Genomic DNA, 144,179 nt, shown 5'->3' with positions numbered 1-144,179 from the left:
TCAGGAGAAGAAAGAAGAACTGTGTCGTCAGTTTCAAATGAAGAGACAGATGCAGAATCATCTGCCTGGCACAGCATTAAGTGAGTAGGATTTGATGCTGTGGTCTGGATCAAGTATTGTTTTTTTTGCTGGTGGTCTGGCTATTCCATGAATGGAGTTTCCAATTCATACTGCAGCCGGAGGGCGCTAAAGAAACAAAAACTCATCTAAAATTCATCTATAGAAGAAAAGAAAACAGGAACTAACTGCATGTCTTCTAGAGCTCCCTAACCATGACTTTTACATCCAGATAAACACTTTTCAAGACAATAAATACACGATTGAGACGATGAATGCATGTATTGACTGAATTTGTGTCTGAATAGCGCTATATATTGCCTCTGAATTTGCGTCTGAATAGCGCTGGCTCCGTGGGTGTGGCCGCATTAGCGGATAATGAGCTGAATCACGGACTTCTGACATGGCTCTCTTTTCATACAGATTACATAAACACAGAAGGTTTGTTTTCGATTTGATTTACATGATTTAAAACCTGACATCTTAACGTTTTTTTAGACATAAGTGTAATTTTTCTGTGATTAGTATTCACTAAGTTACAGTTCATTTTCTGAGAACTATCAGATTGGACTTCGTTCAGAGGGAGAGGAGAAATCACGCATCATGTTAGTTTTCTTTATTTTACAAAAAGCACAACATTTTGTTTTTACTCTGAGTGTATACAAATAAAAGAAGATATTCTATAGTTTCAATTGATATATTACTTATGTCTCTATGACAAAAAATGACGGAGTATTTTAAGTCTGTTTTGCTGCAATGTGAAAAAAAACCTGCAAAACGCGCCGGCGCGTTTTCAGACCTCAGAGAGTTAACTCAGACATGGCCCCCATGTTCAAAACCACAACAGGAAAACCTTTGTTCATTCAGTCAGACACAGGAGAATTTGCAGGCACGTTACTAGTTGTAAGCGTTGCAAGTCCTCCTGTGATACAAGTTAGATCAGCATGAAAATTATTCAAAGCAAAATAATTTTTAATCAACGAAATCAATTTCACATTAATTCTCTGTTGTTGTCTAAGCAACCTAATTATTTCCTTGGCTGTAGGGTTGATAGGATGTGTAGGATGTAGGATCTCTCAAATTCCTTGAAACAATGAATACACACCAAAAGGACATTTCAAAGCATTTGTCAGTTTACTTGCGGGAGTGTGATGCAAAACGACAGTCTCTGTTTCTGAGATTCTGTACCGGATCAGATTTGTTCATAGGCAAATTTATAAGGGTTGATTTCACAGACCTTAAAGGGTTTGAGAGAAGACCAGTTGCACATACCTGTGGATGCTTCCTGATGCTTTCAGTGCACTATGACAATTAACCAGATTTCAGATTAGAAATGAATAAAGTCCTAGAAAGCAATGTCTGGGTCATGGACATAATTTAGTGACGGAAATGATTTATGACCAGCACTCATGGTACCCGTTTTTCATGGCCTGAACATGGTAACATTTACATACACTTACATTTATCATACACATGCATGCTTAAAGTAAAAAGCACTTTAATTTGTTCACTTAATGCTGGGTATGTTTTTCTTGTTACAACTTAAATTACATTGCTTGTTATAATGTGTTAATAGGACCATCCTCATACATTTAATATAATGTACTATTTTCCCCTTTCCATTTTAACGGACATTTTTTATGCATAAAACATTCACTTTAATTTGTTCTGGTTATGTTGGACATCCACTTTATGTATTTCATTTTTTAATTTTTATGTATTTATTTATTTGGGGGAGTATGGTTAGACTTTTAATTGTGAAATATCCCCATTGTTTTGGTGCAACCTACATTAAACCATACAAATTGTTCATGTTGCCTGTAGTCAAATGGCTTTGAACTGTTCTTAAATTACCTTTGTGCATTTTGCATCATTGTGAACCTGTTGTGCATGCTATAGGTTAAACGGTTTTGAAATGTTTGTCTTGGGGAAGAGTTCTCTCTCTCTTCTAGGTAAGCACATGACTGGGGCAGGTCGGGGGCAGGTCGAGGCCACCTGGCGACCAGGAGCTACAGAGAATCAGTCAGGAGCAAGAGAGAGGGAAAGAACTGGGTGGGGGCTTTTAAGGTCTGGAAGAAGTTGCACCTCTTAGGGTTGACTTGACCAATGAGAAAGGTAGAATTTCCAGGTGGGAAATTCCTCTGTGGATTTTTTTAAGGCTCATTGTGTCTGTAGCAGGGTGTTTGTCTATGTATTTGGCTGGGTTAGTGAAGAACAAACTATTAAAGATTCTTGTCATTCTAATATGTTGCATAGATATCAACATCATATACACAAGCATTTAAATCTTCAAAATACAAACTCATAAACCCCAAACCTGATATAGGTTTTAAGGGCTATGGGTTTTTCTTAAAGCCTCTGCTTTTCCAGATGGCTGGGAGGGCAGTAAACCACCTTATCAGTTGGTATCCATGGTTACTGAGGCCCTTGCCCAAGTTGGTCCTTTTAAAGATTATTTGTTAAATACGACAAATAATTGTGTCTGATTTATCTGTCGTTACAGTTGACATCATTTTTAGTCTTTAGTTCACCACACACAAAGTACCACCTCAGTCAGCACTTAAAAATTAGTCTTAGACTTTACTGAAATTTGTTTTCATCTTCTTTATAAAAGTCTCTTACTCTTAGAAAAGTCCTACTTTTTACTAAGAATTCTCTGACACAGTCAAAGCTTAAGACTGTTCTTAAGAGGCACAGGTCTTTTTGATATGGGATGCTTTTCTCACACTGAAGACATGGGAACTCTCTGGTGTGAGTTATTACATGATTCTCATAGTTTTCCTGTCTGTGAAACTATTTCCTGGTAGTGTCAAGTATTTGAGTAAATGTAATTAGTTACTGTACTTAAGTATCTTCTTGGCTACTTTGTATCAAAGATATTAGCAACTTTTACTCTCTACTTGTCTACATTTTTGAACAAGTAATTGTACTTTTTACTCAAATACATTTTCTGCAGCAGTTCCTGCTATAAAGATGGCATTGAAGGTATATTATCTTGTATGTTTGCCTTTACCCACCCAAACTTGTCAACAAGGCTACTTTACATGAATGCGAGTACATTAGCAGGTAGTTGTGAATCAAAGGTGATTGATTTAAGAGATAAGGCAGATAAGGTATCTGAACTTTAATTCAAGAATTGTTTTCAGGTACTCTTTACAGCTTTGCTATTTCCACAGTGACGACTTCTAAAAGAGTTCTCTTTCGAGTGAATCCTCGTGTGGCTCTTAAGGTTAAATTTAAATCTGAAACTCTTACCACACTTATCACAAATGAATGGCTTCTCTTCAGTATGAATTTTCATGTGGTTATAAAGGGTTATTTTATGCCTGAAACTCTTTCTACACTGATCACATATAAAAGGCTTCTCTCCAGTGTGAATATTCATGTGTTCCCTAAGGCTTAGTTCCCGTGCGAAGCTTTTCTCCAGTGTGAGTTCTCATGTGGGCTCTAAGGTTTACTTTTACAGTGAAACTCTTTCCACATTGTCGGCAGGTATATGGCTTTTCTCCAGTGTGAATTCTCATGTGGGTTTCAAGTTTATATTTTCGATTGAAACTCTTTCCACACTGTTGGCAGGAGAATGGGCTCTCTCCAGTGTGAATTCTCATGTGGACTGTAAGACTTCCTTTTAGATTGAAACTCTTTCCACACTCTTGACAGGTGTAATGCTTTTTTTCAGTGTGAATTCTCATGTGGATTTCAAGTTTTCCTTTTTCTTTGTAACTCGTTCCACACTGTTGGCAGGTGTAAGGCTTTTCTCCAGCGTGCATTCTCATGTGGGCTGTAAGACTTCCTTTTCTACTGAAACTCTGTCCACACTGTTGACAGGTGTAAGGCTTTTCTCCAGTGTGAATTCTCATATGGATTCCAAGTTTTCCTTTTTCTTTGTAACTCTTTCCACACTGTTGGCAGGCGAATGGGCTCTCTCCAGTGTGAATTCTCATGTGGACTATAAGGCTTCCTTTTACAGAGAAACTCTTTCCACACTGTTGGCAGGTGTGAGGCTTTTCTCCAGTGTGAATTCTCATGTGGACTTTAAGGTTTCCTTTTTGACTGAAACTCTGTCCACACTGTTGGCAAGTGAAAGGTTTCTCTAAAGTGTGAACTCTCATGTGGTCTTTAAGGTGTCCTTTTTGACTGAAACTCTGTCCACATTGTTGGCAGGTGAAAGGTTTCTCTAAAGTGTGAATTCTCATGTGGACTATAAGGTATGCTTTTTGACTGAAACTCTTTCCACATTGTTGACAGGTGTAAGGCTTTTCTCCAGTATGTATCCTCATGTGGACTTTAAGGTAGTCTTCACGTGTGAAACTCTTTCCACACTGTTGGCAAGTGAAGGGGCTCTCTCTAGTGTGAACTCTCAAGTGGACTTGAAGGTTTCTATGTTGATCAAAACTCTTTCCACACTGTTGGCAGGTGAAATAACTTTTACTTTTTGTCTTTTGAGCTCTTTTACATAAAGAAGAAGCCTGTGTTGCCTGTGTTGATCTTTTCCCAGTCAAGAAATCATTATGTTTATCATAATGTTTTTTCTCTTCTTCCCTTTCATTATGTTCATGACTCGCCTCTTTCAGTGCCATTAGGTCTAGGGCAAAACAGACATAAAACAATTTAGACATTTAAATCTTCAAAACCAACAACATGTATGATCTATACCAGGGGTGTCTAACCCTGCTCCTGGAGAGCTACAATCCTACAAATTTGAGCTCCAACCCCAATCAAGCACTCCTGAACCAGATAATCAGGGTGTTCAGGGTTGCTTGATAATTACAGACAGGAGTGTAGGAGCAGGGTTGAAACTGAAGTCTGCAGGACGGAAGCTCTCCAGGAGCAGGGTTGGACACCCCTGATCTATACCCCCTATGGATCAGGGATGGGCAGCTTTGGTCCTGGAGGACCACCGTCTTGCAGAGACTTGGGGTTAAATTTTGAGGTTGGCTTAAATTTTGCATGTGTGTTTGATTGGGGATGGAGCTAAGCTCTTCAGAATAGAGTCCCTCCAGGACCTGAGTTGGCCATCCCGTCTAAAGATCTTATACTCAATACACCAGTGGTTTTCAAACCTGGTCCAAAGGGACCCATGACTGTACATTCTGTATCTCTACTGTATTTTTCACATCTGGTTAAGATCATGAGTTTGTTAAAAGATTGTTAAAACTGATGGAGAAATTTGCAGCTTTAATCACAAACTACTATTCCTGTTCATCAATAAGGCGACAACCGGACCCATTATAAACCTAAATATAGTTTAATTAATTGAAAATGTACTGTTCTATTAGTTATAGAAGATATTTGTTGTTGTAATTATGACAGACAAGCACACACATACAGGTGCTGGTCATATAATTAGAATATCATCAAAAAATTCAATTGTAAATTATTTTTAAAAATGACATTTTCATATATTCTACATTCCCTACATGTATAGTAAAACATTTAAAAAGTTTTTTTTTTTTTTTTTTTTAATTTTGATGATTAAAGCGTACAGCTCATGAAAGTCCAAAATCCAGTATCTCAAAATATTAGAATATTTCCTAAGATCAATCAAAAAATGGATTTGCAAAACAGAAAAGTTCAAGTTCTTTAAAGTATATTCATTTGTGCACTCAATACTTGGTCGGCAGCACATATTACCACAAATGACTTGCTTCTAGCACAAATTACAGCATCAGTGAAGTGTGGCATGGAAGTGATCAGCCTGTGGCACTCCTGAGGCACTACTGAGCCTTCAGATCATCTGTATATTGTTGGATCGACTGTTTCTCATCTCCCTCTTGAAAATATCCCATGGATTCAGGTCAGGCATGTTGGCTGGCCAATAAAACACAGTAATATCATGGTCAGCAAACCACTTGGAAGTGGTTTTTACACTGTGGGCAGGTGCTAAAGTCCTGCTGGAAAAGGAAATCAACATCTCCATAAAGCTTGTCAGCAGCTGGAAGAATAAAGTGCTCCAAAATCTCTTGGAAGATGGCTGCATTGACTTTACACTTGATAAAACACAATGGACCAACACCAGCAGACGTCACGGCCCCCCCAAATCATTACTGACTTCAGAAACTTCACGCTAGACTTCAAGCAGCTTGGATTCTGTGCTTCTCCAGTCTTCCTTCAGACTCTGGGACCATGATTTCAACATGAAACGCAAAATTTACTTTTATCTGAAAAGAGGACTTTCGACCACTGTTCACTGTCCATTTCTTTTTCTCCTTAGCCCAGGTAAGATGCTTCTGACATTGTTTCTGTTTCAGAAGTGGCTTGGTAGTCCTTTTCCTGAAGATGTCTGAGTGTGGTGACTCTTGATGCGCTGACTCCAGCTTCATTCTACTCATTGTGAAGCTCTCCCAAGTGTTTGAATCGGCTTTACTTGACAGCATTCTCAAGCTTGCGGTCATCCCTGTTGCTTGTGCACCTTTGCTTACCCAATTTCTTCCTTCCAGTCAACTTTGCATTTAATATGCTTTGATACATCACTCTGTAAACAGCCACCGCATTTAGTAATGACCTTCTGTGACTTACTCTCTTTGTGGAGGGTGTCAATGATTGTCTCCTGGACCATTGGCAAGTCAGCAGTCTTCCCCATAAGTGTGGTTTCAAAGAAAAAAAGATACCCGGAATTTATACTGTAGGGATGGTCATTTAATGAAACTCAAATGCAAATATTCTAATATTTTGACATACTGGATTTTGGACTTTCATTAGCTGTACGCTCTAATCAAAAAAAAAAAACAAAACAAAAAAAACTTTTGAAATGTTTTACTTTACATGTAGGGAATCTAGAATATATGAAAGTTTCATTTTTTAAAATAATTTACAAAAAAAAAAAAAAAAAAAATTAACTTGCATGATATTCTAATTATATGACCAGCACCTGTAAGTAGTAACCATTCTGTACTCAGGGTTAGCAATCTCACTACATCCGTACTGAGCCTAATCCTAATCCAGGGGTAGGCAAATTCGGTCCTAGAGAGCCGCTGTCCTGCAGAGTTTAGCTCCAACATTAAACACACCTGAACAAGCTAATCAAGCTCTTCAGGATTACTAAGGCTATAGGCTGCTGAAGGTTTTTTTTCAGGGTTGGAGCTAAACTCTGCAGGACAGCGGCTCTCTAGGACCGAACTTGCCTACCCCTGGATTCATTCCAACCATGCCTCTTCAAGCGGTCCAGGGAACAGTACTGAGCAATCACACAAATCAGACATAGGGGGTCAAAAGTGCACGGCCAGTTTTCGATCACCTAGTGCAAGTACACCCTTAATTTCTTATTTTAAGACACGTTTTGAGATTTTCTGTCATTTATGACATCACGCTTTAGTAGGCTGTAGTATTTTTCTTGACATATTTCATGTTTAGCTATTCATACAAAATCTTCATCACTGGTTGGCAACTTTAAAAAAATAATAATAATAATGCTTATGAGATGTGGCATCCTAGTTTTCCTGATCTGCTGTGTACTTTGTGATCAACAAAAACAGAAAAATGAATACTTTTGACGGCATTGATGAACCTGTGGTGGTTTCTGCGGTGGGGAAGAAACACAAGACATTGAAATGTAATCATTTACGTGAGGAGATTAAGAAGATGCGGCACTCGAGTCAGGAGGAACAACAATGCCGGCTGTCGCGGTCCACAAAACTGAATCATGAACAGTTTTTAAAAGCCATTTTTAATACCAATGTTCTCAGCAAATGTGTTTATTTTAACTGTGCGGTGACACCAGATACTCTTTAATCTGTAATGACAAATAAATAATCATTTGAATTCATTTTGGGAGCGACGACTGAATGTATTTTTAGTAAAATGCCGTCTCGGTTACGTATGTAACCCTCGTTCCCTGAAGGAGGGAAGGGAGACGTACGTCAGTAGTGACCGACGAATTGGGATATCGCCGAGAGAGTCCACCAAATACCCACTAAGTAAACTAGACTACACTGGGGAAGCGAACCCGTGAGGGACGCTGCGGAGGCCACTACCTACCCAACGGGGGAGGAATTCACGTGGAGAATACACATATGGACTAGTCCGAAGGGTAGTACGCATATGGAATCCCTGGGATGGCTCCACCTGGGTAGGGGGAGACACATCTGACAGGTGACAGCAGAGCAGGCTCTGCTAAGGGAAAGACACGGACTCGCCCGTAGGGAGTTTTAAACCGTGGATGATTACACATGGGACCGCTCACGTAGAGGAGTCACGACATATGGACCCCAGCCAACAGACAGCGTCAGCGACGGATGTAGGCCTGGCATCAGACACTCCGCAATGTCCGAGCCGAAGGGGGAGGCGGAGGAACTCGACAAGGTTCGCCAAGCGGGGAACACGACTGGAGCAAAAATATGCACGCATCCGGCCCAGGGGGCGGGAATGGCATTGCAAGCCGACACTTAGAGTGGGTTCAACGCGTCTACTGGCTAGTGGAAGCGAGTACACGGGAAGATACCGGCTCTACACGTAAGCTATAGAACCTAGCGAACGTGTTGGGTGTCGCCCAGTCCGCAGCTCTACAGATATCTGTCAGCGAGGCGCCGTGAGCCAACGCCCAGGAAGAGGCCACCCCTCTGGTGGAGTGGGCCCTTAACCCAAGCGGGCAAGGCACGCCTTGGGATTCATACGCCAAGGCGATGGCATCCACTATCCAGTGAGCCATCCTCTGCTTGGAGACAGCCTTTCCCTTCTGCTGGCCTCCGTAACAGACGAAGAGCTGGTCTGAGGTCCTAAAGCTTCGCGTTCTGTCTACGTACACACGCAGAGCGCAGACGGGACAGAGCAAAGCTAGGGCTGGGTCTGCCTCCTCCGAAGGCAGCGCTTGCAGGTTCACTATCTGATCCCTGAAGGGAGTGGTAGGAACCTTGGGCACATATCCGGGCCGGGGTCTCAGTATGACGTGAGTCACCGGGCCCAAACTCTAGGCACGATTCGTCGACCGAAAATGCGTGCAGATCCCCTACCCTCTTCAGAGAAGCCAATCCAACCAGGAGGATGGTCTTGAGAGACAGTGCTTTTAACTCGACTGATTGCAAAGGTTCGAAGGCCTGACCCCGGAGAGATGTAAGAACCAGGGTCAGGTCCCAAGAGGGTATGGAGGAAGGGCGAGGAGGATTTAGTCTCCTCGCCCCCCTCAGGAACCTGACGATCAGATCGTGTTTCCCCAGGGACTTACCCTCAACCGCGTGGTGATGTGCAGCGATAGCGGCAACATACACCTTCAGGGTGGAGGGAGACAGCCTTCGCTCCAACCCTTCTTGCAGGAAGGAAAGCACGGATCTGACTGAACATAATCGGGGGTCCTCTCGGCGAGAGGCGCACCATTCGACGAACAGGTTCCACTTCAGCGCATAGAGGCTCCTAGTGGAAGGAGCTCTAGCGGATGATGGCGTCTACGACCGCTTGCGGGAGATCACTCAGAACCTCCGCATCCCGTCCAGGGACCACACGTGGAGGTTCCACAGATCGGGACGCGGGTGCCATAGGGTGCCCCGTCTCTGAGTCAGGAGGTCCTTCCTCAGAGGAATCGGCCAGGGAGGGGCTGTCGCGAGATCCTCTGCCCGGGGGAGAGTTTGCTCTTGTCCCAGTTGACCCGAAGCCCCAACCGGCTGAGGTGAGCTAAAACCATATCCCTGTGTTCGCACAACTGAGCTCGCGAGCTGGCCAGGATCAACCAGTCGTCGAGGTAGTTGAGAATACGAACGCCTTGTTCCTTAAGGGGAACAATGGCCGCCTCCGCAACCTTCGTGAAGACGCGGGGCGACAGGGCCAGCCCGAAGGGTAGGACTTTGTACTGATATGCTCGACCCTCGAATGCAAACCGTAGGAAGGGTCTGTGGCGAGGCAGAATCGAAACATGAAGGTACGCGTCCTTCAGGTCGATCGCTGCAAACCAATCCTGGGGACGGATGCATTCGAAAGTGCGTTTCTGCGTGAGCATCTTGAACGGCAACTTGTGAAGGTACCGGTTCAAAACGCGCAGATCCAGGATTGGCCGTAGCCCACCGCCCTTCTTTGGTACAATGAAGTAGGGGCTGTAGAACCCCGACTTCATCTCGCCTGGAGGGACCGGCTCGATTGCATCCTTCGCCAGGAGGACAGCAATCTCCGCCCGGAGAACAGGTGCGTTGTCCAATGACACCTGAGTGTAGTGGACACCCCTGAAAACCAGGGGACGCCGAGCGAACTGAATCGCATAGCCGAGTCTGATGGTGCGAATGAGCCAGCTGGACGGGCTGGGGAGCGCCTTCCACGCTTCCAGACACCGAGTCAGCGGGACTAAAGGCACCACAGATGCACCGGGGGTGGGGCAGCGAGGCAGAGTACGGGGACCCGACTCGGACGGCATGGGAGCGGCCCGGAGTGTGGTCGGACTCTGCGAGGCAGCAGTGCGTATGGGAGACGGCGCACGGGGCGCGGTCTGCATCATCACACTGCCACCTGCTGGCGAAGTAAGAGGGCTGCGAGTGGCAAGGCCTTTGTGGGGCGTCGCACACTGACAGGCACGCCCTCTTGAGACCTGGAGGTTGGGGAAACTGCTCTTTTTGTGAAAAAGTGGGTAACGCTGGTCTCCGGAGAGCCAGCGGCGGTGGACAAACAACATTCACAATTTCCCCCCGGCCCTCCTCCGGGGGTGGAAGAGATGATGGAATTCTCTTCCGAAGAGCAGGATCCTTCCCCTCCAGGTTGCCCGTCTCAGGATCGTGACTTCCTCGACCGCTTACCACCTGGCTTGGCTGAGACGGGCTGGGCACCGCGACCGGCACTCTGCTGTTTGGCGGGTGTAGGCTGCTGCTTCTCCGACTTAGCAGAGGCGGAGGACGGCGCAGGCGGGCGCCCTCGCGACGAGCGGGCTGGGGCTGAGCCGCCGGCGGCAGGGTGGAGGCAGCAGAGGACCGCCGGGGCATGACATGTTTAATAGCCTCAGCCTGCTTCTGTGCGGCGGAGAACTGTTGGGCGAAGCTCTCCACCGCGTCGCCGATGGACGCAGCTGCATCGCAACGGACCGCTCGACTGGGGGAATCCGATCGTATCCCCTAGCCTCTCCACCATCCAGGGAGGTGAAGGCGGACGAGGGACCAGTTCTGGCACGAGCGCTATACGGCGTTTGCCAGAATCTAGTCACCTCATCGTGCACCTCCGGGAAGAATGGCATCGGGGCGGGGCGCTGGGGTTGACCAGCGCGACGGGCCCCGAGATACCAATCATCGAGCCGAGAGGGCCCGGTACAGGGTGGAGGATTTCACACAAGCCCGACACTCTCGGCCGCCCGGGAAAGCACAGCCATCAACTCAGGATCGGGCTCGGGCGGCGCTACCGTCCCGGAGGGGCGGCAACGGAGCCGAGTCTTCATCTCCCGAGGATTCGGGCTCACCTTCCGATGCGGAGATCGACATCTGATCCGCAGCAGGCGCACCAAAGGTAACGGCTGGACAGTCCCTAGAGGGCCCGGGGAAACCGATGGCAGCACGACGGGTTGCAGTGCTGCTGAGGCGGCAGAGGCCCGAGGAGCGGTGCTCGGCGGGGAAGCCCTGACGGTAATCCTCAGGTCACCCTGCCTACACACCGTCGAACCGTCATTCCGACCGGGGCATAGGGGAGGGGACCCCCGCTACCTGAGACTTCAGGAACGAGAGTCTAGACCTCAGCACTGTGATAGTCATGTTCCCGCAATGAGAACATGAGCCATCCACAAACGCTGCTTCAGCGTTCTGAACGCCCAAGCACGTGATGCAGCGATTGTGCCCATCAGCAGGGACCAGGGAACGACCGCACCCAGTAGCGCACAGACGAAATGACGCTTTAAATGGGACAGTGTTGCTGTGAAAACAGCAGTTTTAGAGCTCACGCTCAGGCTCCTGAAGAAAGCTCGCGACCTCGCTGCTGTGCTGTGACGCCCACAGAAAGTGCTGTACCACTTCAAAGGCTTGAAAACACTCTTTAGACAAATTCAGTCTTGAAAAGCTGAAGAGACCAACCGGTTGGCTCCGAAGCTAAAGACAGAGTGCGATTGCATCTGCTTCCTATTTATATACACCTGTCGGAGGCGGTGCGCATTATGCAAATATCGCATGCCAATTCCATTGGCTTGTTTTAGTTCACTCGAAGCTGATAGGGCTCTCTAGTGATATCCCAATTGGTCTGTCACTACGGATGTACATCGAACGTGACCGACTGAAAGGGAACTGTATATAAGATTAGCATTGATAAAGTTCAGACACTGTCATTTATGTGAATCAACTTATATTATGTGAATCAACTTATATTTCAATTATATTGATTGAAAAAAAAAAAAAACGTGTCATGGATTTATTGCATTTTGGGGGGAAAATAATCAGTTTTTATAAAAAACCTTTCAAAATGAGGATTTTAATTTTTTATGTTTTTATAACCAAAAGATGCTATGTGAAAGTTGGAAATAGAAAATGGTGGTTTTCACCTTGCCACTTTCTTGGTAAAGAAAACACCTTTTTACTCAAATTACTAGGGTTGTTCCGATTCCGATACTAGTATCGGAAATACCACCGATACCACAAAAATTTCTGGCATCGGTATCGGCGAGTATTTAAACTCACGTACCGATCCGATACCATTTTCTTAAACAATACTTAGTTGTGCCCGCTATCTTTGCTTAACGCAGCAAATCGGAAATCAATTCTTCTTCGCGGCTCAGAATGCAAACACAGGAAGTTGTGCTGTGTTGCCACAAGCAACCACTGTTTAGAGCAGCGGAGAAGTGAAAACGCGCTAGCAGTATGTCTGCTGTTTGGCAGTATTTCAGACCAGTAAAACGGCGACATGTCTCATATGCAATGCTGCAATTTCGAATGGCACAAGTATTGGCAACTTTAACACAAATAACTTAATAAAGCATTTGAAGACGCGTCACCCCGCGCAACACGATGGTTACATAAAGGCTAATGCTGCGTTCACACCAGACGCGAATGAAGCGATAAGCGCGAGTGATTTACATGTTAAGTCAATGCAAAGACGCGAATTGACTCCCTGCGGCGCGATTCGCGCGAATGACGCGGTGCGAATTGAGCGATTCGGGCGTTTGACGCGCTTAAGATGGAGAAGGATGAGGCGTGCCAGCTTCATTCAAACAAAGAGAAAAGTTTTCAAAAGACAAATAAAGATAACCGACAAAATTGTCGGGTTTATTGTTCTGGATGACCAGCTGCGGTCAGTCGTCGAAAACGTGAGATTTTTATTTAACAAAATTGTTTCTGGACTTCAAGTTTTAAAGAGATTATTTTCTTATATAGCCTAATTATATTCCTAGATTTATTTGTTGCACTGTTTTTATAGTTATATTGTAAAACTAATATACCTTTTTCAGTTTACAGTGTTAGATTTGTGGCTGCATTTGAAGTTCTTTTTCACTTAAAATAAATAAATAATATAACTGACAAATGTATGTCAGATAATAAAAATACTCTAGTTCACTGTATGTTTTTGTTCTTGTTTTATTAAGGGAAAAGTCTGAAGCACACCATAAATAATTCTATCAATTCATACAGGGCTAGTAGTATATATACAGGTCCTTCTCAAAAAATTAGCATATTGTGATAAAGTTCATTATTTTCCATAATGTAATGATAAAAATTAAACTTTCATATATTTTAGATTCATTGCACACCAACTGAAATATTTCAGGTCTTTTATCTCAAAAAATTAGCATATCATGAAAAGGTTCTCTAAACGAGCTATTAACCTAATCATCTGAATCAACTTATTAACTCTAAACACCTGCAAAAGATTCCTGAGGCTTTTAAAAACTCCCAGCCTGGTTCATTACTCGAAACCGCAATCATGGGTAAAACTGCCGACCAGAAGGCCATCATTGACACCCTCAAGCGAGAGGGTAAGACACAGAAAGAAATTTCTGAACGAATAGGCTGTTCCCAGAGTGCTGTATCAAGGCACCTCAGTGGGAACTCTGTGGGAAGGAAAAAGTGTGGCAAAAAACGCTGCACAACGAGAAGAGGTGACCGGACCCTGAGGAAGATTGTGGAGAAGGACCGATTCCAGACCTTGGGGGACCTGCGGAAGCAGTGGACTGAGTCAGACAGGTGGACAGGTGCCGCATTCCCCAGGTCAAGCCACTTTTGAACCAGAAACAGCGGCAGAAGCGCCTGACCTGGGCTACAGAGAAGCAGCACTGGACTGTTGCTCAGTGGTCCAAAGTACTTTTTTCGGATGAAAGCAAATTTTGCATGTCATTCGGAAATCAAGGTGCCAGAGTCTGGAGGAAGACTGGGGAGAAGGAAATGCCAAAATGCCTGAAGTCCAGTGTCAAGTACCCACAGTCAGTGATGGTCTGGGGTGCCATGTCAGCTGCTGGTGTTGGTCCACTGTGTTTTATCAAGGGCAGGGTCAATGCAGCTAGCTATCAGGAGATTTTGGAGCACTTCATGCTTCCATCTGCTGAAAAGCTTTATGGAGATGAAGATTTCGTTTTTTCAGCACGACCTGGCACCTGCTCACAGTGCCAAAACCACTGGTAAATGGTTTACTGACCATGGTATTACTGTGCTCAATTGGCCTGCCAACTCTCCTGACCTGAACCCCATAGAGAATCTGTGGGATATTGTGAAGAGAAAGTTGAGAGACGCAAGACCCAACACTCTGGATGAGCTTAAGGCCGCTATCGAAGCATCCTGGGCCTCCATAACACCTCAGCAGTGCCACAGGCTGATTGCCTCCATGCCACGCCGCATTGAAGCAGTCATTTCTGCAAAAGGATTCCCGACCAAGTATTGAGTGCATAACTGAACATAATTATTTGAAGGTTGACTTTTTTGTATTAAAAAGACTTTTCTTTTATTGGTTGGATGAAATATGCTAATTTTTTGAGATGGAATTTTGGGTTTTCATGAGCTGTATGCCAAAATCATCAGTATTAAAACAATAAAAGACCTGAAATATTTCAGTTGGTGTGCAATGAATCTAAAATATATGAAAGATTAATTTTTATCATTACATTATGGAAAATAATGAACTTTATCACAATATGCCAATTTTTTGAGAAGGATCTGTATATATACAGATACCCAGGTATCGGATCGGTACTCGGTATCGGAATCGGTATCGCGAATGGAAAAGGGGTATCGGAACATCTCTACAAATTATCAAAATGGAGTAATTGCATTTTGGAACCAAACTCTTCATTTAGTAGTAAGGAAATTTCATGAATGGACTTCTTGCACAGGTGGCAACCAATCATGGTACCACGCTTGAATTCACTGAGCTCCTGAGAGTGACCCATTCTTTCACAAATGTTTGTAGAAGCAGTCTGCATGCCTAGGTGCTTGATTTTATACACCTGTGGCCATGGAAGTGATTGAAACACCTGAATTCAATGTTTTGAAGGGTGTTCCAATACTTTTGGCAATATAGTGTGTCAAGCTTGGTAAAAATATCTCATTGAGTAAGTTTACATGGACAACAATATTCCGATATTAACACGATTAAGATAATGCTCTACCATGTAAAAAAAAACTACCATGTAAACAGCTATTTTTGATTACCTTAATCTGACTAAAGTCATACTCAAAGTAAACACAAATCGAATTAAGACAGGTGGAATATTCCTACTTTAGTCGCATTATGAACATGTACACACCTTAAATGACACTATCAACGTCATGTGGGAGTTTTTTCGCCGCACTTTGCTACAGGACACATAATACACACACGGCAGTGGTCAACCGTTTGACGGCAAACAAGAGAGCAAGATTCAAGCAAGAAGCCACAAATCAAATTCCTCTCACCTCATCTCTCATCTAGTACCTCTGAGTTTGTCGAGGTGGCATGAATGAAAGTTGCCAAATTAAAGTGCATAGGAGGCCTGTTGCTGGAGAATTTGTATCTGCCGTTGTCTATTTACAGAGCCCCACACATGAGAGGGAAAATAAATAGTAGGCTAAATCGTGCGGACGATTTACTAATTCATTCCCTCCATTTACTAAATTGTGCACATGGTTCACTAATTTGTTCCCTCGATTTATAAATCATGCACATGATCAAGTGAACGAATTAGTAAATCATGCGCACAATTTATTTATTTTTTCTTGCATTCATATGCGGGGCTCCGTATCCATTTTCGTAAAATTAAAAATGAAACACCCAAAACTGTATGGTACCATAACGAAGACGAACGGTGCAGTGATATGTGAAATTATGTAGACAACATCGGACGACATGCCATGTACCATTAATCGATCTATGTTCTATAACATGTAGAACGGGATATGAAAGGAATATTCTAAAAGCAACTCATGTAAACACCTTAATCATAATATTGTCTTAATCAGAATAATGTCAATAATTGCATTCGTCTGGAAGAAGAATGTCATATACACCTAAGAAGGCTTGAGGATGAGTTAATCATAGGATCATTTTCATTTTTGGGTGGACTATTAATGTTCAATTACTGCTATGTATGTTAAAATGATAGTACAGCACTTTTGAGCATGAACAGAAAACCTTATTTACTTTTCCATTGTTCTCTATTCAGAAGTAGATATTGGGTTTAATGTCGCACAAAATATTCTCTATTTCTGTAGAGCTGAACATTTTAATAATGATCAAATGACTAAGTTCAGCTGTGAGAATAAAACCAACCTGTTTGTTCCTCAATATCTTCATGTTTCACACTGAATGTTTCTTCAATCTTCATGTCTTCGGTCTCATCTTTAATAAACTCCATCTTTATGTCTTCAGTCTGCTCCTCTTTAATAAACTCCATCTTTAAGAAGAGAATTAATAGAGTTAATAGACAAAAACACTGAAAACTAACACTATAATAAACACTTTATATGTAGGCATTTATGATCTACACTTGGTATGTAGTGAGTTATAGATTATATTTAAATGATTACACTGATGAAAACATGATTAGTTAGTTTGTTAGTGATTTTTCATGTTCACTGTTTGAGCAGCACGAGTCGTGATTCACTGAATCATTTCTCAAAGTGTTTGATTCAATTGACTCGGAGTTGAAAAGTTCAGTTTCTCCATCATTACTCTCCAGAGACTGAACTCGTGTTCATGATAAACTGATTTATGACTTATATAGAGAGAAATGAGATGCAGGTTTACTGTTTCTCATCAGTGGATGAGTTTTACTCACAAATATCCTTCATTACAGTTAGATAAATAAATACATTAAATAGTAAATTAACTCATTTCACATCGCTTGTTAAAAAACAAATATATAATTCACTGAACTGTTTCTATCGATTAAAACAGCTTAAATTCTTAAAACAAACCTTTATTCAGCAGAATCACAGCAGATGCAGGAGTTCGGCGCAGTCTTATGACGTCATGTCGTCACTCCAAAATAAAAGTCCTGTTCACACACAGCATTGTCTACAATCACAGAAGTGCATAGAAATCTGTTTTACCAGATAATCTTAGTATTAAAATAAAAAGGGACAAATAAGATACAAACATGTTAAAAAGGTTGTACGAGTTCATTCATGTGTCCATCTAAATTGAAACTCAATTTTCTTTTTAAATTGCACATTAACTATATATATAGAAAAATGCAATAAAATAGGGGGCATACGGACATCACAAAAGATTATAATAATTAAATCAACACAGTATTACATTTCGTCAATGTAAATTAAATTGTAAATTTAAAGGTACTTCAACAGATTCAAGGATGTTAAACATTTCCGACAACTTTGATTTGAAATGTTTTAACATTTTCTTAAATTAAGTAAAAACTAAAATTGGGTTTACAGTGGATAATTCTGGCTTTGTGAAGATGAAATTTACCCAGAAGACAAAATCTAATATTAAAAAGTCAAGGGTCAAGAGCTCAACTAAAACAAACCCTGACCTCGATGATGGTAACTTAAAAATTGTGATTTTCTCCTTTGGTGATTCTGCTTGTTATCATCAGGTGTCTTCAATAATTCTCAATCATCACTCAATTAATCACTTATTTATCTCATTAATGCTTCAGTGGGTGGAATAAAAATATGGCAGGACTTTTACTCTCTGACCCCTGGATTACCCACCTCTGTTCAAAATATAGTGACTCAAAATGTGCTCAACCATTTGGTTGAGCGGGCAGTTAAAGGGTTAACAAAGATTTTGATCAAATTTAAATACAAGAAATCAAAAAACGGTCATTAAATAATGTGTTATTAATACAAAGGGTGAGAATGTGAGGAAACTTTTTAACAAATTACAAAGTAGCTCTAGACTTACAAACAAGTCTGCAGACTTTTTCTCTCCTGTAAAGGAGAGAACATCTGTGTTACAAAAATGGCTATTGAACGTTTTCTTAATGTGACAGTTCAATAAGGGTTATATAACAAACAGTTCATTTCCAAAGGTGATGAGTCCTGTGCCTTTTTTTATTTATTTTAATTACAAGGATAACAATGGAAAAACAAAAAGCAATATTAACAGAGAGGGAGGAAAGAAAATATACATATATGAACAGCAAATGTATGTTTCACAGCTGTATACTTATACATACGTATCAGTGCTTATTCCTAGATATCAATGATCATATACATGCACACCCATATACAGTGGGTACGGAAAGTATTCAGACCCCCTTAAATTTTTCACTCTTTTTTATATTGCAGCCATTTGCTAAAATCATTAAAGTTCATTTTTTTCCTCATTAATGTACACACAGCACCCCATATTGACAGAAAAACACAGAATTGTTGACATTTTTGCAGATTTATTAAAAAAGAAAAACTGAAATATCGCATGGTCCTAAGTATTCAGACCCTTTGCTGTGACACTCATATATTTGACTCAGGTGCTGTCCATTTCTTCTGATCATCCTTGAGATGGTTCTACACCTTCATTTGAGTCCAGCTGTGTTTGATTATACTGACTTGATTAGGAAAACCACACACCTGGTATATAAGACCTTACAGCTCACAGTGCATGTCAGAGCAAATGAGAATCATGAGGTCAAAGGAACTGCCTGAAGATCTCAGAGACAGAATTGTGGCAAGGCACAGATCTGGCCAAGGTTACAAAAAAAATTTCTGCTGCACTGAAGGATCCTAAGAGCACAGTGGCCTCCATAATCCTTAAATGGAAGACGTTTGGGACGACCAGAACCCTTCCTAGAGCTGGCCGTCCGACCAAACTGAGCTATCGGGGGAGAAGAGCTTTGGTGAGAGAGGTAAAGAAGAACCGTACTCGGTTACTAACGTAACCTCGGTTCCCTGAGGTCAATAACGCAGTGTAACTGCACCGTCATTGGTTCACTCATAGCTGCGCGGCCAATGGCGAGAAAGCGCGCAAACTTTCCCGCCAAAATGGGCGGGGTTAAGTGCTATATAAGCAGCCGTTTCGCCATAGGATTTCAGTGCCAATCGACTGAAGCGACGACTCTGAAGCCGCAGCCTCGTGGCACGGCAAGTAACGCAGTACTCGTTCTGTATCTCAGGGAACCGAGGTTACGTTAGTAACCGAGTACGTTCCCTTTCGATACTTCACTCGTACTGCGTATGGGGAACGAATTCAACCGCGCCGTGCCATGGCAGGGAACGACACAACTTGTTTTGGACACCGGGAGGGGACCAAGGGAACAAGCAAGAAGGCAAAGCCGCCGTGTCCCTTGTTACACTACAAGGAAATGAATCCTGTAACTGCGTGAGGCGGAACTCACCAGGGGCCGCCAATCACACTGAAAGAACCCGAGCTTGTAAGCTCGGGACATCAAGATGGTAGAACCTGACAAAAGTGGACGGCGAAGACCAGCCGGCCGCCTCACAGATGTCTTTTATGGAAACTCCGTTGGACCAAGACCATGAGGAAGCCATTCCCCTAGTGGAATGAGCTCTGACTCCTATGGGGCATTCAGCACCCAAGGATGAGTAACCCAAGTAGCAGAGCGGTCTTTAGCGTCAGGGACCTGAGGTCAGCTGAATGCAGCGGCTCAAAGAGTTTGCCCTTTAGGGCCCTGAGGACCAGAGAAAGGTCCCAAGCGGGCACAGTAAGAGGACGAGGTGGATTTAATCGCCTAGAACCCCTTAAGAAACGGACTAAAAGGCTGTTTCGCCCCACTGACTGACCGGCAATAGGAGCATGGAACGCTGCGATGGCTGCTACGTAAACTTTAAGCGTTGACGGGGCGCTCCCCATATCCAAACGCTCTTGGAGGAAAGACCGTATGAAGGATACGTCACTCTCCACAGGGTCTATGTTGCGTGAGGAGCACCACTCAACAAAGACCGACCATTTATGAGCGTAGAGGCGTCTCGTGGACGGGGCTCTCGCCTGAGAAATGGTATTTAGAACGTCCCAGGGGAGGCTAGTCGGCTCCCATCGAGGGACCAGAGGTGTAGAGCCCAGAGCTCTGGCTGTGGGTGCCAGATCGTTCTGTTTGCCTGAGAGAGGAGATCCCGTCTCAGGGGAATCGGCCAGGGGGCTCTCGTGGAGAGCCTGAACAGCTCCGAGGACCAGACTTGGCTCCTCCAGAGCGGGGCCACCAACAGGACTCTGTGTTGGTCCTCTCTGATGCGCCTGATGACCTGAGGGATCAGTGCGATCGGAGGAAAAGCATTAAGGAGCGTGCTGGGCCATGCGTGGGCCAGAGCATCGACCTTCTTTGAGAAAAATGTTGGGCAGTGAGAGTTGTCTTCTGAGGCGAAGAGATCTATGTCCGCTTTCCCGAAGAACTCCCAAACTGTGAGAACCGTCTGGGGGTGGAGCATCCACTCGTCTGAGGGGATGTTGCTCCGTGACAACATGTCCGCGCCCAGATTGGTCTTGCCAGGAATATGAGTCGCTCTGAGTGACTGAAGTCTTGGCAGAGCCCATATCAGAAGACGTTTCGCCAGAGCGCATAAGCGGCTGGACAAGAGACCTCCCTGATGGTTTATGTATGACACCACTGTCATGCTGTCCGATTGGACTAAGACATGGCGTCCTGTCAAGTGAGCCTGAAAGGATTGAAGGGCTTTCATCACTGCTAGCATCTCTAGACAGTTGATATGTAGACGGCTTTCCTCGTGACTCCACGAGCCGAAGGCCGGTCTGCCCTCGCACACAGCGCCCCAACCCGAGTTGGAGGCGTCCGTTGAGAGCACCGTCCTTCGTGAGACCGCCTGCAGGGGTACTCCAGGACTGAACCAGGCAGGGTTCAACCAAGGTTTCAGGGCTAGAAGACAGGCTCGATTGACCTTGAGACATAGGCGGCCGTGCCGCCAAGCGTTTGGAGGTACCCGGAACTTCAACCAGTACTGCAGAGGCCGCATCCGAAGAAGGCCGAGCTGTAGCACCGGGGAGGCGGAAGCCATCAGCCCTAGCAACCTCTGGAAAAGCTTCAGAGGGAGATAGGCTTTGTTCTTGACTGAGGCTACCGCCGTCATATGGACTGAGTCTAAGACTGCCCCCAGAAACGAAATTTGTTGGCTGGGGCACAGCGAGCACTTGGCTAAGTTGACCCTGAGACCCAGGCATTGTAGATGGCTGAGGAGCACGGATCTGTGGTGTTCTAGCTCGGCTCGCGACCGGGCTAGGATAAGCCAGTCGTCGAGATAATTCAGAACCCGGATTCCCATTTGTCTCAGAGGGGAAAGCGCCGCGTTCATGCACTTGGTGAAAGTGCGAGGAGCCAGAGACAGCCCAAAGGGCAGGACCGTATATTGGTACGCCACCCCCTCGAATGCGAATCTCAAGAATCGCCTGTGAAGGGGGGCTATCTGGATGTGAAAATACGCATCCTTCAGGTCCAGCGAGCAGAACCAGTCCTCGGGGCAAATGTGTGCGAGGATCTGCTTCAGCGTCAGCATTTTGAACTTCCGTCTCATGAGGGAACGATTCAAAAGTCTGAGATCTAGGATGGGTCTGAGACCGCCATCCTTCTTGGGGACCAGGAAGTAGCGGCTGTAAAAGCCTGACTCTCGCTCTGCAGAGGGAACTATTTCCACAGCTCCCTTTCTTAGCATTGTCATAACCTCGGCACGGAGGACGTGAGCGTCGTCCGGGTTCACCAAGGTTTGAAGCACCCCGCCGAAGCGAGGGGGCCGTCGTGCAAATTGGAGCGAGTAGCCCTGAGTTACGATCCCCAGGATCCATTCTGACACATCGGGGATGGCTTGCCAAGCGAGAGAGGAGGAAGAGGAAATTTGCTCTCTTTTCGATGAAGTAAAATAGTGTTCGCCGTGAAAACGGCGTTTTGAGTGGGCGCAACAGGTGTGGGCCCAGCTACAACTTGAAGCACGTTTCCCACGCCCGGAATTAAACAAGGGGGAGGGGAAACTGCACGTAGGAGCTTTTGGGGTGGTCCGGTCGCAACAAGACAATCCCCCATCCTCTTCCTTTCTGAAAGATCAGGACGTCTTCGGAGTCACCGGGTCCAGCACAATCTTGGGCCGGGGTCCCTGGCGTCTCGGGAAGGGAGGGCGCTTCGCAGGGCGTGAGCGCTGGCGGTGCTCCTTAGGTGGCGCTGCTCCTTAGGTGGCGCTGGCTTGCTCTGCTGAGCCGACGCAGTCCTGGGACGGCTGGAAGCAGAAGCGGAGCTGGAGCGCTTGGGCAGAAAGTGTCTCATAGCCTGAGACGATTTCTGCGCCGCGGTGAAGCACTCAGTAAAGCCATCCACTGCTGGCCCAAAGAGACTGGAGGGTGAGACCGGAGCGTCCAGGAAGGCCGTCTTGTCCAGGTCCTTGATCTCCGTCAAGTTGAGCCACAGGTGGCGCTCCAATACTACCAGGCTGGCCATTGAGCGGCCAATGGCCTGGTCCGTAGCCTTCGTGGCTCGCAGGGCTAGATCGGTGGCGCTGCGGAGGTCCTTGAAGGCCGGTGCATCAATTCCAGACTCATCCAGCGAGCGGAGGAGTTTGGCCTGGAAGACCTGGAATATGGCCATAGTATGGAGCGCAGAGGCAGCCTGGCCCGCCGAGGTGTAAGCCCGTCCAGCCAGAGTGGAAGTGGTCCGGCAGGGCTTGGAAGGAAGGGCCCTCTTAGTCTTCCATCCCACAGCCGCGGGAGGGCAGAGGTGAGCAGCCACCGCTTCATCCAGGGGTGGCAGATGCTCGTATCCCTTCTCCTCGGCGCCGTCGACGGCGGTGAGGGCAGAGCGATGCATCGTGTGGAGGCGGGCGGAGTACGGAGCGCGCCACGACTTTGTGAGCTCCTCGTGGACCTCGGGGAAGAAGGGAGCTGAGCGCTGGCGAGGCGCTTGGCGGCGGCCTGGGAGGAACCATTCGTCCAGGCGGCTGCGAGATGGCTCCTCAGGAGGGGCCCATTCGAGGTCCAGCTCTTCCACAGCCCTGGACAGGATACGGAATAATTCGGCATCCATGCCTTGGCCGTGTTCAATGGGCTCCAAAGGAGGTGGGGGAGCGGGATCCTCCGGCTCACCAGCCCAACCTTCTGCTTCGGAGGCAGCGAGGGACATGGAGTCATCCTGTTCGTCGTCCGATCCTCCAAACGAGACGAGGTCACTTGCATCGGCAGAGGGACGCTGCTCGGGTCGGGAGAACAAGACCGGAGAATGTTCCCTTGGAGGAGAAGGCGAGGCACGCGGGGGCTGGGCCGGCGTGAGCTCGCTAAACTCCGGGTGCTGGATCGCTCTACCCCGCTGTCTCTTCCTTGCCGGCTCGCGGGAGGAAGGAGACGGGAGGGCGCGAGCGGCGAGATCGCCTTCAGTGAAGAAGGCGACCCGCGAGCGCAGGGAACCGAGACTCATGCTCTCGCAGTGCGGGCATGAGGCTCCAGCGAGCGCGCCGTCAGCGTGGGACTTGCCCAGGCAAGCGACGCACTCGCTGTGACCATCGTCGTCGTGCAGAGGGGCTCTGCACGTGCCACATGAGTGGCGCGGCATTTGGATCAACGCCGCCGCCGTGATAATGGCGATTGGGGGGCTCTTTGTAGAGCGGCGAGGGCCGCAGAAGCTCAAAGGAGCCCTCAGAAAGGCGCGCCGGATGGCGGCAGGAGACACGCTAGGAAGCAGCGGGAAGCGGGAGGCGGCGACTCGAGGACGGCGCTGCGGGCTGCAGTCAGCGAGGGCGCCGGCGCTGTCTCCGACCGGCGAGTCCAGCTGAGTCCGCTGCGGGAGCCTCTTCAGACGGCGGCGAGCTTCTTCGGCTTCAAGCGGAGATCAGCGAGGAGAAGTAGAAGTCGTCGCTGAAGGAGAAAACACTGAAATCCTATGGCGAAACACCTGCTTATATAGCACTTAACCCCGCCCATTTCGGCGGGAAAGTTCGCGCGCTTTCTCGCCATAGGCCGCGCAGCTATGCCGCGCCGCCATTGGTTCAACAACTTGTCTATGAGTGAACCAATGACGGTGCAGTTACACTGCGTTATTGAAAAAGGCTTCAGTGACGGGGAAAAAGGGAGACTTTTCCCCATACGCAGTATGAGTGAAGTATCGAAAGGGAACCAAAGATCACTGTGGCTGAGCTCCAGAGATGCAGTCGGGAGATGGGAGAAAATTTTAGAAAGTCATCTCAAGGATGATCAGAAGAAATGGACAGCACCTGAGTTAAATATATGAGTGTCACAACAAAGGGTCTGAATACTTAGGACCATGTGATATTTCAGTTTTTCTTTTTTAATAAATCTGCAAAAATGTCAACAATTCTGTGTTTTTCTGTCAATATGGGGTGCTGTGTGTACATTAATGAGGAAAAAAAATGAACTTAAATGATTTTAGCAAATGGCTGCAATATAACAAAGAGTGAAAAATTTAAGGGGGTCTGAATACTTTCCGTACCCACTGTACATAAAAATACATACATATATACACGTTTCCTCAATAATTCCAAACCATTGTTATTTACAATTCAAAGTAGCATCTTTAAGCCAATTCCTAGTTATAGTTTTTTACAAGATGCAAGAAGAATCTTACACAAGTATCTTTCACTTTTAGCTACTATGCCTTTTAGCTAATATTTCCAATAAGTAAAAATAATGAGGTTCTCCTAATGCTGCGTTCACAATTAAACGCATCTGGGGCGTCTGATTTACATGTTAAATCAATGTAAACGCGTGTCTAGACGTCCTGCGGCGCGAATCAAGCGTCTAGCGCAGCGCGAATCGACCGTTGACGCGAGAATGGCGTGAATTGAGCGTTCACGTGTCTGACGCCCTAGACTAGTGTTTCTCAACGGGGGCGTTGAGAGAACAACGGGGGGGCGTTGGAAGCAAGATTTTTAAAAGGGGGGCGTTCAGGTGTTCTTGGGGGGCGTTCACGAGTTTACACCAAAGATCCAGGCAAGACAAGATTAAACATGTAATTACTTGCAAAATAATTGCCTACAACATTCTAAAATCTAACAGTTTAACGCAACATGTAAGCTAGGCTATGTATCGTATCTTTTGCAACGATTATTTTTTCCAGTCACAGACCAGCGCTCAAGCGCTGACAAGAATTCACTTGCACAAAAATGTGTTTCGCGCTGACAACAATCCGGTGGTGGCTTGAATCCAGCGCTGAACCAGCGGAGGAATGGAAAGTTGACAAGCCATTAAAAAGGTATTGACTTAAGAACCACTTATATTTTCAAATATTTTCAATAAATCCTGTTCCCATTCACTCCAGTGACGAATTTTAAAATGAATGAAACTAAATTTTATTTATAATGGTAAAACTTTTACATTTTCTTTGTTCACAAAGTAATTTACTGGGCATTATTGTTAACTCGCAAGACTGTAAGGAGAAAATGACAATTTGATGGATAATTAATTTAAATATATCCTGTAGGCTAATTTCGCCGTCACATCTGAGCGCAAAACGCTGCTTGGATAATTTAGTTAAAAATAATTAATAATACAATAATAATTTAATCTAATTGTTCATATGTGTTTATTCTTGTTAGAAGATTTTTTTATTTTTTATTTTACTGATTATGGACACAAATTAATCATGACAAACCAAATAAATTTGAATTGAATTAATTATACCATTGATGATAACAAGCTGATACCAAGGTATTTAAGCCTATAATTATAACATAATTTTTCATGAAAAATCATGATTGTATTGACTCAAAAGTAAGATTAATGTAAGCAGCTTCTTGCAATACTCCATAAAAGTGCACACCATAGACTGTAAAAAAGTGCACGCATTAGTGCCGAAATGACCGTACAGTCCATACTCTGAGTGGCATGGAAGAGAGTCGGAAGTTGATTTGTTGCCCCTACGAGTTTATAATAGCATATTTTAACTATATTTTCAAATGGATAAAAAAAAACTGTCAAATTGTTTTTAAACACTGGCTTTATTAAACTATGTTTTAAAGATGTCAATAAACAGTCTCATATGTCTAGGCCTATTTATTTTTAATATAGGCCTACTATATTTATTAATTTATTGTTCTATTTTATTTAGCATTTTTACATTTAACATGAATAATCAAACATTTAACATAAAACAAGTATTGCACAACCATTTTAAATGTCTACTCATTTGTCCTTTTTTAAATCTTTTATTAATTTACATTTTTATGTTTTAATTAAGCTGATTTATGCTGTTCCTTATTCTTTCGGTTTATAAGGTGTCACAATCTTGCATTCCTATTCTTCCATTCATAATATGCGCGTTAGGGTGATGGAAACCATTTATTGGCATACTGATGGTGTGTAGTGACCATTTGTGCATAAAACACCATGGTATTATGCATTAGGCCCAACAAAGTCTGACAAACAGCCCTCGACATAGAAATCAGATGTTTAAACTCGTATTTTGTGCGCGAGCGAGTTCATGTGGAGACTGCCAGTGTATGGGCATATACTCGTTTAACCAGTATTTCATCAGTTCTTCTGCGTCTCCTCACAGCATTTTAATAAAACGATATCCAACAACACAAATAGCTCTCTCTTTAGTCACAAATTCCCTTCATAATGCAAAACATGCGACGTGCACGCTTAAGTTTCAGAAAACATCGTCATTGAAGTTTATATGTCTATAATTTATGTAATTATATAATTTATATCACAGGTTTTCAAACCCTGTGTCACGAGACTTAAAAAATAAATAAACAAAATATATTTTACTTAATTGATTAACAAAGCGAAAGAAAAAACTGTGCCCAATAGTAGCCTATATACTGCTGAGTTTGATTCATTTTTGCGAGGCGCGGCGCTCCACAAACAAGTTCAAGGAAAGGAAACCGAGATCGCAAAAAGCGCATCCTGTTTTCTTTATTTTGCAAAAGCACAATGTTCTGTTTTTAGCGTGAGTGTATAAAAGTAAACTTCGCAGTATCGAATAATGTCTTACTCATATCTGTAAATTACGGAGTAAGCCTATTTAAGTTGTTTCTGCTGGTATAAGGAAACAGTTGAAGTGATCGCGCCGGCACCTCGCGTGCGCACTCAACTTATTCATTGCAAACTTGACATCGCAGACTGTTCATTATCAAAATAAAATACCGTCAGCCAAAAACATATAAAAATTACACTGATCATTTTACATAGCCTATTCCATAGTATCCTATCTGTGCCGTTCAGCGTGACCACCGCTGAAACTGGTCCTGCCAAACACATTTTTGCTCATGTGAAGAGGATGATTTTTTTCGTTGATATTGAAACGGGAGTGAAGTACAAATCCTATTTGACATAATAAATAAAAGTACAGCATCCACATACATTGCTAATATGGAAACATTTGAATTCGTGCCGAACGAGAGGCTGCTTGAGAACACCGGTTTTTACTTTCAGTTTCGCCTCAAATTAATTCGTTTGGGCATGTTTATAGCTACTTATAAGTTTCTATTCTTGTTCTGTATAAGTATATTATATAGGCTATTTTATGTATATTATATATTTTAGTATTCTTATGCTTGGTTTGACTTGGTTTGGTCGCGTCAATTAAAAAATGTTGTTCTTTAAAAAAAAATTGACAGCCACTGCTTTATATGTTGCTTATGTGTTGGAAAACACAAAACCCGGCATGGACCACTTTTGGTCTTATGAGAGGGGGATCCCCCAAATGAGGTGCCGGATCAGATTTCGGAGGTTTCGGCTTGTCCCGGCACAACTTAAGGTCTACCTGCCACTGTTCAGTCAAATCAAATCTGTTCCCAGCCAGCAATGACACGTGGGGCCCAGATGGGTTAACTACGGGTTCCATGGGTACTGTGTGGGCATGGGCTTTGGCTGGGTGAAATCAGCGGGTCCCATGTAGGTTTTGTACTAAGAGTCCCACATAGGAAGCCCATATGAGCTGATTACATGGGCCCCATAAGGGACAGGCATGGGCCAAGTGGGCATGGGTTTGATCTGGGAACACATATATGGGTCTTGCATGGCATATTCATGGGCCAAGTGGGCATGGGTTTGAACTGGGAATGCACATATGGGTCCTGCATAGAATTTTTATGGGCCAAGTGGGCATGGGTTTGAACTGGGAACACATATATGGGTCTTGCATGACATATTTATGGGCCAAGTGGGCATGGGTTTGATCTGGGAACACATATATGGGTCTTGAATGGCATATTTATGGGCCAAGTGGGCATGGGTTTGAACTGGGAATGCACATATGGGTCCTGCATAGAATTTTTATGGGTCAAGTGGGCATGGGTTTGAACTGGGAACACATATATGGGTCTTGCATGACATATTTATGGGCCAAGTGGGCATGGGTTTGATCTGGGAACACATATATGGGTCTTGAATGGCATATTTATGGGCCAAGTGGACATGGGTTTGAACTGGGAATGCACATATGGGTCCTGCATAAAAATTTTATGGGCCAAGTGGGCATGGGTTTGAACTGGGAATACATATATGGGTCCTGCATAGAATTTTTATGGGTCAAGTGGGCATGGGTTTGAACTGGGAAAACATATATGGGTCTTGCATGATATATTTATGGGCCAAGTTGGCATGGGTTTGAACTGGGAACACATATATGGGTCATATATATATTTATACAACAGTTCTATCTGGTTCTCGAATCTGATTGGCTGATAGCCATGCGATATTTCAGCGATAACAGCACTCCTCCTACCTTTTCACCGTTTGTATCACTCCGCTTGAAGTGACCGTCATGGCGGCCGACCAAATCAACCGCAATTTTTACAAATACTACTTGTTGTACCACAAACTGTAGTTTTAATAGTTTTTAGGCGAGAATGTAGTTGTTTAGATCTGAAATATGTGACTCATATTTAATAACAGCGCCTATTTTACAACTTGTTTTGACGTTTTCGGACATGTGAGCTCCAGGGCGTCAGCGGGCGTTCAGTGCTTCTGTAACTGCCGAGAACAGCTTAATCTCGGCCAGTGCTTCGTAGATTTGCCGCTGGTTCTTATAGTGGTTAAACATGAGACATTATTCAATTTGAGTACATAGAACAGGCAATCTTTGGTCTTTATTAATCTATTATTTGTTCCAGAGCAAGTCGAATTGTGCTATGTTAAATTTGATAATAATAAACGACGTTATGTTACATCATTATATATAGCATATTGGCTTCAACTAGACGGGACATATCAGATGAAGACTCTTCTCCGCTCTTCAAATACGTAAAACATTAAACTTTATAAACATAGGGTTTTTTGAGTAAAGAAAACGCTTTACAATTTTTTTTTTCAAACATCAGATCTTTATTTACCTTGGCATTGCATAGAGGAGATGTCCAAACTGCGTGCGCACTTCATTCACGAGGGGAGGCGGATTAATGTAATGAGGTTTGATTGACAGTTTGAGGATCCAATGGAGTTAAGAGGTTTTGTCACAAGCTCTTAAAAATCCTTTTCATTCGTTAAATATTTGTAAAACCCACATACAAGTGTAAATGTTTTTTGTTTTGTTTTTGTTTTTTGTAAATAACTAGTGCTTTGTTTGACTGAACTGTACAATTGTGCTTATTTGTTGTTCAATAAATATTATTTTATATAAATATGTCCATTAGTAAGTAATATGGATTGAGTGAACGTTACATTAATACGCCATTAGATGGCGGCAACACTTTACAGGAGGAATGAGTCAGTGAAGCACAAGAGACTTTTAAATTGAAAGGAACTTTTGCAAAGGAAGTTGTTTTTAGCGCTGTGGTGTTATACAAAGATCGCTTTCCTCAGAGGACATTCAAACGGACTTTTATAATGGATATAATATTATGGACATCGACTTGAAGAATGAATGTAATGCAATATATCAGACAGGTAATAGCCTACTCTCTCTCTCTCTAATACTGTATAAAATTCAATGTGTTTCAATGAAGCGACTCGACGTTCCTTCGTTACTAGTTCTAAAGTGACGTTTTAGAGTTAGTAACGGAGGCTTGGTCCAACTGACAACTTGAGATATGAATCCGTGGCGGAAGGAAGTAGTGCTGCACAAAAGAGGGTTTTAAAGACACTCCGTTGTTGTTCTTATTTATTTACACACTCTTGGGTAAAGTTGGTTTTATATCCGTATTCAATAGCCTTGTTAATCACACTACATTGGACATTCAGTGGACATTCACAAGTAAATATGCCATTAAAACAATACTTGCCTATTTTGATCGGCTGTGAAAAATGTTGTAAGTTGACAATCGTTGGTTGTCAATATCATGTCGCTGCTTAAAATTCGCAAACATTAATTTATTGCACATTTATTGGAAAGTTTGAATTTATCATAAGTCCGAATGTGCGAATATAAAACCAACTTTACCGAAGTCGTGCCGTCGAACTGTTGTATAAACGCAATATCACACTCGTAGCCGTGCGATATGGCTGTATATCAGCACGCAGTGATTACCTACGGACGAATCACAGCGTGCTGATATACAGCCATATCGCACGGCTACGAGTGTGATATTGCTCATATATCTATGGGTAAAAAAGAACATCGATAACACAAACGCCATGACTGTTTTGGATGTATTTTTTGGAGAGATGTTTTGTTTTCTTTTTTTCAGATATTTTTAAAAAATATATATTTCTTATTTATTTACTGGTATGTTGTAAAATTTAAATTGTTAAAGATTATGTTTGTTGTTCAATGTATTATATAATGAGTGTATTTTGTATTGTATTTTTGGAGGTTTTTTTTCAGAGATTTATTTTAAAATATATTTTTTAGTTTACCGTATGTTCTGACATTGTTTTTTAAAGATAATTTTTGTTGTTCAATTTAATATATTTCTTGCAGTTCAAAGCATCAAGTGTCTTGTATTTATCTTGTACTTACATTCATTCTTCGTTTTTAATTTTTCTTAGTTTGTTTCCTTAAATGAATGGTTGGGCTTACCTTGCATGAATTGCCCAGTTAGGACCAACATAAGATCCTTACATAGCCCACTTTAAGCCCATATGGGCATTCACGGTTGAATCCTGGTGCAAGCCCACTTTAAACCCCTTTAAGCAGGTGGGGCCCAATTGGGTCTGGCACAAATTGCCCGGTTAAGACCCACATAAGACCCTTACAGATCCCACTTAAAACCCACCTGGGCATCCACGGCTGGCCCCCATGTGGATCCCGGGTGCAAGCCCACTTTAAACTCCTTCAGACTGGTGGGCCCCAAATGGGTTTGGCATGAATTGCCCAGTTAGGACCCACATAAGACCCTTACAGATCCCACTTAAAACCCACCTGGGCATCCACGGCTGGTCCCCATGTGGATCCCGGGTGCAAGCCCACTTTAAACCCCTTCAGACTGGTGGGCCCCAAATGGGTTTGGCATGAATTGCCCAGTTAGGACCCACATAAGACCCTTACAGATCCCACTTAAAACCCATCTGGGCATCCACGGCTGGCCCCCATGTGGATCCCGGGTGCAAGCCCACTTTAAACCCCTTTAAGCAGGTGGGGCCCAATTGGGTCTGGCACAAATTGCCCGGTTAAGACCCACATAAGACCCTTACAGATCCCACTTAAAACCCACCTGGGCATCCACGGCTGGCCCCCATGTGGATCCCGGGTGCAAGCCCACTTTAAACTCCTTCAGACTGGTGGGCCCCAAATGGGTTTGGCATGAATTGCCCAGTTAGGACCCACATAAGACCCTTACAGATCCCACTTAAAACCCACCTGGGCATCCACGGCTGGTCCCCATGTGGATCCCGGGTGCAAGCCCACTTTAAACCCCTTCAGACTGGTGGGCCCCAAATGGGTTTGGCATGAATTGCCCAGTTAGGACCCACATAAGACCCTTACAGATCCCACTTAAAACCCATCTGGGCATCCACGGCTGGCCCCCATGTGGATCCCGGGTGCAAGCCCACTTTAAACCCCTTTGGGCAGGTGGGGCCCAAATGGGTTTGGCATGAATTGCCCAGTTAGGACCCACATAAGACTCTTACAGATCCCATTTAAAGCCCATCTGTGTAGCCATGTTGCAAAGCCCACTTTGGAACCCTTTGGGCAGGTGGGGCCCAAATGGGTTTGGCATGAATTGCCCAGTTAGGACCCACATAAGACTCTTACAGATCCCATTTAAAGCCCATCTGTGTAGCCATGTTGCAAAGCCCAATTTGGACCCCTTTGGGCAGGTGGGGCCCAAATGGGTCTGACATGAATTGCCCAATTAAGACCCATGCAGTACCCTTACAGGTCCCACTTTTAGTACGTCTGGGCTTCCACGGCTTGCCCCAATGTGGATCCCGGGTGCAAGCCCATAATGGGGCCCACATTTGCCGCCCATGAAGCCCTCATCTGGGCCCCACATGTCATTGCTGGCTGGGTTATTTGGCTTTCAGTGACATGCTTTTTAATTATGAAAGCTGCAGTCTGTAACTTTTGGAGCTCTAGCGGTAAATAAACTAAACTGCAGGCGTCTTGGTACTGCAGGTACTGTACTCCACAGCCGTGCCGACTCGAACCAGTCTAATAGTCCCAATATAAACTCTTATTAGGTGTGTAGTAGTGATTCAGGATAAGACAAAAACACAGTTTGGAAAATGGATTCATGATGTTGGCTACTCACCGATTATATAAATTTGGTAGCCTACATTTTAAATAGGCTACAAAAAAGTTACTGATTTAATATTACTAATAATAATAATAAGAAGAAGAAAACACAGATGTGAATTATACACATTATTATTATTAATACAGAATAATTATCAGCATACTTTCAATAAAGACATTTATCCTTTTTGTGTTTGTGTGTGTGTTTGGGGGGCGGTAAAGGACCTGGATAATGGATAGGGGGCGCTGGCCCAAAAAAGGTTGAGAACCACTGCCCTAGACGAAAAATCTGAACTTTGGCGAATATTCGCGGCACGTTAACCCATCAGGGACTCTTCTTTGATAGTTACGTGTTTATGATGTGATCAGCGGTGGAGACCAGAACAAAGATGGAGGACACCCTGAAATGTATGATGTATCATCATATTTTTATCAAGACAGGAATAAAAAGGACCTTGCCTGGAAGAGGATAAGCGAGGAAATCAGACAATCTGGTAAGTTGTAAAAAGCTTTGCATGATTTTAGCCGTTGATACTAGCCCACCTGCTAGCTAGCAAAAGCCGGCCGGCATAACCGAGCTAAATTGCCATTATTAGTTTCCAACTGACGAGATAATGTGTTTATTCAGAGGCTCTGTGCAGAAAAAGATGGAAGAGTCTGAGGGACACATATTTGAGAGAGAGGGTGCGACCTAACATGAGGGTGAGTCAATTATCAGGAACATTTTATTTGAAAGTGGACTAATCCTTTAAGTTAGTAAAAATAAACAGTTCAACCATAAGCATATTACTTGCACAACTCAAATCTAGACCATAGATTTAAGTGAGGATGATTTGACCTGAATGACTTATTTTAAACTATTATTCTGCAGATACAAACTGTGAGGATGGCAGAGGTTCAGGGAACCAAGGTCCCCATCCTGGACCTCTCCCTCCAATGTGGCCAGGATAATATCCTGGATGTTTCTCTCTGGCGGGACGAAGCCACGAGTGAGCTCTACCTCGGAGACGATGTGGAGTCACTCACCTAAAAGCCTACATCTGTGATGGTGGGAGAGGAAAACTGAATTCCTCCACATACACCACTGTGAAGGTACACAAATATAATGAAACATTAGCCTCTTCTCCAGAACTACTTCACAGATATCTACAAGCTCATACATTCACTGTGCTTTTTAGGAGATTTAAACCTAAGGGCAAATTGTCTTTTTGTTAAAATCCATATTGCCGAAAGGGAGGAAGTCATGCACCTCATTGAAGTAATCAGGGTATCCAGTCAGCATGGAAGTCTGACACTTCTGTGCAGTGACTTCGATGAGTTTGTCATTCCCATGACAATGTACCATGGAAGTGTGGACGATCTCACTTTCGGTCCACCTAAGAATCAAACACATCCATAAACGTGTTATGGAGATCAGTTTTGTTGATGATGATTAAAATCTGAATAGTTACTTCATTTTTCATTGTTTCATTGTTCAATTAGTTTTTTTTTTTTTTTTTAGAAATAGTTAGGGTTAGATTGTTTATATTTTGTTTACTTTTTTTAATAGTAATAGTTTAGCAGTTCAGATCATTTTAGTAATAGTAATTTAGTAGTTCAAATTGTTTACATTTTAATAGTAATTTAGTAGTTTAGATTGTTTAGTTTAGTATTAATAGAAGTGTTTTGTATTTAGTTGTTTATTTTATTTTCATTTGAGATCATTTATATTCATTTATTATCTTTGTTCTAAAATATAAAAAGATTTTGTACTGAAAAAGTTGTCAGTCTGATATTTTACAGACCTATTTAAAAGTTACCTCAATAATTAGCCATGTCCAACTGTGCACATGCTAGCATTAACAACATTCTCCTCAGCCTTCCCCCAAAAATAATTGTTTACATTATGTATATTTTTCATATTCAAGATTCATAAGTATTCTGTGCACTCCTCTCACCCTCTAGAAGACAACAGAACATGACCACATTGTTCACAAACTCTGCTGTACTTCTTTCTGACTTATTTTCCAGATCTGTAAGGATGACACTGATCCGAAATGGAAAGGTTGTAACGATCGGCCCTATCGATTTTACATTGATTAAAATGGGGTCAGATTAAACTGTGTTAGAGGTTTGGAGTGTTTAAAAAGATGAGACAGACTACAAAAATGGATAAATTAGGTGTATTTGGGTCAATGATGTGACTCTCATTTTTTTGCGTCCTTATTGTTTAATTACATTTAAAAGGGTAAAAACTGCTAAATAAATTAGCAAATTACTTGCATACATTCTCTTTTTTGAGGACCAAGTCTGAAATTTCTGGTTTTAATCAATTTAGAAGAATATTTGGGGATTGATTGCAAAAATGTCAATGTGGTGTAACCGTAAAAACTTAGTACCAAATAATTGATATTGTTTAAAAAATGTGAAATTCTTAATGAAACACCATATCTGCTAGTTTGGCATAATCTTACATTAGAACAATTTAATAGTGAATAAAAATTAATTTAACACCATTGTTCTGAATATTATAAATAATTTGGGGAATTATAGGAGTCAAATCAAATTCCTGAAGTGTCAAGGTGGTGCAACCACCATTCAAGGAGCCATTTTGTTAATATTGTGCAAGAAAACCATGTGACAGGAAATTATATCACAAAGAAGGGGCCCTGGTGACACTAAATGCTGCATGCAAAGGTTAGTAATGGTCTTTAAAATATGAGATAATTTGACATTTTTAGGGTATGGTTAGGTATTCTTAGGTATACATGTCAAATGGTATGACCCTATAAATACATTGATAATTCATCATTATTCTAAAAATGTGTATTAACTTTAAAAAATTACATTTGAAATATTTCCACCAAGGCCAAGTGCTTACATAGGTGTCCATGATAATACCTGTCAAATTTGATTTTAAATTGAAATGTCAAATGGTGTAACCGGTTACACCATTTGACTTCTATTACAAGCCTTTCTGTTAGTGGCAAATTTAGTCAAAATCACTAGTTTATGGTGCTGATTAAAGATGTAATATAAACTAAACTACTATTTGGAACTATTTTCAAATGTTCAATGTTTAATTTTTTTGAGAAAGTGGTGCTTTATCCACAACTTTATTATTAAAGCTCTGTAAGTCAGTAAAATAAAATATATTTGTTGCACAACATTAATGTTTAGAACATTTAGAACATTTCTATTCTATTCACTTAAAAATGTATGCTATATAAAATCATGGAGTGATTGCTAATGAGAGACAAGCGTGACAAACGTATTGAGAGCAGCTTTTATTATGCCGCAGTTGCTGCTTCTGCTTCTTCAAGTCAAGCGTATGTGAGGTAAAGCAGCTCTGTTTTTGTGTGTTGAAATTTGTTATAATGCTACTCTGTGCGTTCGCTCGGCAGCTGCTATGAGACACTTGTTGCACACTGCAGTCAACTAGATCCATACTAGGCATGGTAAAACATACTCGCAGTAAATCAAGAAAACAAGTTCTAAACAATAAGACTAAACGTGTTTAGCTATTCACCTTATTTTCCGCGACAACAAGGGCGGCGCCATTGCGTTCATTTTGTCATCTTACTTCCGGTTGAGGGACCTAAGCTAGTAGTCGCTAGCGGTTTAGCTGTAACGGTAGATGAGTATTATATGCTCAGTTAGGGGCTGTCATAACAATTAGATTAAGAAGAGAGATCAGTTGCATCAACGATGTTACGAATACAATGTGAAGCGGTCAGAGTGTTGTGGTGCACTTTATTTACACCCACCACCTTAAGACGAGGAGCACCTGAGGCAATGGCTGAAGGCGCTAAACTTGAAGTGCTCACCCAAGCGCCCTTATGTGTGTTCGTACCATTTCATGGACGGGAAGCAGACTGATGAACGCCCTTACCCGAGAAATGTCTCGGCTACGATGTTGTGGTAAAGAAGTCACGGCAGGTGCTGAACAGGTTATCATATTCAGGTAAGCTAACTTAGCTAGCCATGTGCATGTTAGCCTAATGCTAGATTTGTGAAGTCCCTTCTATGAATACATTTAAGATCAGTAACGAGCAGTTCACAAAATACAACGAATCTTGCATTATTACAATTGCCACCTATATATTTCATATGTAAGATAGTACAATGGTACATACTTACTGTAGTATTATGGTACATTATGGTCTAACAATAGCTTACTTACATTATTCCTGTAAATTACAGAGATTGCAGATGATAGCAGGCGAGCTAGCTACATCTCTCATATTGATACTGACCTAAGTATTAACACTAGAGTTAGAGATTGTGTGTATACTGTTTTAGTATATATACTGTTATATACTGTATTGTGTCTCGTTTTTAATGCACCTCTCTCTCACACTGTTCTGTTAAACTATGGGTGCAATCATATATTAATTCTCATGAGGAATAATTACTAATGTAAAAATATGTTTATGGTTATATTATTTCCACAGATGCATTGATGTGCATCAGTGATGCAGTGGACAACAGTGAGGATGATCACATCCACATGCTCCTGAACTGTGATGCAGAAACACAATAGGAGGATCCATCTGTCTCAGACCACAACTACACTTCAACATCACATCTCAATCTGAAGCACCTACATCTGATATGAGAACATAATGTGTTGAGCTGGCGCCATTGTACACAACTCTGCTGAGAAACAACCACCGTTCATTCAGTCTTACCAATACATACTCCAACAACTTCCAGCTACACAGTTGGGATCAGCTCCTGATGACTCTGATGGAGCTGCGTCGTAATTTATTGCAGGGTGATCTTGCTGAAAGTTTTAGTGCTTCTAAACCTGGTGTTGTGATAAATTCATAACTGCAAATTCAGGGTTCCTGGAATACCTTCGTCCAGGCGATGAAGTAATTGCAGACAGAGGCTTCACCAAGAGACGCATGCAACTCTCCAAAGAAGACACCACCAACACCAGGTGCATCGCCAATGTACGTGGGTCATATGACTGAAAATCTACAAAATCCTTTCTAACAACAGCTCCAATTAACCTCACCCCTAAAATTGATAATTTATAGAATTTGCCCAGTTTAACCTTCTACGCAACATAATTTCTGATGTAGAGAATGAATAAGTGTAGATTTGTAGGTATGTTTCTCTGTGCTGTGGTTTTGCTTTAACTAATCAGTGTAAATACTAGTGTATGTAGATATTTTTATAAACCTTCACAATATGACCAGATGTTATCTATCGTTAAATTGTTATTTCTATAAACCTTTACAATATGATCAGTTGTGAAGTTTTTTTTTTTAAATCTTTACAATGTGGCCAGATGTTAGCTGTCAGTATTTTTTTAATAAAACCATATAATGTGAGCTCTTACAGTTTAAAGGAATTAAGTTTTCTGACTTAAATGGAATTAGTCATGTCAAGTTTGCAAATTAATTCTATCTTGGTTTATTGCATATTAAAATTAAATGGTGAAACATTATCTCTACATGAAGGCCAGTAAAAGGTGTCTAGCTTTCTGTTAACAATAAACACTCTTACAACTGATTTTATCACAACTTATTAAATTATACATTTTCTAAAATACAAATCACAAAGTTATGTTGTTTAACAAAACTGATTTAAAATAATTACAGTCTTCTTCACCTACGCCCTATACATGCTCCATCAACTCCTGACAGTCCCATGGTTACCTCTGGCCACTTCATATCATCTACCAGTTACGGCCGTTAACAATGACAATATGACCATCTGATCATCGTATGAAGTTTTCTCTGTGCTCCCAATTTAAAACATTTACTGCATTAACGTTATTTGTCATTTCTCTAAAGTTATAGCTCGCTATAAACAATCTTTTAACTACTGATCTAGCTACCGAATGTGCCGCGTCAGTTTAGCGGAAGTCGGATGACAAAATGCGGAAGAGCGGAGAATTAAAAATGGACGTGGTGGAATAAGGTGAATATAGGAGGTGGAAAAAGAAGAGGAGAGGGCAGATGTAATTTGCCCTTGCAGCTGGGGGATCGATCACAAAAGCCACTGGCATTTATATTCAATCATCCATCTCAATCTCGAATCATCCCTTTTCCGTCAGTCTGGGCCCAGATTCATATCTGAATGGCTAGGGTTTTTCCATGCCCTACCAATCTCAAACATGGAGATCAGGAAGCAATGGAAGGCTCACTGGAGCTGCAGAGCTACAGACAGAAAGGAACCGCTCATCGAGCCGTCCACGTTGGGCCCCTTTCTTAACACGCCCACAAGGCAGCTGCAGCCTGACAGACACGCGTCCCACAAGTTCCAGCAGCTCCGCATATACAACTAGCCCCTCTCCTGAAGACTGTTTGCTTCCATTTTCCCTGCATAATTAAAATAAATTTTATATAAATGAGTGGCTCATTCACATTTCTGGGGCAGAGGACTGAAGGGAACCCTCCATGATCTTTGGTTTTGTTTCTCTTTCTAATTTAATTTAATCTTGTTTACTGTCTCCCAACCATAGACTAGGAGAGCTTTTAACACTACAAATATAAAACACAACCCTGACTCTTTTTGTTAAATGTCAGTTTTAATGGTCAATAATGGCCAAATAGCCATTATGAAAGTATAAGCTACAATAAAAAATAAAGCAAACAATACAGTCACACATACAAAGTCAGCGCTCTAGTAGGCTACAACAGTAAAATATAATGCCTAACTATATAAAGTTATGAGATTAAACTTTTAGTTCAACAAATTATAGATTCATGAGTCCAAAGATCTCCTGTTAGAATTACAAAAGATTAATTATATCTCATGTTTAACCACTAAAGAAACATCAGAACCAGTGGCAAATTTCAGAAGGATTAGCCGAGGTTAGGCTGTTCTCTGCGGGGTACATGAGTACCCAAACTCCAAATAGGCACTACTTTTATCAATAAATCACAAATTTGAGCTTTAAACCAGTATATTCTTACCTGAAAAACTCTTTAAACTACATATGACATAACTCTGGTATGTTTGAATTACACAAGTTTCCCCCTCTGCTATTGACGCTTGCTGGTTAGTGCAGGATGCATTCTGGGATACCTGGCTGTCTCAAGTCCGCACAAGTCACCTCTCAATAAAAGGGGCAGATCAAGAACACATTCGGGGATTTGAACTGAACTTGGCTAGATGTGACCTTTGAAATGGAACAGTACTTGGGCAGCAACTGATGACGTTTCACAAGATCACAAGGACCCATTAGGCGGGCCTTACACTACTTATTGTGGTTTCAGACTGTGGTGATGTGGTTTCTCCACTGCATGGATCTTCATGTGTATCTTCAGCTGATTTTTAAAAGAGAAACTCTTTCCTCACTGGGCGATCAAGAACAACTGATGATGTTTCACAAGAACACAAGTATAGACAAGAACGCATATTGATGTTGCACTTTACTATGTACTACTGCACACCGTAAGTGCTTCACAATCACAGGGGCCGCTCCTCATAAACAACCTGGATAATTCAACAGAGCAACAGCACCAACCATAGGTGGAGAGGAGAGATTTGTCTACCTTACACAGAAGAGAGACTGTTGCTCAGCACATAAAGATGGACTACTGTAAGGCCTGAATTTCCTGCTAGACAAAAACAGATAAAGCGTCCTGCAATAAAGTAATAAAACTTTAATCTGGAAAGAAGTTCTCAAAGAAGTAGCAATGGACAACGCCTTGCCCTAACCCCAAAAGGACAACGCCTCCCCAACCACACACACATACAAACACACGTTCCCTCCCCCCTGACTGAAAGTTATTCAAAACGTATAATGTAACTTGTGTATCTATTGTTTTTCCCTTTTCATATTTGGTATCATTTAAATTGTCTCAGTGCGATTGGTAAAATGGTCTCAATTTCACAGCAGTCACTGGTATTATGAAAAAGATTGAAAACTAAGGAAAATTCTGTCCTCTTTTTGGGTGGTGCCTTTTGTGAAAACCCATTCCTCTCTCCCCCAAAACAGGTGTTGGTGTAGTAAATATTTACAACCCTTTTGTTCTGGTCTGTATATAAGGTAAATTGCAAAGCAGTAAGGAGGGATTGTCTGTAGTCAGAGACCCCCACGCAGTGATGGACAAGTGTCTTCAAACACTAGTCCACCACTGTGTGTATATGCATTTCAACTGATGTTATGCATTCATTATTTCTGAATTGGCTTCTAATTATCTAACTGTAATGTAATTGGCATGATATATTTTTACTTGACAAATAAAATGTTATATTTGGTTGATTCTGTATTATTCTTAATTCATTATTTCTAGTAGATTAAAGCGAAGGTATAACCTCAAATCTGTGTTCAGGATTGTTCATACGGAAGGTTTAATAGATGGAGCATAGGGCACGTCAATTAAGTCCATTTCGATTTCTGACTATCACTGCCTTAAATAAGTTGCAGTTTTCGTAAATATATAAAAACTATGCTTTTTGTTACGAGTAAGCAGAGCGCAACCAACTTAAAGGTATATATTTACCCTGCATCCAATGTTTAAGGTCAGAACTGACGAGTTTGTGTTCGGGGAAAGTACTCAAGTCGGCCGAAGTAACACTTCTAAAGCGATACCAGGACTGCAGTGAACGAAATAATTGAAACTATAAGGTAATCAGAATAATCGAATATCTAAATATATAACAAATTATTAATTTCTAATTGGAAACACAACCTTAGAACAAGAATCATTTGAAATTGGAGTCAGATTAAACGAGTGAAATTAAGTGAACTTCATAGAGACGCTGAAAAGACATACACGCGTTAACCTTCCCCGTCCTGTGGGAAACCGTCATTGGACCCATTAGGCGGGCCTTACACTACTTATTGTGGTTTCAGACTGTGGTGATGTGGTTTCTCCACTGCATGGATCTTCATGTGTATCTTCAGCTGATTTTTAAAAGAGAAACTCTTTCCTCACTGATCACACGTGTGTAGCTTCTCATGTGTTTTCAGATTTGATGAATCACTGAATCTCTTGTCACAGTGTGAACACTTGTAAGGTTTCTCTCCAGTGTGGATCCGCTCATGTGTTTTCAGATGTTCTGACCGACTGAATCTATTATCACAGTGTGAACACTTGTAAGGTTTTTCTCCAGTGTGAATTCTCTGGTGCCGTTTTAAATGGTTTGCTTTAGTAAAAGTCTTCTCACACTCAAAGCACATGTACTCTCTCACACCTGTATGTGTTTTCTCATGTTCATATAAATGATACAGCCGTGAAAAACTCTTTCCACACACAGAACATGAATGTGGCTTCTCCTTTGTATGAACTTGAAGGTGTTTCTTGAAGGTTGATTCCCCACGAAATGTTTTGTCACACTGATCACATGTGAACGGTCTCACTCCGGTGTGGATCCTCATGTGTGCTTTAAGGTGTGATGATCGCATGAAACTCTTCCCACATTGATTGCATGTGTGTGGCTTCTCTCCTGTATGAACTTTCATGTGACTCTTAAGATGTCCTTTTTGTTTGAAACTCGCCCCACACTGATCACATGTGAACGGCTTCTCTCCTGTGTGAACTCTCATGTGATTCTCAAGATGTTGTTTCTTTGAGAAACTCTTTCCACACTGAGTGCAGGTTGTAGATTTCTTGTCTCTTTTCTTTAAAAATGTATTTTTAGTCTTTGAGTGACACAAAGGTTTTTCTTCAGGTTTGTCATGATGTTCCTCCTCCACTTCACTCAGTTCTTCACTCTCCTCCTTCACTTCCATCAGCTCTGAAATGAAAGAAAGTCATTTAAATTTTCAGTACATCAATATAATTTAAAGAGAGAAATATGAAGTGAAAGGTCATAAAATTGAGATTTGCTGTGATAGACAACTGCTATAAAATATTCAGATCATTTTGATGCACAGTCCAGAATGAATCAAGTATAACATTTTATTTGACAGGTAAAAATGTATCATGGCAATTAGACATTTAGAAGACAATTTAAAAATAAGAAATACATAACATCAATTGCTCAAAGCTTAAATATAGCATAAGAAATGTATACCTGACTGAGGTATATTTTTTATGTAAAATAAACTTATTTTTATGTTATTTTACTTTACTTAAGTAAAAAAAAAAATCATTCTAGCAAGTTCAGGTAGCCGAAACCTAAAATTGTGGTAATTTGGCTGACATATGATGGTATAAAAACAGCAAAGATATCAATAGCCAATATAGGGCTGTAGCACTCGACGGCTGAAATATAAGCTGAAACTTAATTTAACATAATTTTTACCACAATTTTAGGTTTCGGCTGCCTGAACTTGCTGGAATTATTTTTTTTACTTAAGTAAAGTAATATAATATAAAAATAAGTTTATTTTACATTAAAAAAATATACCTCAGTCAGGTATACATTTCTTATGCTTAGATTTATGCTTTGAGCAAACCATTGTTGTAATGAACTTAACCTCTTTTTTGCATTTTAAATTGCTTTTAAAATCTGTCTTCACATCATATCAGGATCGTTTCGGTGTCTGTAGAAAGCTAACATGCTCAAAGTCTAGACTGACTGCATCTTTAAATGTGTTATTATCAGTGTCCTACATTCACTCAATGATTCACTCAACCCTGTTACTTCTGACATGATTTTCCTTCTTTCAAAAACACCCAGGAAGTGACATCATCTGGACTCATCATGGGAGGACAAGAAAATGATCTCAATCCATTGTCTCAGTTTTTACACAAATGAATGACTGCATTCATCAACCCTGTTACCAAAGTTACAGTAAGAAGAGATTTTGCTCAAGTTACACTCACAACCCTGTCAGCCATTCTGGAAAGTTGAACAATGTTGTAAACTATATTGAAAATGGCTAAATTCTGGTAACACAATTGCAAATTGAGAACCAAATGAAATAAATGTAAAATATGTAAATAATTTAGTTTGATCTGATGTTGACAATCAATATGAAAGTTTCTCAAACTTCCCTTTACTGAGCTTTTGTTAGAAAAGAACTTTAACTGTTTCTCTAAATGTGCAGAAGTGTTTGAATCTTTCTAACATGAATGTTGTTCAGCATCATGAATGAATGAAGAATAAACACCAACCTCTTTGTTCTTCAGTATCTTCAGTGTGTTTCATTCTGCAGGTTCTGGATCACTCATGTTCTCACTGTCCTCTTTAATAAACTCAGTCTTTAGTGGTTTCAGCTCTTCTTCTTCCTGATGCTCTTCTGATGGGAATATATTTTTATTGATGAACTGCAGTGGGAGGAGCTTCATTGATGACATGACTGCTGTGGGAGGAGCTTCACTGATGATGTGACTGCTGTGGGAGGAGCTTCATTAAGTGAATTGCAGTGGGCGGGGCTTTGTTGACTGAACTGCAGGTTGGTTGGAGGAGATGATCTGCCCAAATCAAAAATAAATCAGTTACTGTGTTTGTTTTTTAGGGTTAAAGTCCAGATATCAAACTGTAGTGTCTGCATCAAATGAAATGTACAAAAGTGATTTTACATAGAAAACCCATCAGGTGAAATGTGTCTGTTTTAATGTTTCAAATTACTTTTTTGAAAACAAAATGTTTTAATGTCCCATCATCATTTAGTGTAACAGATATATTTAATCATTTAATCATTCAATTAATTCAATGTTGAATCAGTTATTTTGACCTGTTTTTAATAGAGTATATAAAAGAATAAGAGATCATCCCATTATAAATTATAAATGATTTCATTATATAAGAACTTCTTGCTGACAAATTGGTGAAAACTGGTGGTTTGAAGGATTGTGGTATAAAGTCTAAAGATTTAAAATGACAATTAAAGTAAATGACAATTAGTATTTTGGGCTTCACTGTGATCCTTCAATACAGTGTTTGAATGTCATCAACTGATTCTCCTAAATATGCCTGAAAAGTTTTATTTATTTTTCTTTCTTCCTTTTTTAATTAATTATTTTTTTGTGCTATATTAACCCTTTTTGTATTTCACCCATAAACTAAATGCATTAAGAATTTATATCAGTCTATCGTAAAGTAACTGATGCTAATTCAGAACTTTATTCTGTTTCTCCATTAAAATAATGACAGATATCTAGAAAAGTAGTAAAGAACTGTAAGAACAACAGTTAAAAGCATAAAGACAAAAATAATTGTTCATATTTGAGGTCCACAAATCCTCTCAGTCTGTTGACAGCAATGAAATGAGCTTTAAGTGTCAATTTACAGCAGATCTGAAGACATCAGCATAATAAATGAGGTGAAAACAGGAACTATTGACATGAAATAAAGAGTGTTTTCAGCAGTTTCTCTGTTAATATTGATGATCCTCAGACTATCAACACTCATTCAACAAGACATTCAAGACATTAGCAGATCAGCATTAGCAGATCATCTCACTTTATTCTGAGTGTTTGCTGTTAGAAATGATTTTTGGAGTCACAATGTATGAGAAAATACTATAAACTGCTTTAATTAAAGACAATACTGTTATTTCTCACAATGTGACACTAATAACGCAAAAACAAACACTAATGACACTCATCTTCATCAACCACTGCTGCTAAACATTTCACCAAGTAAAAACAAAACATTTAGTTTTAGATAAATTAATCTGATTAATTGCACAATGTGGTGATTAATTAATCGAATTTATCGCAATTTAATCGCATGTCAAATTTGACTCAGAAATTACCCCCAAAAGATCATCTAAGAGACATTACAAAAAGTAGCTTTACATATTTTATTTGATTCAACATGAGGATGAGTAAATGATAATTATTAATTATTATTATTATAGAAATGTGATTTATTTATTTAAGTTATACTTAAAAAATAATTTAAAACTGACAGTAGGTGGCAGTAAATGTCTAAATGAGTGAGTTACTGAGTCCTTTCCATTCATTCGATTCGTTCAAACGCCTGATTCATTCAGGAATGAAGTAAATGGCTCTCTTTATGAGTGCACCACTAAATCATTGATTCACCCGATTGATTTGCTCAAAACGTGCAAAACACTATTTAATAACAACATCATACTAAATTAAAAACAAAACATTTATAATAGTTTTAGATAAATGACCAGATTAATAAAAAACATGTTGTGACAAAGTAGTTCCTTATGCAATGATGTCCATACAGTGAATGAAAGCTTTAAAGAAATTGCAAATAGTAGAAGCAGAAATCTAAAATCTCAGAGTTTTTCTCTAAGTGAGATCTTTCCGGCAGGATTTGTGAGTCTGAGACGGGGAGAGTTTTCAGTTTCTGCACATAAAACTGTTACATGTTAAAGATCTAATTACTTTATTCCAATGAATGTTATCATAAAATCAATCCATGTTTCATAGTTAATTCATAGTTATTTAGCAGCAGTGGTTGATGAAGATGAGTGTCATTAGTGTTTGTTTTTGTATTATTTGTGTTGTATCCATGTCATGTTGTGAGAAATAACAGTATTGTCTTTCAATAGAGCACTTTATAGGATGTTCTCACATATCCTGACTCCAATAAGTTTCTAACAGCAAATACTCAGAATAAAGTGAGATGATGTGAATGTCTTGTTGAATGAGTGTTGATAGTCTGAGGATCATCAATATTAACAGAGAAACTGCTGAAAACACTCTTTATTTCATGTCAATAGTTCCTGTTTTCACCTCATTTATTATGCTGATGTCTTCAGATCTGCTGTAAATTGACACTTAAAGCTCATTTCATTGCTGTCAACAGACTGAGGGGATTTGTTGACTACAGATATGTACAATTATTTTTGTCTTTGTGCTTTTAACTTTGTGCTTTTGTTTTTCTTACCATTATCCATATTTGGAATCATTTTATTACATTATATTCTGTTATCATTTATATATAAAAACAAACCCCATAACTGATATATTTTTTTATTTTGGCAGATCAGCTCCTCCCACACTGGGATTCATCATCAGTGAAGCTCCTCCCACAGCAGTCACATCATCAGTGAAGCTCCTCCCACTGGAATGCATCAATAAATGCTGGGATATTCCCATCAAAGAAGCATCAGGAAGAGCTGAAACCAGTAAAGACTGAGTTTATTGAAGAGGACAGTGAGAACACGAGTGATCCAGAACCCTGCAGAATGAAACACACTGAAGATACTGAAGAACAAAGAGGTTGGTGTTTATTCTTCATTCATGATGCTGAACAACATTCATGTTAGAAAGATTCAACAACACATTTAGATATGCAGTTCATCTAATATTCAACAAATGGTCAGTAAAGTGAGATTTGAAAAATTTTCAAATTGATTGTCAACATCAGGTCAGAATACAGATTATTTTACATTTATTTTATATCTGGTTCAAAATTTCCAACAGTGTAATCAAGATTTTAGACATGTATTAAAATAAAAAACAGTAATATCAGTAAACACCAAACTGTATCAAGTAAATTCACTTTCCAGAATGGCTGACAGGGTTTTAAGCTTGACTTAAAGGTGGTAAAGAGGATGTTTTGTTTTATACATTTTTGCAATATTACTTGAAACTGTCTTTACTAACTAATAAAAGACTATTTATTAGGTGCACTGAAAGGAATAATATTAATATACATCATCTGTGCACGAGGTAGGGATCATCGCATAAACAATTGGCCCTCTGGCTTGTCAATCACTGCCGTGACGTTCCTTGTGAGAGACGAGCGCGGCTGCGCGCTCCAGTAACTTTCCACACTCCACAGTCGCCGCATGCAATGTTTTTGTCAGGAGACAGGAGTAACAACTGCAGATTATGAGTTACCTGCGGTGAGTCTGACACAATGAATCCACTAAGTGTGTGCGCTTATGTCCAGTCAGAGCCAGTTGCGTTCAGTCTGCGATTACAGTCGGTGTTCAAATTCCATGTGAAAGTATATAAATCTGCTTCAGGAGCAGGAAACAATTGCTGTATGTTGAGCATAGTCAGAATGTTTTAGCTAGTCGTTAATAACACAGCGAATGCCGGTGGTAAACACTCATGTTCCAATACTCGTGCACGCGTTTTGGGAGGCGTTCACTCGAAATGAGCTGTGAAGGAGGGGGGTTGTTCTTATGCATGCGCTCATTTCAAAAACTCAGTCGACGAAAAGATCCTCTTTACCACCTTTAAGCAAAAGCTGATGTAAAGTTGTATTTTTCATAAAATGTAGAAGTTATTCAAAGTTAAACTGAGACGATGGATTGAGATTATTTTCTTGTCCTCCCATCATGCTGTAGAAAGAGCCCAGATGATGTCACTTCCTGGGCATCACAGTTTTAAGATGAGGAAAATTCATAACAGGGTTGAGGGTCAAAATTCACTTGAGTTTGTTTTCAGTGTCCCACATTCACATGTGTGAAAGTCTGTGAAAGAAAAAGTGTGACCAACCCTTAATCATTAAATATCAATCTAAAAGTTGGTGTCAAGATATGGCAATAATTGTGTCATTCATAAACATATTTAATAGTTCTCACTACAGAAACATGGTGATTTGTCTATAATGTTTTAAATATAATAATTGTTTCAGGGACATATAATAAATATATAAAAGGGCATCAAAGTGATCAGAATATTTCATAGCAGTCGTCTACTTTAGTACATGAAGGTTCACTTTTATGTTCTTTCACTTCATAATCCTCATTTTGAATTACTTTAATATACTGAAAATTAACTTTTTTTGGTTGTGATTTCAGAGCTGATGGAAGTGAAGGAGGAGAGTGAAGAACTGAGTGAAGTGGAGGAGGAACATCATGACAAACCTGGAGAAAAACCTTTGAGTCGCTCAAAGACTAAAAAGACATTTCTAAAGAAAAGAGACAAGAAATCTACAACCTGCACTCAGTGTGGAAAGAGTTTCTCAACCAAACAATATCTTGAGATTCACATGAGAGTTCATACAGGAGAGAAGCCGTTCACATGTGATCAATGTGGGAAGAGTTTTACATCAAAACAAAGTCTTGAGATTCACAGTGCAGTTCATACCGGAGAGAAGCTGTTCGAATGTAATGAATGCGGCAAAACGTTTCGCTGGCCATCAAACCTGAAGACACATCTGAAAATTCATACAAAGGAGAAGCCATATTCATGTTCTATGTGTGGAAAAAGTTTTTCTCAGCTGCCATATTTATATCAACACGAGAAAATACACACTGGTGTGAGAGAGTACGTGTGCTTTGAGTGTGAGAAGACTTTTACTACAGCAAACCAATTAAAAGTGCACCAGAGAATTCACACTGGAGAAAAACCTTACAAGTGTTCACACTGTGACAAGAGATTCAGTCAGTCAGAACATCTGAAAAAACATGAGAGGATCCACAGTGGAGAAAAACCTTACAAGTGTTCACACTGTGACAAAAGATTCAGTGATTCATCACATCTGAAACCACATGAGAGGATCCACAGTGGAGAAAAACCTTACAAGTGTTCACAGTGTAACAAGAGATTCAGTCAGTCATCATCTCTGAAAACACATGAGAAGATCCACAACAGAGAAGCGGCACACGTGTGATCAGTGTGGAAAGAGTTTCTCTTTTAAAAACCACCTGAAGATACACATGAAGATCCATGCAGTGGAGAAACCACATCACCACCCAGCCAGCAATGACATGTGGGGCCCAGATGAGGGCTTCATGGGCGGCAAATGTGGGCCAAATTATGGGCTTGCACCCGGGATCCACATTGGGGCAAGCCGTGGAAGCCCAGACGTACTAAAAGTGGGACCTGTAAGGGTACTGCATGGGTCTTAATTGGGCAATTCATGTCAGACCCATTTGGGCCCCACCTGCCCAAAGGGGTCCAAAGTGGGCTTTGCAACATGGCTACACAGATGGGCTTTAAATGGGATCTGTAAGAGTCTTATGTGGGTCCTAACTGGGTGTTACGTCCAAGGACGTATGTTTTTTTTTTTTTTTTTTTTTTTTTTTTTTCCCTGTTCTCTCTCTCTCTCTCTCTCTTTCTACTTCCATAAGCAGGAAGTAATGGCTGCCACCTGACTCCAATGAAATGATTGGTGATCTGATGTGATTGGAGGAGGAGAGGAAGCTGTGGGGATTTAAGCAGCACCATTGCACAGAGCTGTGTGTGTGTGTGTGTGTGTGTGTGTGTGTGTGTGTGTGTGTGTGTGTGTGTGTGTGTGTGTGTGTGTGTGTGTGCGCGTGCGCGTGCGTGCGTGTGCGTGTGCGCGCGTGTGCGCGCGCTGCATGGAGGCTGCATCGTGAGGCTTCTTTTCCCAACCCAGAAAGCCTTATCGGTTGTTCTTTTGACTTATACCTTGTTGATTGATTCTTTTCTTTAGTGTCATTGTGTTGACACTTTTTGTTGTACTTTGGTGCTACCAGGAAACCCTTATGTTTTGTAAGTCCTTTCCTTTTGTATATACTTTTGTTATTGTTTTCCTTTACCTACGTTTATTTTGTTAATCATTTGGGAAAGGGTTAGTAGAGAGGTGGGTGCCATTTTCTTTATAACTTGTTTTCTCTTGTTTAAGCTAGTTAGGGAGTTAGCGTATTATTGTATTTTGGTTTCTTTTCTTTTGTAGATTAGCTAGTTTCTTCCTAAATAGTTAGAGGGTTTATGTTTGCCTTGCCCCCTCTTGAAGCTTTAATCCTCCCACATTTGTATAATAAATGAACTTGTTTTTGATATTGAGTTGCCTTTGGTCTTTGTTAAAGCCCTGGTGTTGGGAATTGCACCTTGCTGCCTCCACTCATCACACCATATTTATTCTGTTACTTGTCCCCTAACCCCTAGACTAGCTGGGGACGTAACACTGGGCAATTCATGCCAAACCCATTTGGGCCCCACCTGCCCAAAGGGGTTTAAAGTGGGTTTGCAACCGGGATCCACATGGGGGCCAGCCGTGGATGCCCAGGTGGGTTTTAAGTGGGATCTGTAAGGGTCTTATGTGGGTCTTAACCAGGCAATTCATGACAGACCCATTTGGGCCCCACCTGCCTAAAGGGGTTTAAAGTGGGCTTGCACCAGGATTCAACCGTGAATGCCCATATGGGCTTAAAGTGGGCTCTGTAAGGATCTTATGTTGGTCCTAACTGGGCAATTCATGCAAGGTAAGCCCAACCATTCATTTAAGGAAACAATCTAAGAAAAATTAAAAATGAAGAATGAATGTAAGTACAAGATAAATACAAGACACTTGATGCTTTGAACTGCAAGAAATATATTAAATTGAACAACAAAAATTATCTTTAAAAAAACAATGTCACAACATATGGTAAACTAAAAAATATATTTTAAAAAAATCTCTGAAAAAAAAAAACCTCCAAAAATACAATACAAAATACACTCATTATATAATACATTGAACAACAAACATAATCTTTAACAATTTAAATTAAAGCCTTATCCCAGGAACATCACGGTTGATGCTCATGATGCCAAACCACTCAGATGTTCCTGGGAGTCATAAGGCTGATATTAATTCAGCTCCATCAAATTGGCTGTGCTTGTTTTACTTTCATATACTTAAAATGTAGGTAATTATATTATTATTATACAATTATCATTTATTTAGCTCCTTTGTCAGAATATTTTACGAGTTTTAATAATTCTTATATTTTTATAATACAGGTCCTTCTCAAAAAATTAGCATATTGTGATAAAGTTCATTATTTTCCATAATGTAATGATAAAAATTAAACTTTCATATATTTTAGATTCATTGCACACCAACTGAAATATTTCAGGTCTTTTATTGTTTTAATACTGCTGATTTTGGCATACAGCTCATGAAAACCCAAAATTCCTATCTCAAAAAATTAGCATTTTTCATTCGACCAATAAAAGAAAAGTGTTTTTAATACAAAAAAAGTCAACCTTCAAATAATTATGTTCAGTTATGCACTCAATACTTGGTCGGGAATCCTTTTGCAGAAATGACTGCTTCAATGTGGCGTGGCATGGAGGCAATCAGCCTGTGGCACTGCTGAGGTGTTATGGAGGCCCAGGATGCTTCGATAGCGGCCTTAAGCTCATCCAGAGTGTTGGGTCTTGCGTCTCTCAACTTTCTCTTCACAATATCCCACAGATTCTCTATGGGAATCAGGTCAGGAGAGTTGGCAGGCCAATTGAGCACAGTAATACCATGGTCAGTAAACCATTTACCAGTGGTTTTGGCACTGTGAGCAGGTGCCAGGTCGTGCTGAAAAAACGAAATCTTCATCTCCATAAAGCTTTTCAGCAGATGGAAGCATGAAGTGCTCCAAAATCTCCTGATAGCTAGCTGCATTGACCCTGCCCTTGATAAAACACAGTGGACCAACACCAGCAGCTGACATGGCACCCCAGACCATCACTGACTGTGGGTACTTGACACTGGACTTCAGGCATTTTGGCATTTCCTTCTCCCCAGTCTTCCTCCAGACTCTGGCACCTTGATTTCCGAATGACATGCAAAATTTGCTTTCATCCGAAAAAGCACTTTGGACCACTGAGCAACAGTCCAGTGCTGCTTCTCTGTAGCCCAGGTCAGGCGCTTCTGCCGCTGTTTCTGGTTCAAAAGTGGCTTGACCTGGGGAATGCGGCACCTGTCCACCTGTCTGACTCAGTCCACTGCTTCCGCAGGTCCCCCAAGGTCTGGAATCGGTCCTTCTCCACAATCTTCCTCAGGGTCCGGTCACCTCTTCTCGTTGTGCAGCGTTTTTTGCCACACTTTTTCCTTCCCACAGACTTCCCACTGAGGTGCCTTGATACAGCACTCTGGGAACAGCCTATTCGTTCAGAAATTTCTTTCTGTGTCTTACCCTCTCGCTTGAGGGTGTCAATGATGGCCTTCTGGTCGGCAGTCTTACCCATGATTGCGGTTTCGAGTAATGAACCAGGCTGGGAGTTTTTAAAAGCCTCAGGAATGTTTTGCAGGTGTTTAGAATTAATAAGTTGATTCAGATGATTAGGTTAATAGCTCGTTTAGAGAACATTTTCATGATATGCTAATTTTTTGAGATAGGAATTTTGGGTTTTCATGAGCTGTATGCCAAAATCATCAGTATTAAAACAATAAAAGACCTGAAATATTTCAGTTGGTGTGCAATGAATCTAAAATATATAAAAGTTTAATTTTTATCATTACATTATGGAAAATAATGAACTTTATCACAATATGCTAATTTTTTGAGAAGGACCTGTATATCTCCAGCTATATTTGCTCTTTGGGTTATGCAAGCAAACAAAATTCAACCTTAGTCAATATTTATCCTTCATTTTGTATTAGCTGCTAGTGCAGTTGTAACTGCAACACTACAACTAACGATAGAAGCCAGCAAGATGCACAGGGAGACCGGGGAGACCAACATTATGATGTTTACAAGCCCAAAACATTTGAGACTGTTTGCTTACACATTTAGTTTGATTTGATTTGTTCCAATTTATTCTTAGAGCAAAAGGTGGGGACAGTGCAATATGTTGAAGTATATGTTTTTCCTTTTGGTTAGATTCTACATCAGATTAAACAGCACAAACAGACTACTGTACAATCTGCAGTGTTATTTTTATGGCAACATAATATTTCAACTTACCTTAATTTTATGGAAATTCGGCGTTGGTCGGAAGAAATATGCATTTCACCTCCAAGTCACAGCCAGCTTGCTTTCCGATTCTGAATGGACTGTTAACGTTTTGAGTGCGAAACACGGCCTTTGCATACAGGCCCCAGAGATGTCCGAACTGCCTGACCAAATAATTTAATACAGTAAAATTCGTAAATTAAAGGATATGTGAGAGAATTAACAAACGACTTAACTGCTTCGCTGGCTTCATTATGAATGAGCCTAATTAGGTGTTGTTGTGCATAACAGGCAGTGGTGGAGAGTACTGAAAATCTGTAGTCAAGTACAATTAAGTGCATTGCTAAAATATTACTCAATTACGAGTAAAAGTACCGGTGTTAGAGAAATACTCAAGTAAAAGTACAGTTTGTTAAAAAAAAAAAAAAAAAAAAAATTAAAAAGAAAATATTCAGAGTATTAGTTACTTTTAACCACTGATGTCACCGTCACTTCTCCAGACTAGGGCTAGAAATTGTGTGTTTTCCTTTACCAGAAGTTAACATGCCAACAATCTATTAATCATTAATAATTGATAAGATGCAAAACAAGTGTTTTTCCCTCATTTTTTTCTCATTTAAGTTTTTATTTCCTTATTAAGCAAATGTCTCCGGCAGACAAAAAACTAAATTACATGAGGAGCCACGACTATTGATTAAATATCCATGAATACATTTTTAACTGGTTAAATTCTTCATTCAGAATCAATGAAAGATCAATAATTAACGTCCTTTTTTTGTTTTGTTTTGTTTTCCGTCCTCATGACCCGGTTTTCATCGGCTTGTTTGCTATCAAATCATCTTACTGGCTACAAAAATGCAGATAAAAGGTTTGGATATGAATTAAAATTGTACTCAGTACTCAACTATGATTTTAAAAGTAACTTAGTAGATTACATGGATTAATGAATATTACAAGCAGGGCTTGACATTAACACCCGCCAAATGCGGGTAGATTTCAGCTGTGGTAAGACAGCCACTCCCACTAGCCACTTTGGCGGGTTGAATATAATTTCAGTTTACAGCCAAATGATCGTCGAAGATCGTCGTAGCACAAAATTACAATCCAATCACACAATTCGTTATTTAGGCTACGTGCAGTTAGTGAAGGAGGGATAGGCGGAATTGCGCTGAATGACACACAACAGAAGCGCTCTGGTTACGGCTTAAGTGGACGTAAACAGGTGGGTAATAACTGGATATGCGTCAGTTACGTCCATGCATTGAGCAGTCCAATCAAATACCTGTCTGTCATTAATGTTAATCAAACAACAAAAGATGTTAAATAATCTGAAAAAAGATTATTTTTAATTTACTATTGTTTTTGTAATTTGCTTCTTTGTTTTTTTTATATAGCCTAACACAAATAACTTATACAATTTCTCATATTAGCCCATGCTCATATTGTCCACCTCTTGCCCACCTGTACATACCAGCTGATATACAATGTAGTCTTGATTTGGGTGGTGAATCTGCATTTAAAAGTTTGGAAGGGTTTTAAATCTTCTAAATCAAGTAAAATTACTCAAAATAAAGTAATTTAAGCATAACAAAGTCATCTTTAATCATATAAGCTAAAATGTAATTTACCAACATCAAAATTGTGGCCAGTGAAAATGCTCAGTGGCTAGTAACTTTGGAAAACCACAGTGGCTGGTGAGCAAAAAAGTTAATGTCAAGCCCTGATTACAAGTAAAAGTACAGGCTTGAAAATCTACTCATAAAAGTACAAGTACCCCAAAAAACTACTTAATTACAGTAATCTGAGTATTTGTAATTAATGACTTCCACCTCTGATACCAGAAACCACTCCCCAAGCGGGTCTTGAATCTGGGTATCCGGCGTGGTAGATGGATGTGCAAACTGACCAAAAGCCAATTGGGTAGCAAAATGGGTCCTATGAGGCATCAGGGAGGGATTTACCCAACATTCTACAGGCAAATATATGTTATAAGCAACTTATGTTAAGTTAGCAAAATATTCATATAATATAAATATTGTAAATATTCAAATGCCAGCAGTAGCAATGCTGTCTCCTTTACACTTATCCCCATAAATCTGTCCCAATCTGGGTCACTGCACCAATGAAAGTGTTTATGTGAATGCTCCATGCACTGTCGGAAGGCTTTCTGCAGCTTTATTCTTTTACTTAAATTGAAAGGGCCTCTGTCCTTACAGGCCTACTTCTTTAACTACCTCAGCCCCTCCCTTTACCGTCTTAAACCATTAACCATGTATATGTCAATGCATCCTGAAGATCTTCAGATAGCCTGACCAAACAGATCTACTGTACCTTTTGCAGCCAACACATCAGTCATTGTTGGTGTATGAGCTACACCTTGATAGAAACACATGCTACTCCTTGGTCCAAGGACATCTAACAACACAGAAGTGGCAGACAGATTGATGATGAGGCCTCCTGCAAGTCCTTTTTTTTTCATTTTTCCTCTTGTCCTGTCCAGCATCGAAGCAAGCAGAATGATGCTCTGTCTGCCATGTTGTGACGAGCAGATTTTGCTTTGCCAAGAGGAGCTTGAATGATAAGGCTCCCCTTGATATCCTAAGTTAAGCTTATTTTATTTTATTTTATTTTTGATGCTTGTTTGTAGATGAGCATTACATAATATTGCTGGACCTGAACCAATCACCCAAACCCATGGCCACTTGGCCAATAAATATGCCATGCAGGACCCATATATGTGTTCCCAGATCAAAGCCATGCCCATTCGGCCCATAAATATGCCATGCAAGACCGGTTTATATGTACGCAGTTCAAACCCATGGCCACTTGGCCCATAAATATGCCATTCAAGACCCATATATGTGTTCCCAGATCAAACCAATGCCCACTTGGCCCATAAATATGTCATGCAAGACCCATATATGTGTTCCCAGTTCAAACCCATGCCCACTTGACCCATAAAACTTCTATGCAGGACCCATATGTGCATTCCCAGTTCAAACCCATGTCCACTTGGCCCATAAATATGCCATTCAAGACCCATATATGTGTTCCCAGTTCAAACCCATGCCCACTTGGCCCATAAATTTGTCATGCAAGACCCATATATGTGTTCCCAGTTCAAACCCATGCCCACTTGGCCCATAAAATTTCTATGCAGGACCCATATGTGCATTCCCAGTTCAAACCCATGTCCACTTGGCCCATAAATATGCCATTCAAGACCCATATATGTTTTCCTAGTTCAAACCCATGCCCACTTGGCCCATAAAAATTCTATGCAGGACCCATATGTGCATTCCCAGTTCAAACCCATGCCCACTTGGCCCATAAATATGCCATTCAAGACCCATATATGTGTTCCCAGTTCAAACCCATGTCCACTTGGCCCATAAATATGCCATTCAAGACCCATATATGTTTTCCTAGTTCAAACCCATGCCCACTTGACCCATAAAAATTCTATGCAGGACCCATATATGTGTTCCCAGATCAAACCCATGCCCACTTGGCCCATAAATATGCCATTCAAGACCCATATATGTGTTCCCAGTTCAAACCCATGCCCACTTGGCCCATAAATATGTCATGCAAGACCCATATATGTGTTCCCAGTTCAAACCCATGCCCACTTGGCCCATAAAAATTCTATGCAGGACCCATATGTGCATTCCCAGTTCAAACCCATGTCCACTTGGCCCATAAATATGCCATTCAAGACCCATATATGTGTTCCCAGTTCAAACCCATGCCCACTTGGCCCATAAATATGTCATGCAAGACCCATATATGTGTTCCCAGTTCAAACCCATGCCCACTTGGCCCATAAAAATTCTATGCAGGACCCATATGTGCATTCCCAGTTCAAACCCATGTCCACTTGGCCCATAAATATGCCATTCAAGACCCATATATGTGTTCCCAGTTCAAACCCATGCCCACTTGGCCCATAAATATGTCATTCAAGACCCATATATGTGTTCCCAGTTCAAACCCATGCCCACTTGGCCCATGCCTGTCCCTTATGGGGCCCATGTAATCAGCTCATATGGGCTTCCTATGTAGGACTCGTACTACAAAACCTACATGGGACCCGCTGATTTCACCCAGCCAAAGCCCATGCCCACACAGTACCCATGGAACCCGTAGTTAACCCATCTGGGCCCCACGTGTCATTGCTGGCTGGGAAGTTTTTTCTCCAGGTTTGTCATGATGTTCCTCCTCCACTCAGTTCTTCACTCTCCTCGCTCTCTTCTGTCAGCTCTGAAATCAAAGAAAAAGAGTTTAATTGCATATTCATCAAAATCTTTCAAAGAGAGAAATATGAAGTGAAAGGCAATTTTTGCATATTTTTAAGTCTCTTTTTTTTTTACACAAACTGTACAGTATTGATCATATTCATCAGCCCTGTTTCCAAAGTTATTATAAGAAGAATAATCTCTATAACTCTGAATAATTTCTACAATTTATGAGAAATACAACTTTACCTATAAATCAGATTTAGCTTAAACTATGCTTACAACCCTGTCAGCCATTCTAGAAAGTTAATTTACTCGATACACTTTGGTCTTAATATATATATATACTCTGGGAGGAGCTTAATTAATGATGTGACTGCTGTGGGAGGAGTTTCACTGACTGAACTGCAGATTGGTTGGATCTGCCAAAATAAAATAATAAAAATATATCAGTTACTGTGTTTGTTTTTATAGGGTTAAAGACCAGATCAAATTAAATGTACAAAAGTGATATTACATAGAAAACCAATTAAATGCATGTGTCTATTTTAATGTTTCAACTTTTGTGAAAACAAAATGTTTTAATGTTCCATCATCTTTTAGTGTAACAGATATATTTATTGCTAAAAGGAAACAGTTATTTCGACCTGTACTTAATAAAATATATAAAGGAATAAGAGATATCATACTATTATATTTTAAATGATTAAAAACTTCTTGCTGACAAATGAGTGAAATCTAGTGGTTTGAAGGAAAGTGGCAAAGTATAAAGATTTAAAATGACAATTTAAGAATATTTTGGGCTTCACTGTGATCCTTCAATAAAGTGTTTGAATGTCAGAAAATGATTCTTATTCTAAATACTGTTATTTAGAATAAGAAGTTTTTTTTTTTTGCTATATTCCTTTTTGTATTTCACCCATAAACTAATTGCATGAATCATTTATATCCATCTATCATAAAGCAACTGATGCTAATTCAGAACTTTTTATATCTAAATCAAACATTATTCTGTTTCTTCATTTAAAAAATGAAAGATGTCTAGAAAAAAAAAGTTGAAAACATGAATACAGGAATAAACACATAAACACCATCAAATCCCCCCAGTCTGTTGAGAGCAATGAAATGAGCTTTAAGTGTCAATTTACAGCAGATCTGAAGACATCAGCATAATAAATGAGGTGAAAACAGGAACTATTGACATGAAATAAAGAGTGTTTTCAGCAGTTTCTCTGTTAATATTGATGATCCTCAGACTATCAACACTCATTCAACAAGACATTCAGATCATCTCACTTTATTCTGAGTGTTTGCTGTTAGAAACTGATTACTGGAGTCAGGATATGTGAGGAAAGACTATAAAACTGATCTATTGAAAGACAATAATGTTATTTCTCACAAAATGACACACATAAAACATAATACAAAAAATAAAGAGCACCACAAAGCAATATTTAATCATTCCAGTATCAATCTGTTCATATTTATCTATATTAACATTGAAGTACAGATTTAAAATATCTCATGGCTAGTGCAGCAGCAGCATGTGAGGAAAATATGTTGAATTCATTCAGACCTGAGCTATTTTGTGTTCGTTTGTGTGATTGTTTTGATGTTTTATAGTGAAAACTGCTAATGAATGTCAAGTTGATGCAGAAACTTGGGAAAATGAGATCCAGGCAGTAGATAATGTTGATGAAAAATTATTTATTCATTACAATTAAATTTAGCCTCACACGCAAACTTTAATCGATAATGCAAATACTTAATAAAACCAAAAGGTAAAATAACCATCATAAAGGAGTAGTCAATAGTTAACAATAAATTTAGAGTACTGTAAAATCCAGAGTATTGTATCTAATAGATGAAAATCAAAAAGAATTAAAACATTAAGACATTTGCAGATAAGAGAGAAGCAGAAGCCCAGGAGAGAAAAAGCCCCATTATCAATAACTCAGTCCATATTATACCATAAGCATTACAGGGAGATTCCCAACCCACTCAAACTGATGTTTTTGTTCAAATGAAAAAGGTTAATTTCACCCATTACGTCGTCCACTGGACCAGTGTCAAAAATAGTTGTTTTAACCCTTAGGGAATTTTGCAAATCTTGCACTATTAAATGTCAGCAAACACTGATTCTGAAAAACATCACTTCTGCAGTACTTGGCAGGCGTCCAATGTCTAATCACAAACGTGTCAGAGTGACCTGTCACACTGGAATACTTGAAGAACAATTGAACATAACAAGCATACTCTCTTAAATATAAAGTAAATATATAAATATAAAGTATGAGTACATAAATATAGGAAATCAAAAGTGAAACTGATAAATCATGAGCCATAAACGATTAACATAAATATTAATAAAAATGCATGAATATGAATATTGACCATTTCGGATCCACCACAAGTCAAAAGTCAAAGTTTGAGAACTGATGGGAATCGATCTCTAGTTTTGCTGCTGCCATTTTCTTTCTACTCTTTTAACATATTTAGATTAACTTTGTCAGTTTACATCATTAAAACACTGGAACAGAAAGTGCTAAATTCATTGAGCCCATAACGAGCCACGTGAGATATTTTAAATCTAGATAGAAAAACCTGCAATTATCATAAAATATAAAAATATTATTCATTTATAATTACATTATTGTAATAAATGTAGTTCCTAGAAAATCAAACTATTCATATTCATTATGCTGCTGTAGTTATTTATCTCATGGTTGATGCCATTAGTGTTTGTTTTTGTGTTTTATTCATGTCATATTGTGAGAAATATTTCTGTTATTTAACAGTATTATCTTTCAATAGATCAGTTTTATAGTCATATATCCTGACTCTAATAATCAGTTTCTAACAGCAAACACTCAGAATAAAGTGAGATGATGTGAATGTCTTGTTGAATGAGTGTTAATAGTCTGAGGATCATCAATATTAACAGAGAAACTGCTGAAAACACTTTATTTCATGTCAATAGTTCCTGTTTTCACCTCATTTATTATGCTGATGTCTTCAGATCTGCTGTAAATTGACACTTAAAGCTCATTTCATTGCTCTCAACAGAATAATGTTCGATTTAGAAATAAAATGTTCTGAATTAGCATCAATTCTTTTGCGAAAGACTGATATAAATTCTTAATGCAATTAGTTTATGGGTGAAATACAAAAAGGGGCAAAAAAGCAAACAAAAAAAAACTTGTCAGAACTTAGTACAAAAATCATTTGATCACTGTATTTAATGACCACAATGCAGCCCAAAATACTCTGTCTGTCTTTTAAAATCTTTATACTTTTTATAGTGTATATTTATACACTATCCTTCAAGCCACTAAGTTTTTAATCATATAAAATTTAACAAAATGTAGTATGATCTCTTATTATTTTATATTTATTAAGTACAGGTAAAGAATAACTGTTGTTTCCTTTTTGCATTAAATATATCTGTTACACTAAATGATGATGGCACATTAAAAACATTTTGTTTTCACAAAAGTCATTTGATACATTAAAATAGACACTTGCATTTAATTGGTTTTCGATGTTAAATTGATTTTTTACATTTAATTTGATGCAGACACTAACATTTGATATCTGGACTTTAAGCCTATAAAAACAAACACAGTAACTGATATTTTTTATTTCTGCAGATCAGCTCCTCCCACTGCAGTTCATCATCAGTGAAGCTCCTCCCACGGCAATCACATCATCAGTTAAGCTCCTCCCATAGCAGTTCTCCAATAAATTCAGAATTGTTCCCATCAGACGAGCATCAGAAGAGCTGAAACATGAGTGATCCAGAACTCTGCAGAATGAAACACACTGAAGATACTGAAGAACAAAGAGGTTGGTGTTTATTCTTCATTCATTCATGATGCTGAACAACATTCATGTTAGAAAGATTCAAACACTTCTGCACATTTAGAGAAACAGTTGAAGTTATTTATATTATTAAACTTATTATTTCAATATCTGCTTCACAGTTTGCAAGAGTGTTTCCAGAATTTAGGCATTTTCAATATAATTTCAACACTGTTATTTTTTAGGAATAAACTGTAAACACCAAAATGTATGAAGTAAATGATCTTTCCAGAATGGCTGACAGGGTTGTGAGTGAAACTTGAGCAAAATCTCTTCTTACAGTAACTTTGGTAACAGGGTTGATGAAATTGAATTCATTTGCGTAAAAACTGAGACAATGGATTGGGATTATTTTCTTGTCCTCCCATCATGCTGTAGAAAAGAGCCCAGATGATGTCACTTCCTGGTGTCACAGTTTTAAGAAATCATCTGTCTTTAAAAGGAGGAAAATCATGTCAGAAGTAACAGGGTTGAGTGAATCACGTAGGACACTGATAATAACACATTTAAAGATGCAGTCAGTCTAGACTTTGAGCATGTGAACTTTCTACAGATGCTGAAACGATCATGATGTGACGTCACACTCTGTGAATCTCTTTTAAAAACATAAATAACAAATAATAATCACTCCAAAATGTAAAAATATACAATATACTCCACTTTACTGCAAACTTCACTTGATCTTGTGTTTCTGGAGTCTCACATTCACATGTTCATGAAAGGAAGTCAGTGGAAGGAGAAGTCTACTGTGAATGGCCCTTAATAATTACACAGTTTTAGGAAAATGAATTAAATATCAACCTTAAAGTTCATGTCAAAATATGAGAAAAATGAGAATATTAGATAATTTTGTGATTGATCAAAAAATATATATTTAATAGTTCTCACAACAGAAACATGCCTCTAATGTTTTAAATATAATAATTGAGTAAAGAGCACAGGACACAGCTTGCCCAAACTTTTCTCCTCATTTATCCCCCTCTCCCTCTCCCTCTCCCTCTCCCTCATCCCTTCCTCTCCCTCTGATTCAAGGCACTGAAAGTTTACTAATGCCTGTAGACCACAAATTATGTTTCTTGTGAATCTCTTTCCCCTTTCATGTTTGTCAAGTCAAGTCACCCTTATTTATTTAGTGCTTTTTACAATGCAGCTTTACAGTGATAACTGGTATATATTTTTTTGCTGCACAGCAGCTCTTAAAGCGATAGTTCATCTAAAAATGAAAATGTGATGTTTATCTGCTTACCCCCAGGACATCCAAGATGTAGGTGACTTTGTTTCTTCAGTAGAACGCAAATGATGATTTTTAACTCCAACCATTGCAGTCTGTCAGTGGTATAATACAAGTCATTGGGAACTTCATCTATAAGAGTCAAATAAACTTGCATAGACAAATCCAAATTAAACCCTGCGGCTCGTGACGACACATTGATGTCCTAAGACACGAAACGATCGGTCTGTGCGAGAAACTGAACAATATTTATTTACATTTAGTCATTTAGCAGACGCTTTTATCCAAAGATATCAGAGCTTATCGATACACCAGTCTTTCATAATTTAGCCCCAGGGCCAATTTAATACCGGGTTTCAGTTAGGGCTGTCAACGAATATTCTAAATTCGAATATATATTCGAATAGTTTTAAAAAAACGAATTTCGAAGGTGAAAATTAATATTCGAATAAAAAAAAAAATGTGGAAAAAAACGCCCGCAGTAGTAGAGGCGTGGCTGTCTGCTTTGCGAGTGGGCGCGCTAGATAGGTCACAGGAGTCGCACTGTCTGGCACAGCGTCACACTGATGAAAGTTAACGCTTCTTGCATGGAAGATGGCAGAAAGTGCAGAGCCCAACTCGACCGCAGCAGAGAAAGCGATTTTAACCCCCCAAAATCTAAAAAGCCATGTCTGGAAGTACTTTGGATTTTGGTCGGTAGGAGGTAAAATTGTTGAGCCACGAAATAAAGTTGTATGCAAGATACAGTTAGCATACCATTCGACCACTAGCAACATGAGGTCACATCTCGAAAATGTGCACCCAAATGAGCATGGCATAATGTGTGGAACTCCAGCTAAACAGTCACGTCTTGACACTTACTTTGCATCGCCCGCCACAAGCTCTTTGTCTGCAACACGACAAGAGGCCATAACGGAGAAATTAATTTCGTTCATTTGTAAGGACATGAGACCGATCAGTGTCGTGGATGGGGCAGGCTTCAGGGAGTTCTGTCAAGCAATGGAACCAAGGTATAACGTTAAACAGAAACATTATTAAGGAAAAGTTCCATGTTTACCACAGCACAGCTCGCTTGGAGCATTCAATATGCTGTAAAACTTCAATTAATATTAATAATATTTGTGTCTTAAATAGACTACCTATAAAAGTAGTTATGTCTCTTTGTATTAATTTGTCCTGTTACTGATGTAATGCACGTCATTGACAAAAAAATGCGCAACCAGATGTTCGAATAGTTCGAATATTCGTGTTTTTTTAGAGGGAATATTCGAACGTCATTTTTGAGCAATTTTGACAGCCCTAGTTTCAGTACCCATCCCTAGTCCTGACACGTGTTGTCTAACCCCAATAGAGTTTAGAATGTCTGTAAATGCCAAACTTAATGAGTCTTTTTTATTATCTACATGGATATTAAAATCACCAACAACAAGGTCTTTATCTGCAGCTAGTACTAACTCTGAATCAGAAAATCAGCAAATTCTTTGATAAAGTCTGTATGGTGTCCTGGTGGCCTGTATACAGTAGCCAGCACAAATGTCAACTTACATGATGTTACATAAAGTACCATCACTTTGAAGGAATTATATTTGAAAGACTTTTGAGTAGTAATGAAAATATTACTATAAATTACAGCAACACTTCCTCCTCTGCCGTTTCGATGAGGATTGTGTTGATAATCGTAACACTGAGGGATAGACTCATTTAAAGTAATGTAATTGTTTGGTTAATTGTTAGCCAGGTTTCCGTTTGCCACCTGAACAAATTGACCTTATACAATGTTAAATGGTTAAAAAAAAAACAGTTAAAAAAAAATCAGCACCACAGGAAATGAATGGGGAATACTACAGTAGGTATCCAACCAGAATAATAGAGTTACCGCTCCCACGGCCCCAAAATTGGGAACGTGTGTTTACTGCCTATCGCTAAGTGGTGCTATAATCATAGACTTTTAAAAAATTAGAAAGTAAATATGTCAGTTCATTCTGTCAAGTATTAATCTGAACAAAAATTAAATAAGTGGTGGAGCCACTCCTTGTCTCCTGATATATTCCTATATATATTCCTATTTTTTAATGGCTACAACATGTATAGTACTGTACAGAGAAATTGAGGTAAATCAAAATGATTGACATGATTTGACCCAAATGTCACATCTTTCCATCACCTGCTTATTAAAAAAAAGTTTCAATAATAATAACAACAACAACAATAATGATAAATAATAGGCCCAATCCATGCCTGACTGCTGCACTCGCATTTGTTTCTAGAGTTGGTATGAACGCTTTCCTCAGTTTATTTTCAGATAGTTCCCGATTGACAATCCACACTGCTCAAACATTCTAAACCTCTACAAAACCAGTTGAAACAAACATCACAATATTCATAACTTGATGGACACATCGAGAGTTTTATCCTGAAAGGAACTTTGCCTGCTCTTTAAGTTAAAAAAACGTATATCATCCGGCTGGCTCTCCAACACTCTCCATAAGAGCAGGATTCACACCTCTATTGTTCTGCTCTCCCACGATGAAGCTTCTGAACTGCCTCTCCCAACCCTCAGACTATCTGTTAGGAGAGGAGCGTCTCTGACTACTATAAACAGAGAACTCGCAATTCAGACTTAAATTGCTATTCTAGACATTAGGCTAGCATCACTGTTGATCATCAACAGTGTAGGGTACATTACTTCACACCGACCGTTCTCTCACTGGTGTGATTGCATCAAATCTCTCTCTCTCTCTCTCTCTCTCTCTCTCTCTATCTATCTATCTATCTATCTATCTATCTGTCAATTTTAAGCTGCAGTACATTTGTGAATAGGGTAAAAAAATTAACTTATAGATATCACCATACTACCCCAGCTGATTGATTACATTAAAAATTGCAAACATTTTTTGTATTACAAGTTTTCTAAAATGTTATGTTTAAATATGCAAATGAGCTGTTATCTAATTAAATATGCGCTAATTTGCATACATTTCTAGAACAAAAATCTGAATATTGGATGATGTCAAGTTCAAAATTCTTGTTTAATTTTTTGGACATATTAAATTCAAAGGCTTTTACAGAGGACATTTTGGATATCTCTTTTTATCACTCCATAAATCAGAAAATACTATCAACAGCCAGAAAAAAAATTTTCACCATTTTTTTAGGAATAAAATGTTGTATAAAATCAGGCAAATTATATATCAACAAATCCCTCTGTAAAAACCTTCAGAATATAGATAGGAATAAAACTGTAAAGTTTGGTGTATATAAGTTCTGCTGAAGTTGAGATTTCTGACTCAGAGCAGAAGAAAAAACTCATTTTGAGAAAACGGCCTTTAAAGATATTTACTGTAATTGAAATCTATAGACGCAAATAGATAAAGTGCTATAAAATATACACTTAAAAGTGTATTTTGAATGTTTTCTTTCCACCAGTCTGAAAAAACACTTTATGAAAAGCCAAAAAGTGCAAAATCTCAAAATTGACAGGTGCCTGAAAAAACATTGTTTTTGCCTGTAGTGTCTCCGCTTAATTTCTCATAAATATGAGAGGGCACATGCCTCCTCGGTTTGCCTATATATAACAGTGACCATATATAACATAACTGTTGCGTTTTTATTATTTTTCATTTATGACTACAGCTCTGATGTTTCTTATATTTCAAAATGCAAAAATTGCAGCTGTTTTGCAAAATGTCCCTTTGCAAACGGCTTTGATATGTGACTGGTTTATTTTTGCTGTGACAGCTGGCGCGGTGGAAATAGGCATTCTGGTTGAGAACCATTTGTATAATTCAGAGCAATGTTTTCTTTATTTTTTAATTTTATAATGAATTATTAAGAATTATTTAAAGAAAGGTGGCAGAGCAGCTATTTGAGAAATTCTGTAGCCAGAAGACGTCCATTCAGTGCTGATTGTCTTAATTCAGTAAATCTAAATGTAATAACCATTTGAAACTGGAGTCAAATTAAGTGCAGAGCTAAAGTAAAATTGAGACTAAGCAGTTTTCTATCAAATCTCAATTTTATGACCTTTAACTTCATATTTCTCTCTTTAACTTATATTGATGTATTGAAAATGAACACTTTTTCTCTTTCATTTCAGAGCTGATGGAAGTGAAGGAGGAGATTGAAGAACTGGAGGAGAAACATCATGACAAACCTGAAGAAAAACCTTTGAGTCACTCAAAGACTAAAAAGACATTTTCAAAGAAAACAAGAGCAAAGAAATCTACAACCTGCTCTCTGTGTGGAAAAAGTTTTACATACAAATGTCATTTTGAGCGTCACATGAGAGTTCATGCTGAAGAGAAGCCGTTCACATGTGATCAGTGTGGAAAGAGCTTCACTAAAAAACAACGTTTCAATGTTCACATGAGAGTTCATACAGGAGAGAAGCCATTCACATGTGATCAATGTGGGAAAAGTTTCTCACAAAAAGTAAATCTTACTGATCACATGACAGCTCACACAGGAGAGAAGCCACACACATGTGATCAATGTGGGAAGAGGTTCCGTCTAACATCAACCCTTAAAAGACACATGATGATCCACACCGGAGAGAAGCCATTCACTTGTCATCAATGTGGGAAGAGATTCCGTCAATCATCAAGCCTTAAAAAACACATGAGGATCCACACCGGAGAGAAGCCGTTCAAATGTGATCAATGTGACAAAACATTTATTGGGGAATCAACCTTAAAGAAACACCTGACAGTTCATATGAAGGAGAAGCCACATTTATGTTCTGTGTGTGGAAAGAGTTTTTCACTGTTACAATATTTACATGTGCATCAGAAAGTTCACAATGCTGTAAGAGATCATGTGTGCTTTGAGTGTGAGAAGACTTTTGTTACAGCAAGCAGTTTAAAAAAGCACCAGAGAATTCACACTGGAGAAAAACCTTACAAGTGTTCACAGTGTGACAAGAGATTCGGTTATTCATCATCTCTGAAAACACATCGGAGACTTCACACTGGAGAAAAACCTTACAAGTGTTCACACTGTGACATGAGATTCAGTTATTCATCATATCTGAAAACACATGAGAAGATCCATACTGGAGAAAAACCTTACAAGTGTTCACACTGTGACAACAGATTCAGTCAGTCAGAACATCTGAAAACACATGAGATGATCCACAGCAGAGAGAAGCCACACACATGTGTGATCAGTGTGGAAAGAGTTTCTCTATTAAAAGTAACCTGAAGATACACATGAAGATCCATGCACCACAGTCTGAAATCATGATAAGTAGTTCATCTTTATGTGCTGAGAAACAAAGTCTCTTCTGTGAAAGTTAGCCAAATCTCTCCTCTCCAGCTATAGTTGGCGCTGTTGCCCTGTCTGCTGTTGAATTATCCAGGTTGTGGATGAGAAGCAACCCTGCTCCAGTAATACATATTAAAGTGCTATATAAATGCCTCATTCATTCATTCATTCATTTATTAGTTAACCATTTCTTAATTTGCGTTCTTGTCTGTTTATATGAAAAATCATCAGTTGCTGCCCGAGTACTGATCCAATTCAAAGTTCACATCTAGCCAAGTACAGTTCAAATCCCCGGATGTGTTCTTGATCCACCCCTTTTATCAAGGACACCTCAAGAGGGGACTTTTGCGGACTTGACATGGCCAGGTATCCCAGAATGCATCTCGCACTAACCAGCAAGCGTCAATAGCAGATTAGAAAACCTGCATATTTTAAAGGTCCCGTTCTTCGTGATCCCATGTTTCAAACTTTAGTTAGTGTGTAATGTTGTTGTTAGAGTATAAATAAAATCTGTAAAATTTTAAAGCTCAAAGTTCAATGCCAAGCGAGAAATTTTATTTAACAGAAGTCGCCTACATCGAACGGCCAGTTTGGACTACATCCCTCTACTTCCTTCTTTAATGACGTCACTAAAACAGTTTTTTGACTAACCTCCGCCCACAGGAATACACAAGAGTTGCGTTTGTAGAGTGTGTTTGTCGCCATGTCGTCGAAACGCTGTTATTTTCATCCCGCAGTCCAATCACCGGGTCTGATTCCAGCTCAAATTGATAGGGTAAAATTAAAGACATGTTTACAATAACACTGAGCGCGTGCATCTCCACGTTATGGTAAGAGGCGTGACCTTTCCGGGCAAGGTTCGCTAAGCTGCTGTCGAATCACAACACAGGAACCGCTGGCACAATCAGAACTCGTTACGTATTTCTGAAGGAGGGACTTCATAGAACAAGGAAGTCATCAGCCCGTTTTTATGACAGTGGAAACAGCGGTATACAGATAAGTAAATTATGTGAAAAATACTGTGTTTTTTTACACGCGAAACATGAACACATATTATATTGCACACTATAAACACAATCAAAGCTTCAAAAAAACACGAAAAACAGGACCTTTAAACATATTATTATGTCATGTCATGATATATAGTTTTAAGGCAAGAATATACTGGTTTAAAGATCAAATCTGCTGTTTATTGATAAAGATAGTGCCTATTTTAAAAAAAAATTCTGATGTTTTGGAGTTCACTCAGTGCTCATGTACCCCGCAGAGAACAGCCTTACCTTGGCTAGTCCTTCTGGCGTTTGCCACTGACTCTGTAGTGGTTAAACATGAGATATAATTAATCTTTTGCATATTTAACAGGTGATCTTTTGTCTCATTAGTCTATATTTTGTTACCTGACAAATCATTTTGGCTGAGGGCTTTATATGTTTAGGCCATTTAGCTTTACCTTTGTATCCTACTAGAGTGCTGACTTTGTGTTTGATTATGTTTGTTTACTTTATTTCTTTTTGTAGCTTCTTATACCTTTTGCTTATACTTTTATTACTGTTACTATTGATCATTAAAACTAACATTTAACAAAAAGATATAGGGTTGTGTTTTATGTTTGCCACATATGTTTAATATTTTTAAAATTTAAACAAAGAGAGGAAGAGCTGTGTCTTAGTTTGTTTGGTTATAAACATACACGCAGTGAAGATAATCAATGAACATGTTGCCTGAGCCACATGCATGGCTATTCATATGTTTATGATTTTTTAAATGAAAACGAAAAAGAGTGGTGTTTTATAACATCTTTAATTTTATAGTTGCCTAAAATATACATACAGAGATAACTGGAGTAACCAGAGCGAGCTGTGTGACGTTATCAAGTATGTTGCTGTATCACATGCAGAATCACCGGACTTGTGTCCTCCCGTCCTCAGAAGTCTGTTTTCCGGAGTCTGAACTACCAAGAACCTAAGTCCGAAGTTGGCATACTTGGTATTTAGAAACGCCTCAAGTGTGCCGCACAAGTCCTGAAAGCGTCTTGATCGCCTCCAGCTGGTTGATCCCAGTATTGTTCATAAACCCTGTCCTGTCCATTTTACGTCACTTTGGCACCTCCTAGTGCCGTAATGAGGTAATCTATACAACCGTTATTTGAAGTGGCAAGTTTTAAAATGTAATTTGATCTGATTGAATCGAGATCACTATCTATAGACACATTGATGTGGATATGTCCACATTAAAGCATTTCAGTGGTGGGATTAAACAGATCGCCCTTTACAGCAGATTTAGTTCAAAAACAACAGACAGATGTGACCTAAATATGATTTTCAGTTACAATAAGTAATACATTCAGAGGATCCTCCAGTTCTTGGCTAAATATTTTAATTAAAATATTTAATTAAAATTAATTAATAAAAATACTTGTGTAAAGTACAGATACTTGAAAATTGTATTTAAGTAAAATAACGAAGTAAAAATACTTTGTTACTGTCCACCACTAGTTTTAAATGCATTAGAATGCATTAAAGGTATTCAGTTTTCAGTAGGAAAGGTGTCATTTAAGCAGTGCCTAAAGTAATAATTAACATTTTTGTACAATGGAAGTGATTCAATCAAAAAACAATTTTAGCGTGATAAGAAACAATATGTATTGTGGAAAGCGCTATATAAATGAAGATGACATGAGAGGACTTTTAAATCATATCATCAGCTGGATTGAAACACTAACAGTATCGATCATAACTAATGGTATTATATCAAATCAATTTTACTTAAAAAGAGGTACCAGACAAGGCTGCCCACTATCAACGCTACTCTTTGCTGTCAGGGTATGTCACAGCATTCTAACAGAGGAAGAGGATGGTAAGACAGGTGAGATCAGACCCAGGCAAAGCTAGGCTGAACAACCAAGGAGATAGATGGGGTTGCAGCAGACAATGACAACAGGCAGTAGCTTGAGGCACCGGAGGCTTAAAACTTTGAGCTGCAACTGAAGCTGTATCATTCTCACTGCATGGCCTTGAGAACAGCAGCCAGGGTGGGTCGGGATGCAGGACAGGAACGGAATGCCTCACCGTTGATAACTGTCTGTCTGTCTTTCAGCAACATGTGATCCGCGCCAAGAACAGCCCAAAATATCTCACAAACCACAAAAAAAGGTGATTTTATAAGTTGAGTGCAACTTAATAAAAGAACAACAAAGAAATAATCTTACCTTAAACCAGGGGTCTCAAACTCAAATTAGCTGGGGGCCTTTGCTGTGATTGACATCTCATAGGAGGGCCATTTTAACATTCAAGCACAAGAAAGTGCAACATTTCTGAAAATGTATTTTCCTTTGCATTATTTCTCATTTAACCAGCAGTGTCTCTATCATTGTTACATACAGTAGGCATATTAGTTTTTAACAGTTAGTGCAAATATTTTCCCTTACTTTATTTTAGCTTAAATATCAACAAAATCTTGCACTGAATAACGCTGTACTGCACACATGCAATACATGTGTACAGTATTGCATAAATTTGCACACTATTATATTTCTTGCCAGACATCTGGCAGCATCTGCTAAGACAGCTGAGCCACAGATATCGTTTGAGCATCGGTAACGTTTATTGGTAGCATCGGACGCGTTTCGGTGATTTAAATCTACTTTTAGTGAAATTTTGGCAAGCACGCTAATAATAGAAGCGGTGCGGCGCGCTCGTTTTTTCCAGGCACGCCTATGCCGCCGTGATTTGGAAACATCTCAACTTTTCAGAATGCCACAAATGCACAGCAGATCATGTGACAAGAACAAACCAATGAGCTTCGGCCTTTCCTTACCGACACCGAAAGCTCAGCTGATCATAGCTGTACAGGGCGGGTTTTTATTTCTCATCTCCATGAATATATCTAGTAGTAGAGTTAATTCAAGGACTAGAAATCAATTCTTTTGCTGAAACTTCCTCATTGTGGAGAAGGCAGTTCATGGTTGCATAGCAATGACAGATGCCATGGGAGTTAAAAAGCGCTTTGGAAAAAAGGAGAAAGCGGCACAGCCGCTTATGTGACACGATATATGAATGGCCCCTTAGAACAGCTCTCATCAAATCTGCCTGTGCGCTTATATATATATATATATATATATATATATATATATATATATATAAAAATCATGTAATTCTTCTGAGTATGGAATATTATAGAGAATAATAATTTAGGGGGCCGGATTATGTTTTATTTTTGAGATCAGTTGTGGGCCGGGTGGAGGGGGATGGCAGGTTGCAAATGGCCTGCAGGCCGGCAGTTTGAGACCACTGCCTTAAACAGTTTCCTTCTTTAGATGCAGACAATTGTAGATAATTGTATCTTTAGATGCAGAAAAGGCCTTTAATAGGGTAGAATGGTAATTTCTCTTCTCTGCACTTAGTCACTTTGGTTTTAAATCATATATCATCAGCTGGATTAAAACACCCTATAATACACCAACAGCATCGGTCATAACTAGTGGTATTATATCAAATCAATTTTACTTAACCGCTTACCAGTCACCCCCACTTTTGGCCAGGTAGTGAAAAATGACATACCCAAAATAAAATGGTTGCTGCTAACAAGTCCTCCGGACTACACACAAAACCAAGGTATCATTTGAAAGCTGACACTTGACAGTTTACTATGAAAGACTCATATTACTCTAGCAATTACTAATAGAGAGATAAAAAAGCTCAAACACAATAGATATATATATATATTTTTTTTTTCATAATAATTGTTTATGGAAATGAAAATTTCAAAAGGCAGATAAAATAGGGGTCTGGAAACATAAGCAAACTAAAGCCATATGTCTAATCAATATATGTTTAAGGTGATACAAGCAAAAATGAATTTTTTACAATCATTTATTTCAGTGCATGTCTTGGCACCTTTCCAAAAAGGCCACTTGGAGATGCCAAAGGGACACTTGGTAACCACCTCATACTGTGAAGTATAAGAAGTCTATTTGATCATTTCCATACATTTTATCATTCCAATATGACAAAGCACAATTTATATACTATATCTGGTATATTTTTTTTCCTCTTAAAAGTTTAGAAAAATGCAATCCAAGGATCATTTACATACAGCAATATACAGCCATACCCACCCTGTTGTTGCCCTGATGGCACATTTACACAATTGTAAATTTTATATTCAAATTCCAAGGATCATTTACATACAGCAACATATAGCCATACCCAACCTGTTGTTGCCCTGATGGCAGATTAACATCAGTTTACAATTTTTCTATTCAAACGCAAAGGATCATTTACATACAGCAACATACAGCCATACCCACACCCTGTTGTTGCCCTGATGGCAGATTTACATCAGTTTACATTTTTTCTATTCAAACGCAAAGGATCATTTACACAAAGCAATTTACCATCATACCCACTCTATTGTTACCCTTATTGAACATTTACACCAGCAGCTAATGACCAAGACTGCAATCAAGACGCTAGATACAGCACTCTCCTCCGAATAATCCACATTTTCTTCATCACTGCTTCGCATAAGTTCTTCCAATGCAGAAGCAGGAGAAAACAACTTATGTGCACGACGCTGATCCATGGCTGATGAACGTATTACACGCGAGATTATGCTAGCAGTGCGAGTGCTAGTGGCCAGCAGGTGTGTGTGTCCCTTATATTTGCGTCACGCCAGCGGGCGTGCTCTATTTTATCTGGAAGCAAATTGTTACGCACACTAAACAACAATGTATTACATGCGAGATTATGCAAATCAACACATTGGCGTAATCGTTATTGCATAGGCTAACGTTACATGACAACACAATAGTTTGCCATTGCTGTCTTTTTACTTTTTTTCCCACTTTCGTTTGCCTGTGCGTAATCACACGTCACTGAAAGCGCCTGTCAACTTTTTTTTTATACATGTATATGTGTCCAGTTTTCATCGGACATCTTCTGGGCTGTTCTCATTCATTTACAGACACTCTACTAAATACAGTGATAAGTTATATTTCATTGAATAAAGCGCTAGATGTGGACAGTTCGTCGAATAAACATGACAGCGCACCTGTGAATAGTGCTTACAGGATGTAAACAATAGAAGTTATATCGATTTTTATACCAGTTTGCATGCTTTTGGACAAATATTTACTATGGAAATCGTGTACTGGACTCTTCCCATGGAAAAAACGTCGATGTCACCATTATACTGCCAAACATTACAGTTCCACGAAACAAAATGGTAAGGACGCCCCCTCTCTTTTGTTGTCTTAGGAAATTGTTCACAGTCATACAGAATAACAAAAAAACTACTATAAAGTTATCTTGATTGTATAATGCTTGTACAGGTTGAATCAGCATTCTTGTATCTTTCACACAACTTGATAAATTTCACTCAACTTGATCATTTTACTTGATAAAATGTATTGTAAACAAGCGATCAATGTAAACAATGTCACACGTGAGGCGTCGCCGATCCTTGAGCGTAAAGGGGTTAAAAAGATGTACCAGACAAGGCTGCCCACTATCACTGCAACTCTTTGCACTTTTCATTCAACTCTTGGTAGCTGCAATACAACAATTACATAACATATATGGAATCCAATCAAAACATCACCATCATAAAATAAGTTTGTATGCGGACAACATTCTTTTATATATCACAAACCCATCTTCATCACTTCTGTCAGTTCATAATCTGTTAAGCCATTTTGGTAAAGGATCAGGATATTCAATTAACTACTCAAAATATGAGATTCTGCTCACTGCTGAATTTAACTGGAATGCTGAGCTAGAGAAAGGGCAATAGTAAGTAATCCTTTTGTTTGTTGTTTTGACTAGTCCCTCTTCTGAAGATTGTTTGCTTCCATTTTTCCTGCCTTGATTCACATTTCTGGGGCAGAGGACTGAAGGGAATCCTCTAAGTTTTTCGGTTTACGTTTCTCCTTTTTGGTTTAATTTAATCCTGTTACAGTCTCCCAACCCTAGACTGGGAGAACTTGTAACAATTTAACAACACGTAAACCATTTAAAACTGTTGTTTACAATGAATGTTAACATATATGCAAAATTAATAGACTTCCCTGTTATTTATGTTCTCCATTTGATACATTTTATTTATGAATTTGCACTCTTTTAGACTCCAGTTTATTATTTTGTTTTGAATGCAAGTGAAATTAGAGAAATTCCAGTATTGAAAACAAGTGTTAACCAGTTTGTTTAGTTCAGTGCTGTTGTTATAATAGTCAAAAACAGCAATAAAACAATAAATAGTGAGATCTTTCCAGCAGGGTGTGTCACTTGTTAAAGATCTAATTAATTTATTGCAATGAAAGCTATCATAAAATCATACCATGTTTCATAGTTATAGTTAATTCAGGGTTATTAAACAGCAGTGGTTGATGAAGATGACTGTCATTAACTGGACTACATGTGTTCGGAATGAACTTTAAATAAATGAATCATGGTGTACAAAATAAAGACGTTGAGACGAAAAGTAAATTATACCTAAATAACTTGTAATATTTGGTGGTTTAATTGGCTACACGTGTTCGTACCTAGTGATGGGTGTACGTGTGATGGGACTAAAGTATTATTGAAATGTTTTTACATGAATGCTTTATGTATGTACTTTTATTGTTTATTTATCAGTGTCTTTGTATCGCCATATTTTGCTCTCTTTGACAAACTCTTGATAGATTAATCCGTATGCCAGCGTGATAGGCTGATTAAGGAAAGGATGGAGACTGTTGCCCATTAAGAGCACACTGTGGAGACTGCGAGAGTGTGCCCCTATTGGAAGACGTTCAGTCACGTGCTGGTACAAGGGAAGTTGCCGTCTGGCGGTAGAACGACGGTGACGCAGAGTAAATCCATCTACGGCTGTGCAGAGAGCGCGAGTGATTCGAGGTGTAGTGAACACGACGGTGACGCAGAGTAAATCTATCCACGACAGTATGGCGTTCGGACGAGCTCATTAATATGACGTTGCAACATGCACTCGTCTCACTGAACGTCACGTCTGCGTCTGGCGAACGTGACGTCTGCGTCTGGCGAACGTGACGTCTGCGTCTGCCACATTACAGTTCGACTGCCTGGACGTGACGTCTACGTGACGTCTGCTTTGCTTCAAGGGTTTCCAGCACATTCTATACACTAATTTGAGCTTTATTATACCTATTCATTCTCTATTATTGTTTACACTTATCCTCAATTATGTTTAATTAGCAATTAAGTGCTTTTTACCTTTCTTATGTATAGCTTTTTATTCCAAAAAGTAAACATTTATACAAATGATATAAAAAATTCTGTATGCAATTGCTTCTTCCACATATCCACGACTTCGGTAAAGTTGGTTTTATATTCGCACATCCATATTCAATAGCCTTGTTAATCACACTACATTGGACATTCAGTGGACATTCACAAGTAAATATGCCATTAAAACAATACTTGCCTATTTTGATCGACTGTGAAAAATGTTGTAAGTTGACAATCGTTGGTTGTCAATATCATGTCGCTGCTTAAAATTTGCAAACATTAATTTATTGCACATTTATTGGAAAGTCTGAATTTATCAGAAGTCCGAATGTGCGAATATAAAACCAACTTTACCGAAGTATATCCAAGGATGTTTTGAAGAAATCATAAAAAAGTTGTTCTAGCATGTATTCACCACTAGGAGTCTCTAGACCAACACCAAAAGAACGAATGTTTAAACACTGCTATATTATGGGCTAATTTTACTAAAATAAACAATATTTGTAATCTTTTATTTTGGAGTTGTAATATTTAGATTTATAGTTTCGCCAACAGGCGATCTGTTAGAATACTATAAAACATTTACACCTCAAAAGACAAAAGCGAGCACATTTTATTATTATTTTTTGTTTTTATTTATTTATTTATTTAGCCTAAATGTTTTTGAGTATGCATAAAAACATTTATTTGTATCAACAGGTGCAGAAAACCCGGTGTTCTGTCGATTTGTCCTACCCTATCAGATTTTCCCTATCTCCCACTAAAACAGTGGGTAGTACAATTCGACAACGAAAAATGCTAGGCTACTTTAAAGTTATGGTTTATTAACGTCAACACCTACCACAACCCTAAACATACCCTTACAGAAATGCAAATATAATAATTATGTGTTATATTTGCGGTTGTAGCTAGAAGGTATACAGGTACATGGAACCAACAATAATTTTTTTTTTTTATACCAATTGCATTTTTATTGAAGTCTACACCTACCCCAACCCTTCCCTCACAGTAATGCAGATACATTAAATGTTGTTTAGCATGAGAAAAAGGACGCAATATTAATGTGCGCATGCGCAGTAAACCCTGGTCGGAAAATCTGAATGGTAGGATAAAATGTCAGGACACCTGTTGAGAATTAAAATTTTAGAGTCAGGGGTTCTCTTTCAATTCTTCCATGTTTTAACATCACACATAAACAAAATAACCTTTCACATTCATTCATGTGCTGTAACAAAAAGAGATGATGGATCACTTCACGTGCTGCTTGTGCCTTTGGCTCTAGTCACCAAACTGTGGGTCTATTTATTGTTTGAGCATTTTTACCAAAATTTTAAGCTGACACTTTGTTTTATACTCAGTAACGTGCTTTGTTCCGCAATGCATTTACACTGTATGGCATGTGACTTGTCGGACATAGCAAAAGTAGGCTTTGTTTTTGTGAAAGGTAATTTGTGTACAACTTATTTGTAAATGAGGGGAAACTAAAGTGTTTAGCACCTGCAGGAAAACAGGGAATGATATATGAACATTTGTTGAAATTGTTCTAAAAATTCAATAGTTCATTTTTTAAACGTAAACAAATTGCATTACAATTTTTTGATTACGTAGAATAACTGGCTGTAAAAAGGCAAAGTTCTTGACTGACAAAGTAGAAAATGCTTCGGTACATTTCATACAATTGATTTTTTACAGTTGTCTGCCATTTCCAACATTACCAATTGCTTATGTCATGTTGCTCAAAAAGTACTGGTTTTCTGTTGAATAGTGTAACCCAGTGGTCACCAACCTTTTCAAGCCCAATATCCTTGACCTCAGCCTTGATGAAAGACAAGATCTTCCTATAGAGGGACAGGTAGAAAGACAGCCCATAGTTCCTTGAGCCCTTTTATTTAGTATTGTAACTGAAATTGTATTTGAATTGCATTATTTATTTATTCTTACTTTAGAAATGTTACAAACAAGGAAACTATCAATGTCACAATAATGTAAATATTGCAGTCAGCAGTACACTGTAAAAACATTCACTGTTGACAGGAAAATGCTTTGCAGCTGAAGGTATTACTTATAGCAAAGTTGGTCATTTACTTGTCCAAAAAATAAAAATAAATGAAAAACTTTTTTTTATTACGTTTTTTTTTTTTTTTTTCTTTCTTTTTTCTTTTTTCTTCAGCATCAATATTCTCATCAGAGTTATACCAGCTTTTTCAGTCTGCATATTTATGATATTTACTCCATGGCCATTATTTACTTTTACCATTTTAACCTTATTAAGTGTATGAATCTTTCTTAATGTCAATGTCTTATATTTGGTCAATGCATTTAATTGTAATATGACACTGTTGGGCTTTTATAAGTCAAATACTGGACTTTATATATATATAAATTATATCAATTTTAACATCACAAATTGACGCATGAGTGAGTGGAATGAGTTCTTTAATACAATTCTTTAATAATTTTATTCATCACTATAATGGGAAATACATGTACATCTGTTTAATCCTTTTTCACAACGAATAACAAAGAAAACAAGAAAGATGAAATAACAATATGTAATGGGGTGAGTAATCAAACTACATTACCCCAAATGTGGGTGCCTGTAAAATGCCCTCCTTCATATAATCCCCAAAGTCGTCAAATACATGATGCATGGGCAGCCTTAAAACAATGCTACATGTATTTGCTTCGGGGAATATCTTGGCTGGCTCACTTTGCTCTTGATGCAGAAACTCTATTGTCGGTTCAACAGGGAAACCCAGTCTAGGGATAGACGTTGATCCAGAAGCAAATGCCAAAACCTGGCTTAGAGTAAGAGGTGAAGAAGCTCCCTCTGAGGAATAATAACAATTAAAAAAAACAATAAATCTTTTAGGTTTTCATAATTTTTTTAGATATGGATATTTTTCTTACAGAAACCCATAACTTCACTTCAATAGGCATTTATTCCTGTAACAAATTTTGTTTATGAATGCTCAAATTATGATTAACAAATTGCATTTGTTGTTCTTTTGTGCAGTCCTAAGTACTCATAGAACACTCTGTTTCTATAGCAGTTCAGAGCTTCTAATGGCAGCTGCAGTGAGTCACAGGTGTAGATGTAATTAGTTACTCAGTTGAAATGGGAGAAACCAAAAGGACCATTACAGTGGGACTTATAATATGAACTAATACAAAGTATAATCACAATTTCACAAACATCAAAGAAAAAAAAAGACAGAATAAAGAGAAAACAAATCATATGGTGGTCATTTCTTTTTCTTTTTTGAAGTATGGGATTACAACCACACCTATAACCATGGAATTGGATGAAGCTAGAGTAAAAGTTTTTTTGTTTAAAAGCAGAAGCTCTGGTGTTTATACTGAAATAATGTTAGTGCAGATATTCATACAACAAAATATTGTGGGGGTCATGAAAATATGATGAAAATCATCAAAACACTGGTGGTGGCTGGCATCTTTTTAAAAAACATTGGATGGGGAAAGAAAGAGCACCATAACAACTGCATAATGTTACCGACTGTAGAATGTGTATAATATAACCTACTGTATAATGTTACCTTCCACATCTAGGAGCCAGTCCCTCCAGAAACAGACTATTCTGTTTTCCAGTGCTCGTCTGTTGGTGCCAACTGGAGACAGTTGTGGAATAAAAAGCTCAGCTAAATCTCTTGCCATAAGTGGCTTCTCCTCGAACATTAGCACTCCTCTAAAGATATTAGGATGCTTTTCAACATGTTACAGAAGCTGCAAACACTCCAGGCCTTCTTTGAATCTGGAAAAAAAAAAGGATTTAAAATGAACAAGCTATGGTCAAAGTTTTTCAGTTTAAGGGATCTTCAACATGTTGGACACACCTACCTAGTAGAAACTATATTAAGCAAGCATAAAAAAAAAAAAAATCAAGAATCTTATTTTTGTTACAGAATTCTTTCCAAAAATATCATATTAAATAATATTATATCACACCTGTGTAGAAAATATTGATTTTTTGATTCTAATTTTGAGCTGATATGCATTACATTTTTACATTTAGCAGATGCTTTTATCCAAAGCGACTTACAGTGCATTCAGGCTATACATTTTTTTTTAATCAGTATGTGTGTTCCTGGGAATTGAACCCACAAGTTTTTGCGCTGCTAACACAATGCTCTACCACTGAGCCACAGTGCCTACCATCCAATAAATCGCAATAATCTTTGTGGTTTGTAATTTTTTATATAAAACAAAGTCTCAGATTTCAAATTCTGTCAATTATATTATGGAATTAAAACAATAAATATCATTTTGGCACTTTTTTGTGGCATGGCAGATCAATGTAATGCCTAAGATGCTCCAGCAGGGAGTGCACATCAACGTTTAAACGCTTTTCTCTAAGGCACACATATGAATACATGTTAAAAGATGCAGTACAGCTTAACATTTATCATGTCTCATTAATCGCTCAATCAGTGTTTTAACTGTGGAAAGATGTCAAATTTTTTAAACACCTGTCAAACAATGTCACATAATGGTAAATTTAACTCAGAAAAGACATTCAGTGGGTTAAATATTTGTAATTATGTGTGTTTGTTGTTATTACTATATTAAAAAAAAATCGTGCTGCTTAATATTTTTCTGTGATATTTTTACAGGATTGATAGATGAATACTGGCAGATTATTATTCAAAATATAGAAATCTTATCAATTTAACATTATTGCTGAATAAAAGTTAACATTTTCTTTTTAAAAAAGAAAGGAAAACATGATAAAATAATATTAGAATCCTAATTTATATTTAAAATGTAAAATATAAGAAGAGAGGTGCTTGAAAAACTGAACATTAATCAGGCATAATGCATTTTCCATGTATTTTATTATTATTTTACAGCAACAGTCTCAGATCTAGCAGCTGATTGCGATCGATGGGTTGGCCATCAAGTGTGTAGGCTACATTAAAAATGTAAAAAGATAAAAACACAATAACCCCCAAATGTAAAAAAATTAAAAACAGATTTCATGAAACTAAACGACATGAGTATACCTATAAGCAACACAAACTTCGCTAAAACATTGCTTTTAGGCTTTATACTTTTTATGTTATCCTTATACTTTTACAATTTAAAAAAGTAAAAAAACAAATGTCTAAATTGTTATATATTAATATATGTATATTTAATATGCACATAATTCATGTATATTGAGTTTGCCGGGAAAAAGTTGCACTAAAAACTGACAAAAAAAAAAAAAAAAAAAAAAAAAGTCAGACGCAGACGTCACGTCCATTGAGAGTAGTGAATGAAGTGCAGGTAAATTGTGCATTGGCTCACACACTGCACTGAGCCGTGTGAGGACCGTGTTCTGATACGTGTTAGCGAAAAAAATAAATAAATAACTTCACCGCTACACGTGAATCACGCGTGAACGTCTGACTCCACACTTCACTGCCACACGTGATTTACGTGACGTCTACACCTCGTCTGCATCTTAAAATGAATGGATTTAATAGCAAAAAATTAAGACGTCAGTGAGACGTTCAGTGAGACGAGTGCATGTTACAACGTCATATTATTGACCTCGTCCGAACGCCATATTTAATACGTCCACTAGATGTCATTTGAATGTCTGAAAAGGACGTCTATGCGACGTCTTCCAGATGAGCAAACGCCCTAAAAAAATACGTCTTCCAGATGAAAAAGCGAACGTCAAACAGACGTCTCCGCGACGTATTTGTGCTATATGTTTGGCGATACTGTATCGATTCTCAAAAACGCTGTATCGATATTTATTTATTTATTTACATCCCAGTTTCGTGGCTTTGTGTGCAGACAACAGACCACAGACTGTATAAAACCCAACCGCTGGATGTCAGTGTTATCTTAGAACGTAAACTGACACGTAGCCGGAGAAGCGTGAGGTGCATCAATAGCGTTAGCATTAGCAAACCCAGCTCACAAGACGACAGAATTATTCCGCTCCCGCGACATACAGAGCTGAAGTGTGGACTCATTTTGGCTTCAACTATAAAGAACCCACTAAGGAGATCGACAAGAGTCAGTTGTTTGCAAAATATGACGTGTTAAAATTGAATCTGAGAGCTCTCTTAACATCCCGACGCGATCCACGCAGCTGAGAGGCATATGCAATATGTAGTAACGTTATGTACTGCATGTTTTCCTCTCAGTAACAAAATAAACACAAAACAAAAAATGACAGCGGTGACAGCAGAAAGAAAGCTGATCATAGCGATGTTAATATGTTTGCATCAGCTCTGTTCAGCAGTTCAGTAAAGGCACTTATTTAAATAGCACTTTATGCATTAGACTGCTTTAAAGCAATAAGCAGCTTTACAGTATTAAATATAAAACAAACAGACATTCAGTCATGAAATGGACTATCCACTAATTGTTAAATAGTTCAGAAATGAAAAACTGTTATACTGTGAACCTTTAAAACCTATACACCTAAAGAATCCTGCAGTTATTTTCCCTTATAATAGTGATTAGTGATATAAATGCAAATGATACTGTAATGAATAAATAAAATAAAGTTGTTTGTAAGGTTTTATGCATATGGTGGTGTTTTCTTTATGACTGTTTTTCTAAAAAAAAAGAAAAGAAATATCGCAATATATCACAATATATCGTATCGTAACCCCTGTATCGTGATACGTATCGTATCGCCAGATTCTTGGTGATACACAGCCCTACTAGATACATATCAATTATTTAGAGTTCATGTGAAGAAAAGGTTTATTAATAATCAGGTCTGTCAACATTAGAATTTACACCTGCTGGCTGTACAGCTATTGTTTCTTATTTCTTATTTTATATTGAGCTGTTTATATTGAGATGGATTTTATGTAGTGTGTTATGTATTTTAACTATATTATTTTTTTAGGGTGACTAGTAACATTCTGTCAAGGGACTACAGATGAAAAATAGCCTTCAGCTAATTCTGGTGCATTTACAGAAATTTTATTAATGAAAGTTTTATTAATGTGCAATGTCCATGTTAACTAATAAAATATAAATAAAATAAATAAATAGATGTAATGGGACACACACCTTCCAAAAAGTTCAACTTTTGTCTCGTCAGTCCACAGAATATTTTCCCAAAAGTCTTGGAGATCATCAAGATGAAGTGCGATTCACAGCGGCGCGAGGAGGGCTGACGTAATTCGAGAGCGATTTCAAATGAATCCAAAGAATATACCAAAGCCACTGGAAGTCAAGCCTGCAACGTTTAGCCACAAAAAGCTTAACGGCTAATGCTCCACCTCCGGTGGTAGGCAGGGAAGGAGACCATGGCTGTTTTTTGAATGGAAGTCAATGGATGAGAGGCTTCACTATGCTGATTAAACAGCTTTTGTGGGGAAATAACTAATCATTTAATTTATCTACAGCCTGTTTGCCAATCTTCAGCATGTTTTACTCTAAACAATACTTTTGTTTGGAACTATGTGTAGATTTTAGCTTGATAAAAATGTATTTTTTCAAGAGAAGGCAGACTAGGGAATGTTGTGACTGACGTCACTGCCATTACACGATAGGCTGAGAGGTGCCACACGTGATTAAGTTAGCCGTTACGATTTCTCCAATGGTAAGAGGTACAGACCCTCTTATCTCCCTATAATATACAATCTCTGGAATATACACTAACAAGAAGCGACAGTCAATAGAACGTTCCATTGAAACACCAGCGCCCAGCAGCCGTCCTGCATTTCTGACATTTTGGGATGAAAGCGAGTCCACTAGTTTCTATGGCAATATCAGCTGCTTTGTTAATACAAAACGTACATTAAAGCTAAAATCCAACCTGAATGATGACAACACAGAATAAAATACTATCGCTAGTGATCATCAAATCCTTTTACAGTTTATTTTACACACTTTGTGTTTAAGTTTTCCACTTTTTTCACAAAACCTTTGCTCTCTAGAAACCCAGTCAGTTTGAGTTAAAATTCATTAAGATCTAGTATTAGACTTATAAACACTGAATTAATACCAACATATGAAATTTAATTAAGGACATGCATCAGAAAAATTGGGAATGTTGGACAATAAATATATGAATATAACGGCTTGATTTTGCAGTGTTGTCTAATGTCTGTTAAATCAAAAGTGTCCAAAAGTGTGAATTATGCGATAACAGACACAGCAATGCATCATGTATTATAAGATCAATACATTTGTAGCGTGATCCATTAAAACGTACAATATATATATATTTCAATTTAGATCTAGATATTATTACTATTACTCCACTAGGTCTGAAATATGTTGTTCACTGCAAACATATGATCTTAAATTTATTAATAATTAATTTACTATTAATAAATGTGTAAAGTTGCATAAAATGGAAATTCTCAATAAAGTAGGCTAACTACGTTACCACAATTGGATGAATGGATGAACTGGTAATAAAACATATATAAGGCATACAGCATTTACTGTAGGAGCCATACAATTTACTGGTGACTTAATTTAAAAACTGTTTTATTGCGCTTCTGATTTGACAGTGAAATTCACAGATTTTGGGTGCGTAAGATGTGAAGGATTCTATAATGGCGCCCATAATGGCGGCCGCGCTACCAGAGCGCCATCTAGTGGCTGTTACCCAAAAATGATCAGAGTGTCGCCTCTTGTGTTCTACGATCTTTGTTGGGACACAGCTTATATGCTGAGAAACAATGATGTCTTCACCAAACGTGTCGACCCTAGTCGGACGCCGCTAACAGCACAAAACAGCAACAATAATAGTGTATTACATGCTTGTGTTCGTGCTGGAGAAGCTACAAAGCTTTATTATTTCGCAGCTTTACTAAAGTTTGTATACAGCGCGCAAGGTTTATGCACATGCTCCAAGTCTTATTCTTTGTTTTAAGTTAATCTCTATTGCAGAATTACAGCGCCACATACTGGTCTGTCATGTGTACTACATAGTTTTGAGTTTATTCAGTGGTTTCGTGTGGACGCAGATATTTCTTGAGACAAGAAAAAAAAAATCAGATAGGAACGAAATTAAATGTCAATGCAACAGAAAACTAGCGTTACGTATTGATGAAAGAAACAAAACTTTGAATCAGTGGAACCAATGCTTCACTAAATGATTCAGTGAATCACTCGAAATGACACACATAGGCGATGCCTGCTGGTCAAAACTGTGTAAACTGTAATCGCTGAATGTCATTATGGAGAGCTTCAGGCCAATAAGAGACTAATAACTATAGTGATTCTTTTTTATTATACAAACATGTCAGTAAAATGTCTAATAAGTTAATAAAACTGGTCTGAGATCAGGTGCAAACCATACAGACTCTAGATGATGGAGAAATATTTCAGTTTGGATGTTAATTGTTGTAAAACACCAAAGAAGAAAAACAAACTTTACTATTGTGACATTTTTATGAGTGAAGAAAAAAATTGAATGAGGAAATTCCTCTGAACACATTCAACAGAGAGTCAATAGATTTACTCTATTCTCAATATGCAGTGAAAGAGCAGAATAAAGTAGGAGCCTTTAGTCAGCAGGACTCTCCCATAAATTGTCAGGTGTCTCTGCAGCCAGACAATGCAGCTTGTGAACAGGACTTTTATTTTGGAGGGACGATGAGACGTCATAAGACTGCGCCGCGCTCCTGCATTTGCTGTGATTCTGCTGAAGAAAGGTTTGTTTTAAAAAAATTAATCTGTTTTAATCTACAGAAATAGTTTTAATGGCTTTTAATAGTTTTACCAGCGATGTGAAATGAGTTTATTTACTGTTTAATGTAACATTGTGAATCTTTATCTAACTGTAATGAAGGATATTTGTGTGAGTAAAACTCATATCCACTGATGAGAAACAGTAAACCTGCGTCTCATTTCTCTCTATAAATCATAAATCAGTTTATCATGAACACGAGTTTATACTCTGGAGAGTAATGATGGAGAAACTGAACTTTTCAACTCCGAGTCAATTGAATCAAACACTTTGAGAAATGATTCAGTGAATCACGACACGTGCTGCTCAAACAGTGAACGAGAACGAGAACGAGAACAACAAACACTAACAAACGAACTAATCATGTTTTCATCAAAGTGTAATCTTTTAAATATAATCTATCATTCTTTAAATACTAAATGTAGATTATAAATGCCTAAAAATATATAATTTAAGTTATAGCGATAGTTTTGATTTTTTTTTTTTTTTTTTTTTTTTGTCTATCCAGGTCATTGAAGACCATTAACTCTGTTAATTAAGAGTGTAACGGTACACAAAACCCACAGTTCGGTACATAGTCACGGTTCAGTATGGTTTTCTTTACTGCAGGTGGAGAGAAAACTTAACATAAAGCTTCTTTCATTTTTTTTTACCAGTAGGCCTAGGCCTAGTTTACTGAACAAATTGTGTTTTTGTCTTTAAATACATTAAATTATAACTAAAAATTTCTTATGGATAAATATAGGCTACCTCGGTTTTGAAGTCACGATTTGGTACAGTTTTCTGTACAGCAGGTATATGTGATATGTGTTTTTTTTTTTTATTAAACAGTAGTTTACTGAACAAATTGTGTTTTTGTCTTTAAATACATTAAATTAAATTATAACTAGAAGTTAATTTCTCTGGTGAACTAACAAGCTGTGGACACTGAATGGCTTTTCTGAGGTAAATGCTACATGACATATTGTTTACTATCTGATTTATTGACGTCTTTCTGCCGTTGAAACACTAATTTAGCGATTACATGAGATATGGCAGTTTCTGTAAGTTGTACGGTATCTTTTCTACATACCTTCAGCTGTTTTTTCATGTTTAATTCTGTAACTAGCATTAAAGAGGAAGATATGCTCGTGCTGCCGATTTTGACAGTGATCTGTCACATCACAAAGAGCGTCAAAACGGCATATTCTGTTTAAATTTCATGATTTTGTAGACAGAATTTGAAGGATGGCACTTTGTTTCTTGTCGAAAGTAACAAAATGTAGCGCTTATTGCGATTAATAGGAGAACTTAATGTTGCAATGTAATGCTTCGAGCACCATACCAAAAGCCCTGTACCAAAACTGTTCAGTATGAATATGTGTACGTTACACCTCAACTGTTCATTATTCTCTTCTTAAAGATGGCGTTTATTAAAGAGGAGACTGAAGACATGAAGACTGATTTTATTAAAGAGGAGACTGAAGAAATTATGATTAAAGATGAGACTGAAGAAATAAAGATTGAAGAAACATTCAGAGTGAAACATGAAGAAACTGAGGAACAAACAGGTTGGTTTTATTCTCACAGCTGAACTTTTGATCATTATTAAAAATGTCCAGCTCTACAGAAATAGAGAATATACAGAAGTATAATCTTACAGATAATATTACAGAAGTAGAAATAAATATGAAATAAATGAAATAAATATTTTCTGCAACATTAAACCCAATCTCTATAATGAAGGTATTTTTTTCTGTTCATGCTGAAAAGTGCTGTACTAACATTTAACATACCTGAACATAAATAGCAGGAACTGAACATTAAATCAAGCAATAAATAAGTCCTAATTTAAATATTTTACATCAATAATCATTTCATGTGTGTCATATGGAGGAAAGTCAGCAGTAGAAGTGTGTAAAACATTTTGAAGTAGAACCAAGTGAACTGCTAATATTTGATGAAACCAGTGAAAAATATTTACCTTGTCATTTGTGGTACAGGTGTAGGTTAGAAATTAATAAGCAGATTGAGGCTAGAGGTGAAATTGTCATGATTGTCATTTACATGTTTTGTTAATATTCTGTAAATGATTAAAAAGTACTGATACAATAAGTTCAGAAAATTTTGTGTTAAACTAAGTAAACTAGCATGGATTTTATGAGTCAATAAACATTAAAGGAGTAGTTCACCGAAAAATTAAAATTCTGTCATCGTTTACTCGTCCTGATGTCATCCCAAACCTTTGAGTTTTTCTTTTGCTGAACACATAAGAAGATACACTATATGGCCAAATATTTTTGGGATGCCTGCCTTTACGTGCACATGAACTTTAATGACATCCCATTCTTAATCCGTAGGGTTTAATATGGAGTTGGCCCACCCTTTGCAGCTATAACAGCTTCAACTCTTCTGGGAAGGCTTTCCACAAGGTTTAGGAGTGTGTTTATGGGAATTATTCTTCTAGAAGCGCATTTGTGAGGTCAGACAGTGATGTTGGCGAGTAGGCCTGGCTCACAGTCTCCGCTCTAATTCATCCCAAAGGTGTCTATCGGGTTGAGGTCAGGACTCTGTGCAGGCCAGTCAAGTTCCTCCACACCAAACTCACTCATTCATGTCTTTATGGACCTTGCTTTCTGCACTGGTGCGCATTTTGGAACAGGAACATCCACAAACTGTTCCCACAAAGTTGGGAGTGTGAAATGGTCCAAAATGTCTTGGTATGCTGAAGCATTAAGAGTTCCTTTCACTGGATATAAGGGTTCAAGCCCAACCCCTGAAAAACAACCCCACACCATAATCCCCCTCCACCAAACTTTATACTTGGCACAATGCAGTCAGGCAAGTACCGTTCTCCTGGCAACCGCCAAACCCAGACTCGTCCATCGGATTGCCAGACAGAGATGGTGATTGTTCACTCCAGAGAACACGTCTCCACTGCTCTAGAGTCCAGTGACGGTGAGCTTTACACCTCTGCATCCGACGCTTTATATTGCACTTGGTGATGTAAGGCTTGGATGCAGCTGCTCGGCCATGGAAACCCATTCCATGAAGCTCTCTACACACTGTTCTTGAGCTAATCTGAAGGCCACACGAAGTTCGAAGGTGTGTAGCTTTTGACTTTGCAGAAAGTTGGCGACTTCTGCGCACTGTGAGCCTCAGCATACGCTGACCCCGCTCCGTGATTTTACGTGGTCGACCACTTCATGGCTGGGTTGCTGTTGTTCCCAATTGCTTCCACTTTGTTATGATACCACTGATAGTTGACAGTATTTAGTAGTGAAGAAATTTCATGAATGGACTTACTGCACAGGTGGCAACCTATCACGGTTCCACGCTTGAATTCACTGAGCTCCTGAGAGTGACCCATTCTTTCACAAATGTTTGTAGAAGCAGTCTGCATGCCTAGTGCTTGATTTTATACACCTGTGGCTATGGAAGTTATTGGAACACCTGAATTCAATGATTTGGAAGGGTGTCCCAATACTTTTTGACAATATAGTGTACTTTGAAGAATCTTGACCAAACAGTTGACAGCCCTCATTGACTTCCTCAATAGGACGAAAGTACTATGGATGTCAATTGCAACTGTCAGCATCTCGTTACCAACATTCTTCAAATTTTGTTTAACAGAAGAAAAACTTTTACAGGTTTGGAAAAACATAATGAGTAGATGACAGAATTTTTATTACTAGCCCATTAATATTTCAAGCCAAAAGTCAAAATTTTGATTGTAAGTGTAAAAATAAAATTGGACAGAGGTAGTTTTCTGGACATGTGCTCAAAAATGTAAATGTCTGTAACTCATAAATGAAATTAGATATTTTTACCAAGCTTGACTGTAAAAAAATAAAAATAAAAAAATCTATTACAGTACCATTGTACCTTGAAAAATGTTATTTAAAAGAACACTTTTTTTTTCATTTTCCAACTCCCCTAGAGTTAAACAGTTGAGTTTTACAGTTTTCGAATCCATTAAGCCAATCTCCGGGTCTGACGGTTCCACTTTTAGCATAGCTTAGTATAGTTCATTGAATCTGATTAGACCGTTAGCAAAAAAAAAAAATTATTTCCTATTTTAAACTTGACTCTTCTGTAGTTACATCGTTTACTGAGATCGATGTAAAATGAAATGTCGCGATTTTCTAGGCCGATATGACTAGGAACTATACTCTTATTTCGGCGTAATAATCAAGGAACTTTGCTGCCGTACCATGGATGCAGCAGGCGCAATGATATTACGCAGCGTCTCTCGCAAATGTCTCCTTGGTTGCAAGGCACGCTCCCTGTGCAAGCAGGGGGTCACAGGCAGTGCGTAATATCATTGGGCCTGCTGCACCCATGATACGGCATCTATATTGCTGTATCAAATTGAGCCGAATCAGACCCAGATAAAGAGGGTCAAGCAGAACCTCTGCAATCATGGCTTTTTAAAGGACGTTTATGAATGGTATTTCATTGAGTATTTGTGTCAAAGTGTTTAGATGCTGTCACTACTGTTTGTTAGCTTTCAATATACAGTTTTATCCTGATTAAAGCTTTACTGTAGCTGAATACATGACTGAGTAGTCGCATTTTTGTAAAGGTAGTGTTTAATTTATAGCATGAACAACTGTTTGTCTGTGAACAGACATTTGTTGGTGTTTGTTAGAGAAGTATGTACTATACAGCTAACTGGCTAGCGAAGCAAAAACGCATTTGTTCTTGTTTACTTCCTTGATGCAACAAGCCTCTTCCAAAAAGCAACAGAACTATACGTTTAAAAGACATGTACAAACAATAAAACTGTAACGATCTTTAGCGATATTACAAGTATTTCATCTGTTAGCTTAAATCATCATATATATATATATATATATATATAGCTATGGAAAAAATTAAGAGACCACTCCAAGTTCAGAAATCAATGTTAAGTGGTCTCTTAATTTTTTCCATAGCTATATATATATATATATATATATATATATATATATATATATATATATATATAAATTTTAAAGCCTTATGATTAATTATGATAAATATATATATAGACCCAAGAGGGAATTATGCACATATATTGTGAATTAATTACAACGGATTATAATCAATTACATATATGATTAGATTTAGTTTAATAGTTGTTTTAGAAAAACTATTATAAACTATTATAAAAAGAAATTTCACTCTCTGGCCACGAGAATAAATTGCTATTATAGCATCAAAGCATAAAGCAGTATTGCAGAAACGAAACGTAGAAGTGACTTGGTTTTCTGAATGAGCAGCAGAACAATCGAACATGAATATAATGTATTTAATATATGAAAGTCACAAGGGAGATGTTCAGGAATCTATCGAAATAGCCATAAAACGTGTCCAGTGAGCTGTTAGTGTCCGCCAGGCCGGAGCCAATGTGAGATTTACAAACAAAAGTTCAATGAGTTAAGGCTTAAACACAGTTTATGGTTGGCCTTACAGTTTGGGGCCCATAAACAGCTTTTAAAGTAGGAACTGCTTCATATTTCAGTAATAGCCTTTGTGTATTCAGTAATAGCCATCCAGCATTGAACTCGTGTAGATTCTGGAAGCTTCAGCTTCAGATTCTTCAGCGCCGCATCCAGTGTCGAAAATATCACTGATTATAACGGGTTATATATCTTTTGACGTGCCGCTCACGTCTGGTGTACACAACTCTTCCGCTTCCATTATGCTGCGCCGCATGGCCTCGCCCACTTTGTTGCATGTTCCCGGGGGCGTGTTTTGCAGGGTTTATGATGTCACCAACCCGGGAAGAAGCTCGTTGTAGTCCAAACCGGTCGTTTTTGTAGGCATTAAACTGCCATAACTTTAAAAGACAATATCTCCGTTTGCATTGAACTTTCAGCGCTGTAACTTTGCAGATACTGTTTATGCTCAAGCAGCAACATTACACACTAACTAAAGTTAAAAAAAGTGAAATCACAATGAACCACGGTAACGCTTTAGATTACAGCCCGGAAAGTACTGCATAATTACAATGAATTTACAGCGTAACTTTTGATAATTATATTGTACCTACAAAGTTAGTATGTGTAAGTATAGGGGAACAATATGTAAAATCTTGGGAATAAAAGGGTAATAACCAGGAAATTAACAAATTATTTATACTGTAAGTATTTTAGAACTATGATAGACAACAATCTTATGTTCGGGAGCAATTTAGCAAGAAAATGCACTGATTAAGTTGTTTCAAGGCAAGTAGAAAGAACTATTGCAATCTTTTTTAATAAATGGGGAAATATGCTTTTGTTTCGTGTAGTTACAGGGTAAATATGACATTACGGGCCGTAAATTAAAGTGGAGCTTGTTACGCTCTTATTTCATGTAGTTACAGGGTAAATGTGACATCTTTCTACTTTCCTTAACTTAATCGCTAAATTGCTCCCAAATGTAAGATTGTTGTCTGTCATAACAGTGTACCCCTTAGTAATAAAATACTTACAGTATAAATAATTTGATATTTTCCTTGTTGTTACCCCTTTATTCCTTTACATATTACATATTGTCCCCCTATACTTACACGTACTTACTGTATAAGTACACTATAATTATCGAAAGTTACGCTGTAAATTCGCTGTAATTATGCAGTACTTTCTGGGCTTCCCTTTAATATACTAAAGTCTTCTTTAGTATTTCTTAACATCTAAGTGTACTCGGGAGAGTCACGTGACGTGCTCATGAACCTAGTCGCACTCGAGTAGAGCTCCGTACGTTTGGCCCCTTTTTGCTGATTTTTTCGTTTTATTTTAAGTTTACTTCATTAATAATACTATTTCTGATGGCTTACAATCGGAAACAGCAGGAGATATCTCCGACGGCTTCTCCGATTAAGAAGAAATCCAAGCCACCAACCACGGGTGACATGGTAGACAAGATGGCGAACACTGTTGCGCACTTTGAGGACATTCTAAGAACTGAGTTGACGGCGATGCGGAACGAATTCGCCTCTCACATGTCAGTTGTTCAGTCGCTATGCTCCAAACTGGATCTTCTTACAGGGGAGATGAGAGAACAAAAGAAAGTGGTCGCAGATCACGATAAGCGAGTAGCCGCGCTCGAGCAACAGATCGTGGACTTACATGATCGCAATAGGCGCAGTAATCTGCGTCTGGTTGGATTGCCTGAAGGGGCCGAAAAGGACGACCCTATGGGCTTTTTGAAAAAATCGCTACCGACCTGGCTCCCGTCTTTGGCAGGCAAAGAGATTGAAGTGGAACGAGCGCATCGTGTGTACTCGAGGTTCACCTCAGATCGCGCTAAACCACGGGTTTTCATCTTTAAACTGTTGCGGTACACGGACAGGGAGCTCATTTTGCGGGCCGCTAGACTTCACGCCCCAGTGAAAACATCCGACTGAGCAACGCTGTCTTTCTTTCCAGATTTTTCTCCGCTCACCGCAAACAGAAGTAGTGCATTCGCGCCAGTTAGGAAGGAAATGAGAGAGGCAGGCATCCAGAATTTTCTTCTCTATCCTGCAACGCTGAAGGTCATTCTCAATCAAGGTGAACCTAAAATGCTATACTCCCCAGAAGAAGCAAGAATTTTTCTCAGATCCCATTCATCCACTAACCCTCAGTGAACTTTAGCTGGACATTTGCTATCTAATCGGAGAAGAGATGCTCTGTAGGCGACTGTCTTTTACTGTCTACTCTAATGTTTACTTCTGAACTTAGTTACTAAAAGGTTCCATTAAGCATAAAGTATTGCTCACTGATTATGGTGGTATAATATTTGTTTATAGTTGTATTCCTTTTCTCATATTTTATTATTATTATTATTATTATTTTATTTTTTTATTTATTTTTTTTTTCCAACAGAGATACTATCTAGTCAATATGTGACTTTGGGGCCAATGTTGGTGCTTCAGTAATGTGCAGGTTTTTGTTGACGCCACGGATCATATTAAGGGGTGCTGGCAGATCAAGGTTTGTTCTTGGTTTGATCTGCCATAGTTCATGGAAATGTGTTTATGTTTTTTTGAATACTGACGGGAAGGGTGGGGGTGGGGGGTGGTTTGATGGTAGACTCAACTGGTTTTGTTTTCAAATTTGTATTTTGTGTTATTACGCAGTAATTCTGTTCGATACCTATGACTGACCTTAATATTCTCAGTTGTAATATCCATGGCCTAAATGGCCCACATAAACGTACAGGTTTTCTGGATTTTTTGCGAAGAAGAAAGATTGATATAGTGTTAGTTCAAGAATCCCATCTGAAAGAGGAGGATGTACGCAGGTGTAATAATAAGTTTTATGAAGTGGTATCTCATTCATCTTCGGATGCTAAAACCAAGGGGGTCCTAATATTAGTGCGGAGGACTTTAAATATTACTATTTTAGATAAAGGTTGTGATACAGACGGTAGAATAACACATATAAAAACAATTGTGGAGAATAGAAAAATTGTATTTATTTCAGTTTATGCCCCTTGTACTCCGGACCCTACTTTTTTCTCTGTTTTGTCTACTTATCTTTTAAAATGTTCAGATTTTGAAATTGTATTGGGTGCAGACACGAATTCTGTAATGTCGCATATCCTAGATAGATCTGGACCAAAGGAATCACACTCTCAAGCCGTCTGTTCTGACAAACTTAGGAAATGTATAATCTCATCTTCATTGGTGGATAGTTGGCGTTTATTAAATCCTTCTGCCAAGTCTTTCACTTTCTTCTCTGCTACTCATAAGTCCTATTCGCGAATTGACTATATTTTCATTTCTACTTCTTTATCTTCAGCTGTTCGTGATGCCGATATCTGTTCCTTATCCTTGTCAGATCATGATGGAAATTTGTGCAGATTATCTTTGATCCCTCGGCCATCTCGTGCAACTAGATGGCGATTTAACCCTAAATTGTTACAGGATGAAAACTTTTGTAGCCAATTCAGAAATAAATTTGCTGAGTTTATTGAAATTAACCAAGGCTCAGTGGATGATCCACGAACACTTTGGAATGCAGTTAAAGGATTCATAAGGAATAACTCAATTTCATATGCCTCTTTCCTTCAGAAAAACCGACATAAAAAGATAGTTGAACTGGAATTACAGCTCCAGAATCTGACTAGAGACAATCAACATTGTTTTTCGGACAATACACTCAGCAAAATTATGGCGGTTAGGTCTGAACTTAATTCATTACTGAGATCCATTCCTGATTCAAAGATGCAGGCAGAATTACTATTTTCAAGGAAGTAGACCAAGCCACCTTTTAGCTCTAAGAATGCGCAACAGTGAAAAGTTTGCTAATATTTCAGCAGTGAAATCCCAATCTGGGCTCATTATGACAGACCCCAAAGACATTAATATTTCTTTTCATTCTTTTTACTCTAACCTCTATACTTCTTCTGCTGTTGGTGACCCTGACTCTTTTGCAACTTTTCTTTCCAACCTTGATTTACCTAGGCTGTCGGATTCAGATTCGGATTATCTGGCTGAACCGATTACTCTTCAGGAGCTGGAGTCAGCAATCCGATCTATGAACAAGGGGAAATCCCCAGGTTTAGATGGTATTCCAGTCGAATTGTATACTACTTTTTGGTCGGATTTAGGCCCCCTCTTGTTAGATATGATAAATTTTTCAGTTACTCAAGGCTCATTTCACCCACCTATTAATATAGCTGTTATTTCTCTCTTGTTAAAAAAAGATAAAGATCCGACTTCCTGTTCTAGTTACCAGCCACTTTCTTTGATAGGGACTGATGTTAAATTATATGCTAAGGTATTATCTCGTCGTCTAGAGAAATTTATGAACAGGCTAATTCATCATGACCAAACAGGGTTCATTAAATCTCGCTCAGCTTCGGATAACTTACGCAGGTTATATCATATTATTAATTTATCTAATAGTTTGTCCTCCCCTTGTGCAGTATTATCTCTAGATGCAATGAAAGCTTTCGACCAGCTAGAATGGAACTATTTATGGGCGGTTCTACAGCATCTGAGTCTAGGATCGAGTTATATAAACATGATTAAAGTTCTGTACGCCAATCCAGCAGCCTCTGTTCTCACAGGTTCTGTTTGCTCTAACCCATTCCTTATACATCGAGGTACTCGTCAGGGTTACCCGCTTTCTCCTCTGTTATTTGCCTTATCTTTGGAACCCTTAGCTCAAGCGGTCCGACAATCTGAAATTATTTCTCCCATAATTATAAGGAATACTCATCATCATATTTCTTTATTCGCTGATGATATTTTATTGTTTTTGGATAAGCCGTCACATTCTATTCCTCATGTATTGAATTTATTTGACCATTTTGGAGCTCTCTCTGGCTTTAAAATTAATTGGAGTAAGTCATGTCTACTTCCCCTCAATTCTAAATTTGATCCCATTTCTCTTTCTGCATCTATTCCATTGGTTCAAAACTTTAAGTACTTAGGTATAGATATTTTTCCTTCCATGCAAGATATTCTTTCAAAAAACTATAATAGTATTCTAGCCAAAATATCCTCAGATTTGGAAAATTGGTCTCGTCTTCCTACTTCTCTTCAGGCTCGTATATCGGTGATCAAAATGAATGTTCCCTTTCGAAGGGAACTCCACTCTGCGTTGACAGTACGCATTGGGGAACCCGTCACGTGACCCAGGTGTCGAAAGCACTATCCAACAACTCCAATTGCTATTGGCCGGCGACAGCCTATGACGTCATACGGCGCGACCCGGATGTATAAAGGGAGCGCCTGGAGAGACAGTCACTATCTTTTTCGTCTTTCGGTCCTGTTCTGTCTTGCATCTATACCAAAGACTCCGGTAGGGTTTTCTGTATATTCCTTACAAACGTTCATGAGGGTGTGTTTATCCGTGTCCCAGGGTTTGACACTTGATATACATATTTTTCTGAGCGTTTTCTGTCTGGAGAGGAGCACGCATACACAGTGCTTGAGGGCACTGCTGTGTGTCTGTCTGTTGTTAAAGTACCCGGATGACGATGACGTTCGCGTTTAACGTCATCGCGTCCGGCGGCGAGTGCTCCTCTGGCGGGTGTATGCGAGCTGCTGTGTGTTTGGGACGCGCTTCTCGTCGGGCTGCGGCTGCCGGGAAGGCGCGTTAAGAATGGGGCCGCGCGCGGACGGTTCGGCGAGCGGTTCCTTTCTATCCATTAATACGGCAGCTTCCATACTTTCCATTCCGTTCTGATCTCCGCTTTTGAGATCGGTGAGGAATGGAAAAACCCCTAGCCATTCAGATTTGTATCTGAACCCAGACAGACGGGAGGGGGAGGAAGAACGAGTGAGACGGGTGATCGATTGTAAACACTGTTGCGTTTGTGATCAATCTCCCAGCTATATAGGGCGCTTTATAGCTACCCTCTCCTCTTCTTCTTCCACCTCCTGTGTGTGTATATATATATATATATATATATATATAAGCATATGTCATGCTCAGATGCTTCTTATGGTCAGGCTGATGGCTGGGCCCATGGTTATTGTTTCTATCAGCCCGCTGTTTCTGTTTGATAGTAAGAGGATCTTTAAGCTTAAAGAACCTTAGATTCCATCCTTTTTGTAAAGGAGCATTAGGAGTTTTTGGTTTTTAAGCTGCAGGAGGGTCTATATTTTATTCATTTGAAATAAGACTTTATTTCCTGTATGGTTTTCTGAGCATGTAGTCAGGATAATTAGGGGGTTTTTGGCAATCTGAAGTTGATAACACTTGTCACTTCAGCTAATATGTAGATGTTTAGGTCGGCCTTGATAAAAAAAAAAAAAAAAAAACGGCCGCCTGACATTGTTTGCTTGTGAGCTTCACTTTCTTTCTCTTATCCATGAGATTTGGAGGTGAAGCCCGGGCTTCACGAGGCTTGTGGCCTTGTAAGAAGGCCCATAGCTTAGCGGCTAGGCTAGAGCTAGGTTTGGTGTGTTATTTACATAACCTTATATTTACTATCCCTGATTAGGTTGTATAGTTCCTAGTTCTGGCCTCCTCCCGAGGGAGTTGTTAGGCCGTATGCCATTATCCCCTTGCTTATGTAGGCGCAATTGTGAGATTAACAGCTAGGTCGTAGACTGTTTTGACTCCCTGATGCTGTCTCTCAGGTGGTAGGCCCTTATCTTTGCGTAGATAAGTTATGCAGGTTTTTGCTAGGCCCCACTTCCTAGAACTTTCATGTTAAGGGAAATGAATTCCTCTGAGCCACTTGATATCAGTATTTATCAAGTTTGTTTGGACGATGCTAGTTTTTAGCCTTTCGTCTTCTAGGCTTAGAACAGATTTGAGGATCTGTATGGGAGTGTTTTTCCTTTTAAATAGCATGTATTTCAAAGTTTTATGTTACTTTGAGTTCTAGATTTTTGCCCTACATATATATATGTGAGCTTACGTATGCTGCCACAGGTTAGTACCTGTTCTCTTAATAGTAGGCCCCTTTCTGCTGTAAAGCGGCCTCTATTTGAGAGGATGGTGACTACATATTCCCCAGTTAAGAGGTGTATTTGTGTCACTGAGTGCATCACCTGTTGGATTGCATACTCAGGGTAGTTAGAACCACTTTTTGAGGAAAGCTGGTATTTATTTTAGCTCCCTGGTGATCTTGTTAGCGGTTATATTGCATATAACTCGGATTGTAGGCTTTATGATATTTAGCCTCCTTCTAGTTAGCAGTTGTTTTCTACAATGCTGATTAACTGATCATGGTTTGCTCATATATGTACACTACCACAGGCCCTGCCATGTGTTTGTTTGAGTTAGTAGGCCTTATAGCCTCCCTTAGACCACGTTGGCTTTGTTTGTTCCCCTTAGTCACAAGAACTTAGGGTGCTTTGCCTGTTTGGAAAGTGTAGCCTAGCACAGGTAGCAGTTGGCTTCCCATAGTTAATGGGTTAGAGCTGGTTCCCTGTAAGCTTGGTTCCCTGGGAATTCACGAGCTGAAGCCACGTGTCACTGGATCGGCAGGCCATTTCAGGCCTCCTTTTTAGTTTGCACGTTGGCACAGATTGTGTTTTTCTGTGCGGCTGGATGAGATGTCAGTAGTGAAACCTTACTGAGGTTTGGTTTAACCTATTGTTGCCTCTGAGTCGACGATTCTAGTTGAGCTAAGAGCCACCTAGCGCTTAGGTTGGATCTTTGTGCTCCTGGAAACGGCCACGAGACTTACGCCATGTGTCCTGGAGGATGCTAAGCCTGCGGGCCGCCTTTATTGGACACACTGGTGTTTGTTTAGGTGTATTTCTCTCTGAGAACTATTTCTATACACTTTCGTTGGCCAGGGGCCCAAGTGGTAGATTCAACCCCCTTTTTTGCGGGCTGTTTACCAGGCTTGGGACCTAAACACTGCCACGAGCTGATGCCACGTGTCTGTTGAGGTTATAGGCCTTCCAGGCCTTCCTTAATACGTGTTGGCGTACGCTGTACTCCTCTTGCTTAAAGAGTAAAAGGTGCTTTTACTGAGTACACTGCTCGTCGTACTGAGGTTTGGTTTAGCCTATTGTTGCCTCTTTGAGTCGATGATTCTAGTTGAGCTAAGAGCCACCTAGAGCCTAGGTCGGATCTTTAAGCTCCTGGAAACGGCCACGAGACTTACGCCTTGTGTCCTGGAGGATGCTAAGCCTGCGGGCCGCCTTTATTGGACATACTGGTGTTTGTTTTGGGTGTATTTCTCCCTGAGAACTAGTCATATACACTTTCGCTGGCCAGGGGCCCAAGTGGTAGATTCAACCCCCTCTTTTGCGGGTTGTTTACCTGGCTTGGGACCTAAACACTACCACGAGCTGATGCCACGTGTTTGTTGAGGTTATAGGCCTTCCAGGCCTTCCTTAATACGTGTTGGCGTACGCTGTGCTCCTCTTGTTTAAAGAGTAAAAAGTGTTTTTTCACTGAGTACACTGCTCGTCGGATTGTGTTGGGTGGATTATCATAAGAGCACTGTGCAGCTTTCTATTGCTGCCATGGAAGTTGTCTGTCTGCCGCCGGCTTAGACAGATGTTCAGAATGGCTTTACCAGAAACAGGCCTCTTTCTGAAATTTACTTCTGTCTTTATGTATATAGAACTGTTGTCATGTTGTAGCCCCTCTCGGGCCTCCATGAGTATGTGCTCTTGGCATAGTCTACCTGTTAGGTGAGCTCTGCGCTTCCCCTTGGGGTTTGTAATAGTGCTTAGCTCCCTAAGCTGATTATGATGGTTTGGCCTTGATCAGGCTCCATCTTTAGGATCAGCCCCAGGCTGGTTTGTGCTCCCCTTTTCAGGGCTTTCAGCGCACGGCCTCCTCAGTGCGTTAATTAAGCACTGGGTAGATCCTAGGTTGAGCGGATTATCTCCCCTCGATATGAGGGTTCATAGCACTCAGCTGAGTTCTGCTCTCCAGGATGCCCGTCTCTATGCGTGGGTCTGAGCTGGTTTCTGCCTTTCTGCAGTCACTCTTACCTACTTTCTTCCTGAAGAATGCGTTTTAGAGGCTCTGTATGCAGACAGGGTTGGCCTGAACTGAGTCTGTTCCCTGAGAAGACCAGGTCGGCCTCCCTGGTGGCAATGAGGGTGACCTTGCTCCCCTCATGAGTGACTGGCCGAGGTTCCCTTTGGTTCCTTGGCCACATTCCCTTAAAGGAACCACTTTTCTCACAAGAAAATTGGGTTCTAGACGCCTTAGCGTTTCTCTAGGCTCTGTTTGTTAAAAGAGAAAGGTAGAAGCCTGTGGGAAGGTCAGCTTGGGCTGTTGGCCAAAGGGAATGCTGTCACTGACAGCCTGGTGTGACCCGAGGGGGAGTTGCTGGGCAGTTTGAGAACTGCCTTGAGGTCTTTGCCTCAGCCATATTTTTGGCAGGCACTCCCCTCCAGCATGGCGGCGTGGGTATATCGTTCCCCAATGCGTACTGTCAACGCAGAGTGGAGTTCCCTTCGAAAGGGAACGTCTCAGGTTATGTATGTAACCATAGTTCCCTGAGAACAGGGAACGAGACTCTGCGTTCCTTTGCCATGCTTTAGGTTGCCTGCCTTCAGAACAGTCCCTCAAGACGATAAGATAGTGACTGTCTCTCCAGGCGCTCCCTTTATACATCCGGGTCGCGCCGTATGACGTCATAGGCTGTCGCCGGCCAATAGCAATTGGAGTTGTTGGATAGTGCTTTCGACACCTGGGTCACGTGACGGGTTCCCCAATGCGTACTGTCAACGCAGAGTCTCGTTCCCTGTTCTCAGGGAACTATGGTTACATACGTAACCTGAGACGTTCTCCCACGTATTAACTTCTTTTCTTCCATGATTCCTCTCGCTCCACCAGTTGGCTACTGGAACAAACTTGATGCATGTGTTTCACGGTATATATGGGATGGGAAACGTCCTCGTATTAAACTGTCTACCTTACAGCGAAGTAGATTACATGGAGGTCTTTCTTTCCCTAATTTTAGACTGTATGCTCAAGCCTTTTCCCTCCGCCCATTATCAGTTTGGTTTGACCCTGATGCTTCAGTATCTTGGAAAGCAATTGAGGAATCTATTGTTTATCCATATAAATTGAAGCATCTAGTTTTTTCAGGGGTTCTGCTTAGGCAGTGTAAGTCTAGGTTTGGTCCTATTGTAACCCATCTCCTCTCTACATAGAGGGATGTTGAAAGACGTTTACAACTAGTTACAATATGGCATAAGCATTCGCCAATTTTCCACAACAATAATCTTTTGTCAGGCAATACTCCATTCCATTGTCCGCAATGGACTTATCATAAAGTAAACACTCTGGGAGATATCTATGATGATAATGGTTTACAATCCTTCCAGAATCTCAAAAATCAATATAATCTGCCAGGCACTTCCTTTTTTATGTATTTATGAATTAGATCGGCCCTACGGGCATACGGGGTGCCCTGGGATTCTCAACTTCCTATTCACCCTTTGCGCAAACTAATCCTTCCCTCTGAGGAATTTCCCTCTTCTGCCTCAGTCATCTGTCTTTTTCTACTTGAGCATTCATACAAACCTTTATCTATTACAACTGTTTGGGCTAAGGATCTTAATGAGGATGTGCATGTTTTATTTTCGGATCAGATATGGGGAATGTTTAAAATGTCTTCTAAAAACCCTAACCACCAAATGATTCATTGGAAATTGCTACATAGGGTCTACTTGACTCCAATGAAACGTTTTCATATGAATTTGTCAACCTCTCCTAAGTGCAGTCTCTGTTCACAAGGATCTTTAGGCACTTTTTTGCATTTTTTCTGGGAGTGCCCCTCTCTCTTTTCTTTTTGGACTCAGCTCTCACAGGACCTCTCTTATTTGTTGGGTACTGAGATAAGTTTGACTTCACGCCATTTTTTTATGAATGACTTTTGGGACCTCACCTTGTCAGTCCAACAAAGATGTTTACTGCTAGCTGCTTTCACTGCAGCAAAAAAGTTGCTAGTCAACCGTTGGAATCCTCCTCACACAATGGACAGACGAACCTGGGCGGTATATTTGTTGGACATTATCTCGATGGAACTCTCAACTTCTCGCATACATGGATCTAATGTGAAAACTGTCAATTTATGGCATTCATCTTTTAATATTGTGTCATCTTTTCTAAAATCTTTGTAAAAATTATTGGATTGTATTTTATGTATTAATATTACTCAATTTATTTTTATTATTATTATTTTTATTATTTATTTTACTTTATGTATTTTATTGTTTTTCTTTTCTACCCTTAAGTCTACCAGAGGGTGGGATGGGTTGGGATGGGTTTTAAATTTGCATAGTTGCTTTTTGTTTTATACTACTGTTCACAGAAGAAAATTCAATAAACAGTTGTTAACAAAAAAAAACATCTAAGTGTACTCAACTGTGCTATTTTGAGACACTATGAAATATGAACTTAAATGCGCTTTTAATATACTATCTCTGTATTTAGAAAATTTATTTAGATACTACTTATAGTACATTTGAACCCATAGTGTTCAATCTACAAGTGGTAACTAAATATATTTTTAAATACAGAGATAGTATATTAAAAGCACATTTTAGTTCACTGTGCTAAAGAGCATGTTGTTGGTTTTTATGCATTAAATGTCTAAATTGTTTTGTCTATTTTTGTCCTAGACCTAATGGTGCTGAAGAAGGCAAGTCATGAACTTAATGAAAGGGAAGAAGAGAAAGAACATTATGATGAACATCAGGATTTCATGACTGGAGAAAGATTGACACAGGCTAAAAAGTCTTCCTTACAAAAAAGAGCTCAAAAGACAGGAACTAAAACTTATTTCACCTGCCAACAGTGTGGACAGAGTTTTACTGTAAAGGGAAGCCTTAAAGTCCACATGAGAACTCACACTGGAGAGAAACCTTTCACCTGCCAGCAATGTGGACAGTGTTTCAGACATAAAGATAACCTTAAAATCCACATGAGAATTCACACTGGAGAGAAACCATTCACCTGCCAACAGTGTGGACAGAGTTTCAGTCAAAAAGGGAACCTTATAGCCCACATGAGAATTCACAATCAAGAGAAGGCTTACACCTGCCAACAATGTGGAAAGAGTTTCACACATAAAGTAAGCCTTGAAGTCCACATGAGAATTCACACTGGAGAAAAGCCTCACACCTGCAAACAATGTGGACAGAGTTTCAGTCAAAAAGGGAACCTTATAGCCCACATGAGAATTCACAATCAAGAGAAACCCTTCACCTGCCAACAGTGTGGAAAGAGTTTCACACATAAAGTAAGCCTTAAAGTCCACATGAGAACTCACACTGGAGAGAAACCTTTCACCTGCCAACAGTGTGGAAAGAGTTTCAGTCAGAAAGGAAACCTTATAGCCCACATCAGAATTCATTCTGGAGAAAAGCCTTACAGCTGTCAACAATGTGGAAAGAGTTTCAGTCATAAAGGAAGCCTTATAGTCCACATGAGAATTCACACTGGAGAGAAACCTTACACTTGCCAACAGTGTGGAAAGAGTTTCACACATAAAAGAAAGCTTGAAATCCACATGAGAATTCACACTGGAGAAAAGCCTTTCACCCACCAGCAATGTGGACAGAGTTTCATTCAAAAAGGACATCTTACAGCCCACATGAGAATTCACACTAGAGAAAAGCCTTACACCTGCACTCTGTGCGGGAATAACTTTACACAGGAAAAAAGTCTCAGGCAACACATGAATATTCACACTGGAGAGAAGCCTTTTACATGTGGTCAGTGTGGAAAGAGATTCATAACTAAAGGTGACCTTAAGGGCCACATGAGGATTCACTCGAAAAATAACTCTTTTAGAAGTCGTCACTGTGGAAAGAGCAGAGGTGTAAAGAGGACCTGAAAACCATACTTGAGTAAAAGTACAGATATCTTACAGCAAAAATTACTCCATTACAAATTAAAAGTGACAAATTCTAAAACAACTTGGGTAAAGGTCTTAACTGTACTTAAAGCTGCTGTCTAACTTTGTGTTCAAAATGTACAAAAAATATATAATGAGAATGTACAACATGAATCCATTTTCCAAACTGTGTTTTTGTCTAATACTGAATCATTATGGTATACTTATAATAAGTGTTTATATTCAGACTATTTTAGACCGGTCTGGTAGAAATCACTAGTAACTGCGGGAACCGCCATAGATATAAACGGAAAGAAGTAGCTCCGGCTACAATGTTCCTCCACAGGACGCATGCTGTTTTGTTTATTAACTGCTAGAGCGCCAAAAGTGAAGGATTGCAGCTTTAAAAGATTAGTTTACTTTCAAATGAAAATTAGCCCAAGCTTTACTCGCCCTCACGCCATTAGTATATGACTAAATTCTTTCTGATGAACATAATTGAAGAAATATTAATAAATATCCTGTTGCATCTGAGCTTTATAATGGCAGTGAACAGGACCCAAGAGTATGAGTTGAAGAAGTGTTAGATCCGTAATTTGAATAGGGAAGGTGTAGGACATACAGCGCAAGCTTTTTGAAGAATAAGGAAGGCGGAAACACTTGCATGGTGATCATTTGTGTTTATAAAGCATATACATTGGTAATTTTCTAAAAAAAATTTTAATCATTTTGCTAGATAAGTAGTAGTAGTAGTAGTAGTAGTACTTTATTGTCACTAGTCACAGGTACCAGCGAAATTAGCCATCAACCTGTCCATCCAAGGGGGGTAGACAGGACAGGAAGACAGAGGATTTAGGAAGAAATACAGCATAACATGAGGGAGGGTAGGAGAGAAAAAAAACCAACCCCCAGACTATGTTCCTAGTGGGGAGTACAGTGTGGGAACAGGAAAAAAAAAAGAAAAAGAGAAAAAAAAAAAAACACCACAGCAACATAAGCACATAATCAGTACAACATGAAAACACATGACTTGCAACAGGGGAGGGAAATGGGGGCTGGAGGTAACCCAGCACAGGCAAGCAGCCATCCGGTCCTGCAGCCATTCTAGGCGCTGGTCACAGACCCGCTTGTCAGACTGGCGGTACAAAGCGGCGAAGGCGAGGGATGGGGGGTTGGGGGGTGAATGCATATCTTTATATATGTGCATATGTGTGTGTAAGTATGTATGTAAAGTTCTTGTATGTGTAGGCCTGGAGAGTCGCTACTCCTGGCATCAAATCTAGGTGCCTCAGTCCGCAGGATTGTCATAGTGATACACAGCAAATTGCCATGGAGACAACCTTGATAAAGTCCCAGACAGAGTCAATCAGCAGGTGTCTGTGGGAATGGGGGGAGGAACACAAGAGCGTCTCACTGCAGTGCTCTTCCGGGGGAGTTGTTGTTCCAACAGCGGCCTTGGCTGAGGCCAGTGCTGGTTGAGGGGAGTCGAAAGCAGATAAGATTGGGATTGTTTGGTCTTAGGTCGAGTAGCCGCATTCAATTACACGGCTACTCTCTTAGTCCATTCTGGTCTCCAAATCGATCCATTTGCCTTTGCAAAGCCGTGAGCTTCTCTGTGATGTTATCCATATTGCGGTTGATAGTCCCAGTCTCAGTACTGACCGCTCTGCCCACTGCTTCAATAATGTGTTGAGAGACCAGTTGATCAAATCCATGATTTTAGATGTTTGGAGAGCAGTGCAGAGAGAGTCTCTCAAAGTGTAGACAATAAACGAGACGAGACGAGAGGAGCAAAGCAGGGAAGGTAAAGGGGAGGAGAGGGAAGAAAAATGCGCCTTCGTTGAGAGCCAAGAGAAGAATAAGAAGATAAGACCCTTATTCCCCATCTGATATTGTTTAAAGCCCTTTGAAGCTGCACTGAAACTAATTTTTCAACCATTATAATCCTATCCAGAATAATCCTGGATTGCAAAATGCATAATTTCCTTTCGACTGAAGAAAGAAAGACATAAACATATTAGATGACATCAGGAAATTGTAATTTGAAAGTGAACTAATCCTTAATATGTTTTCTCTTAGGCATGCCTGTGGGTGTATGGTCTGTATATCATTTTGTGTGTGTAGTCACTTGTAGAACATGATAATTATGCATGAATTAGACACATGCAGAATATCACTTTTATATGTGAAAACCACATAGTTCTTTCTCCCTGAAACATTTTTGGCACAAATTCCACATGTTTTTGTTTAAAAAAAAAAAAAAAAAAAAAAAGTTTTCTTTGTTTTTTAATTATTATTATTATTATTATAGGGAAAGTTTTGAATTTGAACAATTCATGCTATGCTAATTCATAATGTGGCGACTTTCAATCTGTACAAAAAGCTGTGTACCCATGCACTTTTTTTAACAGTGGCCCGTTACTTTACTTTTTAAAAAAAAAAAATGTGGCAAGGGTCCAAAATTCTTCATTTTTAACTATATTAATATATACCCATTGATAACATTTACATCAATAAGGCACATACCTAAAGACGGAAACAAAAGTGAGGCCAGGTGCATTCTCTCTTGTATTGCAGGGCACTGGAAGGAGGAAATGCAGCCATTTGCCAATTTGACAAGTACTGGTTTATGTATGATAATAGGTTAAAATTAACAAACATGAGTGAGAGAACCACATAGGGCAATGAGTCGTTTCTTTCAAAGCAAAATGGTCGACTTCTGCTCGACCGAAGTTTTTCCATATGAGCTCCACCACCTCGGGGTGGAGTCTCCATTCCCCGGGCCTCAGCCTCTGCCCGGGATGCCCCGGGATGTTATCCACTCTCAAGGCAAGGCAATTTTATTTGTATAGCACATTTCATACACAATGGTAATTCAAAGTGCTTAAAGAAGAACCAAATACATAATAATAAAAATGGAATGCATAAGAAATAGAGATAACAGTAAAAACAGAGAATTCTGCTATCTGGATGGAAGAGTTAGGAAGTTTCAGGGAGTTTTTTTGTTGTCCGTCAGAGTGGCTCTAAAAGGATCTATCCATCAGAGCGGATGTAAATGGATCTTGCTCACATTTAATTCTCCCAGAGCCTGCTCTACCTGCTAAGGCACTTCAAACATTTCAATCTCCCCTTTTGCCAAAACACCTCAAACTGCACCACAGTCCCAATCCCCCTTTCAGAGATATCTTAACTATGCAATGCAGTTCAAATTTTCCCATTGGAAATTTCCCCTTTGGAAAGTGTCCTGACTGTAATCCAGAGATATCTTAACTATGCACCACAGCGCAGATTTCCTCTTCTGAAACTTCCTCTTTGGAAAGTGCCCCAACCAACGTGTTTTGATTTCCAGAATGCTTTAATCACGTTGCCTTTGCAAGTGATCTCAATTACCCTTAGAAAGCCCTTCTACGTACCACAGAGTCAGATAGCCCCACCATCATGGTTTGTCCCCTTTTCCAAATTTACCACATTTTAACCTAATCACTTACTTCATAATTCTACCAGCTCTTTCAACCAGACAGCCAGATTTAAAATGCATAAAAAAGATGATACATAAAAGATATAAAATGCATTATAAATAAAATAAAAACAGGAAAAGGAATTAAAAAAATAAAAAGATAATACATGTAAAATAATTTGTAAAACAGTTTGGTCATAGCACAGTGCTCAGTCAGTAAATGCATAGATAAAAAGATGTGTTTTGAGTCTGGATTTGAATGTGGCTACTTTTGGAGCACATCTGATCTCTTCTGGAAGCTGGTTCTAGCTGAGGCTGGCGTAACAGCTAAAAGCAGACTCTCCTTGCTTTGAGTGAACCCCGTATTTGGGACTTAATGTTGATGATCTGAATGATCTGTTAGGCTTATATTTTATGAGAGTATCTGCAATGTATTGAGGTCCTAGGCCATTGAGTGATTTATAAACAAGTAACAGTACTTTAAAATAAATTCTAAATGTAACTGGAAGCCAGTGCAAGGACCTGAGGACTGGTGTGATGTGTTCATGTTTTCTGGTTCTGCTCAGAATCCTGGCAGCAGCATTCTGTACGAGCTGCAGCTGTCTTATGGTCTTTTTGGGAAGGCCAGTGAGGAGTCCATTACAATAATCCTGCTGGTGATGAAAGCATGAAAAAGTTTCTCTAAGTCTTAACTGGAGACAAAGCATCTAATTCTTGCAATGTCTTTACATGACTACTGAAACTCAGGTCTGACTCCAAAATCACACCAATAGCAGTTGTAGAAGTGAGTGATGAATGAATGGGTGATAATACTGTCCTTTGTGGTTTGCAGGTTGGCAGCGGTAGCAGACTGGAGAATGCTGGCGGATGACACTCACACACAGACTTGGAGCACAGGAGGTAGTACGGAGACACAGGAGACAGGTAAGTAGCAATGGAGTCCTTGAGGTAAGCATAGAGGTAAGTTCCTTGATGCGAACGAGACCGGACAATGTGACTGTGTGTGTGAGTGTCTTAAAGGGCACCTATTATGCAAAATTCACTTTTACATGGTGTTTGACCATAAATGTGTGTTGGCAGTGTGTGAGCAAAACCACCCTAGAATGAGAAAAATCCACCCAGTGGTTTTTTTACAATCTCAATAATTCATAAGCACTGTCTCAGAACGCCCTGTTCTAAGATTGCTCTCACTGTGACGTAGAATTGCGCTAAGCCCCACCCACGTGGTTTGATTGACAATCTGGTTTTGGCATAGACGGTAGACCCCGCCCTCGGGGATCTGTCAATCATCCTCCATTGTTTCAACGACAGCCGGTAATGTCTCCTAAGAAACAGAAAGTGTTATGTTGTGGGATGTAATAATGAACATAGTAGTTTTCACTTACTTCCGACATCAGAGCCACTGAAAACGCAGTGGATGGATTTTATTTACGAAGGAAAGGCGCCACTCAAAATTCCAAAATACGTTTATGTTTGCGCGAATCATTTTTTGACTGACTGTTTTGAAAACGAGGGTCAATTCAAAGCAGGTCTTGCTTCAAAGTTAATCCTCAAGTGTGGATAGTTGCAGTTGCCTACTGTTCGCGATCCAACGTCACCTCCAGAAGAAGTAAGTGTATTTAATGTTTTTTGAGCAAATAGTCATTTCAGTCGATGTCAGCCAATTCAATAACAAATGCGTCTAAAGTTGTTGTCGTCGTCGTAGAATGTCTGTGTTTATAATTTAAACCTTGTTTGTATAGTTCTGTAGCCATCTTCTCACATTTGCCACATAAGCACCTGTACGACAAGTAATGTCAACATGACGCAACCGTTCCCTCGCATAAATATAATTTCGTTTGTACTTAGCAAACGTTATCACAGTATTTGTGTTTGTAGTTTCAAAAAATTGCGCGAACGTTATCACAGTGTGTGTGTGTGTGTGTTGCACATCCATAATTGCAAAGGGGACGCGATTAAAACTCTATAAGTACATAAATGTATCAAATAACCATTCAGAGACGTCCTGCTCCATTCTCAATTGTGTTTCTTCTGCCGGAGTCTCTTCATCATCTGGGTCTGATTCCGGTTCAAACATGTACGGCTGAATGCCATACAAAACAGCGGGTCTCTGTTTATTGCCATAGGTATGCAAGTTACGCCCTCATCCAAAGGCAGGGCGGGGATATGCAGCTCATTTATATTTAAGGTGATACACACCAAAACAGCTCTTTTTAAAACAGGCCCCAAAAATGACATTTTCAAATGGTTATAATAAATTAACTGTGGGGTATTTTGTGCTGAAACTTCACAAATACATTCTGGGGACACCCAAGACCAATATTACATCTTGTAAAAAGGGGCATAATAGGTGCCCTTTAAATAGTGCTGGTGATGAGTGCACTGATGAGATGCAGGTGGCAGTGATTAGTACTCAGGGGAAGGTGTGCGCTGTGATTGGTGGATGCTGGAGCCTGGCGTGTCTGTGACAGTACCCCCCCCCCTCCAGGGCCCGCTCCTGAGGGCCGAGGACCCCGACGTCGTGGTGGTCTTCCTCTTCCACGAGGGGCAGGTCTGTTGGGATGAGCAGTGTGGAAAGTGTCTAGCAGGTTGGGATCAAGAATGTTGTTACGTGGAATCCAGGACTGTTCCTCAGGACCTTAAACCTCCCAGTCCACGAGATACTCGAGCTGACCACCCCGGCGTCGGGAGTCCAAGATCCCTCGCACCTCGTCTGCAGCTCCGTCGTCCAGTATGAGTGGAAGGGGGGGCTCGGCTTCGGTCACACCAGGCTCTGTGGAGAGAGGAACAGAAGGGTGGTGAGGTTTCAGAAGTGACACATGGAATGTGGGGTGAATGCAGTACTCAGGTGGTAACTGGAGCTTGTAGGTGACCAGGTTGACCTGCTCTAAGATGGTGAATGGGCCAATAAACCTGGGACTCAGCTTACGGCATGGTAAGCACAAATGGATGTCCCTGGTGGACAGCCAGACCTTCTGTCCAGGTTGGTATGCAGGAGCTTCGGAGCGGCGAAGGTCTGCTGTCATCCTGCGCCTATGGAGAGCATGTTGCTGCTGGTGATGTGCTGAGTCCCAGACCCTCTCGCTCTCTCAGAACCAGTAATCCACAGATGGTATGTCTGATGGTTCCCCGGTCCAGGGGAACAGTGGGGGTTGGTAACCAAGTACGCACTGGAAGGGTGTTAGTCTGGTGGTCGGTTGGCAAAGGGAGTTCTGCACATACTCGGCCCAACCCAGGTACTGGTTCCAAGAGTCCTGGTGGCCATGACAGAAGGTACGGAGGAAGCGACCAATCTCTTGAATCTTCCGTTCCGTCTGCCCTTTCATCTGTGGATGGTATCCTGACGAGAGGCTGACGGTAACACCTAGGAGCGAGAGGAAAGCCTTCCACACTCGGGAGATGAACTGTGGTCCTCTATCAGACACGACGTCTTCGGGGATACCGTATTATCAGAACACATGGTTAAACATGATTTCAGCAGTTTCCATAGCAGTGGGGAATCCTTTCAGAGCGATGAGACGACAGGATTTAGAGAACCTGTCCACCACAACTAGTATGCAGGTACATTCATTGGAGAATGGGAGGTCAGTGACGAAGTCCAATCCTAGGTGTGACCAGGGTCAATTAGGAACAGGCAGAGGAAGAAGCTTGCTGGATGGTAGATGGCGTGGGCTCTTAGAGAAGGCACATTCCTTTCATCCCTGCACGTAAATTCTGACATCGGCTGCCATGTTGGGCCACCAGAAGCGCTCCTTCAGCAGCGAGAGGGTTTCATTGACCCCCGGGTGGCCAGTGCCGAGTGAAGAGTGGGCAGAGTGAATAAGTGGAGTGAGCCATGTCCTGGTGACATACTGCAAGCCCGGTGGGCAACCCGGCAGAGTGTTGGTGGAGGCATTGGAGGAGGGAAGGGTCTCGGTGGACCAGGTGATGGGACTGACAATTATCTGCTCAGGGAGAATGGACTCAGGTTCTTCTGTGTTTTCTTCTGGAGCATGAAGTCTTGATAAGGCATCTGCTTTAATGTTTCTGGAGCCGGATCAGTAGGAGATGGTGAAGTTAAAGTTTGTGAAGAACAGCGCCCAATGGGCCTGTCTGGGGTTGAGTCTTTTAGCAGCTTGGAGGTACTCCAGATTTTTATGGTCAGTTAGTACCAGGAACGGGTGTCTGGCTCCCTCCAACCAATGCCTCCACTCCTCGAGGGCCAACTTGACAGCAAGAAGTTCTCAGTTGCCGATATCATAGTTAACCTCTGTTGGGTTGAGTTTGCGGGAGAAGGCACATGGATGGAGGCGGCTCGGATTCCCCTGCTGATGTGAGAGTACCGCTCCTACTCCTGTGGTGGAGGCATCCACTTCCACAATGAAGGGTTTGTCTGGGTCAGGGTGGACCAGGAGAGGAGCGGTGGTGAAGGCCTTCTTGAGGATGTCGAATGCTTCTGTGGCAGCTGGAGTCCAGGACAGAGACTTGGGTTTATTGCGGAGGAGGATTGTGAGCGGGCTGGTGATGGAGCTGTAGTTCTGGATGAAACGTCTGTAGAAACTGGCGAAGCCGAGGAAACGTTGGAGCTCCTGTTGTGGGTGTGGGCCAGTTCTTGATGGTTCATGCTCCGGGAGTAGATCAAGATGTTGTCAATGTAGACCAGCACAAATTTGTGGAGGAACTCCTAGAGCACCTCATGGATGAAGTCCCGGAATACAGAGGAGGCATTGACCAGGCAGTACCAGGCATCACCAGGTACTCGTAGTGGCCGGTGGGCGGTCTTGCACTCTTCCCCCTCGCGTATCCGGATGAGGTTGTATGCGCTGCGGAGGTCCAACTTGGTGAACACAGTGGCACCACGGAGATGTTCCAGGGCCGCTGGGACGAGAGGAGGGGGGTACCTGAACTTGACGGTGATGGAGTTAAGTGCCTGGTAATCGATACATGGTCGCAAGCCATGTCTGTGACAGTTACGTATTTAAAGATGTTAAATGGAATGAATGCAACATTTAGGTGAGATGCAGCTGTTGCAGTGTGAGGGAGAACAGACCAGACAACAAGGGATGCAGAAATAACCCAATATTTATTGACACGGGGAGAATTTAGACAATACAATAAAAACATGAACTCAATAAAAGAAAAAATGAGGGTGTTTCCAAAAAAAATAATAATCAAGAAATAATCAAAACAAAATCCATTAACTAGCGCCCACGCCCCTAAACTAACTACTAAAAATAAAATGTAGAAACAAAACTGAAATCTTTGGCGTATGTGACGCCTTAACTAAACTTTACTATATAAATAACCAAAATACACCCACACACTAACTAACATAGAGTACTAGCTACCAGTTCGAGCCGTCACGCACTACGGAATTAACAATTGTCAGTGAGGTTGAGATTAACACTGAGTAGGGCTGTACATAACAAAGGGATCATTATTTGCCAATCAAGACCAAATCAAGTGGTTAACAGATAACGACTTCACACCAGCATACAAATGCGCACATACAATGAACATGTGAAACTTGTATCACGCTCTAACTCCATCAGGTTAACTATTACACGAGTGCATCAAACAAATCACAGAAATGCCGTCTCAGTAAACAACAGACTAAGTGAACAGTTCAAAGACTCGTAGGTTGGCTGGCTGCTTCTGGCTCAACAAAGGTGAGTGAGGTCCGAAGCCCAAACGCTTACTGCAGGTGGAACGCCGACAAAGCCCTTTAAACGATCAGTCACCCGCAGATTGGCAGAACGCTGGTCATGACGTCAGAACATCATAACATCACAAGGATGATTGCTGGTTTTCCCGTCCAATAAGATATACCTAAATAACTCAATAGATAACAAAAGAGAGGGAGGAAAAAACAAAAAATACAAAACATACGTGGAACGTAACAGTAGGCGTTCACTTTGAGAACTTCATCTTTGTTTCCAAATGCAATGACTTCAGTTTTACCTTTGTTTAACTGAAAGAGGTTTAGGCACATAAAATGTAGTCTTTAAGTGATAGGGCTAGATAAATCTGGGTGTCATCTGCATAACTGTGATATGCTATTTGGTTCTTTCTCATTATTTGGCTCAGTGGCAGCATATACAGGTGCTGGTCATATAATTACAATATCATTAAAAAGTTGATTTATTTCACTAATATTATATTCATTAATTACACACAGACTGATATATTTCAAATGTTTATTTATTTTAATTTTGATGATTATAACTGACAACTAAGGAAAATCCCAAATTCAGCATCTCAGAAAATTAGAATACTGTGAAAAGGTTCAATATTGAAGACACCTGGTGCCACACTCTAATCAGCTAATTAACTCAAAACACCTGCAAAGGCCTTTAAATGGTCTCTCAGTCTAGTTCTGTAGGCTACACAATCATGGGGAAGACTGCTGACCTGACAGTTGTCCAAAAGATGACCATTGACACCTTGCACAAGGAGGGCAAGACACAAAAGGTCATTGCAAAAGAGGCTGGCTGTTCACAGAGCTCTGTGTCCAAGCACATTAATAGAGAGGCGAAGGGAAGGAAAAGATGTGATAGAAAAAAGTGTACAAGCAATAGGGATAACCGCACCCTGGAGAGGATTGTGAAACAAAACCCATTCAAAAATGTGGGGGAGATACACAAAGAGTGGACTGCAGCTGGAGTCAGTGCTTCAAGAACCACTACACACAGATGTATGCAAGACATGGGTTTCAGCTGTCACATTCCTTGTGTCAAGCCACTCTTGAACAGACAGCGTCAGAAGCATCTTGCCTGGGCTAAAGACAAAAGGACTGGACCGCTGCTGAGTGGTCCAAAGTTATGTTCTCTGATGAAAGTAAATTTTGCATTTCCTTTGGAACTCCATGCCATGCCGCATTGCTGCAGTAATTCAGGCAAAAGGAGCCCCAACTAAGTATTGAGTGCTGTACATGCTCATACTTTTCATGTTCATACTTTTCAGTTGGCCAAGATTTCTAAAAATCCTTTCTTTGTATTGGTCTTAAATACTATTCTAATTTAGACACTGAATTTGGGATTTTCCTTAGTTGTCAGTTATAATAATGAAAATTAAAAGAAATAAACATTTGAAATATATCAGTCTGTGTGTAATGAACGAATATAATATACAAGTTTCACTTTTTGAATGGAATTAGTGAAATAAATCAACTTTTTGATGATATTCTAATTATATGACCAGCACCTGTATGTACATAAGTTACATGAGTTTTTAAGTATCTCATGAGAACTAGCCATGCTGATGGTTTTGTTGTATAAAAAGAAAGTAAATCCTTTATTGACAAATGTATATCCTAATTCTTTGACTTTTTCTAACAGTATGGTTCTCTCTGTCCTGTATGCTTCACACTCTAGCAATACATGTTCTACAGTCTCTCTTTTGTCACAATTTATGCACAGTCCTGTTGTGTGTTTCCCTAAGTGACTGAGATTATGATTGAGACCTGTAGGCTATGTCCAATTCTTAGTCTTTGCTTCCAACCACCCTGCCTCCTTGTTGTCACTTGCTTTTGTACTTTATATAAAAAAAGACCTTTGGTCTCCTTTTACCATTGTCCTTGCCATAACTTATTGACTTCTGTTTTAATGACACTTTCCATTTCTGTTTTACTCAATGGAACTGTCCATTGCAGGTCTGAAATCCGTGTATCATTCGTTCTTTTCATATTCAATTAAGAAATCAAATTCGGAAAATTGAAAAAGGACTTATTTCCTTATTCGTTTACAAATACAATATTTAAAAAACAAATAATGACTGTTTTTTTGTATTTTCGATTACATGCTCAAATTGAAAATGGGAAATACGAAAAACGCCTCCACCACAATCAGGGTATCTTCCGTTCATTCATGTTTTGATTTGATATTGAAATCAGAAAAATGAGAAAACCGCACTTTTTTTTCGTTTTTCATTTTCAAAATGAAAACGAAAAAACAAAAAATTGGCAAAAAATTTTCTTTGCAGCTGCACACAATTACCCCCATTCTACAACGTTGGCACAATGCCTGTTTTATTGAAGTGACCAAATATAAAAATCTAGCGAAGCTGCTCAACGCACTGGCCAGCGAATGTATAGGTATACACTGAATTAAAAAAGTGCAAATCAGTAGCCTATCGATGTAAATATGCAGCAGTCATAACTTTTGTTTTAGACAACACCCTGAGTTTTGGACATGGGATGAATTTGAAATATGACAGATATGAAATATATTACATGTTATTAGTTCATCAAAGCGGTGCTATAGAGAGATGGACTTAAAATGCGAATTGGATGATTTGACGGAGGTGAACTCGTTTATGCCAATTCGAAATAGGCTATCACACATTTTAAAATAATTAAATAAAGGGAAAAATGTTAAAACAGTGTTAAAAATAACCGTTATAGTGCTCTCTTAAGAAGATATCAATTATAGCCTACTTTATCAATATTAGGATATATATCAAAACCCTGAAATAACACTAACAATAATAAGATAAAGAGTATTTTTATAGCCTATTTATTGCTATCTGTCTGTGTCAGAAATTAACTGTAATTGATTTAGTTGATTAATTGATTTTCAGGGGATTTTAGGATTTTTCCTAATCTTATTAAATATGTATGCTTTCTTTAATGTTAAGTTCTTAAATTTAGTCATTTAAATTACAATAAAATGATGCTACAGGTTGTTACCAATTAAATCAGTATCAAACAAAGGCTTGCAGAGGTGTCAAAGAAGCACCACCTGCAGTTGCTTTTAGATTTATGAGTTAGATTGCTCAGAGAGGGCAGTATATGTGTAGGAATTACAATTGCATAATGTAATCATATTAATGTTTTAAACATCATTTTGAATACAGAAAATTTTAAATGACAAAATTAAACGATAACTGGATTATGAAATTAATGTTGCCAGTAGGTGTCAGCAAGTCATTGTGCTAATCATTGAGTCATTTATTTAAGCTATTCGTTCAAAACGCTGATTCATTCAAGAATATATCAATTGGATCTCTACAATCTTTTGGGCCATTGAATCACTCAGTCAACTGATTTGTTCAAAGACATTCAGGAATGAAACACTGCTCAGTGTGCTACGAGTCAGTCACACAACATTTCTGATATGCATTGGAAGTTTAGTTGGCAGAGAAAATAAAACACCGTTTTGTCTGACATTCATTAATACTCAATATTAATGAAATAAACTCAGAATATTGCCTTAAACAAAAGTTATAACTTTAAGAAAAGGAAAAAATAGCATGTTGCCTATACATGTATTATGAAACAGAAGGATTACCTGAATATTTGACATGTCCTACACTTCTCTATGAAAACAAAACTCAAAATAGGCCTAATAGATATGCTGTGACTGTTAAATACACACACACACATATATATATATATATATATATATATATATATATATATATATATATATATATATATATATATATATATATAATTTCATAGCCTATCTATCATTTCAAATCCATCCCATGTTGTGTAAAACAAAATACATTTTTACACTCAATGTATCGAAGTTGTAGGCTGCCTGGGGGTAGTGTGCAGCTGCAAAGTAAACTAGATAAAAAAGTTCGTCGAGACAAACTTTAAGTTGGCTTGAAAAAGCCTAGCCAGAAAGTTTGAAACAGTTTTAAAAGTTTGAAGTTTGAAGTTTAAGTTTTAGTTTAGTAGTTTAATAGATAGATAGATAGATAGATAGATAGAAATAGTCAGAGAAAGATAGTGAAATAGATTAGTTTGATATATAGATTTAGATAGAAATAGTCAGATAAATAGAGATAGATAGATAGATAGATTTTTATCAAGATAAATACAGGAAGTTGTCAAAGAAAAACATATAACACGTCATCCTTGTCATCGCAGAATCTGACCAATGAGAATAAAGTGTATTAACATCAGGGATTTCACAGCCAATTTTGAACAACTGCGACGCCTTACCATCACTACGTGAAACCCTCATACCTCACTAAGCTCATCAATTTCATCCCTCAACTGATCATTACTTAGATATACACATAATGCTTTTGAGTTTCATGAGATAGGGAGCTTTTCAGCACCGATGTCCATGGCTGGAGCTGCACTTACACTGTACTCCTCGTAAGTGTTAAACAGCAGCACCATGTACTGCGAAGCACAGCGCCGGTCGTCATCCTAACGTCAGGCTCCATTCGTCACCACGATGGTAACCCGCAAAACTCCAACATGACAAAAAATGTTCTCTCTTTCATTCATCTTGCGTAAAAACTCATAGACAAAACAAGGCTAAAGCTAGTCCGAGAATAAAATGCATGTTTGGGCTGTTTAAACTGAACTTGCACTGACATATCTTGTAAAGTCATTGTTTTGTCTAAAGATGCACAACATTTTTTTCAAGGGTATGTTTATAAAAGTTACTTAAATTATCCTACGCCCTGTCTGTGAAACCAGACAGTGAATAAAGTAAATTTTGCTCTTCCGATTAAGTCTCTTGCAAAGCATTCTGGGAAATAGAAATGCCCTTACCCCCAGAAAGTAGACTGTGTACGAGGCGTCAAAAAGCAAGAAACCACTACAATCATTGTTTCAACTGGATGCGATGTAGCGCGAGGAGACAAAAATATAATACATGCTGTTGCAAAACTTCCAACAGAACGGGTTTGGAAAATTTGCTTTGATGCATCAAGAGTAGAGCATGTTATTATTGTGTCACTCTTGATAAAATTTAAAAGGCAATTATATGGTTAAATATATAATATTTTTAATATAGTATTTAATAAGAATTGACTACACATTTTTATTACTTTCTTGTAGGGAGATTTATCCTCCACCTTGTGAACAGATCTCCCTCTTTCCCAATCATGAGGATAGTTGAATATCTAAGAAGAATTCTTTCTTCTTCAACTTTCAACTACTCAATGATCAAGATCATCACTGTGTGTTTCAACAGCTGAAAACGTGCCATGGTGAGCGCCAGTCGTCATCCTAACGTCAAGCTCCACTCGTCATCACGACGGTAATCCCCAAAACTCCAACATAACAAAAAGTTTTCTAAATCTTAAACAATAACAATGATTCATTTTTAACAGTAGGCATATTTTAAAATCCATAGTTTGATAGCATATTTAAATTCATGACATTTCAACAGCTAGTAATAATAATAATAATACATTTCTATTGTAAGAACAGCTATTGTGGTGATGCGAGTTACGTTGTCACAGGTGAAGATAATGAGGAAATTAAATTGCTACATTATGAGACACAATTGTTCTGATCCTTCAAAAGTGGACAAAAATGCATATTCAAGACAAGGGGGTAAAATGACAATCAAAATAAATCTATTTCGACTGTCACTTGAAGTGAAATGTGAAATGTGTTGCGGTATTACATGAATGCTCACGTACTATGCATTGATCATTACAACCAATCGCACTGTTGAGCTCAGAAGGCAATAACCAATCAGATGAGTTTAGTTACCGGTGGAGAAAAAAAAATCTACTGATATCGAGGGAGTTTTTGTCACTTTCGCGCCATGTGCTCAGTCAGTGACGCAGGACTTTCTGAGGGGAATTTCAGTCAGTGTGTGACGCACTCTAAATAGGCTACTGCGCGTGGAAAAGTGCAGATACAATGCAAGTAAGATATTAAATTATAATCCTTTAGTCTTTTATGCTATTAAAATAACAATGTCTTGATTTTCTCATGCATAAAATGTAACTAATTAATAAACGTTCTTCTCTGTGCGGCATACAACCTTTTCCTCCCCACACAAAAACGCTTAATGTACTTTTTTAATCGACATTATTACAATATCACGAGTAAAAATCGACATTAATGATGTTTTACAGTTAAAAGGCAAAAAGTTGCTGTCATGCATGTAGATGAAGTATGCATCATCTTTTGTCAAATTCTTACATGTAATCAATAACTAAATTAAATGAGTAACAAGACAAAATAACTGCCAAAAAAATAGCTGATGAATTAACTATCAAAATTCATCTTTGCAATGCTGAGGAAATGGATGCATCTGAAATATCATTGTTTAATGCAGCTCACAGGGGATCAACAATGACTTAATTAATAGCTAATTAATAAAGTACATAAATAATGCTTTGTTTTAAACATAAAACGTTGAATATTTATTTTAAATTCAAAATTTCTAACAATACTTTAAATGTGAAATTAAAACCGCCACTAGGTGGCAGCAAGTCACCTTTATTGAGTGAGTCATTGAGATTCAACAGATTCAATTTGGCTTGTTCATTCAGGAACGAAGCGTTAATGTACAGCGAGTCATCAACCAATTCGTTCTGATAGACTGACAGACAGATAGTACAAGTTATTTATATATAATTGTATGTTACACTAACAGCCTCAATGATTCTTTTTTTTTTTTTTATTAGTGAGCATATTTTAAAATCTTAATCATAACATAGCAACAACTCGTAATAATAATATTGTAAGACTGGTGATGTCACAGTTACCAGGTGAAGGTGATGAGGAAATTAAATTGCTACATTTGAAGACACAATTGCACTGCTTCCTCCAAAATGGGAAGAAGAAGAAAAAATCAGAGGTCTTGAAGGTACGGTTACAATTGAAGTGAAATGTGAAAATAATTTTAAATGTGGCATTCAAGATTCATACTTTTTTGTGTGTGTGTTAAGCATTACAACCAATCACACACATCTCTGTTGAGCTCCGGATGCAATAACCAATCAGATGCGTTTAGATTAGTTACCGGTGAAGAAAAAAAAAAGCTAATATCGCGAGAGTTTTTGTCGCGTTCGCACCATGTGCTCAGTCAGTGACGCAGGTCTTTCTGAGGGGAGTTTTTGTGTGACGCACTCTGAAAACTGAATGCAGGTACGATGCAAGTAGGCTAAGCTATTACAATTATTACAATATCACGAGTAACATTACGATATTATTGATGTTTAATGATGATTAATGATGTTATGAGGCAAAAAGTTGCTGTCATTACAGCTTCAACCTTTGTGGGAAAGTTGTCTGCTAGACGCATCATCATTTTTGTCAAATTCTTACATTTAATCAATAAATTAAATGAGTAACAAGACAAAATAACTGACGAAAAATAGCTGACGAGTTAACTATCAAAATTCATCTTTGCAATGCTAAGGATCAGATGCATCTGAAATATCATTGTTTAATGCTGCACACAGGGGATCAACAATGACTTAATTAACAGCTAATTAATAAAGGGCATAAATAATGCTTTGTTTTAAAACGTTGAATATATATTTTTTTATTTTATTTTAAATTCAAAATTGATACTACTTTAAATGTGAAATTAAAACCGCCACTAGGTGGCAGCAAGTCACCTTTATCGAGTGAGTCATTGAGATTCAACAGATTAATTTGGCTTGTTCATTCAGGAACGAAGCTTTAATGTACAGCGAGTCATCAACCAATTCGTTCTGATAGATGTATAGAATAGAATATTATTTCATTACTGGATGCATCAGATGCATTGAAATAATTTCTTGAATAAATGATTTAATGACAAATACATTTCAGTCACTTGTCGCCGCCTGCCGACGAAACAATGTAATCCGTAAATGCATGGATTTCTTAAAAGGTAATTTACTCTATTTTGATCACTACTGTATACATAACTGTTAATATCCGAACTATAAAGTTTTATGTTAATATTTTTGCGGTGATTTCAATATAAGTAAAACTGAAATGAGACTTTGAAACTTTGTGGTTGAAAACACTGTATGTGCAGCCGTTTTATACCTATACATGACAACTTTTCTATCAAGTCAAACTTTGAGGTTGATCAACATGCAAGGAAACCGATGGTGCAACGCAACTTGATATTCTCTAACAATAATAATAATATAATGAAAGTAAAACATTTAAGGCTGTGTTTATAGCACGAAAAAAAAGATTGTATCACATGGTAATTGTATGGGGGGAAAGGTGTAAATGATAATACATGTGTATATTTTTTTTATGAAAAAAAAATATATATGTATATATATGTAATGTCTGTACATCGATTGTATATATATATATATATATATATATATATATATATATATATATATATATATAAACAAACAAACAAACAAACAACTTGTCTTTGAGGTGTGGCCATCTGTGTCCCTCTGGCGTGATGAGGCCCTGCTCGAGTGGAGTTTGGAACTCAGACCTGCTGCCAAATACTGAATACATCAAAAACTGCAGATAGGATGTAAGTAAGATATTAACTTATAATAGCTTTGTTTTTCATGCTACTAAAATAACAATGTCTTTATTTTCTGATGTGTAAAAACCAATTAACTTATTCATAAATGGTTCTTGACTTGGCATGCATGATACAACATTTAATGTATTCTTTTAATCGATATTAATCATTACAATATCATGATCAACAATCAGAAATAATGTTTTTTTTATTATTATTATTATTATTATTATTATTATTATTATTTCAGCCCTACTCTATAATGATTGAATTCCATTTTTTTCATATATGTAATTTGATATACTTTGTGTAAACTATTTTGATTTGGTTAAATGTAACTATTTGACAGAAAGTTTGGTAATCATAAGAATTGCCCTTTATACAGGAAAATTTGCCCTTGACAATCAATAACCTAAATTGGACTTTTAAATGGCACCTGTTTTCACCAGGTCTTCGTTTCGTTTTGGTTAAGTTGACAAATTATTAAAAAAAAAGAGAAAGTTTCAAATACTCTTTAAAAAAAAAAAAAAAAAAAAAAAAAAAAAACTGTATGTACATATTACTTCTATATAAGTATTACATTAATACATGATTAACTGTTATAATTATTTAATCATTAACTGTTATAATGATTTAATGTTATGTAATTAATTACTGCATTAATTTAGTCACTCTCCGCTGGAGCCTATCCCAGTTTCTATTTAATTTAGTACACAGTTCTAATGGATTACTTGTTGAAATAAGATTTCAATTAAATGTTTGTTTATAAAAAAAAGAAAGTAAGAGAGAGAAAATATTACACTTAGTACAGCTAGTAATTTAATTTTAAAATTAAAATTGTTTAATGGTCTAACTTATGTTTAACATGCTTGGTAGCATTAAGATCAGAGCACCTTTAATTTATGATAGGGAGGTGGTGATAAATCACATCAGACTTAATGATTATTTAAATTAATTTTATATAATTCATGAAAGAAAACGCAAAGCAAAATGTATTAAAAATGTATTAAAATGAACATGAACTTGACTAATTTAATAAAAAATGAAACAAGTAAAATACTGAACATTTATGTAAATTGTAAATTTAAAATTAACATGAACTTGAGTAAACTTTAAAAAAAAAAAAATGAAACTATTAAAAAAATAGAAACACAACAAAAACTACAACAACAACAACAACAAAAAAAGATTATTCTAAATTACTCAAACATTTCACCCTCCATGGCATCCCCCAACAGTTCAATATGTTGCACAATATATTTATTGTGAGACAATTTTAACATTATGGGGAGCTCATCAGCACCAATGTCCATTGATATTTCTTCTGGGACACTGTACTCATCATAGGTGTCGGAGAGAAGCACCATGGCACCTCCATCTTCTGCCGAGACACCTACAATGGTGACCACCTCCTCGACAGTTTGAAGTTCAGCCTTCTGAAATGTAACAATATAAACAAGTCTCAGTAAAGGCGCTATATAACAATGGACATGAACACTATTAATGTTAGTTGACTACCTAAGTTAACATGATCTAACAATGAAAATACTTCTAAAACATTTATTATTCTTCATTAATGCTTAGTTCAACATTTACTAAAACACTATCAAACTGAAAGTTGTGTAACTGTTGTATTTTGTTGATTAACATCTGTAACAAATATTAATAAGTACTGTAACAAATGTGTTGCTCAGTGTTAATGTATAGTCAATTCATTAACATTAATAGGGCCTTATTATATAGTGTTACCAATATTATGAAAATACCAATGGATATATAAAAAGTTCAAAAATGTATATCCCCTTGGTACACAACTCACAAGTGTAGAAAGATGAAGGAAAAATCAATTGGAGAATAATTTGGCTACATGATGCGTAATGTATGCTGTGTACCTCCACAGTTGTATAGCTCGAGGAGTTAAATTTGGCAGCAGGTTTGAGTGTTGCCTTGAGATGTGAAATCTCAACCTGATCTCCCAAACTCATCTCATGAAGGGCCTCATCACGCCAGAGGGAGACCTCGAAGCACTTCTGGCCACACCTCAGAGACAGGTCTCTGATGGGGACCTCCCCATCGGTCACCCGTGTCATCCTGATTACCTGCAACTACATGATCACAATGGTAGGACTGTTGTTAAATCACTGCAAGTAAATACAATAACAGGTGCTTAGACACAACTGATACAACATTGGCTGGGAATCTGAATTAAATGTGTCTTTAATCAAAGTTTTTAACAATGAAAGCAAATGAGCAGAAATGTGTGGTCATAGAATTTTCATTTTGGGGAAAACAAAGTTGAATTTAATTATTTAATGAAATATTTACTAGCTTAATTCACTCACTTTTTCTATTTCTCCTTTCAGGGAGATGAATCCTCCCCTTGTGAAAAGGTCGTCCTCTTCCCCTGTCACGAGGGCTGTTGGAGGACTGAGGAGATCCGTCGCCTTCTTCTCCGCTGCCTCTGGCACGGTGAAAGGTGCTGTTTTAAATTTCTTTGCCCCAGGGCCAAGAAAAATACACTCCCGACCGAATTTTAAGGACAAGGTGTGATTTTTTATAATATAGGCCTCCCCCTTCTCAAAAAGTGGGGTGCCTCCATCAACTGCCGCAATAAATGCTCTGTCACCATTGGTGAGAGCACTTATAGTGGTCGTTTTAAATGACCCGATCTCAGTTTTGTTTTTGGAGACCTCATAGGTCTTCGCACGGTGGTTTGTGCGATTGTTCACACACATGAGCTTGGTGGGAGTGGGCCTGCTGTATGGAGAGCTTGCAGCTGCCATTCTGGAGGGTAAGAGAAAATACACATTGATTTAATTAGCATCAGAAGTGAAAGAGTAAGACAGAAGACCAATAGCAATTCAGTACGCAAATTATACAACTACATCTGTGTCCAATAGGTTCACCATTCAGTTGGTTTAGTGCAGGTGTGTCAAACTCATTTTAGGTTGAGTTAAAAAATTATTTCGGAAAATACACTTTTCTGTCAGAAAAACTCCTGTCAGAATATATTTATTATATTAAAATTTTCCACTAAACAATTGTTAATATAACTTGATTTGAGGTAAAAATTACTTCAGAAAACATTTTCCTGTCAGAAAACTTCCTCTCAGACCAAATCCTGTTAGAATATATTTTTATTATATTGAAATTTCCCACTAAACAATTGTTAATATAACTTGATTTGAGGTAAAAATTACTTCAGAAAACATTTTCCTGTCAGAAAACTTCCTCTCAGACCAAATCCTGTTAGAATATATTTTTATTATATTGAAATGTCCCACTAAACAATTGTTAATATAACTTGATTTGAGGTAAAAAATTACTTCAGAAAACACTTTCCTGTCAGAAAACTTCCTCTCAGACCAAATCCTGTTAGAATATATTTTTATTATATTGAAATTTCCCACTAAACAATTGTTAATATAACTTGATTTGAGGTAAAAAAAAATTACTTCAGAAAACACTTTCCTGTCAGAAAACTTCCTCTCAGACCAAATACTGTCAGAATATATTTTTATTATATTGAATTTCCCACTAAAATTTAAACAATTGTTAATACAACTTGATTTGAGGTAAAAATTACTTCAGAAAACACTTTCCTGTCAGAAAACTTCCTCTCAGACCAAATCCTGTCAGAATATATTTTTATTATATTGAATTTCCCACTAAAATTTAAACAATTGTTAATATAACTTGATTTGAGGTAAAAATTACTTCAGAAAGCACTTTCCTGTCAGAAAACTTCCTCTCAGACCAAATACTGTCAGAATATTTTATAATTACTTAATAACTTTTTAAAAATAATTAATGTAATTCAAAATAAGTAAAAAAAATACTTCAGAAAATACACTTTCCTGTCAGAAAGGCTACTCTCAGATTAAATTCTCATTAATTGTAAAACATATATTAGCCTGTCTTGTCACTTTCATACAGAACCTATCACTAATTTAATTGGAAGAATTTTTATTGTGAAGTTATAACTTTTACACAGTTTGTAGAAAAGTAAAAATTCTCACCTCATCTGTGTGTTGTTGCTGCTGAATGATGAAATGAGTGAGTGTCAGTGGTCTTGAACTTGGCAGCAGTCCAATCAGAAGATATCGCCAAGGCACATGATGACTACATAGTAACCATTTGGCCAATTATTATTTTCCCCCTTCTCTACCTCTTCCCCTCCCACTTCCCTTCTAGCATCTTTCTCCCTCCCCCGCCTCTGTGTCCTCCCTCTGTCCCTCCCCCGCCTCTATGTCCTCCCTCTGTCCCTCCCCCGCCCCAGGTTTAACTGTAACTGTATTGTGAGGGGCCAAATGTCCTTACTTACATAGTGAAATATTATGACTAGTTAAAGGCTTATAAATGGGCCAAAACACATTTTTGTTGGATATGTTTAGGGCAGTGGTTCCCAAAACTGTCCTGGAGGACCCCCAGCACTGCACATTTTGGATGTCTCTCTCATCTAACACACCTGATTCAACTCATCAGCTCATTAGTAGAGACTGCAAGACCTGAAGTGGGTGTGCCAGATAAGGGCGACATACAAAATGTGCAGGGTTTGGGGTACTTCAGGACAGGTTTGGGAACCGGAACCATTGGTTTAGGGGATTGGGTTAAGTGATAGAAAATATCATTAACCTGATATAAAAGTCGATGAAAGTCTATGAAATGTGTACAATTAGTGAAACAAAGATGTCTGTGAGCTCTTTATATAACTACAAGGTCTAAATCAGAGTGATCACTTATATCAATGTTATATACAGTTGTACTCAAAATTATTCATACCCTTTTATTCAATACTTTTTGCAACCTTCGTTTCCCAAGATAACAGCTCTGACTCTTCTCCTATAATGCCTGATGAGTTTGGAGAACACCTGACGAGAGATCAGAGACCATTCCTTCATACAGAATCTCTCCAGATCCTTCAGATTCCAACTCCATGTTGGTGCTTCTTCTCTTCAGTTCACTTCATTCATTTTCATTAGGGTTCAGGTCAGGAGACTAGGATGGGCATGGCAGAAGCTTCATTTTGTACTTGGTGACCCATTTTTGTGTTGATTTTGATGTTTGTTTTGGATCATTGGCCTGATGGAAGATCCAACCATGGCCCATTATATGACTTCTAACAGGGACAATCAGGTTTGAATTATTATTATTTTTTTTTTTATCTGTTGGTATTTGATAGAATTCATGATGCCATGTATCTGAACAAGATGTCCAGGATCTCTGGCAGAAAAATAGGTCCACAATATTAAAGATCTAGCAGTATATTTCATTGTACTTTTTACCCCTGTGTGCACCAAACCAATCTTGAGTGTTTGCTACCAAAAAGCTCTTTTTTTTGTTTGTTTGTTTCATCTGACAATAAAACATTTGAAAAGTAACTGACACTACTGCAACTTCAAATGGGATGGGTTCTATGGTCAGATGAAACACAAAATAGCTTTTTTTTAGCAGCAAACACCCAAGATGGATTTGGTGCACACAAGGGTGAAAGGAACCTCATGTGCACAATGAAATACTGCTGTATCTTCAATGTTGTGGGCCTATTTTTCTGCTGGAGGTCCTTGACATCTTGTTCAGATTCATGGCATCATGGATTCTATCAAATACCAACAGATAAAAAAAATAAAACCTGACTGCTTTTGCTAGAGATCCTATAATGGGCTGTGGTTGGATCTTCCAACAGGACAATGATCCAAAACAAACATCAAAACCAACACAAAAATGTGTCACTGAGCACAAAATGAAGCTTCTGCCATGGCCATCCCAGTCCTCTGACCTGAACCCTAAAGAAAATGAGTGGAGTGAACTGAAGAGAAGAAGCACCAACATGGATCTGGGAATCTGAAGGATCTGGAGAGATTCTGTATGAAGGAATGGTCTCTGATCTCTTGTCAGGTGTTCTCCAAACTCATCAGGCATTATAGGTGAAGACTCAGAAGCTGTTATCATATCTGAGAGCTCACTTAATGACGTCATCCACGCTGCAGAGAGGCTTTCGATATAATATGTAGTATGTACTGCACGTTTTCCTCTCGGTAACTAAAATAAACACACAACCAATTTGACAGCGATGGCAGCAAAAAGAAAGCATGTGATCATAGCGATGTGCGTATGGTTGCACCAGCTCTGCAGTTCAGTACTTTAAATAGCACTTTATAAAATAGACTGCTTTAAAGCAAACAGCTTTACAGTATTAAATATAAAATAGTCATTCAGTCATGGAATGGACTATGCTCTTTCTCTTGTTAAATAGTTTAAAATAGCAATTTGTGATATAAATGCAAATGATACTGTATTGATTAAAATAAGGTTGCTTGTCAGGTTTTATGCATATGGTTGAGTGTTCTTTATGACCATTTTTAAATGATGTTTTTCTAAAAAACAACAAAAAAAGAGAAATATCGCAATATATCACAATATATCATATCATAATCCCTGTATCGTGATATGTCTTGTACAAGATTCTTGGCAATACACAAGGCCTAAAAAATAATTATATAAATTCATACAGGGCTAGTAGTATACAGATACACACCCAGGTATCGGATCAGTACTTGGTATCGGCCGATACCCTGAGCTCAGGTATCGGAATCAGTATCGGGAATGGAAAAGTGGTATCGGAACATCTCTAAACATAATTATATGTCTGATGAAAGCTTTCCTTTCCCATGAGTCATGCTCAAAACTACTTTCACAGTTATGTTTGGGAGGTGTTTCGCTTTTAAGTAAAGAATGTAATAATACATTTATTCGTCAACTTTCTCAATCTCGAAACCCAATTTCTCCAAAAGGGAAGTTTTTTGGGGTTCTAAAATAGAAAACATTCAGTGGAGGAAAACATAGTTATTACCATATAAATACTGTATACCCAATAGAGTGAAAGAAGAGCATTTTAAAATGTTGCATAATATATACCCCTGTAATGCTCTTGTGTCAATTTGTGAAGATATTTGTCATTTATTTCTCTCATGTAATGTTTCATTACTTTTCTGGAAAGATGTGAGTTCCTATTGTTTTTCTAAAGTTAATATGAACTATAATTTACACATGTTGTTTGCTTTTTTGAAAACCAAAACAAAGTTTTGATATTGCAGCTAACTTGTCTTGTTCTTTTCTCCTTCTACAGGACAACCTGATGGATATTTATTAAAATGAAATGATTTTTTAAATTAAAATGTTATTTTAATTTATAAATGAATTTATTTTAATTAATTTTATTCATTAAAATAATACATGAATTTAAATGAAATGATTGTAAATGAATTTTATGTAATGAATTTTATGTAATGAACTTATTTTAATTGTTTTTATTTGAATTAACTTGTTTTAATTCAATTGTATTTATGTTTTGAATAAATTAATAAATTGTATTAATATTTAATTGTATATGTATTGAAATTAACTTTTTTTTTTAATAAACCACATATTACCGTTAATTAATGAATTAATAATTCATTTTATGCACTATGTGTTGTATTTATTATAATAATGGGTGTATTGAAATTAATATTTTTTTCCCATTTTATTATTGTTGGTATTCTTTAGTGATGTATTACTTAAATGTTTGTAAAATGAGGGGAAATTGAAGGAAAAGTGATAGAATTTTAAACCTACACAATTTAGATAACCGTTATCAGCTTTTCGGCACGTGACTGATTATAACCAATGAGACTGCGGGATCTTTGCGTTACGTAGGAAATCCGGTTCTCTCGCCCGTGATCTCGGTTCTGTCAGGTAAGTTAAGCGTCATAAACTTTGAGTTGTCTTTTCAAATTAGCAAAAATCATCAAAATATTAGTGAATTGATTGATTTTATATAAAAACATACCCATTTTAGCTTGAACATGAGTATTACTTGTTGCGGTTCAAACTATAAAGCGGCGACTAGCCACTACCGTTATTTGAGGTAACGTTAATCTGAGGTAATTTAACTAAACATTTTATCTTTGAAACTTAAATCTTTTGAAACTTTTTTATTTATTATTGCTATGAAAGGATGTTGTTTAAAGGGCAGAGCTATGAACATAAAGTCCGAGCAAGTCGATGAACGTACATATAACTAATAAACATGTCTTAGTTACAAACGGACAGCTTCACAAAAAACACGATGTATTTACATGTATGTTTTTTGCTTTACATCATTACAAAAGTTGTTACTTTGAAAGGCTTGGCTGCGAGCGCGCGAGCTCTCTTTCACACGCGCTGTCGCGTGCACTGCATCGGCTGAGAGAGAAGAAGACTCGCATGCGCAGCATAAGGCGCATGTGCCCATAAAGATTAAACAAGCCATTTTATAGTGTGATATACAATTAAAGTATGAATGATAACAGGATAATTAAATTTAGCACAGCATTTTAATGTAGCCTAATGTCTGTAGGTAATTGGTAGCCTACTGATAGATGTGTGACATGAACATATTCTATATTGTCCACACAATTCTATTTCTTTCCACAGTTTGTTGCAGTCTTAATCTACTTAAGATGTTCATAACATTGGTGTAATAATTTCTATTGTCTGTATATAGTTCATCAGTACGTGCATCCATGTAGACCTATGTAATATTTGACTTTTAATGTTTCTTTTCCCTTCCCTTTTTCTTTTGTAAACAGATCATTAGTTCTGCTCTGTAAGTATTCTATTTTGACTCACTGCCTGACACATATGATAACAGCATATTGATTAGTCAGTGATAATTTCTCTTTAGATTGTATATAATTCTATCTACACACTGACATTTTTCCCCTTCTTTTTACACTTATGAAAACAGGTCATTTCTTCTATTATGTAAGTACTCTTTGATTCACACTTTCCAGATTCTCATACACTTATCTAATATATAATATAGATGATTGCTGGTGATTGATTATTTTTCTTCCTTTTTGTTTTTCTTTCAACAGCAGTCAACATCCAACGACCCCAAAGGCTCTTTTAAGAGCCGCCCACCCTGCATCACAGGTGTGTACGTATTTGTTGCTGTTATTTTGCTTTTTATTTGGAGTCATTCAATTGTTTTGTTTGTATGTTATTTGGAACCATGTACTACTGCTGGTCACTGGCCATTTTTAAAGTTCCAAAATCATTATTGACTTATTTTTCCAAAATCACAGGTGACTGATCTCATGTTTAACCCATCATCATTACAGTGCACACAACAGCCCTATGTGTTTGAGCTGTGAACAAATCTAATTTGTCTTTTATCATTTATTCTTTCATAGTAGATTGGTCGCCTTGTCAATCTATGTAAGTAGCAAACATTTCAAATGTAACACTTTTTTTTTTTTTTATGGAAAATGTATTGATTTTTTTTTTTTTTTTTTTTTTTTTCATCAGTGCCTTTCATATCTGCTGAAGCTCAGCATGTAGTACTACAATATGCCATATTATAGTTAATAATATACAACGGAAGTAAAACATTTAGGCCTGGTTAACACAAGTCCTATTTAATGGTAAATGTTCATGCAGACCTATGTAATATTGGACTAAACTTGTTTCTTTTTTTCCCCCTTTTCATTGTGTAATCAGATCATTAGTTCTGCTCTGTAAGTATTCTATTTGACTCACTCTCTGACACATTATATGATAATAGCAGCATTTTGATTAGTTACTGTTTAGATTGTAATTAATTAATCTGCACATTGACTTCTATTCATATATTGGTATTTAGTGATGTTTTTTCTTTCTTTTACACTTCTGAAAACAGGTCATTGGGAAACATAGGAAAACTGCTATGTAAGTTTTTTTTGTTTTTTTTTTTTTTCATTCAAACTTTCTTAATTCTCACACACCTATGTTATATTTTAGATGTTTTTTTTGTCATTTATTTATTATTTTTGGTTATCCATTGTTCTCCATCTTCCTTTTTATTTTTCTCTTAACAGCAGCCAACATCCAGCAAACCCAAAGGCTCTGCATCACCCACCCTGCATCACAGGTGTGTACAATGATTTTCACACTTTCCAGATTCTCACACACCTATCTAATATATAATATAGTTGATTGTTGGTGATTTATTTTTTTTTCTACCTTTTTGTTTTTCTCTCAACACCAGCCAACATCCAACAAACCCAAAGGCTCTTTTAAGAGCCGCCCACCCTGCATCACAGGTGTGTACATATTTGTTGCTGTCATTTTATTTGGAGTCATTCAGATGTTTTGGCTGTATAGTAGTCAACATTTGAAGTTGATCAAAAAAGTTCAAAGTTGTCCTAAGAAGGTTTTAGGACAACTTTGATAAAAGGCTTTGATCCACTTCAAATGTTGACTACTATACCATGTTCTACTTACTGTACCATTTTGAAAGTTCCAAAATCATTATTGCCTTATTTTTCCAAAATCACAGGTGACTGATCTCATTTTTAACCTCATGTGTTTGAGCTGTGAACAAATCTAATTTGTCTTTATAATTTATTTCTTTCACAGTAGATTGGTTGCCTTGTCAATCTATGTAAGTATCAAACATTTCAGATTTAACTTTTATTGTGTGTGTTAATGGAAAAATGTTGATGGGGTTTTGGTTTTTTTCTTCATCAGTGCCATTCATATCTGCTGAAGCTCAGCATGTAAGTACTACAATATTTTTAATTTGTTGAGCATTTGCAGTGCAGGTATATCCGTGCAATTCATTAAATTTCTAGAAAGATTAAAAAATATTAAGATTATATAAAATGGTTTATCATGGGACATAAATATAATGTGTATTGTATGTGTGTGTGTGTGTCACTGAGAGATCACTCAGACCTTATATGAACAAACCTAATTTGTCTTTTTGTTTTGTGGTATTTTCTACAGTAGACAGGACACCTTGTCCATCTAGGCAAGTTACATTGTAAAACATTACATAAACAGTAAAAAAGAAAAGAAAAAATGGTGTGCTGAATTTATTAAAAAATCTTTATTGGTAACACTACAACCATTCAGAAATTTGTTAAAATTACTGTTAATTAGCAGCCTGACAGCCTCCAGGATTGCCATCTACAGAGCGTTTCGGGACATCATACCTGTTTGTACATTGTACTGTGTACAGTTGTTTTTTCCCCTAAAACAAAACGAAACAGTCAATCAGTTTTATATAACTTCACAGTTACCTATAACTGGTTAGTTTATTTTGAGGTTTTAAAGCTTACTGAAATCAAAGATTTCCACACTTGCTACATAATTTTGGAAAATCACTTACCTTGACTTTATCTAATCCAGAAGTCACTCACACAGTTTTTCTTTGAAGAAATGCCCTAGATCAGATACAGATAGAGAGAGATTAAAGTCTTTAAAAATGGTCAAAGATGAAATGAAGTGAATCAGCTCTACTTCACTCTTAAGTTTAAAGCTTATGTACCTTACATTTGATCCACATGCCCTGCTCATCCAAAATGGGTAGTCTTGCTTGCTTCACATTCAGACGGGCTTGCATCAAATTGTGCTGTTTTCCTGCAGGTTTTTTTTTTTGTTTGTTTGTTTTTTTTGTCATATTTATTTTTATCAAACTCCAGAGCTATAACTGAATGACTCAAAATTAAGTAAATTTATTTTTGTTTGTTTGTTTGTTTGCAGTGTTGGTCATATCTGGTGAGGCTCACCATGTAAGTACTACTGTAATGCTATTTTTTTGGCCATTTGCACTGTATGAATTTACTTAAGCATGTTAATGCATTATTATGGGACAACATAAACAATATATCCTGAAGGAAATCGTATATCAACGGAAACTTTACTGTGATCATGAGGCCATTTTTTTAGTTGTGAACACTGCTAATTTGTCTTTTTTTTTTATTTTATTTATTTTTTTTTTTATCTACAGTAGATTGGACGTCTTGTCCATCTAGGTAAGTAAAGTACCATTGTTAAACATTTCAAATTCAGACTCCGATTGTTAGCTTTATCATTACAGTGAATGAAATATGTTAGTGATTCTGTTTTGGTGTTAAAACTTAACATCTTTTTCTTTTTTGCAGTGTTGGTCATATCTGGTGCAGCTCACTATGTAAGTACTTTTGTAGTGCTAATTTGTTGGCTATTTGCACTGTATGCATAAGATTAAAATTTGATTTGTAGAACATTTTAAAATCAGTGCAGCATATTAATGCATTATTATGGGACAATGTAATATATCTTGAAGAACTGTCTAACAATGTAAGCTTTTGATAAATGTGCTCATGAGGACAATTCTGAGCTTTGAAACAAGGCTAAATTGTCTCTTTTTTTTGTCTAGAGTTGATTGGAAGTCTTGTCCATCTAGGTAAGTAACATTGTTAAATATAGGAGGTTTCTGCAATATTTTTATATTAAATGTAGGAAATGTTGTTTTTTTTATAGATTGACTGGATTACCCAAATGTGAAATATAAACTGTTTTTTAATGGCACATGCACTATATTAATTGCACTATATGTACAGAGATGTATTGTGGATTAAATATACGTAAACATATAACTATGTAATCAGTTGCTTAAAGTAAAAAATAATAATAATAATTGAGCACAAACTGATTACATGTTGGTGTTAAAATCACTTACAGCTGTGTAGTATAATCCAGGCTTTGAGGACTGATATTAAATGGTGCATTCTTTATAATTATTAACTTTGATTATAAATAAAACTTTATTCAGTTAAAAATAAAAATATTAAGTAACTTATGTATTCAAAATCATGATTAATACAGTGGCAATTTAGTAGTTCTTATTTACATTTTAATGATTCAGTAATTCCTGTACATTTATAGACATGGATGTTTGTGAAAAATGTAACTAACTTGTTTTTTTTTCTTCTCTGTGTGTGTTGTCTCTCCTGTCCTATCCTGTCCTATCCTATCCTATCAATACCTTTATATCCATTTTCACTCAAACCTTTATCATGCTTATTACTTAAACCTTTGCCATTCTGCACTTTCTCTTCACAAAATGACAAAATAACTGGCCTTGCATTCCAAAACGCTGCTGCTATGCTTGCTGCTTGCTTGCTTGCACCCAAACGCAACCTATCTGCGATCTACCCATGCAAATCATCCCAAACGCACATAAGCAGCTTGCTAACGCACCTGAAAAAAAGAGCCAGAAACCCAAACTTTGAACCTGAAAACCAAACCCAAACTTTGAACCCAAAAACCAAACCCAAACTTTGAACCCAAAAACCAAACCCAAACTTTGAACCCAAAAACCAAACCCAAACTTTGAACCCAAAAACCACCTCAAGAAAAGAACTCAAATTGTTTTGCAGTGCCAGAAAGCCTGACAGAGGGACCAGTTACAGCTCCAGTCTGCCCTGCTGCCTTCTTGATCAACACCGATCTGAGGACTACGTTGGAAAATCAGCATCATCAACACACACACACACACACAGTCATTTGTTTTATAACCAACTGTTTGGCTTTACATTACATAGTGTTCATTTTCTATAGTCGTGTATATTACATAATCAACTTTATTTAGCTTTTGTGTTAATGACTTTGCTTATCATTAAGTCTAACATATTTTGGTGATATCCGTGTTTAGCATTTTTTGAACTGCCTTTCAGTTTATGTCGTCTTGTATAGCATATTTAACCATACAGTTTACGTTTTAATTCCATTTCATATAAAATTTAAATACTTTGAGGTAAATTGTCTAATCTAATATCTTCTTTTACTATACAATATATTGAAGAATAAATAAACTGTTGATCCCTTTTGCATTCATCAGTTAAACATTTTTGTGTATTATTTTTAGTAAATTTACTTAAGTGTTTATACATTGTTTCTTGGTTGACGGATAGTTGATATCCAACTGTGGTACTGTCATACGATTAACAATAGCAGCTATCATTCGGTGAGTAACTGTTTTTATTAGCGTTTCACAAATATCTGCTGTTTGCTCTCATAACCCAGCGTCGTCATAATGCCAAAAAAAGGGAAGAGAAGTGACGGCCAGAAGCAGCGGCCGACAGGTACAAGCTTCATTTGGCATCATCGTAATGCCAAGAAAAGGGGAGAAAAGTGATGCTCAGAAGCAGTGCAGAAAGGTAGAAGCTTCATTTGCCAGTAATGTCAGCACCACCTCTGCGTCAGGTGTGAGTGACGTAAATCCTTACGTGCTGTCTGTTGCAGCATCCCACTGTCAAACTGATGCGAGGTACAGTGATTACTCCAATGGTCGTCAGTGTACTTGTAATGCATTAATGTTTCTCGCAGTGCACAATGAATGTAATGAGCTGCACAGTTCAGATTTGGATCGCGTGTTACAGAAAGGTGATGCTTTGTATACTAGTGTCAAAAAAACACTGCAAGGAAAAGGACAGTTTGTTAATAATTGTTTAAATTTTGACGAGCTCCCTAACACTATTAAGACAAACATGAGCTGTTACAACGTCCTTAAACATCCCCTGAGGTTTGGATTTCTGCGAGACACACCAGCTATCGGCGGGTATGACAACCTCGAGAACACGCTGCAGTGTCTCAGAGCTGACGTGAGTGACGCGCTGCTTCTGTGTGGTGAGACGTGCATCGCTGTGTTCAGAGATCGCTCAGGGAGGTTTGGATTTTTTGATTCACATTGCAGAACACCAGATGGAATGTATACAGATGAAATCACAGGTACTGCTGTAATGTTGACATTTTTACATTTGGAAGACATGGTAGAGAGACTGCTTTTATTGTTTCAATGGTGTTTCTCACGGACGGATCAGGAGCAATTTAATCTAATGCCGGTGTCATTCATAAACATAACACCTGAAATGTGTCAAAGCAATGAAGTGTCCCTTGAATGTCTTGCACTTAATAATCTAGAGCCTTTTCATTCATCCATCTCTCTTGATAACACTATGCTAAACAGTGGTGAGAGTAGGCCTACTGTAGTTTCACAGGAGTGTGTTCAAGTCATAGATCCAATTCAGGGGCCATCTGTGACTTTAGATAATGAAGCTGCATCAACTGATCATCCTTTTGATGAACAGTACCACACAAATGAACAGGATAATATGGTTAGAACTAACATTGCTGACAATTTAGAAACAGGTGAAAATGTCCCTCTCAGTGGAATTTCTCATGACACATTCTTGCATGGTCAATTTATTCAAAAGGCTCAAAATATGCAGGGTGCACATACTGGTTTAAAGCAACTGACAAAACTAAACAAGTCTCGAAGACAAAGGGCTTACTGTAAAAAATGGCACAAAAACACAGCACAAAGTCGAGATGACAACAAAAGCAAACAGGTAAAATGTGCCTACAAAAAAAGTGCTGAATACAAGGACAGACAAAGGAAAGCTATGAAGAATAAGTATCAAAATAATATAAATTACAGACAAAAGCACAAACAACTTTTGAAAGACAATTATAAAAATATTTTGGAATACAGGCAGAGAAAAAAGGGTAAGATAATCAGTAAATACAAAAGGGACAAAAATTTCAGAGAAAAACAAAAACTTTATATAAGACACAATTATTGGAATAATCCAAATTTCAGGCAAAAACAACAACGCTATATAACACACAGTTACTGGAATAATCCGAATTTCAGACAAAAACAACAACGCTATATAACACACAGTTACTGGAATAATCCGAATTTCAGACAAAAACAACAACGCTATATAACACACAGTTACTGGAATAATCCGAATTTCAGACAAAAACAACAACGCTATATAACACACAGTTACTGGAATAATCCGAATTTCAGACAAAAACAACAACGCTATATAACACACAATTACTGGAATAATCCGAATTTCAGACAAAAACAACAACGCTATATAACACACAATTACTGGAATAATCCGAATTTCAGACAAAAACAACAACGCTATATAACACACAATTACTGGAATAATCCAGATTTCAGACAAAAACAACAACGCTATATAACACACAATTACTGGAATAATCCAAAATTTAAAGAGCAGCACAAACAGTATATAACTGATAGGTATTCAAAAGATGTTCTTTTCAGGCAAAAGCAAAAGGATCATTTTACAAGAAAACTGAAAAATGATTTGAACTTCTGTGAACAAAGAAAGGAAAAGTTTAAACAACTTTATCACAATGATCCTCATTTTAGAGCCCGTCAGAAAGAATACTATTTATTCAAATCTCAAAAAAGAAATACACTTCAGGCACTTCTCAAGATACAGTGTGCAGAACACATACAGCGCAAATACAAAAAAATTGAGCTCATGCGTCAGCAGAGAAAGATGCGCCCAAATAACCAGCAGGTTCAACATGATCCAGTGACATTACATGCATTAACAACGTTTAGAGATGTAATAAAACAGGGGCCAACTTATGTCTGCACATGCTGTGCTAGAGCACTATTCTCTAATCAGGTGCGTATATGTGACCATGAAAACTATCAAAAGAACCCAACAGTTGTTTCACTTTGCTTGACTGGTAACTATGTTCACATCTGCTCTGACTGTCTTGATCAATGTGTCTTGGAGGACAGGAACAATGAATGGATCTGTCACTGCTGCCATGATACGCTTTTGAGAGGTGTAATGCCAGCTATTGCTGTAGCTAATAAGCTTAATTTCACTCCCATTCCTCCAGAGCTCTCTGATTTAAATATTTTAGAAAGACATGTTATTGCAAAGTACATTCCCTTTGCTAAAATTGTGTCACTTCCAAAGGGCCAACAGAAAGCTATAAAAGGAGCAGTTATTTCTGTTGCATCTGAAGTAGAAACAACGGTAAATAGTCTACCCAGACCAAGCAGTGAATCACAGCTGCTTACAGTGAAACTGAAAAGACGTCTGTGCTTTCAAGGTCATTATACGTTCCAAACGATGAATATGCATAAGGTATTGTCTGCTTTAGGAAAACTGAGAGAAATACATTCAGAATATAAAGATATTGTTATTAACACTGAACTCTCAGCAGATGAAATGCTTAATGAACATGAACAGTCTACAAATGACCACAGTGAACATGATGAACAAATGGACATTGACAGCAGTGGCCCAAGTGAGAACACTGAACAACAAAGCAGTGAAAATAAACAAAACGATTGCAGTGGTGATCCTGAGACTCCTGAAGAACAGCCCCCTGGTCTTGTCTTGGATACATGTCTTCAGCCTCCAGATCTTGGCCAGCAGCTTTTGTCTTATGATGATGGAATATTTTGCATTGCCCCAGCAGAGAGAAACACACCTGTGAGCATTTTTAAAATTCCTAAACTTGAGTCAATGGCTTTTCCAGTGCAGTTTCCCGATGGTAGGAACACATTTGATGAGCCTGGTCGAGCAAAACACATTTCCCCGAGCCGATACTTCAACACAAGGCTATTCTCTGTAGATAATCGTTGTGCAAGAGACACAAGCTACATTTTCTTCTCCCAATTTGTTACAGAGATTCATATGGCAAAATCTTCGATGTCCATTCAGCTACGCAAATCAAAACCCATGACTCGTGATGGACGCAGAATAAACTGTTCACTGCTGCAGGACAAACAGGAGTTAGAAAAACTTATGAATAATAAGGAGGCAACACGTTTCATGCAACCATTAAGAGGGACACCCGCATACTGGGAGAAAACTCTCCGTGATTTGTTTGCTATGCTGAGACAGCTGGGCACTCCCACATTTTTCTGTACATTTAGTGCTGCTGAGATGAGATGGCCTGAAGTGATCACTGCTATTAAAACACAACAAGGTGAAACTGTGAACTTCGCTGATTTAGACTGGTCACAAAAATGTGAAATCCTGAGAAGCAACCCAGTTACAGCCATGCGAATGTTTGAAAAAAGAGTTGAAGCCTTACTGAGAGATTTGATCAATTCACCTGCTCGACCTATCGGTGAGGTAATTGACTTTTTTTACAGAGTAGAGTTCCAACAGCGTGGCTCTCCACACATTCACTGCTTATTTTGGGTGAAAGATGCTCCAGAGTTTGAAAAAGATCAAGATCAGGATGTGTGTGACTTCATTGATAAATACATCTCATGCAAATTACCAGACCCAAACGAAGACTCGGAACTACATAAAATTGTAAGTGAAGTACAGATGCACAGTCGTAATCACTCGAAATCCTGTAGAAAAAACAAGAAGCACTGCAGGTTTGGATTTCCTAAACCACCCATTAAAAGGACCATGATATCCCGCCCCAGGCCTCCTCCTGTAGATCAGTCTGATGAAGGGAATGAATCAGAGGAAAGAAATTATACCAGTGTTGCAAAAGAACAGCTACAGAAGGTTTGGGATCTACTGAATGACTCAATTAAGAGTTTTGATTGTATTTCACAGCTACTTCATGAAGTAAGTATGACCTATGAAGAATATGAAAAACACATTGACACTATTTCTACATCAAGTTTAGTTTATATGCAGAGACGACCACAGGACTGCTGGGTTAACGGCTATAATCCATTGTTACTAAGAGCTTGGAATGCAAACATGGACATTCAGTTCATTCTGAACCCATACAGCTGTATCATGTACATTCTCTCATACATTTCAAAAGCTGAACATGAGATGAGTGATTACCTAAAGCGAGTGATAAAAGACTCAAGCAATGATAACCTGTCTGACCGCGAGAGCATGAAGCAGGTCATGAACGCATATTCAAAGAACAGAGAAGTCAGCGCTCAGGAGGCAGTCGCTCGCACATGCAGCCTAAAATTGAAATCGTCATCACGTGCTGTCATATTCATACCTACTGATGACAATGCTGTAAGGATGAGTTTACCCATGAAGTGCTTGCAGGCAATGGATGATGACATAGAGAATGTGTGGATGACAGGATTGCCAGACAAGTACAAGGCCAGACCAAACAGACCTGAATTTTGGAACATGTGCATGGCTGAATTTGCAAGTGAATACCGGATTGTCTATGGAAGACAGAAAAATGGTAAAAATGTATTGCCACTCCAAAATGATATGGGACACATACAGAAAAGAACAAAGGGAAAACCTGCTGTTATTAGATATGCCCGTTTCTCAGAGCAAAAACATCCAGAAAAATTCTACGGAACGCTTCTGAAACTTTACTTGCCATATCACTCAGATGAGCAGCTGAAGTCGGCCAGATTCCAGACATATGAATCATTTTATTCGTTTGCTTCAGTAAAACTACCAGGAACTGATGAAGTGCAGCGTGTGTGCAAGATTGTCAACGAAAACCGTGAGAAATACGAAAAACATAACGAGGCTATTGAAAAGGCAATTGAGGATTTTGTACAGATTGGTCCAGTGGAAGATGCGTGGACTACATTGGCTCCAGCAAATGAACTGATCCGATTGGAGAGCATATCGGAACGTGAACCCACTGATCATAATGAAGTGAATGAGCAGGAAGACATTCCAGAATACACAGCATCTGCCTCTGTCAGTAACACAGCTATGCCAGTAATGGAAACTGCCCAACTGAATCCTGCACAGATTCGCAAAATGTATCAAAGCTTGAATCAAACACAAGCTTCAGTATTTTATGCAGTTCGAGACTGGTGCAAAAGATGTGTCTCTGGTGAAAACCCACAACAGTTTTCATATTTCTTGAATGGAGGAGCAGGAGTTGGTAAATCACATGTTATTAAATCTATTTATGCAGAAGCGACCAAGATTTTGCGCAGGCTTCCATGCATTCGAGAGCATACTGACATTTCTAAGCCAACTGTTCTTCTAACAGCATTCACTGGTACTGCTGCCTTTAACATCTCAGGCAAAACATTGCACTGTCTTCTGAAACTCCCAAGAAGCTTGAAGCCTCCATACCAACCCCTGGGAAACAGCTTAGATGAAATCAGAGCAGACCTTTCTAATGCACACATTTTAATTATTGACGAAATATCTATGGTGTCAAAAGATTTATTTGCCTATGTGAACTGGAGACTGCAACAGATTAAAGGAAACAAGAAACCTTTTGGTGGATTATCTACATTAGTTGTAGGTGATTTTAATCAATTACCACCTGTGGGAAGAGCAAAACCACTCTGTGTGTATGAGGACCATGTGCTGGACTTCTGGAAAGATAATTTTCAAATGATTACGCTGACACAGATCATGAGACAGAGAGATGATCTTGCATATGCTGAGCTGCTCAACCGACTGAGAGTAAAAAAGAAGCACGAGAAGCTGAATGATGCAGACAAATGCATGTTAGAAGCTGTCACAAGGTCCTCCCCTGAAGAGTGTCCCTCTGATGCATTACACATTTATGCAACCAATAAAGAGGTAGACAATCACAACACTGAAGCCATATCCTCTCGCTTTTCAAATATTATTAATATTGATGCACATGATTACAAAAAAGATCCTCGAACAGGTGAAATGAAAAGGCAAGCGGCACCATTAAAAGGAGACAAGCGTGACCTTATTGACAAACTACAGATTGATATTGGAGCACGAGTGATGCTTACAAGAAATATTGATGTAGAAGATGGACTGGTTAATGGTACTTTTGGCAAGGTGGCAAAGATAATAGCTCAGACCCGAGATGGTGTTACAATTGTTAATTTAATTGGTCTTCACTTGGATAATGTGACTGCAGGACAGAAACATCGCAACAAAGCACCTGATGGAGACGACAACATTGTCTATATTGAGAGGTCAGAGGAACCACTTAAAAAAAAAGGGACAGTTCGAAGGCAATTTCCCATGAAGCTTGCTTTTGCATGCACCATCCATAAAGTTCAAGGAATGACAATTGATTGTGCTGTTGTTTCTCTGAAGCACATATTCGAACCAGGCATGGCATACGTTGCACTCAGCAGGACAACATCACTCAGTGGATTGCACATCACTGACTTTGATGAAAAGAAAATTTTCTGTGATCCAGAAATAAGTGCTTCCTTGGAGAACATGCCAAAAGCGGATTTTCACCATATCCAGCCCATCCTAAACATTGTACAGGATTCAAACCTGAATTCAGCTCTTAAAATCATTCATCATAACACAGAGGGACTGGAGTGCCATATGGATGATTTAAAATGCCACCATGAACTTCTCTTGGCTGATGTTTTGTGCCTCACTGAAACACATCTGTCAGGCTCAGCTGTTTCTGCAAATCTACATCTGGATGGATACACCATGTACAAACGCAACAGGCATGCATCCTACACAAACTATGCACATTTGGCAAACAAGAATGGTGGTGGAGTGGCCATGTATGTAAAGAACAGCTTACAAGCTCGTCCTCTGATGTATATGCAAAATGTTACAGACCTGGAATATTTGGTTTTGAAAGTAGAAGCCCCCAAACAAGCACTTCTTGCAGTAATCTACAGACCACCCAGCTACAACCGAACAGAGTTTTTGACTAATCTGAATGCCCTGTTGACATCTCTAGAGATCATCGATTTCAAGCCTCTAATTGTTTGTGGTGACTTCAATGAAGATGAGTTGTCACGTTGCAACAAACCTATTCTCAATTTGTTTGAAGATAAAGGATACACACAGCTAATCAGCACCGGGACAACAGAAAACAACACTCTTCTGGACCCTGTGTTCATAAGCGGCGCACACTCAAATGTCAGAGCTGGAGTACTACAGACATATTATAGCTATCATGATCCTGTGTATTGTGTATTAGAATAGATACAAATCTGCATTCAACATTGCTCTAAGATAACATAATGATTTTAATAATAATGCTAATAAAAATGCAAATAAATTCAATGTATATTATTACACTGTTTACTTTGTGTCTACTTGTGTGCATGTTAGATAAAGACTGTGTGTGTATGTGTGTGTGTGTTAGATAAGGAATGGAGAGTGAATGTGTGTGTGTGTGTGTGTGTGTGTGTGTGTTAGATAAGGAATGGAGAGTGAATGTGTGTGTGTGTGTGTGTGTGTGTGTGTGTTAGATAAGGAATGAATGGAGAGTGAATGTGTGTGTGTGTGTGTGTGTGTGTGTGTGTGTGTTAGATAAGGAATGAATGGAGAGTGAATGTCCTTTCCAAGGATCGCCACCTTGACGTGGTGGAAAGGCTTGTGTGTTCCAGTGATCCCAAGAGTGAGTTATTCTGGAGCTTTTTACTTCAGCTTGGCACACTTAAGGGTGAGGTTCCAGACTAAGCGTGATCCAAATGGCCATTTACTTAATAAATTATATTTTAATCAATTACTTGATTTTGTCTTTCTTGGTCATTTTGCAACAATGAAAAATTGTGTGGTCATGCTAAATTGATCCATTCAATTATAAAAATTTATCAGACATGCATGAATATTCTATTAGGGATGCACCAAAATTAAAATTAAAATTAAATTATAGCTTGACAGACAGACAGACAAATAGATAGATAGAGTTAGATTTAGATAGATAGATAGATTAGATAGATAGATAGATTTAGTTTGATAGATTTAGATTTAGATAGATAGATAGATTTAGTTTGATAGATAGATTTAGTTTGATAGAGTTAGATTTAGATAGATAGATAGATTTAGTTTGATAGAGTTAGATTTAGATAGATAGATAGATTTAGTTTGATAGAGTTAGATTTAGATAGATAGATATAATGAGTTTGATAGAGTTAGATTTAGATAGATAGATAGAATGAGTTTGAATGCGTTTGAATGAGTTTAAATGGCTTAGAAATAGGAATGGCAGTTTAATTGA

General features: G+C 38.6%; 6 protein-coding genes, 2 long non-coding RNA genes and 1 pseudogene across 16 annotated transcripts; 6 read left to right on the top strand and 3 right to left on the bottom strand.

Moving 5' to 3' along the window:
- Positions 1-3,315: 3,315 nt before the first annotated feature.
- Positions 3,316-16,900, bottom strand: LOC125280294 (gastrula zinc finger protein XlCGF57.1-like). Its single transcript, XM_048210741.1, has 2 exons — positions 16,672-16,900; positions 3,316-4,642 (listed from the first exon to the last, which is right to left on the bottom strand). Exons 1-2 carry the CDS (start codon positions 16,793-16,795, stop codon positions 3,450-3,452), a joined length of 1,317 nt encoding a protein of 438 aa, XP_048066698.1. The 5' UTR covers positions 16,796-16,900; the 3' UTR covers positions 3,316-3,449.
- A 19,400-nt stretch (positions 16,901-36,300) lies between these two features.
- Positions 36,301-37,848, top strand: LOC125280449 (annotated as a pseudogene).
- A 3,659-nt stretch (positions 37,849-41,507) lies between these two features.
- LOC125280428 (gastrula zinc finger protein XlCGF7.1-like) lies at positions 41,508-43,941 on the bottom strand. Its single transcript, XM_048210971.1, has 2 exons — positions 43,900-43,941; positions 41,508-42,574 (listed from the first exon to the last, which is right to left on the bottom strand). The coding sequence occupies exons 1-2, from the start codon at positions 43,931-43,933 to the stop codon at positions 41,769-41,771; spliced, it is 840 nt and encodes a 279-aa protein (XP_048066928.1). The 5' UTR covers positions 43,934-43,941; the 3' UTR covers positions 41,508-41,768.
- A 4,432-nt stretch (positions 43,942-48,373) lies between these two features.
- On the top strand, positions 48,374-49,617 carry LOC125273320 (zinc finger protein 239-like). Its single transcript, XM_048198561.1, has 2 exons — positions 48,374-48,379; positions 48,584-49,617. The coding sequence occupies exons 1-2, from the start codon at positions 48,374-48,376 to the stop codon at positions 49,280-49,282; spliced, it is 705 nt and encodes a 234-aa protein (XP_048054518.1). The 3' UTR covers positions 49,283-49,617.
- A 17,246-nt stretch (positions 49,618-66,863) lies between these two features.
- Positions 66,864-68,318, top strand: LOC125280496 (zinc finger protein 93-like; the record flags this gene model as incomplete). Its single annotated transcript, XM_048211069.1, has 1 exon — positions 66,864-68,318. A coding segment is annotated over one exon (957 nt), but the record flags the coding sequence as incomplete, so codon positions are not given.
- A 17,278-nt stretch (positions 68,319-85,596) lies between these two features.
- LOC125280309 (gastrula zinc finger protein XlCGF57.1-like) lies at positions 85,597-106,258 on the top strand. Of its 3 annotated transcripts, XM_048210764.1 has the most exons (4): positions 85,597-85,773; positions 87,211-87,358; positions 93,185-93,307; positions 102,808-106,258. In XM_048210764.1, exons 2-4 carry the CDS (start codon positions 87,211-87,213, stop codon positions 104,022-104,024), a joined length of 1,488 nt encoding a protein of 495 aa, XP_048066721.1. In that variant the 5' UTR covers positions 85,597-85,773; the 3' UTR covers positions 104,025-106,258. The 3 variants fall into 3 exon arrangements, with proteins under 3 accessions (XP_048066721.1, XP_048066731.1, XP_048066739.1); XM_048210774.1 differs by lacking the exon at positions 93,185-93,307 and having other exon boundaries at positions 85,608-85,773; positions 102,808-106,255; XM_048210782.1 differs by lacking the exons at positions 85,597-85,773; positions 87,211-87,358; positions 93,185-93,307 and adding an exon at positions 93,509-93,730 and having other exon boundaries at positions 102,808-106,257.
- Positions 106,259-117,150: 10,892 nt separating this feature from the next.
- On the top strand, positions 117,151-125,703 carry LOC125280131. 6 transcript variants are annotated; one of them, XR_007187541.1, is made up of 5 exons: positions 117,151-120,316; positions 121,565-121,670; positions 123,012-123,785; positions 124,028-124,853; positions 125,240-125,703. It is a non-coding gene; the product is annotated as an uncharacterized LOC125280131 (long non-coding RNA). The 6 variants fall into 6 exon arrangements; XR_007187540.1 differs by lacking the exon at positions 125,240-125,703 and having other exon boundaries at positions 123,012-123,065; positions 123,565-123,785; positions 124,028-124,501; XR_007187537.1 differs by lacking the exon at positions 125,240-125,703 and having other exon boundaries at positions 123,012-123,107; positions 123,565-123,785; positions 124,028-124,501.
- On the bottom strand, positions 122,686-125,878 carry LOC125280121. The gene is made up of 4 exons (XM_048210447.1): positions 125,684-125,878; positions 124,007-124,448; positions 123,557-123,769; positions 122,686-123,100 (listed from the first exon to the last, which is right to left on the bottom strand). Exons 1-4 carry the CDS (start codon positions 125,686-125,688, stop codon positions 122,864-122,866), a joined length of 897 nt encoding a protein of 298 aa, XP_048066404.1. The 5' UTR covers positions 125,689-125,878; the 3' UTR covers positions 122,686-122,863.
- Positions 125,879-131,453: 5,575 nt separating this feature from the next.
- Positions 131,454-135,539, top strand: LOC125280144. Of its 2 annotated transcripts, none has more exons than XR_007187542.1 (9): positions 131,454-131,598; positions 131,716-131,770; positions 132,087-132,111; positions 132,198-132,226; positions 133,215-133,243; positions 133,462-133,486; positions 133,616-133,644; positions 133,875-133,899; positions 134,681-135,539. It is a non-coding gene; the product is annotated as an uncharacterized LOC125280144 (long non-coding RNA). The 2 variants fall into 2 exon arrangements; XR_007187543.1 differs by having other exon boundaries at positions 131,455-131,598; positions 134,684-135,539.
- The last annotated feature ends 8,640 nt before the right edge of the window (positions 135,540-144,179 follow it).

This window comes from Megalobrama amblycephala, linkage group LG1 (genome assembly GCF_018812025.1).
Source record: "Megalobrama amblycephala isolate DHTTF-2021 linkage group LG1, ASM1881202v1, whole genome shotgun sequence".
NCBI lineage: Eukaryota > Metazoa > Chordata > Actinopteri > Cypriniformes > Xenocyprididae > Megalobrama > Megalobrama amblycephala.
Note: the sequence above shows the minus strand (reverse complement) of the source record. Positions and strands in the feature narration are given on the sequence as shown.

Bases quoted from the DNA above. Each gene is read 5' to 3' on its own strand.
- LOC125280428 (XM_048210971.1), bottom strand. From the start codon at position 43,933: ATGAAACACACTGAAGATACTGAAGAACAAAGAG. The intron at 42,575-43,899 runs GTTGGTGTTTAT...CTTTCATTTCAG, and splicing joins AGATACTGAAGAACAAAGAG to AGCTGATGGAAGTGAAGGAG.
- LOC125280294 (XM_048210741.1), bottom strand. From the start codon at position 16,795: ATGGAGTTTATTAAAGAGGAGCAGACTGAAGACATAAAGATGGAGTTT. The intron at 4,643-16,671 runs GTTGGTTTTATT...GTTTTGCCCTAG, and splicing joins AGATATTGAGGAACAAACAG to ACCTAATGGCACTGAAAGAG.
- LOC125280309 (XM_048210764.1), top strand. From the start codon at position 87,211: ATGGCGTTTATTAAAGAGGAGACTGAAGACATGAAGACTGATTTTATT. The intron at 87,359-93,184 runs GTTGGTTTTATT...CTTTCTTTCCAG, and splicing joins AGAAACTGAGGAACAAACAG to ATTTTTCTCCGCTCACCGCA. The intron at 93,308-102,807 runs GTGAACCTAAAA...TTTTTGTCCTAG, and splicing joins GAAGGTCATTCTCAATCAAG to ACCTAATGGTGCTGAAGAAG.
- LOC125280121 (XM_048210447.1), bottom strand. The intron at 123,770-124,006 runs GTGAGTGAATTA...GTGATCATGTAG, and splicing joins TGAAAGGAGAAATAGAAAAA to TTGCAGGTAATCAGGATGAC. The intron at 123,101-123,556 runs GTACACAGCATA...GTTACATTTCAG, and splicing joins CGAGCTATACAACTGTGGAG to AAGGCTGAACTTCAAACTGT.